At 40.3% G+C, this 124,002-nt stretch overlaps 2 protein-coding genes across 7 annotated transcripts; one reads left to right on the top strand and one right to left on the bottom strand.

Moving 5' to 3' along the window:
* Positions 1 to 9,075: 9,075 nt before the first annotated feature.
* Positions 9,076 to 27,922, top strand: CNGA3 (cyclic nucleotide gated channel subunit alpha 3; the record flags this gene model as incomplete). Its single annotated transcript, XM_082278013.1, has 6 exons — positions 9,076 to 9,176; positions 12,811 to 12,927; positions 14,361 to 14,540; positions 22,207 to 22,314; positions 23,217 to 23,323; positions 26,514 to 27,922. The coding sequence occupies 6 exons, from the start codon at positions 9,076 to 9,078 to the stop codon at positions 27,920 to 27,922; spliced, it is 2,022 nt and encodes a 673-aa protein (XP_082134139.1).
* An 11,437-nt stretch (positions 27,923 to 39,359) lies between these two features.
* UBE3A (ubiquitin protein ligase E3A) lies at positions 39,360 to 93,156 on the bottom strand. Of its 6 annotated transcripts, XM_082278238.1 has the most exons (15): positions 92,702 to 93,156; positions 88,895 to 89,102; positions 83,084 to 83,152; positions 75,343 to 75,489; positions 74,619 to 74,737; positions 71,151 to 71,195; positions 61,767 to 62,077; positions 56,597 to 57,852; positions 48,391 to 48,535; positions 44,567 to 44,772; positions 42,225 to 42,389; positions 41,674 to 41,829; positions 41,506 to 41,579; positions 40,899 to 41,042; positions 39,360 to 40,678 (listed from the first exon to the last, which is right to left on the bottom strand). In XM_082278238.1, exons 5-15 carry the CDS (start codon positions 74,636 to 74,638, stop codon positions 40,558 to 40,560), a joined length of 2,643 nt encoding a protein of 880 aa, XP_082134364.1. In that variant the 5' UTR covers positions 74,639 to 74,737; positions 75,343 to 75,489; positions 83,084 to 83,152; positions 88,895 to 89,102; positions 92,702 to 93,156; the 3' UTR covers positions 39,360 to 40,557. The 6 variants fall into 6 exon arrangements, with proteins under 6 accessions (XP_082134364.1, XP_082134362.1, XP_082134367.1 ...); XM_082278236.1 differs by lacking the exon at positions 75,343 to 75,489; XM_082278241.1 differs by lacking the exon at positions 75,343 to 75,489 and having other exon boundaries at positions 61,767 to 61,946.
* Positions 93,157 to 124,002: the final 30,846 nt, after the last annotated feature.

Genomic DNA, 124,002 nt, shown 5'->3' with positions numbered 1-124,002 from the left:
GCCCGCGCCGCGCGGAGGGGCGGCTCGGCGGGCCCTGCCCTGCCCCGGCGGGCCCTGCCCTGCCCCGCCGCCCCCGCCGGGCCGGGCGCGCTGCGCTGCCGGGGCTCCCGGAGCGCGTCCGGGCCGGCCGAGGGCAGCGCTGCCCGCACCGCGCTCGGGGAGAACGCCCCGGGGCCCCGCGTCCAGGCGGACGGACGGACGGAGCGCCAGAGTTCGGATGCTGCGGGGAAAAGCGTGGGCAGGTGAGTCTGAAGCGGGAGGCAGTAAGCCTCCCTTTCTGTCATGCCCGTGAGAGTGCATCGTGTCCTGCATCGGACTTCAGTTCTAAGCCTTAGTTCAGAAGCTTGAAATGGAAACGTAAGCTGTATTTATTTAATTTTACAGAAAAGTGTTAATTTGATTAATTGATGCAGAGATCTGTACTTAACAATTAAACTGGATTCAGGGCACAAATCTGAACAGAAGTGGGGCTGAGGGAACTTATCCACTCCTGTTGACTGAGGCTTAATTTTACCAGCTTGTTCCATATGTCTCTTAACTTCTCCACTGTCTGGTGCCTATGGTGTAAGCAATGAGGCTGTCAAACCCTATATAAAGAAAATGCTAGCAAATACTGCAAGCAGTGAAAGGGAATAATTTTCCAGTGATTCCTGGTAGTTCCAATAAACTGACCTTGTTTCTAGCAATATGACATCTTTTATAAAACTCCTGTAGTGTAATCCAGACCATAGTCTTCCTAAGAATGTGCAAGATATAATAATAACTATAATCAGTGTCTTTCTCTAATGCAAGGTCCCCTCATTTGCCAAGAGGAAAAAGTCAGAAGAAGACAAGGAAAAATGGCCTGAATATTTAGATCTCTGAAGAAATAATGTTAAATGTAAATATTGGTACCTCTTGAACTACCTGTTTTAGCTGTATTTTGTTTTCCAGATTCGTAGTTGTTGCATTCAAAGCACATTTAAAATCTGTAATTTTCATTGTTACAACTGAGCAAAGTGCAGTTTCAGATGTTATAGCTTTCGAAATAGCATAACTGTGTGTCTTCAGTCAGCACAGTGTTTTTTTTCCTCTAGTATTTCTCATGTTGTTTTCATTGAGCATGCATGCTAAAGCCATCTGATTAGAAAAATACATGTTGCAGATGATAATGGGACTGTCAGGATGTCGAATCAGCAAGGGTAATCATGGTAAACAAGTAGTGCATGACTTGAGGGAAGAACACATCAGCTTTAAAAAATTATATATCATCCTTCCATATCAGCATCTCTCAGCTTTGCCTTCTATATATCCCAGTCTTTGTCATCCAATTTGCACCCAGCTCAGTCATTTCGGTTCAGCACGTTGTCCTGCAGCCTTCTCCAATGTTGCCATCTCCTTTCATTAGCATCTCTTAAATCCTCTTCGGTACGATGCCTCGTTACTGCTTGTGAAACCTGACACGATTACCTCTCGTGCTTCCCTTCCCCAGCCAAATGGGATGACTCCGATCGTTCACATAAAGTGGGCAGGGAGTGAATTTAAATGGGTAACATTCACACGTATGCACGTGCACACATGCAAACATACATATTTATTTTATAGGCACGAATTCAGGAGTGTAAACCTGCTGTGTTCATGCTGGATTCATGCCCCTGCTACGTTCACTTTTAAGAGTTACCTTGGTACATGAATGCACTGACAGCAGACGTTGGCAGAACCGGTGAATTTTAAACAGTGGGCTACAGAAGCCTTGCACAGAGCTTACTTGCTGTACAGAAACGTGGATACCTGCACCATACTGGCAACAGAAACAACACGATGTGACTTGATTGTCCAGGCAGCTGTAGTTTTTAACTTACTATGTTTTAATTTACAATGTTAAATTCAACATCCACAGCTAGTTTCTCCTGAAAAGTGTCCAATCTAAAAAATAATTCATCTGCAGAAGATGGTCTGCAGAAAACTTTAGTAAATCTTAGAAAATTGAACTGCATTGCTAAGAGTTCATAGTTACAGAAGGAAAACTCAGTCCAAATAATTAAATTTATTTACATGATTATTTTAGTACTACAAGGTGCCAGAGACTCAGCCATCAAATAGATCAAAGGTAATCATGTGCATTTCATTCTAAAACTATAAATTATACATACATGAATAGTGAAGTGCTTTGTGAGGTGCATGCACATCTAAAGTACTTGTGAAAGGTAGAGAATTTGACACCTTTGGTACTGAGGCTACTAGGCTGTGCATATAAATTATGTGCATTCTCAGGAGATGTCAGTGCTTGTAGTCTGTAGAAAATGCAATATGATGTAGCAGAGAGTAATAAATTTTGAAAAGTGTGCTTTTAAAAGAGGTCCTAGAATTTAAGAATTATTGATTTAAACTGTAATGAATTCGTGAGGGTAAGGCGTACTGCTGGTTGCTTTTTCAAATCCCTGGGCTTGATACAATAGCCTTCATACAAAGCTGATTTCTGTGAGAGTGTGCCAGAGTCCAGTCTGCAGGTGAATTTACAAACCTCCAAATCATTGAAGCAAAGGTTGTGCCTTCTCTTCAAATCAAATCTAAGAAGGTACTTAAAAGTTCCAGTGTCCAGTCTTTGAGGTCCATTTGTTGCCAGTACTGAATCATTGGAGCTGCAGCCTGTCACACATAGCATACACAAGATACATAATGCCCAGCTGAGCTACAACTATTAGCAAGTGATATAACAAGGATCATGTAGGTGGAGGTCAAATCCCAGAATAAATCCCAAAGACTTATCAGGGTTGAACCTGAAAGGCTGTGTGAGGATTTGGAATGTGTCTTAACTAAAATGATGTAAGTGATCCTATGCAGCTTATCACTGCTTCCATAGCAATAAATAAAATGCTGAAAGCTTCAAGAACAACAGTATTTAACAACTACACAAACACATAGGATCCATTACAAAATTGCATGTAAAGTCATCTTTTACTTTGTGATGGTGATACGTATTTCACCTTGAAAAGCTGTTTTTTGAATTCTGCTATATTTTCTTTCTGTAGTCCTTTTACTCTAAATAAATAAGCTTTAAGAATACTAAGTGGTGGTATAAATAGCTTGATCTGTCATTATCACCTGATTAACAACTATATTTGCTTCATATCAGATGTATTAATTCTTGGTTGGTTAACAATTTTGAATTGTTGGGGTGGGTTGACATATTCTGCCCCAAAAGGGAACTGCTAGAGTAGCCCAAACATGAACTCTCAATGCTCTTGAGAGAGAGACTACAGTAATTCAAAGTTCCTTCACAGATGTTTGACAGGCTGTAGAGCTCACTTTGATGGCTTAGCTGATAGCTATCAACTTCCTAAATTTGTTATAATTTGTGTTATGAAAGTGTGTGCCTGTGTGTTGGGGTTTTTTTTCCTGCAAAAAAAAAGGTGCAAAATTGTCTGAAACCCAAGCCACAAAGCTGCTCAGAGGTCTTGACTCTGTCCAGATTGCAGTGGGTGCCGAAAACAGATACTCCTGCTGCCATACGTGTTCTCAGAGCACTGAAAACCCATGAGAAAGTTATGTGTATCCCATAATCTTCTGGTAGCAGGCTCTGGAAAAAGGAGGAAAACTGGTTTTGGCTTGCTTAATTTGAAGCACACTTGAAAGGTTTCTCATTTTTGAGGTGCAGCTGCTCAGCACAACGCAATTTGCTGCAAGCAGGTGAATTGACTTGTGAAAGAGGGGAGTTATGGCTGTGAGTTGGGTACCGCTCCTTCTGGGCTGGAGTTGGAAGCCCAGTTATTCTTGGTATCCCAATTTAGCTTCAGTCATTTTGCATATGTAGTGTCCTTCTTAGTGCCTTATTCCTGCTTATCTGCATTTCTGCATGCCTACTTTAGGAAATCCACTCGATGGCAGAGCTCCTAAAATTTAGATACTACAGCCTTTGTAGCTCTAGTTCTAGGTCTTTAATGATGTAGTTCTAAAGAGATAATAGAACCTGATTTTCAAAACTAGGAAATACTTATATGAATCCAAAATTTTCATATGTTACTTGAACTCATATTTGTTGTCAAACAACTGGCTGTCTTGTTAAAAATACTTATTTTTTACCAGACAGTGCATTTAAAATAGTTGGACACAAAACCTCAGTTGCTATTGAATTCAAAAGGAAGAGGATAAAAGAGCATGAACATTTGCATTTCAAGTAGAGAGTGCTATCACTAATGTATATAATTTGTTACATTTTTAGTACAATAATACATCTATCTTGTTTATCTGTAGTTTCAGTCTCAGTGATGTAGGCATTGAAATGCAGTGTTCTTGAGTGTGGATTTATTATTCGTCTCTTTCAGGTAAGTACATTTGGTAGCAAGGAAAAAAGTCTAGGTGAGAAAGCATGTTAAAATTCTGCTTAATGCATTGGTAAAGATGTCAATCTTTCAAGAGCTAGGAGGGATTCAAGTTTTACTTTGCTGGTGACTAGACTGAGGCTCAGAGGACTATGTGTCTGTCTGTCCATCTGTTTCTCTTGTTAACTCACTTGTAAGATAAATACCTGCTCTAAGTGCCTAACTTAGTACCAGACTTGCCAGCCTTTAGGTAATCAAGTTTTACCCTCAGTGTAATTACTGGCTTTAAATATCCAGAGCAGAGAGTGTAGTTCCCAGGTAGGAGATACTTTTTTATAAAAGGCGGGTACCAGTGTGGGGTGGGTGCAGCGCCCAGGGGCTGGCAGGGGCTGTGGGGCCCCTTGTACAGCAGCCAGGGCTGCCTGTGCTGGACACAGACGGCTCCAGCCAGCTCCAACTCATCCCCTGCGGCCAAGATGGTGTCACTTTAGGGAAAAAGCATTGAAGAAAAAGTAGGATACCACAAATGCAGTGTATGGGGACTGAGGGGAAAAAAAGGGTGAAAACCGTTTCTGCAGAAACCAAGGTCAGAGAAGAAGGAGCAGATGTGGTGTTCTGGGTGCTGGAGCAGGATTCCCCTGCAGCCCTTGGAGGGAACCATGATGGAGCAGACATCCACTGTGGAGGACCCTTTGGTGGAGCCAGGTATTTCCTGAAGCAGACTGCAGTCAGCGAAGAGGAGCCTATGCAGGAACAAGTTCTCCTGACAAGAACTGTGGTCCGTGGAGGACTCACACTGGAGCAGGTTTATCCTGCAGGACTGCAGCCTATGGAGATGACCCACACTGGAGCACTTTGTGAAGGACTGCAGCCTGCAGTAAGGACCCACACTGGATCAGGGGCACAGTGTGAGGAGGAAGGAGTGGCAGGGAGGAAGCATTATGGACTGACTGCAGCCTCCCATTTCCCACCCCTTGTGCTGCTGGGTAGGGTAGAGGAGGTGGAGGAGTTGGGAATGTAGGGGTGAAGTTGAATCTGGGGAAAAATGAGTGGTAGGGTGTTTTGTCTTTGTTTCTCACTATCCAAATCTATTTTAATTTGCAATAAATTGAGTTTTCCCCAAATTTGAGCCCTTTTTGCTTGTGATGACAGTTGGTCTTCTAATGTCGTTTTTCTCCCTGTTTTTTTTCTTGACCCATGAGCATCCTCATCTTACTTTCTCCCACTGGGCTGCTGAGGAGGGGAAGTGCGATAGCAGCTGGGTGGGCATCTGACAGCCAGCCAAGGCCAACCCACCATTCTACCCTAACAATTGTGGTTTTAAATATGAAACCGAGCTCTACTCACTTCTTAAAACTACCATGTAAGACCCAGTGTTTCATGGCAGTTTTGGGATTGCAGGTCCCAGATGGTCAGAGCCATCTGTCCATGGCCCTGCAGAAGGTGTTTGCTGAGCCTCACGACTCTTCAGGACTTTCCTGCTGGCTGACTCCTGTTAAGCTGCTCTCTAGTCGGTTGCTTGCCATATTTTGAATGCAAGGTTGAAAGGCCAATCTCCTCCCTAGACTATTAAACACATTTATCATTAGGATCCTTAGAGGCCTAGAAGGAACAAATATTTCTCCTTTATCAGGTAGCCAATAATTTGTCAGAATTTTAGGCAGTGCCAGACTGCTTTATGCAGTGCCAAACCATGTTGCTTCAGGAGGTCTCAGCACCTGCACTGTATCCAAATTACTACACTGTTTATTTCTGTCAGTCCTGCATTTAGTCTCTCTCTACCACAGCTGGGCACAAATAACACACATTCATCCACTCTTCCTACCTCCTTCCAAAAATATATTAATGTATTTTATTGATTAATAGTAGAGTTGTATTTCTGGGAAATTTTCCCCCCCTCCTTTTCTCCAGTATAGTGCAGAATAAGAGTTCAGATCACACTGTATATTGAATGCAAATTTTGCAGCTGAAATTATTGTAAGGGTTCTGAAATGAGCTGAAATTTTACTTATTTTTAATTTATAGCTTTCTAGTGTTCACTTTCTAGGGTGAGCAAGCCCCATTTTCATTCTCTCCCTTTTCTGTGTCCTCAATCATTCTTGCCTTGCTGTTATCCTTGCTTTATCCTTTCTGTTTAAGAGAAGGACTTAAGAGTGTTCCAGGTAAGTCTGCACTGTTGTTTCATGGAGCAGTTTTAGTGGTTTTTGTGTCATCAACACGTTCCATGTGTACACTGTGAGTTGTTGTGTCAGCAAGCCTGCCCTGCAGTGAGCACGCTGTTTCACTGAGCTGTACATACGTCATAAGTTCATAAAATGGTTTGGGTTGGAAGGGACCGTAAGGGCCATGTAGTTCCAACTCCCACTAGGCCAGGTTGCCCAGAGCCTCATCCAGCCTGGCCTTGGACACTTGAAGGGATGTGGCAGCCACAACTTCTCTGGGCAACATGGTCCCATGTTTCAACACCATCACAGTGAAGAATTTCTTCCTAGTATTTAATCCAAGTCTACCCTTTCAGGTTCTTTTTCTGAGAGCATATGGTTCATTTGGAAGCATGTAGGGCAGTAGTTTACATGCTTTTCGCCTTTATTCATGGACTTCCATTTGCCTGTGTTGCACATCACTTGTCATCAGATTGAAAAATTGCTGTAGTTGATGTGGGCCACCCTGAGGTTCCCTGCACTCCTTTTGTTTGTCTTGCCTATAGAATTTTTTACCATTCTGAGATCTTACTGTATCACCACTCCTTCTTTTCATCAGCATCATTAACAACAGGCTTTCCTACAGAGCCCTGAGGAATACTTTTGTAGTGGTGAAGGTGGCTATTTAATACTGTTCTTGCTTTCTGTTTTATCATTCATTTAACTCAAAGTAGTGTTTGGCTTCATATGCTATTACTTGCTTTTTCTTCTTCAGTGGCCAAGCCTTTGGAATACATGGTGTTGGTAGCAAATTATCTACATCATCCCAAGACTTTGGAAGGGTTTTATTAGCTCATGCTTTAAATGTTTTAACAGTTTTATTGTTTTAACAGTTACTTACTTCGTTGGAGGTTATAAACCAGGTGACCCTTGTTTTTAAGAGCTGCTATAGGTAGACATCAATCTGACTGTGACTCACCAGAACTGACTGTAACTGTTGTGTCAAGTGTCAGAACTAGTCAAGAACTTAACTCAGTTAAGTTTACTGAATTAACTAAGTTTGTGCTGAAATTACATCTTTAGAAAAAAGGTTTAATGCTTTGTTATTTATCTTATGAATAATTCTTCCCACCATCAAGCTTTTAAAACTCTGAGTTATGTTTTTAGCATAAATTGCCTGCACTTCAGAGTTGATTCTTCTGAGCGAACATTCCAGTCTGAATGTCGGTTGAAAGAATTCAATTTTTTTATATCCATGTGTAATAAAAATGCATTTTTTCCCCAATAAAACTTAAGCTAATTCTCATGAACAAGGCTCAGTTTAAGGTGAGACACAGTTAGACATTAACTGCTTTACACTGAGGCAAAATTATTAATGGGAAATACTAATAAAAATTTTGGATATTAAGTGATGCCCAAGGCTGTTTCTAGAGTAATTTCATGATTTCTGAATGAAAAAAATATTTAAAATATATTAAATGATTTTAAAAGTTGTACATGGTTTTCTTTAATTGTCTGGGAATTGAGTGGAGGGTAAGTCAGGTATCTGTTTTTTTAAGAAAGTGAATGCATAACATTCTAATCATGGATAGTGAGCTTTGCTCCAGGAATAATTCAGGTCACAGAGTTAGTTTCTGGAAGATCTGTATTTCATTTGCTGTTAAAGGTGAATCTTGTGTGGTCAGCAAAACACAGGATTACAGGTGAAAAATAGACACTACCTTGTCTGAGGGAGTTAATTGATCCTGAGAGATTTTCATTCTAGTAATATTTCAAACAAAAAAGGCTCCTGAATGGAGTTTCAAAACTTATATTTTTCCTTTTTTAAAAATTCAAAGCTTTCACTGAAAGTCTTTCAGTCCGCATTTGTAAGACACTTGTCTTGAGTCTTAAAACTTGTTTTGCAAGTGGTAGATGTGATATGAATTTGGAAAGGCATTGAAGATCAAATCTGGAAAGGAATTCAGATAAATTTCCTAAAACTTGTAGGAGATGAGCTGCTAAATATCTTAACAGAGACTGTTTTGAACCAGGATAATAAAATCCCCTAGTGTGTGTTTAGGGCAGAGTTTTAATAATATAGAACTATAGCATGGCCTATAATAAGCTGAGGGATGAATGTCATTAATTATCTGCTTGGTTGGTATGGATTTTTGGAATAAAAAGCTTAATCGTAGATAAAATTAGGACAAGGGAATTAAGGTAAAGTGGAATGGGTTGTCCTAGCACATGCATTACCTGGCTTTTTTTGGTTGACTTCCTAACTAACCTCCTTTTAATGAGATTTTAAATGCAATTTCACTATGGATAATAGGTATGACAGTGTAGGTATCCATAAAGCCCAGAGACTAAAAGAATATAGTGTCATGTAACCCTTTTCTTTGGTCATGATGAATCTTTGTTAGACTTTTACCAACACTTTTTTTTCTGTCTACTGCAAATAAATCAAGAAACACATGTCATATGTGTGTGTAAATATCACTGACTGTTCTTCAAATGGTTGAAATTGCTTTTTGCTGTTCCACTGTTCTAATAAAGAACTCTTTTTAAGTACTGAGGACATTCCTTTTGCAGCCTTCATAAGTTTTTTTTCCCATTTCAGCTGTCATGTAGATGTTGATATGTAAAGCAAAATGGCAAAAATCAACACCCAGCACTCCTACCCTGGTATGCACAGCCTGTCTGTCAGAACTATTGATGAAGATATCGAAAGGATTGAAAATGGCTATATCAGGTAACATTTTCCTTTCATCACAGTCAAGAGGATAGATTACTCCATAATTTGTGGAACTCCTGTATCTCCAGGCATGGGAGCTAGAATTATGGGAACACTGTGTCATGAGATTGTTGACCCAGTGCACTTAACTGACTTAAACACATATATCCCAAGTACAGGAGAGATGGACACAGGGAGGTTGTCATGGCTTGCCGTTTTGGAACCAGGAGCTGTATCATCTAAGGAATAAAGCCCATTTTCACATCTGTGGGAATTACATTAACTCAATAAAAAGAAACCTCTTTCTCGAGTCACCACACAGACAGCAGGGTCTGTGCTTCCAACAGAGTATGTAGGATCTGGTGAAAAAAAAGATCCTTCCAGCACCATGCAGTGAAAAGCCTTGGGAAGTTTTTTTAAAAGCAGCCTCTGCAAATTGCCTAGTTCCTGTGATAGGGAAAGTCTGTAGTGTATAAAGAATATCAGCATTTTTGTACTGGATTTTCAGTCTCTCCCTGTACAGAGGAAATGTAATAGTTTCTTTACATTTACCTTTCTCTAGTTTTGGTAGTTTTAAAGTGGCTGTTTGAAACGTGCCAGTGAGCTTGCACTTACCTTTTGCACAGTACCAGTCATTCCTGTAGACTGGGCAAAGCCTGCTGGGCCTGCAGAAGGATGTCGGATTATCCATAGCATCTGTGAAGACTGGAAGAAGTTTTCTGCTTTTGGCTTGTTAGGGCCAACCACCTCCTCTATGTGGACCTTGTCAGATTGTCTCTTGCTGTTCAAATGCATACCCAGACTAGAGCACCCAGAATCCTGATGGGCTGATAGGACTCCCTGTATTATGAGGGTTTTTGGATTGCATGTCCCTAGCAGCTACTATGGATGCTCTGTTTGAATTGTTCCTTTTTTTCTTCTTGCTTTGCTTCCATGATACCTTCTGTCACACAGGTGTACCTGCAGTGCTGAAAGTGGACCTGATTTGTTCTGCACAGTAAGGCTTGCTTGATATAGTTACACTACCCCATGGTCTCCTTAGGGAGATTTACAAGAGCCCTGTCCCTTTCTCTCCATTAAGTCATGTCTTAGAAAAAGTGAAAACACAGATCAAAATGACCCTCTTCCTCTCCTTTTTTTAAGTGTCCTATTTGTAGCGGATGTAAGTGATTGGCAGCTCACAGCATGGAATTACTGGCAGGGGTGTGAGAGTGGGGTTATCAAGGTTTAAATGTAGAATTAAATCCCTGTGGTCATCTGCAATTTCAGAGGCAGTGACTTTGACGGATAGAGGAACTGAAATATGAATTTCACTGTACCATCTTGGTGATGGTCTTGAAGAGGCATTTATTTAAAAGAAAGTTTGATATTATCAGCATTAATTGCAGGAGTTCATAGATGAATAAAAAGATACAGTCTTGCTCTGTAAAAGAGATCTCACATTTAAGATTTTTGGATTGTTGAAATGATTGCTAGTAAGATGTATGCAATATCTTTGTAATACCATTCAAAATTTTTGTTATTTTTTTTTTAAACTCAGATTTGGTTCAGAATATGTCTGTACCAAAAGACAGAAACCATCCAGAATTTTAGCTCTTCTGGTATTAAAATATGCAACTATAGACTTTGGGATAAAAGCACCACATTTTCTAGAGTAACAGCATTTCTTCTTTGCCTTTACCTTCCTCCAGCTCCTGTTAGCTATAGTTCAACAAAGCACTTAAACACATTACTTAGTTCTTATTAAAGTCAGTGGGTGTTAAATTTATGCTTAGTGCTAGGGATGTGCTTAAGCACCTTTCTGCTGTGAAATGAGGCATTACCAAGAAAAAGCATTCACTGCAACAGTTAACAGAAAGCTGCTACTGATCTGTAAAATGCTGTGCTCATTTATGCTGCAGTGATTCATGTGCCCATATCCTTACTCTGTAGCATTATAAAGTTGGTTCATTTTGTTAAAAAAAATCAAAAAACCCAAAAAATAACAAACAAAACTCCATTCTTAAAACCCAGCCTCTGTGTAGAAACAGCTCAAATAGGAGAGGCAGCCCATTGGCTTATAGACACAGGTTGGCTATCTCAAGGTTGGAAGTAGGATTCAGCAGTGCCCTGCAGACATCTGGATTTCGGTGTCTTCATGTGAGTGGGTGCCTATGTTCCTGCTGTCCTGAGTGGGGATGTAGTCAGTATTGATGGTCAGCAGCATGCAGGGAACTGCTCAGCTTACCCTGAAATTCAGTAACTCTGCAGGCTCCTTCGCCTCTCATGATTATGAGAGGTATTTAGTTGCCTAAAATAGGTGGCTAATGCTATTTGAGATACCATAGAGTATTTGAAGTGTTTAGCTGGTGCTGGTGGATGTGAGGAGAGACCTATGTGCCCTGGAGAGGTCCAATAAAGTATTGTGAGATGTTCCAAATGGTACCAGACTCCTATTCTGTAGCAGCTGAATTAAGCTCTGAGATGGCCATTGGCTGTAATGGGAACTTAGATACTGATTAGCCATGGCCATTAACAATATTAGAATTTATTGCTAACATCTCACAAAATGTATATTATTCTGTAAACAGGAATAAAAGTTCTTAAAACCAGCCATAGTAGTGCAGTCTGAAAGACTGACTAGTCCAGTATCCTTTCTCCAGCAGGTCTGTAGGCAATTTCTCCAGGAAACAGTAAAAAAGGTGGACAAACTGTACTATTCTCGCAGCATTCATCTCGAGAGAGTTCTTGGGCTGAGTGTGGGCTTTATGTATCTGTCAGTCTGTAATGAGTGTCTGTTCCATGAGTTTGTTCACTGTCCCATAGAAGGACGTTAACTTTGGCAACTACAATATTCTCAGCACTGGCAACATAAACTAGGTTATAAAAGTTTTTCAATACTAAATGATATCTGTTGGTGTTTTGTTATTGGAGGAGAAGTAGAAAACAGCTAATAGTTGAGAATCCTGGGACTGTCAGGATCTATTTTAGCGTTGTTCTTTGGGTAGAAATAATGAAGTTTCAAGTCTGTTAGTTTCTGAGCTGTGAGTGCACATAAAATTGAGCTGCTAATTATCCTCTTGTGGGTATTCAAAATGCTGTTTCCAGTTCTTATGAAGATACTGCAAGTATCGTTTTAGTCAGTGTTTTCCGGGCAACACAGATTAACAGACTCATCTGAGAGTTCTTGTTTGCATTACAAAGGGGGAGAAAAGTGATCCTTAATGGATGTAACAAAGTCTTGTAAAAGTGAATACTAAAGACTGAAAAACACAGAGAAAACCGAGGAGTACTATAAAAATACACCTGGAGTGAACCCTAATAAAGTCCAGGTTCCAGTGAAGTCAATTTCAGAACTCCATTACCGGAAGATGAGACTAAAATTTCATCTATTTTTCTCAAATGCTGATCTTTGTAAGTGCTAATAAGTAGTCTTTAGCTTCTGAGCTTGCTAGAATGTCTTGCAGAGCCTCTACTGACTTCAATTCATACTGGATGGCTCCAGAAGAGTAGGAATATGGGCTTAGCAATATGGTTATCAAATATATGCTGTATTACTAGGGAGAGGACAATTTGCTGGACTGTTTCCTGATGCAGTGGTGGAGAGAAGCAGATGGGGGGAAGTCTGGTGAAGGCTGCGTGGAATTCTTAAAAAACCAACTTGTTTTTGCAGAACCCATTCACTGTATGAGGATGCACCCTCAGAACTGCAGGGAGTCGTTTCTGTGGAGGGCAGGCATGTACCTGAATCCCAGGCGAGCTCCTTCACGGGCAGGGGAGCAATGGCAAGGTAACATACTAACTAATATAATTTCCAGTATTAAGTTCAATTAGCTGAAAGAGACTGGTCACAATTTGGAGGCAAAGAAACAAGAGCCGTTGCTTTCCAAGAAAATGGATGGAGTCCGGCTGAAGAAAGTCTATAGGAAGTAACAGAAGTTGCATTTGACCTTGATTCATCACTTACTTATTTCTAATAAAAATCTCTGAATCTGAGAGAGGCTGAATAAGCCCAAACAAATTTGTGAAATATAAAAAAATAAATTATTTTTACATAATTGTATCTGAAAATACATTAAATGCTGGGGAAATGCATGAAGTGAGGCCGGACTGTAAAATAAATGGGTAAGTGTTTGGTTCTGGCTGATAGCTGATGTAATGTCTGTTTCCTATCAAATAAAACATAATGATTGTTCCATTTTGGTAGATGGCTCTGGCAAGGGAGGAGAAGAGGGATCTTGTGTTTGAGTGCAAGAATTTATCTCAGTTTTTAGAATCCAGTTATGTTTATAATGGATTTGGAGCCTTAGCCAGCAAAATTAAAGCCAACTATTGTCTTAAATTGTTTAATTTACTGGGACTTAAACCTGTCCCAGTGGAGCTTCAAAACCTTATTGTGTCTACTTTGCATCTGAGACTGCAGGGCTCTGCCTTTACCATTGTTGCACACAGCACAGACCACAGTCAGTTTAAGCATAGTGTTTTTCAAAGAGCAAAGAACAAAATTATTTTAAAACTAGGGTTAAAGAGTATTGTTTACACGTCAGCCTTTTGAGTAGTGGAGAATAAACTAGTATTTCCCTGTTTGCTTGTCGGATAATGACACTGCCAGATGTAGATTACAAAGTCTGCAAGAAGTTGAGTTTAGATGAAAAAAAGATTATAGATGTGTCTTTTGTGTAAAAATAAAGCACATGAATATATAAATTAATACTGAGAACTTGCATTTTAATCTTTGTTTATAGTTTCCTTTACCCTTTTTCAGGACAGTTTGAATTACATGTGTGTGTAGCTACAGTTATGTATACTCTGAATATACAAGGAAGTTTCTGATGTAAACATGAATGCCTAGCAATTTAAATATGAGTGTAGCATAACATAGCTCTTGAATGGAAATTCTCAAGGATCTAAGACACCTGAATCTGATAGACTTCACTTCGAGATCTAAAGGCCCCACACTTAGCAGGAATATTCTGTTGCTCTTGCAGAGCTGATACAGTAGAATAGGAACTGTTGCATGAGGTATTTTTCTGATCCACTGCAGAAAGTGATCTGTGAAATTGTGGAAAGTGACTGGGTTCACACAGTTACTCTATCAAATTTAATTTCGTAACAGGTGGAGATGTGGAGAAAAATACTCCTGGACTGGTGTTTGTGTGGATGTTTTAAGGCATCTCACGTTCCTGTCTGGTTCAGTCAATTTTGTATGTGTGTTCCATGCAGGCTGTCACGATTTGTCTTATCTGTAAGGTCATGGGCCATGAGACACTTGCACCATGAAGACCAAAGGCCTGATTCTTTCCTAGAACGTATCAGAGGGCCGGAGCTCGTAGAGGTGTCCACCAGGCAAAGCAATATCCGCTCCTTTCTGGGTGCCCGTGAGCGGCCCGGGGGAGCAAACAGGTAAGAAGACGTGTTTGTACTTTAAGTGAAGATGACTCAAGTTAAGGTGTTTTCTTGGTAATTAGGATGTAAGTTGTATTTTAAGAAGAGGGTAAGGAGCTTAGCATGGGAGATGAACAGAGTATCTAATGCTGCCCAGGAATCTTCACTAACTGAAGTGCTGCACTTTCAGCAGACTTTCTCTTTCGCCCTCAAACACACTGTGACCAAGATCATGAAGTAAAGGATTTTGATCATGCTGCTTCAGGCAGAATGATTTCTCAGAACTGGAATTTTATCATATGCAACTTGATGTTGCTAAACTGCTCTCGACTGAGGGAAAATGCAATTTCTATTTCAAGAATCTAGGATGTTTCTACTTTTGTTTTTTCAGGATCTTAATGTGCATTATATGCAAGTATTAGGAAACTCGAAGAAGCAGTTGTGCAAAATGTGTCATTACTTTGTTATACTTACTCATAAGTCCATCAGATAACAATACAGAAAGTTTCTGATGAAGAAATGACAAAATCGTTTGGATGCTGATTTCACTTACTAGCACATACACAGTCTTTGGTATGGAAGGCAGGCTTAGTCTTAATTTTTTTCCAATAAAACAAAAGAGACGACTTTATGTGTTTACAGTTTTTGATTTGATGGATTATTATTACTTTATAAATGGTTGATATAGTGTTTTAAATTTAACTCCAGCTAAAATGGGAAAATGAAGTCCTAAGACAAAAGCTGACTTTCTGTTTGGCATTAGGCTTTGAAGCAGAGAGTCCCATGTTTTTTTGCATAATTAAAGATTGGTAGGTAAGCAAGTAATTAATTTCAAAAATCTCAGCAAGTAATTCAGATTAAAGCAAAAACCTTTGAAGGTCTGTGCATTGTACAGGTTACTTTGATTTGTTGTGGTCCAGCACAGCCTTATTATTATCACTTGATCTACTCCTTAGAAATTCAGCTCAAGAGCACATTTTATTGAATTAGCCAGATTGTTGCCTGATTTCTCAGGTGTCTGGATCAGTAGCAACTGCAGATGGGAAGTAATTAGAGAGAACTACATTGATCCTGGGCCAACAAACCTCTGTATAAGGCTATTTGAAATGAATTTAAGAGCATCCATTCTCAGAGCCTTCTCAATTCTATGCTGTTGCTGGTTGACAGTAACTCTCCGTTGTTGTATCATGAAGGCTTAGTTCTGTAGCAGTGGTAGGTATGCTCGTTACTTATCCACAAGCCTTGACACTGCATCTGTGAAGAAGACTTGAAAGGATTGAAGAAAGCTTAAAATAGTAGCCCAATGAGTACAGGGCTAAAAATAGTGAGGTGCATCTTGCCATGCACTAATACGCCTAAGGACAGGCTTCAGACATCAGATGTGGTCACAAATGTGTATGCCAGGCACATGGCAAAAAGGAACTGGTACCTTGAAGTAGTTATGCAAAGGGGCTTATCAAAGCAGTAAAAAGGGACCTTGATAATCTTATCAGAGCGTATGTGAGAAGCTCGTGAGTCGGTCTGTTGTGTCGGTAAACACGTGTGTGAAATACCAGCAGTCTTTACGCTCTTTAATGTGTTCTATTTAACTTGCTTGCAGTCACTGGCCCTTAGCCAGGTTCAATGTCAACTTTAGCAACAACACCAATGAAGAGTAAGTACTGTTAACTTCCAGAGACCTTTCTACTACCAGCAGCTTCTCTTTTTCCCTATCCAGCCTAGTAACATTTGTAGTGTAAACTCCTTAGTTCTTCCTGATCCTTTCCTAAGAATATATTTTTATTATAGAGATCCTAAGAATATAGTTTTATTATAGAGAAAGATCTAGTTTTCTTAGCATGAAAAGCATCCTTTGTGCTCCCTGTGAACTTCTTTTTGTCTGAAGTTACCCTTTCCTCTCAAGGAGTGAATTTAACTAAGCATTTAGTCCCTACCTTCTGTAGTTCAGCTGGCTGATTTTACTGCATTGCCAATTGATGCATTATTTTTTCAGTTTTTAAATGAGATTCATATATTAATTTTCTAATAATGGTCTTCCTATTTTAACACAGTGGTCCCTTTATGCAAATCAAGTGCCCCAAAAATTTCAGGTTGTCAAATGAGAAGTGGATACTGATGAGGGCACCAAAACCCACTTATGTGTGCATCTTTTTAAAGTGTGTGTTTCAGTTCAGCAGGTACTGTTGTTTTAGAGTGAGTGACAGGCACCATAATAAGGCTGGTATTACCACAGAAGCTCTGACAGAAGTTGTCCTTTTGAGTCTATTTAATATCATTGACAAGCTATTTCACAGTGACACCAAAGAGAAATTTATGGAACAATGTGAAGAGCTCCTGCAATTTAAATTCACCCAGCACCAATGTTTGTTGTTTGTCTTAGACCACAGCTATCTGAAGACACATCTGCTCTTTAGTATCCAGCAGCAGATCTGTTCTCATGCATAACGATAGGAATTTTTTTCATTGCTTTCCAGATGAAAACAAAAAATTTAAAAATAATCAGTACATCTTCTGATTGTGTCAGAGATACTTCTAGAAAACTCTTGGGGTTTTTTTTCTCCAAGTAATTCTATCATAGGCAAGTTTAAATTGTACCTTTTAAATGATGCTGCAAAACCTTTGTGCACATAGCTGAACAAGAGATATTCCTGCTCCTAAAGCAACTTTTTGGTTTGGTTTGCATAACTTTTATTCAAAAGGAAAATCTGTGTGCAGTGAACAGTGACAGAAATGTGCAGATTTTTATTTAGACTGGTGTAAAAGAAATGCTATAAGCTTGGAGCCAAGCCTGCTAGACAGAGCCCAAAGGACTGATTAGGACAGAAATACTTCTGCCTTACTCTGTTTCTGACAATGACTCATGTACCTTGGGCAAAACTTTCATCCTTTCAATGTTTCATTATTTTTAAATGAAGACAGGACCTGTCTGTCTACCTGCCAAACAGTCTGAAACATACTTGATTTGCAAAGTACTTGACAGATGAGAAATGCAAATATTTGACTCATTCAAAGACTATGACAGTGTTTTTATAAGGGCTGATGAAGTAGTTTTTTAAGTCTAAAGCTGCACACGGCTTAGAAACACAGCATGGATGCTGCTGTGTTGGGGTCAAAGAGAACAGACACAAACTGTTTTGTTAGTTACTGGATTCCAGTTTATTCAGTGTCACTGGTAAAGAAAAAGAAATGTGGAGTTTTCATTATGTTAAAGACCTAAGTGTGCCAGGACTTGGGGAACTGTACATGGTGCTTTCAAGTCTTTGATTATGGCCAGCCATTTCCTCTGAGTGACTTCCATTGCCAGACTGCAAGTAGATGGGAGTGGGACAAGTTGGGAGTTACCACAACAGAAAGATGAACAGAGGCAACATAAATGGAAGAACCTCACTTACGAAAGATACCTGTAGTTGACAGATGAGTTTATAGGAGATCTCAGGCCAGAAAAAAAAAGTATTGGTGTTAGATGTTGTGTGAAATAAAGTTTTTTCACTTTTTAAAAAATAAAACTTAATCATAGGAGGCAGCTGGAATTGTCAAAATATTCCAAAGTTCACCACCACTGAGACTTTTTGATTGATTCTCAATCTCAGCCTACTTTTCCCTGCATACCAAGAGCCACAAATATACAGTGGCCCTACCCTTTGAAAATTCTGTTTACTCGTAACTCTGCCTTTCTGGTAAGAATGCCAGGCATTTGAAGTGTTGAGGAGCTGTGTTAATGCTAACAGCAGCAACTGTGCATTTGCCTTTAGATCAGACACCATGCATAGTAATCTGCAGTGAAGTCCTGACATGTTTTTTAAACAGGGAGGAGTTTTGGGGGCAGATTGGAAAATGAAGTGTTAAAGTTCTGGGCAGTCAGTGACAGAAATAAATTCTTGAGCGGCAGTTCCCACTGCTGTGTAGGAAATCAGCCTTGGCAAATGAAAAACTCTTTCTTTGGTTTGAGATGCATGTAGAAATAGAAGATCAGTCAAGCCAAAGGTTCTTTTCCCCTCCAGTTTTACTCCCTTGCACTGTGTAATTTTGAAGGTTTCAGTGGTGTTGGTCAGCTTGGTAGGTATTTCCCCAGATGTGGCAGAGTGGAGGATCTCAGCATTTTTTAGCAAATAAGTCTTGGCTTTTCCAAAGAACACTGTGGTGGTGCATCACTGTGGAAATGTCTAAGGGTGAGAACTGGAACAGGTGCTCACTGCTGGTTGGTGAAAGCTGCTACTATCTTAAAATTGGTGGCTGTCATCTCCTTTGGAGCCCTCCTTTCTCCCTGTAACAAGCACATTCCTAGATGTGATTGCCATTCACAGCACAGACCTTTCTGGCCTGAGCAATGTGAGCAAGTGTGCATGGAAAGTACAAGTCCTGCAAGCAGCATTGTTGCATATTCTGTCCTTGCTGTGGGATGTTGCTGTCATTAAACTCATTTGTCCATGCTTGACACCAGTGCAAAGGGAGACTCAGACCCAGTCTTGGCCGTTCAGAGGAGAACACAAAGCTCCCAAGGGAGCAGGAATCCATGGCATTCATTCAAACCAGACATTATGTGTGGGGAGTTTCGTTACCCACATACACTGTAGTGTGAGGAGCACACACAGGAGGACAGGCTTTTCTGTCTAAGGGGGACACTTTCTGCTTCAAGGACTAGACAAATTTCAAACAAAAAAGAAGGAGATTTCAGATGATGGATTTTCTGCTCATGTAAATGAGGACGGTTCTTCACATCACATTACATGATTATTGACCAAGGAATGTAGCAAATCTAGCTTTAAGATAAAGTATTGAGAGAATCTTGAGAAAGACATTAACTTTCTGCAAGTTTGAAAAGTATTTGTGGGCTTGTCTGCATAAGCTAACATATTACAAGACTCTTCTGTTCAGACAAACCTGAGAATGGGGCAAGTCAGATACAGAGGCAATTAATTAATTAAAATTTTGCTGGTTTTAAATAAGCATGAGAGGAGATTTAGCCTCATTTTGTATAATTACCATGAAAGCTTCAGACAGTCACAGTGGGGTTTTGGCTGTGCAAAGAAAGTTGACAGTTTGTTAAGCCATTTCACATTCTGTCATCCTTTGATAGGTTTCTATTTAGATGCCTGGGTTCTTAAGAGTCAGTCAAACTGAAAGCATTTACTTAAAATCAGCCTGGTACACTGATGTGTGAAAAGGTCAAGAAGGTGTGGGTGACTAAGGCAGAGAATCAGCCAGCTGGTTACCTGATGTGATAGTGTGGTGGTGTCAGGGTGAGAGGTCTCAGCCTGTAAACCCTCTTTTCCAGTTGGATCCCTGTCCTACTCTGTCTGGGGTCTAGCCTAGTTTCCCAAACCTCCACCCTCCCCCTTAACCACTCAGTATTGGTAATATTGCTAAGCCTTGCATTATGTTGCACAGCAAAAAGGAAGAAAAGAAAGAGGTTAAAGAGGAGAAAAAAGAGGAAAAGAAAGAGGAAAAGAAAGAGGAAAAGAAAGATGACAAAAAAGATGACAAAAAAGATGACAAAAAAGATGATAAGAAAAAGGAAGAGTAAGTATAAAGAATGTATGTGTGATTGTAACACGTCTCCTACACTGCAGAACATGGTATAGCATTTCACTGTAACACTTTTACAACTGTTGTTCTGTAGACTGCAGATTCTTAGCTTGTCAAGTCTTTAATACATTTTCGCCTTTGGGAAGGTTTCAACTGCTCAGCAAAGTTGTTTTCATCTTGAAGAGCTGTGTTTAGATCTTTCAGAAACAGCTTCCTATGTCAGTAAAAGGGAATTGAGCTACCTCTGGTTACTTTGAGTTGAAGATCACTCTTTAATTATGAGAACACTTTAGGACAGCAGCCTGCTTTGCAGGTCTGCACAGACTTTTCATTGTTCCAGAATTTCCATAACAATTCAGAGCAGATGAACCAAAAGTCTGGCTCATGTTACCATGTAGAAATATCTTACATGTCGAAAATTAAAGGTTTGCTAGTAAGTTTAGTTATTTCACTGACTAGTATATTTAATTACTTAATATGGTGCAGTTCATTGCTAGTGATCACTAAAATTTGCTTCTCTTGGTTAGGGGATGGTGTATTTCTGCAACAAAATGAGGTAATTTGAATGCTTTTGACAGAAATGGATCCTGTTCTTGCTTTGTTCCCCTAAAGCTGACCGAAATATGGTACCATTTGTATTTCCGGTGATTGAAAGTAACAATGAAGGCAGATAAAAAGAGAACGTATTTGAGTGAACTTCACAGTTAAGGAGTATGTTAGAGTAATATACTGTAGGTTTATATGTATGTATATGGTGGCACGTGCTATAGACTTGGGGACATTCCAAATGGAAACTGATTGATCTTAAGATCTTTATTAATCAAAGCTTTTAATTTTTTTTTTCCCAATTAGAAAGCCTTTGTTCTAAGCACTCTCTTTTGGCTTTAATTACTCTGTAGTGAAAGCCTGAGCTTTGCAGTAGCCAAAAGTGTTTTGAAACACTTTGTCAAAGAAAATTAATGTTTTAATGTCTACAAGGTAGTGTACTCTGACATATAAAGACCATATTTCATGATCACTAGTTTTGAGGTAGTGACCAGTTTTCTAGAAGAAATGGTTTAAAACCAGTAGTGAAGATGGTAAAGTAAATACTTCACAGAATCACAGAATCACCAGTTTGGAAGAGACCTCTAAGATCATCAAGTCCAACCCAAACTTTTTAGATTAAAGCTGCTTCCTTTACTCACATCACCTGGACATTCAGCTGACAGCAATGGTAATGCCAGAAATACACACAAATATGAAATAAATTATAATTTCGTTTTAATATATTTACATTCTTGGAGATTAGGAAAAGTCACACAAATATGTATTCAACCACTGCCTGGTCACACATTCTGCACACTATTATACAGTCCATAGATCACACTTTTACTGTTGAAATAATTTTGCAGCTGTGGACCTCAAACCCACTAATATATGTTTCCTCTGATTACATGCCTAATTGCTCTCTATTCCATATCAACCTTTCTCATGCTGGAGGTGGGCACTTCTGAGCATACTCTTTGCCATTAGCCATGCTGTTCTTTAAGTCTTTACATTCCAGGCCTGTATGCTTCCTTTAGCATCACTTCCTTGTTGTGAGGCCTAAGGAGCCAGGACTGTGAATGTGTGAAATGTGCCTTTACATACTAAGACATGTTTCAGCTTTAGTCACACACACTGTATGTGCATATGCACACAAATATTCTTACTTTACAGACATGTATTTGAATACATGTGTTTTACTTGTTCAAATATGTGCTTATGCAGTCATTTCCATAATAGAATTTGCTACAAATCAAAAATCAGCCTGCAAAGGAAGGCTCTTTCTCTAGCGATGAAAGGTAACCTTCTAACCAGAGTGATAATAAGAAACATTTAACAATTAACTTTTTTTTCATTGTGGTGCTTAAAACACAAGGCTGTGGGTTTCAGCCTGGGAGACATGAATGTCTTGTGTTTCTCTTTCCACTCTTACTTTTTCCAAAGTTGGGTCAAACAAAGAAATAGAGCTTGTCAGATGGGCTCCCTAATCTCATCTGCACTGCCTGCATGGATACTTTCTCTTCTCAGGCAGCTGTGAGTTTATGATGAGATGAGCAGTCTCAAGAATAGGGAGATCCAGCAGGTTGCTTGCTTACATTTTCAGTGTAAATCTGCATGTTTTGCTTTTCAGGCAGAAAAAAGAGGTCTTTGTGATAGATCCTTCAAGCAATCTGTACTACAACTGGCTGACCATAATCGCAGCACCCGTGTTCTATAACTGGTGTATGCTAGTGTGCAGGTACGGATTTTAGTTAGTAACAATTTTGCATTTCAATCACTATGTTTCCTATGTAAGTCGCCCTCTTATCTTCCTGCAGTATCTTTTGGGTGACTTACCTAGAAGATTTGCAGTTCATATACCCCTTGGGATATATGTTATGTGTACCACTGGGAGTAGGTGCCAGTGTTTATTTTTTTTTTCCCTTTTTGTCTAAAAGCAGGTGGATGTAACTTGCAACAAGCATCCTCATGAGCGCTGGTGTGGCCTTTGTGTGCCACCTGCTGGCTGGCGGCTGAGCTGTGTCCTGGCCACTGCAGCCGGCTCACTAAGCACTGCCAGGGATGATGGCTTCCCATCACCCAGGAGACAGCAGAAGGGAGGGATGTGGGCAGTGGTGGGGCCTCTTAAATTCATATAATGCCTCTTTTGGATGCTCGAAGGGCAGGAAGATTTAACTCGAGTATTTTTTTTTCATGGTAGAATGTGGAAATCAGCTTTAGTGAAAGTGACGGAGGGCTGTGGAAATGGTTTCCTTACACTGTGTAAGATGGTAGTGAGAGATGAGGATGGCTTGCCACTGAGAAAAAAATCTTTTATTTGGGAATTATTTTCATGGAGCTGTTTATTCTGTGAAATCTGGTGCAGTTTTAATTGTAGGGATATGTGTAATCGTCCATAAGTGCACTTGTGTGGCATATATGTGTTTGAGTTTTATTCCTGTCCAGAACACCTTTGAATTCTGAAAGATCCTGGTGTTTGTTTGGACATAGCTCCAGTGTGCAGATGTCTGGGCACGGAGATATGCTGCCTGTAATATTTCTGTTCCAGAAATGTGCACTAACATGCTGCTAGGACACATAATGGAAGTACTCTGCTTATGCAGTTGGCCTAATTTTTTTTCTTTAACTTTGTTTCTTTAGAGCCTGCTTTGATGAGCTACAAATGGACCATATTAAAATGTGGCTGTTCTTGGATTATGTATCTGATATTATCTATCTTCTTGACATGCTCGTCAGATTCAGAACAGGTGAGTCTTAATGGGATTTTAGTGTTTTCAAATGCTGCCTGTATATAAAGGGTGGAAACAAAGATTCCCCTGTGGGGTCTGACCACTGTAATATCCTGTCAGAACGCAACACTGGAGGCTTTGGGAAGATTAAATGTCTGATCAGTTTGGATTTTTTTAAGACTGGACATTCCAACACTTGCTCTTCACTTGTCTGTAAATTCAGTTCTGTCAGTAACAGGCATGCCAGATACTGAGTGAATAGCCACTGTAACAGGCTGTGTGGGGAAGGGACAATAGGGCACGTGGGGCAGGAAACCAACTGCACCTCACAAGTGCTGTTTTCTTGACCAAGCTGTGCAGCATCCTGGTCAGAAGTGGTTATTGAGTTGGTCAAGTGCAAGACCTGGCACCTGTCTCAGACTCCATTTTGTTCAGGTCTTACACTGGGAACAGGCAGTGCAGCCCCTCTGCCACCAGCTGTGCTTCTTGCAGCCTCTACAAGGTCCTGGCTGGGTTTCCCACTGCCTGGTGATGGGATAGGTTTAACCTGGGAACCTCTGCTTAGGTCCTGCCTTCCTGGAGGAAGTGTGAACCCAGAGGATCTGTGAGGGCTATGCCATGCTATGCGTGAAGTGGTTCTTTTCAACTTCTTGCCCCTGTTTCTGTAATCCAGGCAGGCTGAGATTCTAACCCTAAAGTGCTATCTGTTTTAAACTGAACAAGGTTGTAATATAGGCCTAAGTAATGACATACAATGAACCATATCGCGAAGTTGCTGAATAGTCCTTGATGCACTTTGGTGCTTGCACTTTGGTCCATGCCAGTGAACACCTGGTGTCTGGGCACAGCCAGGAAGACAGCGGAGGTTGGGTGTTGTTCATGGTGGTGTTTTTGGAGGGGCCTGGAAGAACTTACATGTGAATAGAAGGTGTCGTGGTAGCTAGTCTTGGGCCAGAAAACATTTCCTGTCTCATTCTCGTCACTGGTACAGACACAGCCTCAAAACGTCCCTTGAAAGGGTCCAAAACAACACTGATCATTAAAAAAATGAGAGTAATTATAAATCTTTCATTTTAACATCTTATCAATTTTATCTATTTATTTAAAGTCATAATAACAGCTTGATATTAATTATGGCCTGTGACAAGTTGTAAACATAATTACAAGACGGGCTAAAAATGCTGTCTTGTGGGAAGCACACAAGTCATGGCAAGCCAAATTCTTAAACTTAGCAAGTACCTTTTTCAACAGGAAAGTCAGTTCCAGGTACCAGCCTAAATCACAAGACTGGTGTATTTGGGGCAGGATGGGAGGGCTTAATCTTCTTTGTGTAGTTAAAATGTCAAATGTGCCGACTAAATTTAGCTTCTGCAGTTATATCTGTTACTGTAATGGGAAAGAACAGAGCAGAAATTAGGCACGTCCAGGCAAGGCAAGTTACAAATTTCCATGAGTTGTCCTGATAATGATTATATGGCTGTTAAAGCCTGGCTGGAATTTGAATTTGCTGCCTGGCTTGCAACTGCAGAATTGCTGGATGCATCTCCCGAATGCATCAGTGCAGGTGTCTGCTGCAGTTCCAGGCACTCCAAGAAAGAAGTTGCTTCTTTTAGGTGGCAAAATCTTTGTCAACTCTCTTAACAGTCCCTCCTGGCTCTGCCTTTGCCTGCTGCCTTTTCCTGTGAACCTGCAAGGTCCATCTGCCCTGGAAGCCTTTGGGGAAGAGTGTGGCTTCCTGCTGTCTGAGGGCAGGATCTGCCTTTGAACTGAGATCTGGGTAGCCCCACAACTACTCTGATCATCAGCTTCTCCATGGTGCTTTTCTGTCTAGCTGCAGGACCAGCTGGACTGCATTTCACCTATTTGGTGACTGTACACTGTGAAACAGAAAAGACTCGTGTGTCAGCAGCTGGTAGCGTTTAGCATAGCCTGTATTCTAATGGTTTCAAAAGATTTTACTAAAAGACTTTAGTTCCATAAGGGAACAAAAAGCAGAGAGATTTTATCTCCCTTCAGGAGGAAGGTGTTTTCACCGTTAATTTGCATAATTGTGTATCAGAAATTCATCAGGCTAGCCAGCTTTTCTGTTTAGTTGTATAACTAAAGGGCATATTTGACCAGCTTTTTAAGCAGTTTTCTGGGAGGCAGTACATGCATAGCACGGGAGCTACTTCCATTTGTAGTTGCCATCAGTTTGCAGATCCAAAGCCAGATACACACAAATAGATGAAGCATCTACAGATACACCACACATTCCAGAAATACAGACGTGCTGTGTCGGGCACAAAGAAATGCAGATACTTCCCTGAGAAAACTTTAGATTGCTAAGGGATTAATCAAATGTGATAATCCTGGATATACTGGGAATGCTTTGGTTTTTTCTCAGTGGACTTTTTCTCCTGAGTGACCGGGTTGGCCAACAGTTGGCTATCTCCACTTGCAACTGCAGCAAGTATATTGCAGTGCATAGACTGTTCCTTGTGGAACATTTTTAATGCTCTCAGAGGCACAAAAGAGCACTGTGGCTGTACTGTCTGCAGTAAAGGTTTCTTACTGCAGTTTATATCTACTCGTAAATTTTTTTAATCTAATACTTTTCAAAGTCTTTGTAATGAAGAAATATTGATGTGTGAAATTCCGCTTAGTAGCTCTCTCACTAGAAACACAAAAAAGTGCAAACCAAGGAAAATCCTGTCAGTTTTAACATTGGACACAAGAGGAAAAACATGATTTAGGGAGGGCGGTAACTGTATTTCTTTATTTCAAGGATATCTATATTGTTTGGAAAAAGTTTCCAACAATCCATTATACCTACTTGGTATTGATTTAAAAATACTCCACTCCTATTTTATATGCAATTGCTTAATACTTGCTTAACTTTAGTTATGACTCAGGTCATTGATTCATGAAAAATTAGACTCTTTTTTTTGCAAAGATACTTACAAGAAAAAGATACAGCTGTCCCAGAATAGAGTGGAAAGCCTCAGAGAGCACTGTGGTGATAATAGAGTCATTGTTCTTAATCATTATATATCAGCTTTGAAACTTGATTGAAATATTTAAATATGCAATTAAATGACCTCATAGTGTATCAATGTCTGTAGGCATAACTACAAATTTTAACATGCTCAGGTCTGAAATGTAAGTCACTCACTACTGCTGATGGTATTTTTATTCTAACAAGTAAAATCCTTTTAATTCTCCGAAGGCTTCCTTGAACAAGGCTTGCTAGTTAAGGACGAGAAGAAATTACGAGAACATTATACCAGCACTATGCAGTTCAAACTGGACGTGCTGTCTCTTGTGCCAACGGACCTGGCATATGTCAAGCTTGGTTTGAACTACCCTGAGCTCCGATTTAACCGCTTGCTGAGGATCGCTCGGCTCTTCGAGTTTTTTGATCGTACTGAGACCAGGACAAATTATCCGAACATGTTCCGTATCGGCAATCTCGTGTTATACATTCTTATCATCATCCATTGGAATGCGTGTATATACTTTGCGATATCAAAGGTGATCGGGTTTGGAACCGACTCCTGGGTGTATCCCAACGTGTCTGTTCCGGAGTACGCGCGCCTGTCCAGGAAGTACATTTACAGCCTGTACTGGTCGACCCTCACGCTGACAACCATCGGAGAAACACCGCCCCCCGTGAAAGATGAGGAGTATCTCTTTGTGGTCATCGACTTCCTGGTGGGCGTGCTCATCTTTGCTACCATTGTCGGTAATGTCGGCTCTATGATTTCTAACATGAATGCTTCCAGGGCAGAGTTCCAGGCCAAAGTGGATTCCATTAAACAGTACATGCAATTCCGAAAAGTGACTAAGGATTTGGAAGCCAGGGTTATTAAGTGGTTTGATTACCTCTGGACCAACAAGAAAACAGTGGATGAGAAGGAAGTTCTCAAAAATCTGCCTGACAAGTTGAAAGCTGAAATTGCCATCAATGTCCATTTGGACACACTGAGGAAAGTGCGTATATTCCAGGATTGTGAAGCTGGACTTCTCATTGAGCTGGTGCTGAAACTGAAACCTACAGTCTTCAGTCCTGGGGACTACATTTGCAAAAAAGGAGATATTGGAAGAGAAATGTACATTATCAAAGAGGGAAAATTGGCTGTGGTGGCGGATGATGGCATAACCCAATTTGTAGTCCTAAGTGATGGCAGCTACTTTGGTGAAATCAGCATCCTAAACATCAAAGGTAGCAAATCTGGCAACAGGAGGACAGCCAACATTAGGAGTATTGGTTATTCTGATTTGTTCTGCTTGTCTAAGGATGATTTAATGGAAGCTCTCACAGAATATCCAGAAGCCAAAAAGGCTCTGGAAGAGAAAGGACGTCAAATTCTAATGAAAGACAATTTAATAGATGAGGAGGCAGCAAAAGCGGGAGCTGACCCAAAAGACTTGGAAGAAAAAATAGGAAGACTTGAAGTAGCTCTGGATACGCTGCAGACTAGGTTTGCGAGGCTCTTGGCAGAATACTCCTCAGCTCAACAAAAGGTGAAACAGAGACTTGCCAGAGTAGAAACCCGAGTGAAAAAATACGGTAGTGGCAGCTTATCAATTGCAGAAGCAGAGGCTGAAAAACCTGAGGAGGAGAAAAAGCAGTAATGGAGTATTTATATTCCCTCATTTATTGGAGAAAGTTGAAGCACTGAAAGCCATAAATGTATGTAAATATGTGTGTGCATACATAGACATAATTATTTTTATATGAACTCAAGAGAATGGTTTTTAGCATTTTTAACTGAAGCAGTATTTTCTTGTAAATAGAACACTGTCACTTTCTTCTTGGGGGAGATTTGGTCTGGCACTTGGGTACTTTTTCGTACTGAGAGTGGGTTTCTTACAAGTCATGCTCAGAATGTCTGTTTTGTTTGGTACCTGTGGGTCTTGACACATTGTCTCTTCCTGCGCATCATGCGTTAAGAAGGCATTGTACTTGAAGTAGAAGGGATTAATTTCTTTTCTTTTTGAGAGCTTAAAAAATATTTATAGGGTACCCTGCTCTAACTTGCTACTTTAGTAGCTGATTAAATACATGGATGTATGTCTGGGTTTCTCAAAATCTTTGTTCTTTCACAGTCTGTGCAAACAGTTGGACGACAGCTAAGCAGTGTCAGGTACCTGGCCATTGCAGTGCACCCTGCACATGTATGGAATAGCCGTGCATCCAGATGCTTTAGTCTGATTCTCTCTAATGAGCTGGGCTCTGCACAAAGGACCATGCTGACAGAGTAGCAGTGCTTATTCATGTCCATTCTGGCAGGGTCTGTGACAGCCTTTGCTGGTCTGCAACTGCTTCACCAGAGGAGAGAGGGCGGATCCTCCCTTCTGCTTTTTTTAGCCCAGTTCCATCCCCACTGGTAAAACCCACACTTGGAAAGGAGTCCCCTAAAGCCCGCTGGTGGAAGGTGTCTGGGGCAATATGGCTTCACTAAACTTGGGAAAAGAGGGCCCTGGTGCATGCAGCTCCCATATGTAGGGTGCTGAGTGAACTCCCTGGCAAGTCGGCAGTCCCTGAGGGAGGCTACTGCGAAATCCCGTGGCCCAGCAGGGCAGGCTTTCCTTGCCTGCCAGGCAGCTTGCTCCCACGACAGGGTTGCTGAAAGGCAGGGAGAACAAGCCCTGTGTTGCAAAGTCATTCCACTCAGGCCTTTGTTTTCCTTTTCATTTCTTCTGAGGATGTCTACTCCATCTCCCTTTGCTGTTTACTGCCATCTTTTCTCCAAAATAGTTGTCACATTACCATGTTTCCATTAGTTAGGGAGAATGCAGAAGATACTAGCTTTCATTTTTTGCTGTACAGTATTTTGCTGTCATGCAACTTTCCCTATGTTACTTTCATCGTCCTGTATCTCACTGGCTTTTGAAAAGTATGGAGTAGCAGAGGCTGTTCAGCATGTATGGCATGGGATCCTCCAGTGGCATTAGGTATTACTAAGGGCAGTGCTCTGACTTTTAATTGTTTTCAGCCCTGACTTACAACAGTATCTGGGATTGATGGCCTGTTGGAAAATTGGTGAGAAACTCACTGAGAAGAGGGTGGTGTAACTGGGTGGTAGTGGAATGAAAAGATACAGTTTTGCTAAACTGAGTACTACTGCTCAGAGTAAGCCCTTGTCGCTAGGCAAGCAGCTCTCCCCTTCTATTGACATTTCTGAGCCTGATGAGGGAAACAAATCTGCCAGTGATTAAGGAATGGGGCTTTGCCAACAACATTGGCAAAGCGACCACTGGGTAGTAAAGTCCACACATGGCCCATGTCTAAACTCCTGTTACTGTTAACCTAGAAGCCAACTACACTTACAGATCTTCCCTAAATTGGGCTTAACTGCTGTTACCAAAATATCCACTGATGGTAACAAGTGGTTTGGAAAGTAGCCAAGATCTGTATGTGGCCAGTGGCACTCTGCTACTCCATACTCCATCAGCTGAATCTTGTCCTTATTTTCTTTAAGGGCTTGAGAGAAATGGGGGAGCTGCGAGAGGCTGGTTTTGGCAGGGGTGTAGTGCCCTTGGTCCCGCCCAGAGGCAGGCAGGGCTGAGGTGGAGCTGGGCTTATTGCAGGGTGCCCCTGTGAGCACCGACGGTGCCGTCACAGGCTGCTCAACTTGCAGCTTTCACCTCGTGACAGAGGTGGGTACTGCACTCGCCTTGGCTGACATTTACTGTTGTGTGACTCAAACCCACCTGGTATCTGGTAGGGGTTTTGTGCATATCAACATGTTCTCCATCAGTCATCATTCTCTGTAAATACTTGTCTACCCAACACAGCACAGCTGTTCCAGTCCACTAGGGTGAGTAAAACTGTTCAAAGTACTCTATACCGAATTTATACCTGTTTAAAAACCCTACAAACACAGGACTGCTTCTTTACCTGATGGATCAGAACAGCCTAATCTATCAGTTAAATACATGTTTGCTCTTCTCTTTCCGTGCCTCTTGATCTGGTTTTCATATGCCAGAAAAAGAGCATTTTGATGCTATTGGCTTCAGTCACTTTGAAACATACAGCTTCTGGCATGATGAAATCACATTCTTTGACGTCTTTCATCTCTGTAAGATGTTTTTTCCTCTTCTTTAATGTGGCTACAACATGTACATTAAAATACTTTGAGTACTGTTCAAGCAACTCTGTGTTTTCTCTTATCCATATCCCTCTAGATTTTAGTGTTTCATGACAGACTTTGATCATGTCAACATTACACGGCCCGGAAAATCATTAGCTGGAACAGAGATCTGAAGTGACAGAAAACCAAGTGGGAATGGTGGTCTCCCCTCACTGCAGGGCAGCTGGCACACAGCTTTGGTCGTGGGCCCACTTTTGACACCATCCCTGCTTGCAGATACCACACAGGCACAAGAGCCTGACCATTATCCCACTGCCCAAGGGGTGCCAGGTCCCATGGGGTGCAGAGCCTGCCAGGCTCTTCATGCTGCTGCCACCTGTCTCCTGTCTTTCCCTTCCCAGCTCCAGGCAGGGTGGCACAGCAGGGACAGTGTCTTGTCTAGCAGAAGTGTGTGCAGCTTTCTGCTACTTGCACACAGGTCACCTACCAAAAATTGCCTGGCACAGACTGGGCTGGACTTGTCCTTCAACCCTGCCTCAAGAGAAAGCACGGAACAGGGCAGTGCTTACAGAGCATTTGAACATAGGCCTTGTATTTAGAAATAGGTTTAATGGCCACGGCACTCACTTCACATGGGCCTAAGTGGGTAGCCATGGGCTGGTACTGCTGCTCCAAACTGCCTGTGCAGAGTGAGACACCAGATGGGCAAAGCCTGAGATGTCTGAACATCTGCTCCACATACAAAAGGAGAGGAAAGGTGGTGGAGTGGCACAACAGGCTCCAGCTCCTGCTCAGAGTGGGCTTTTCCAGGGAAAGGCTGTCAAGCTATGAACCCGGTACTCTGACAGCAAATGATTTCAGCCTTGCTCCTCTCTGAAGTGCTCTCAGTAGTAGCACCCCATCCTTTTACCCTCATTCCCTACTATTATTCTACTTTACAGTTTTTACAGCAGAAAACTACCCCAGAAAATTCAATTAACTGGACTTCAGAAGTAGCAGTGACAGCAAAACAGCTGATGTATTTGTACAGCCAAGGGTTGGGGTTTGCTTGACAGTGCACTTTCTTCAGAAACAGCGCAGGGAAGGTACAATTATGCTTTTTAACTCTTTTCTCCAAGGCATCAGCTTTAGAGTTTCATTCCTGCCAAATATTTATTAATGTACAATAAGAGGGCTTTACTTTACATTAAAATCCAAACTGCTCATTGTCCTTTTCCCCCACAAAAGCATTAGTGCTTTCTCTGAGCTGGTCCGTGTGTTGCCGGCTTTGGAAGACACACTTGTGTTTGCATCACTGCTGATACCAAGGATGAGACATTCACAGGCCAAACCGAGGCCAGGTTGTCCAGCGAGGTGACACAGGCAGACTAAAGGAGAGCTGCTCTTCACCCTCAAGATTTGCAAGATGACAGCATCTGCACTTGACTTCGAGGTCCCTCAGCTGTTCTAGTAATGTTTCCAACCTGGAACAAACAGAAAGAATCAAACCCTTGTCTACATAATTCAGCGTTTGCAGAAACCCCTTATGTACCCCTGAGAGCAAAACAAATTATGCACTAAATAGATCTGGCAACTGTACAGGCGGTTAAAGCGCAAGGTTGCAGTTGTGGCAGCTTTCCTGAGGAAAGCCATCAGTCTGGGACTCCCCTCTCCTCCTAAGCCCCATCCACAGTCCAGAGCATGAGAAGGGTGTTTGAGGAGGGAAAAACACAAGCCCTGAGGAACAAGCTCTAGGGCTGAAAATGGTCAGGCCTTTTGTTTCTGAAATTCAGATTTTACAATCATTTCCAGCTCACCCTCAAGGTCTGAGGCTTGCTGCTGCCAACTGCCCTTGCAGCTTCACTGTGGCAAATACAGTTCTGCTGTTCTGTTTTCGCAGTCCTCCCCATTCCACATCCTAGGAGCGGAGGGAGGAGGAAAGGCTTGCACTCTTTAAGCAGTTATTTAAGGATGAACACAAACATTAGCTTTACTCCAGAAGCAGCAGCAGGTCTCACAGATTTCCTTCATCAGAAGCTGGGACATCACCTGGGCTCCTGCAGGGAGAGTGCAAGTTGCAGTGCCAATGGCTCAGCTTCCATGGGCTGTCTTCCCAAGAGGCTGAGGAGGACACTATCCAGTTCTAACAGAGACCTGTCTTATTTGTACAGGTAAGTTGGGGTAGAGTACTAAAACCAGAAGTGCAGAAACATGGAAGGAATTTACTAACGGATGCTATTTCATTTTTCTTTCCTTAGCATTTGTGGTGGCTGGTACCAACCTTTCTGTAAGAGGGCAACTGAAGAATGCTAACATGGAAAATCAGGAAAGCACAGCTGTATTCCAGAGCAATGGGCAGCTTGATGAATAGCTATTACTTTCTTAGCTTTTTGTCTGTTTTAATACATTGTTTCTTTATTCTCCTGACAAGGAAAAACCCCCAAACCATTCTGTTCTTATTGTCAACAGTTATATTCTCTCATTGCCCTGGAAGGGGAGCCACCCCACAGCAGTCAAACCTGAGCAGCCCCTTTAGGTGAGTAGCATGGCAAGAGCCCACAGGCACTACCTGCCTTTTCAGAGAAGGAGACAGAGAAGCACAAAAAGATTTTATTGTGTAGCCTGTCTCCAGGGCTGATGAGTCAAACCAACTGTGCTGTAAAGATCTACTCTTTTTAGGAGAACCAACTGCCAGTTCCTCATCAAAGTACAAATACTTTACTTGCATAATAGTGCACATAATTAATCCAACTTCCTGCAGTGGGATTCCCACTGTTTTCAGATTACTCATAGGTTTAGGCTGTTTAAATTAAGTCCTCAGGCTGCTTGTTCACAGATCCAATGCTTGGCCCAGGAAAGCCTCTCTTACAGCAACAGCTTTAGGTACTCTCAGTGAAGGAAGTAATCCAGAGGTGGGATTTTTAAGTTCTGACTATTGAAAACCCAATGCCTCATCTCTTTGCAGTAACAGCTGCCTCTGACCACACTTGCATCAATGTCAGGAAAAAAGCTTATTTCTAGCAGCACAAAGCTGCAGAGCTGTTCTAGAAAAGCACCTCATGCCTTTCCAAACACATCAATTACCACCACAGCTCATTTATCCTGTCAGCCACAGCCAGGCTTCTCTGTGCATAGTTCAACCTGAGCACTGACAGCACAGGGAAGGCTCTTGGCTCAAGGTAGATTGACAGATGAGCTGCCCCAAGGAGAAACACTTTCAATTCAGGGCTTCAAGGCTGACACTTTCATTGCCATAACCTGACTGCACCAGCTGTGAGCACTGGCAGCCAAAGAAGGATGAGTGCAGTGAGGAAGGAGCAAGAAAAGAGCCATGCAGCACCTTGGGGCAGCTGCTGGCAGTTCAAACCCACAGCCAAGAGCAGGGGTAACAGACATGCTGGGCAAGGGAGACACCCCAAGCTGCTCAGCTTCCTGCCACAGGGGGAGGGAGGCTGGTACAGAAGGGGTGCTGCAATCTGGAGCCAGAGAGAGAAAGGAGAGAGGGGAGCCCCTGCAGAGTTTTCTAAACTGATTTACACTTAGTTTGGTGGACAGAAGGGGCCCAAGCCAGACTGATGGGTGACAGGAATGACTTCAGCAGGGCATGTTCCCCCTCCCCAGCCACTGCCTGCCAGTGCTGAGAGCAGACCTGTTGTGCAGCACAGCAGAGCTGCCTACTCCATATGGGGGTTTAGTCCTACACAGCTTCACTCTTACTTGGGAAGGGTGAAAGGAAAATTTCAAGAGCAAACCCAGGAGGTGATGAGACCGACTGATGCTGCCATCAGTCACTAGGAGACTCCCGAGGCTGCAGTCATCCTCAGGATCCAAGATTCCCAGAAGAAAGGTAAAAAACAGCAGAGTATGGCTGCTGGAGGCTTCCACCTTGCAGATGCCAGGAAGAAACTGCTGAAAGAGCCCATTTTTACCACCCACAGCCCTGCAGCAATGAGGCTTGGAGGCAGCAAGCAAATCACTGCTGCCAGCTGCCCCCAGTGTCACTGCTGGGCTGCAGCAGGACATGGTGTCCAAAAGTGCTGGCTCCAGGCCAGCCCTTGTCTGCAGAAGAAGCCAAGAGCACCAAAGAGAAAGAAGGGACTAAACCCATCCTCTGAAGGTGGCAAGAGAGGATGGGGGTGGTCCCAGAAATAAAGTCTCAAACCCAGGAAACCTTTCCTAGGGCCTAAACCACACAAGAAATCCTCTCTCCTCCAAAATCAAAGCTAGCAAGAAAACTGCCTTGGATGATAACACTGCTTGTCCAAACTGCTGCAGGTCTGAAGCAGGATTGCTTCTGAAAGGCCTGAGAATGTTGTCTGGAACAAATCCTAGCACAAGTGCAATGCTCTCACCCAGGCTGCTGGCCACTACAGCTAGGGCAAAAAGGAGAGCCTGGTGGCTCCAGCCCTACACCAAATCAGCCAGACAGGAATTTTGTTACAAAGGGTATCATCATCTTGGGGATTTTAGTTTGGGAATTAGACCCTCCCCAGAGAGATTCAAGGTGTAAAAAAACAGTGCAAGAGCAACCCTTATCAGATGCTCACAAAGAAGTCTGTTTTGGAGTACCCAAACTGGCAAAGCCAAAATGTCTTTTGTTTTATTTCAGGTGGCTTGCTACAAAATTCATAGTATTCTTCATGCAAAGATGACAAAAATTAAAAAGCAGTGTGCATGGCCCAAAGGAGTTTTTTCTTTAGAAAAAAATCTTTCATCTAGAAAACATTCTTGTGCCAAGTTTCCCATTTTTATTAAAATCAGTTAGGAAACAAAACCCCTTCAATTTTAACATATTGGCTCACCACCTGATCTTTACCCCTTACTGCTCAAACAGAGTGCTTGCAAACGGAAATGTTAAATCAAAGGTAGCAACACATGATGTATGGCAGATCAAAACATGGAACAGGAAAGTTCAACTAGTTGGCATTTCATGGCCAGTTACTCCTGAGCACTGTTACTCATACTGCTGTCCTGTACAGGTTTGGAAGCAGAAGGATGCAGTGGGAAGACAGATTTAAAGGATTTTCTCTGTGCATGACATCAGTGGCACAGCAGATACCCCAGAGCCTTCAGTGACATTAACAAGAAAGGCTTCATGTCAGGTTTGCATGTAATGGTTGAGCTACAAATCTCTGCATATTTTATCTTGACATTGGTCAGTCCAAGCTGTGAGCCAATGCTGCAGGAGCAGCAGGTGCAGTTGTTTGTAGTTGAGCGGTGCTGTCTGTCCTTCCAAGGCAGAGGTTTAGCTCCAGCAATTGCTGTCTGACTTTCAGTCAGCTCTGGTCTCAATTTTTAAGTCTCAAAACTATGCACAAACCTACCCAGCAAAATAACGTAGGAGTTCCTAATGCAATCTTATTGTCCTAAAACAGAATGATTCCCACCCTCCACTTGCATCTCCAATGTCCTTGTCTCTTAGACATGTCCCCACACAGAACTCCCAACACAGGATATATATTGAGCAAGACATCCATAAACACAATCACACTAGGCAAACTTCAGTTGTTTATCAGAATCGCTCTCTTGATGTATCCTACAAGTGCTGCAGAACAGAACAAAACTACACTTGTATATCTACAATTAAAACCATCTTCCCACATACTTTTAAATTTGGTTAATGAAGAACAACAATAAAAATCAAGAGCTGAAGACATCTTCAGATGGAGCACTAGAGAAAAATACAATGACATTTCATGGTTTTCCTAATGAATGCATCTGTGTAAGAAGTGATCTAAAGACTAATGCCAGTTGTCAACTCTTATTTCTAAAGCAGTGTCCCTTCCATGATACAGTATAAAACTGAATTTCTTAAAATTAACTTAAGTCCCTGATGCTCTTACGAGTTTTATGACAATTTAATTAAAACTTTCAACTATGAACAAGAACTGTAAGGAACTTAACACAAACCCTTGTGACTCAGGCTAAGCATAATAAACTCAGCTTTTGTTAGGCAAGGCTTGATTTTGAATAGCTACACTTGGAAGAAATTCCTGCTCCATCTTGCATGCTGAAATGATGGAGTTTTTCTGCATAATAAATAAGGCACAGCTCAAACATTCCACCCAATTAATATTCATCATAAAAACTCTTGAGACAATCAGGAAATTTTTAATCCTGTTGTGAGATTAAAAATTTACCTGGAGATTAACTGGCTACAACAGTGCAAGGGAAACACCTTAAAGCTGAGGATGTGGGGGTTGTCCTCTTCCAGAACATCAGCAGCATGGAAACCTGTGTCCAACTCCCTGCTCCACAGAGCAGAAGCCCTTGCAGGCACCTGGGCAGCTCACACTGCAGCTCCCTGGAGGCTAAGCCCCCCACGTCCATCACACCTGTGTGGTGTCAGATGTGACAGGAAGCTCCTGCTTCAGCAGTGAAGCCAGTTGGATGAGAGGCACAGACTGACTACTGTAACATGGAGTTGCTTGGAGCCCTGGGCCCATTTTCAGCCCATTCCAGCATCAGCCTTCCTCAGAATGCAAGGTTGGAGGGGGCCCCTTGGCTGCCACCATCCTGTCTCAGGCCGCTGCCTGCCAAATGGAAGACAAGCCCAGTGAGAAGTTCACAAAACACAATTACTTAGTTAACTGAACTATGCTCAGTCCTGACGGTGATGCCTTAGGTTTTAACTTCTAGATTTTTCAAATCACTGTACTGCCTAGTGTGTAACTCTGAAGTTTCTTGTAGCCTGTTAATTTCTGCTCTCTCTTGCTAGGTAGACATAACAAAGCCTCCCTGAGCCTACTCTCCAAGGACACCAAGACTGTCCTAGGCCAAAAAGTATAAACCAAAGAGCCTCTAAAGGGGAGGGGTAAGCTGAGGGGAATTACATCATTAAACTGAAGCTTTAAGTGGAGAATTAACCCTGCTATGCAAATGAACCAAACCTGTAAAAGTGTGACGAACTCGTGACCTGTCATCCACCCTGGGGTCCATCTTGACAACAGCCTCTGGCTCCCCAGGGGTACCTCTGAAGGCCTTTCAAATACATACCTGCTACTTTTATTCCCTTACTCCTGTCTAGTCTCTGTGTCTTGGAGGCCTCTTAAGGCATCAACAGCTGTTCCTGAAATCTTTTTAGCAAGAAGCAAAACCTTTCATCTTTTAAAAGGTGATGCTCTGTTTACGCAGCATTATGTACTAACATACCTCCAGAGCTAAACAAAACCGCTTCTTTACTCCTGATTAAATCTGAAAAAGTGCCACATTAAGATGATTCTTTTCAGTGCACTACTTCTTCTCTTGCACTATCATCATTTTTGAAGCATGTGATTGTATGAAACACAGATGGAAGCCTGATGGCCCCTTTGCACCAAGGCTGGAAACATCCTGGCAGTCTATTAGGGTGCAGAAGGAGATACTTGAAGAGGTATTTTTCACTTGTCAAATGAGGCAGTGCTGAGATGTCCAAAATATTTTCTCGTCAACATATTGAAGACACCCTGTGGAGAGAGCACCACCACACTGGCATCAGACTACTGCCTTGGAAGAGGAATCTTATGTCTCATTCAAGAGAAGTATTTCCATGACATATTAGTACACTTAAATCTCCAAGTTTCCTAGACCTAAACTTTGCTAGACATTGTGTAAGACATTCTAGGTATGCCTGGAGCCCAAAAAAAACCCCAAATCAAACCCAACTTAAAATGGCATTTTCCCTTTCAAACAACAGAATTCTGGCTGAAACTTCTGTAGGGCAGAAATGCAGCCTGCAGCTACAAGACTTCAATGTTAAATTCAAACCTTATCAACTGGTGCTGCTGAACAACTAGTGCACTTATACCAGCACTAAGGAGATCAGGTTTCAATACAGTGGTGTTTGGGGGGAGGCAGTATATATTTACATGAGAAATCAGTCAAACATGAAGTACTTATATCTTACCTGAAAATGATTCCTTGAAAAACAACTTATGCTTTTGAAGGCCAATGCAATTATGTATTATTTTAATCTTAATGCTAAAGGAAAACAGAAAGAGCATATTTACAATGTCAACAGTTGAGTTAGAGAACTTTGTATTGCTATCCAGTTATGCTGTCTGCACAGCTTTCAGACCTATATAAAAAACCCCAACATGAATCACATACACCTGTCAGCTGGGCGTAACCACAAACCACAGCTAAATCAGCATAAGAAGAGTTACAGGGATATAGCCTGACAGCATCAGACTGTGGAGACAGTACATACCACACAGCAGTATCATGATGTGTTCACGCTTGTAGCAAAGCGCCTCAAGGCACTTGGCAAATCTTGGTCTTACCAGCTACAGTGAAAGTTGCTCCAAACTTGAAGAGCTCAGCAGGCACTGTTGTCAACCACCCTACACTGAGAGGTAGAGCATCTTGTGTTTTCTTCTTCAGGAACATACAAGGTGGACATACAAGAGGGCAGGTCCTAAGGGCCACCTCTGAGATCAAAGGCCAGAAGACAGACAGCACCTCTCCCTCCCCAGTAAGTTTCAGTCCCGTGTGTCCAGGCCATCTGGCATTGGCTTGAATTTCAGAGGGGAACATCGCTGGACCCCACATCACTACAGTTCACTTCCGGAGAGTTTTCCGTACCTGCAACCCTCAAATTATGCAGTACTACAACAATTTCTAATCAAACAATTTAATAACTAATTTATCAAAGTAAGAAAGTAACTTGTTTTCTTTTTCACTGAACCATGGTGAAAAAAGGTCATTGTTTTATTCAGCATCATAGTTACATAACAGTTGTCTGTTTCTATTACTAGAAAGAATTTATTAAAATAGTCCTGAAAGACATCTTTTCTTTTTCCAATGATTTCAAAACTAAGCCTTTTAATGCCAATTCCACACAGTCACGGGTTTGATCGGTAGTAGCCAGTTATAGCAATTGTCAAGGCACAAGCTCAGCTCTGCACACCCGCTGCAGCTTGTATTGGAAAAGAGATATGCCAGTTACATCTGCAATTACAAATGCATAATCCCTTCATCATATATTGCAACAGGAGAAATTAACATTAAACACAGACTACGAAAGGTAAAGGATTTATTTCTGATATGATTTGTAGAGTTAAATTAAAAACCTACTGAATACTTTATGTAATAGATGAACATAACCTTAGTACTTACTTTCTAATAGTTTATTTAATGGCTGGAAGTGTACAACATGAAGTAGGCCTCACGTTTAATATTGTTCAATTTGCTTATTGTTAGATGAGATTAAAATACAGTAGCCATCCCTTTAGATTATGGTGCAACACTGATCATGTGCCTTGATAGGTAGGAAAAAATATTCATTAAATAAATGATGATGACATAACATGTAGGGAAGACTTTGGATTGTCTATTTAAAATGTCAACATAATAGGCAATTAAGAATAAAACTTCATTTTAAGTGCACTTCCACATGCTTTGTTTATAATATAGCAAAAACTTCCTATCTTTTTTTCCAGACACTTCACTCCCTACTCTAAAGCTGTTCAGTTGAAAATGCACTTTCCCCAGTAAACTTCTTTTTTTAAAAAATTAACTAAAATTTCTACCCTTTCATATGCTAAGAAACGTTTCCTAATTAAAAACACAGTTTATTACAAGACATGTGAAGACAACATATAGTGAAATGAATTTTAATTGTTGTGCTGTGACTAAAGTAAAGTTCTCAAGGCTGCAATTTAACATTCCAAGTTCTCCCTTCCATCTTTATTGATTCTTAAGATTTTGCACAGAAACTCTTTGGGGGCTAGAACAGCAGTAATTGCATCACACTGTTTTTCAAGACTTCAAGTTTCAAAAGCAAACTCTTCAAAAAGTACAGTTCTTGGTTTGATTAGATACAGGGACAAAAATATAGCACATACTTGAAGGTTACATGGTCTACAAATGATGGCAATATTTTCCTTGGGAGAGTACAGTTTGTTTTCTTGTAAATACTCAAAAAGGCTCAACTTCAAGCAGTAATAAACACAAGCAAAAGTGATTTAACCCTTAAAATAAATATTCAGGAAAACCTCTCTGTACATACAAGTGAAAGAATATGTAACACTTTCACGCTAAAAGAAAAAATAAAGATTTTGTTCATATAAGCAGCTGAAATCTGCTGTTCCAGCCCAATGTCCCCAGTAAAGAAGGGAGGCACAAACACAGGTGACTACTGTAGCTCACTATCTTATGGCCTTTTTGGACAGGGACATCATCACCATCATTGTTTAATCCCTTTTGTTATACTTATTACAGCATGCCAAATCCTTTGGCATATGTGATGGCCTTCAATAATCTTTCTTTAAGCTTTTCTTTGCTTGAATACTCCGGAAGCAAAAGTACATTAAAGCATGTGTGAGATGTAGGTAACCTGTGGGACAAAAAAACAAACAAGAAAAGAATTCAGAGTTTGGAACATGCAAAAGAAATACATCTCTATTATACAAGTCCAAAAAGAATGAATTTGAAAAGAATATACTTTTCTTATAGATTCAACTTTCAGATTTAACTAGGTCAATAACTTAAAAGCAGGGAATTCACTTTCATTTATTAAAAAAACAAGCAAAATGAAGGAATTTTTTTTTTTTTACCTCTCTGTATCTGGGCCATTTTTGGCTATGATCATCTTTAACTTTCCAAGTCCTCCCACAGGGGCTCTGTCTGTGCCTGTTGTAAACTGTAAGAATAGTCTTTTCTGTTCATCTGTAAATGAATGGACTATTTCCCAGAATTCCCTACCAAGGAAGAAATCAAAAAGTAAATAAACCATAAACTTTCTTTGGTATAAATTTCAAAAGTAATTGAGCTTTGAAGGTGTAGTAATTCTAATCTGTCTTAACATCAAGTTTACAAGTTGCATTCATAAATCAAAACTCTCAGAATGTACTTACCAATAAATGAGATTCAGAAATAGAAATCAGAAATATTACCAAACACTGCAGTTTAACTGGCTTTAAAAATTAATTTGGCTGCGTTCTGCAGATATTTTATTATTCCTGTTTCCTAAGGAATTATACTGATTCAACAATGCTTATACCATCTCCTCTTCTCTAATGACAATACTTGAGAAAAGTGAAATTACACAAGATGTTTGCATCTCCAGTACTACAAAAATACTAAATCTAACAATATTAAATTCATTATGAAGAAAAAAGCAGATAAAGTGCTTTTTATCCTTACAAAATTAGAAAAAATTACCTAATAATAAGAGAGTCTCTTGTATAGCCACCATCATATTCTGTAGTTTCTTCTAGTGCTTGAAAATCTAAATTCTGTAAGAAGATGATATTTTTAAAGATGACCACTAATTGTATACTTAGGATCAAAAAAAAGCTCCACTCTCTAGTGTACATTCAGAATTCTTACCCTACTTCCACAAATAAGTAATTCAATTTCCTCTGGTCTAAATAAATATTTCAAAGGAGATTCATTGGTCACCATGTGGAATCCTCTCCGAAAGGCCTTGAACTGCTTTTCTACTGATTTATTGAGTATGTAGTCAGCATACAGATTGACAAATTCCTGCAAGGAAATAAACCCCAAAAAAACTTAGTGCTTCAACACATGCCACTTGAAGTACCTCCCAAAAATACAAGACCCCAAAATATATATGATTCTGTAATTCTGTGCAGATCATCTGCGCTCAGCTTCCATTCAGCAACACAAAAGAGTAAGTCTCAAATACTGCTCAAACAGGCCCAACATCCCACCCAGAAGCTATGTGTACATGTATCGATGCTTTCTCTAAGAGAAACCTTTTCTGTTCGCAACCACACTGTGCTATGGCAATTTTAAAAGCCTTTTAAACTTTGAAATTGTAAGTGAGACCAAACCTTTATAGGGTTCTACATAATTCTACATACAGTATATCTAAGAACTACAGATTCTGTTTAAAAAGCTCAGTGTGCAACATGTACCTTTCTGTTTTCATTTGTAATAGGAATTTTATCACCGTTTTCCTTTAAATCATGCATCATTGGATTGCCAAAGAGATCCGTGTGAGATATTTGAAACGTTATCATCATATCATCTTCCACACTTCCTTCATACTCTAGTAAGTCTCTCAAACTCTGATACAGAACCTAACAGAGTAAGAAATACATGTCTGTCACAAATAAGCTTTGATAAGATTTCACTAAGTAATACAAGAAGACATGAAACCACCCACCTCGAAAAACGGTTGCTATATTCTATGACACAAGTCACATAAAAATCTCCCATAGCAGTCCAAACAATTGTTTACTAAGCTCAGTATTTGTAAAGAGAAACAATAGAAGATATTAAGATAAAAAAGAAACATGGCAATCAGTGATAACTCCCTTAAAAGAGCCTTTTAGTACCCACCAATCTTCCAAAATGCAATGGTCAAACCTGCAGTTTAAAAGCCTTTGATAACCTCTTTTTGAATCTGTCTTTACTTTAGGCAACCAGAATATGTTACACTAGTAAGGGGAACATTCTTAAGTCAAAAATCAGAGAAACCCCTGTATTTTATATCAGATAAAATTCAGACAGCAGGCTTTTATCTTCTACTTCTTATTTAAAACACAAACCAACTAGGAAGTAATCCTGAAGCAACATAGATGGGGCAGTCTTTATCATAAGACGACATTTATGAACCAAAAAAAAAACCAAAACCAACAACAAAAATACCCCACCGAACCTCAAGTTAGGTCAGAATTCACCAAGTAGAATCTGAAATTACCTGTAAGAGTTTGCTCTATTCCAAGGAGCAACCAGCCTTCCTCCCTGCTATGCCTTAAGAAAAGCCCAAGAATCTCTTAGAAACCACAGACTGTGCAGAAAAGGAACTATTATTTGGCTGTGATAGAGGTGTAGGGGCTAAAGAATACAAAGCGAAGGTGAAAGCAACAACTGTGTGCAACTGTATTTTTATAGTGAAGTAGAAGAAAGACATTTCCCCTCAATGTTTTAACTGAAACATGAAAGTTTACATGTAAGCCTCAACCTCTCACTATCTGTGTGGTTTTGATTTTTCCACAGGATCTTTAAAAAGGACCTTGTACTGAAAATCACTGGACTTGAAACCATGGGTGGTGAGGGCTGGTGAACATCCTATTCTCCATGCTCTACAGCATTTGAAAAAGCATTGGGAGGCTTGACTACTGTGAATTTCATTTTGGGTTTGAGAAGCTCTGAAGTGTTAAAGTCATATGAAAACACAAAGAGTTAAAAAAAGGATTATTTTAAAAGGAATCAGTGTAGGTGTTAGAGGAGAAACATAAAAGCAGGGGAGAAAAATTAGGAAATGCCCTGACTGCCCTGTTCCATAGAAATGCATCCACTTTTTTTTGGTCATAAAGAGTTCTGAATATGTAATAAAAGTTAGAGGAAACTTGGGGCACTATTTCTCAAAATCATTATACAGAGAAACTGGTTGAATCTGGCATGCTGTTGTATGTAGCCATGCAACGCAGACCAGATAACATTTTTTGATTACACATGACTCATTTTCAAAAGTGAAAGGCCAGTTCTTTTTAGACAGTATTATTTTACTAATCTTTTTTGAAAAGATGAAGATTTTGTATAACTGCTTATAAAAGGGAAGTGTTACAGTGTTTGAAACAAAATGAAGCTTGCTAACAACTCCTCTAGCAACATGAGGGGAAGCCACTGGTGATCTTTGATTGCAGGTGGAGCAGGGCCAAGACATCCTGCACACACACTTGTGTGCTCTATCTAATAAAGCACATGGACAGCTCACTGCTTGTGTACAGCCACTGGCTGGGAATGAGTGTGGGAAGATGGACATTGATCACTGCTCTGATACGGGATATTCATTAACTGTAGGGATATTAATACATTGCCTCATCTGTCTTTTGCTTTAGACAAAAACCAGTAAGAGCATCACACCTTTGCATGTTTACTCTTTCACTTTTTTTTGATAGAAACTCCACAAATAGCTATAAACAGCCTAATTTTAGAAGTCTCTTTGGGAAGATACATACTTGTTTATGTTTAATAATGCTTAGTAATATTTAGCAATTTATGCAGTAAAAAAATAAAACAAAGCTTTATTGATACTGAGCCCTATTAATTGACACTACAATTCTGCCTCCTCCAAACCAAATGTAGAAAGAGATTTTACTGCCTATGAATTTATTTTAACAAATACAGACTCTTCACTCAGGTCACTGGTTATTTCACTTTCAGTTCTGACAGTGATCTTGTGTTTAACTGAAATATAGATTACATTATTGCATGGAAAATGCACTATTAAAGAACATAAGGAACTTACAGGATGAGAGTCTGCCAGATCACGGAAAGTTCCTTTTTTGCCCATTAGCTTCCTGTAGACAACCATGGGGAAATGTACATCCAGTATACAGTTGTTGTAAATAGCCAGTCCCAGTACTATGCCAATCAGGGTAAACTGACCCTCAGTTTCAAAAGAGGACGGATTAAACCAAAACAGTTTTGTAGACTCATCGTATGTGAACATCCCTGTTGAAAAAAAAACCCAAAAAGTTGAACGATTACGGTAACAATTCAATAAAAAGGGCACATAAAACATACCATTATAAACCCATTTGCACTAGCCTTTAAGACATGTTTAACTTAACATTATACTGAATTGAATGGCAAAGAGAAACTACTTACCTTAGGGTGACTGGAGCTGCTCAGAACACTGTTACTCACATCACCACTAAAAGTGTGCAAGAGAACTGTTATACAATATCCTGCAACACTCACTGAAGCTGCATGTACGCAAGCTTTCATCCCCTCCACTACTGAGGAACCAGCAGCACATCTCCAACAGCGACTGTGACTTTGATAAATACAACAGTGCAAGAAAAGAACACAGTCAAAAACATGTGGATGAAACAATCCTGAAGGACTCTAATTACTAAAAAGTGACAGCCTTTCTTCAAAGGCCAGTCTCAGCAAAGGAACAGGACTAGATGCAGCCCTACTACTGAATTAGAAGCTACGATGATGGAGCAGGGATTAACCATCACACATGATTTTAGAGTTAGATGCCCAATGGATTTAGTTGCTTGTTTCAAGGACCATTGTTACGGCAGCTATTACACACATTTTAACTTGAGAGGAAAACGGATCACGGCTTCACAGAAAGGGTTGCAATTTTAACACCTTGTCACTGTCTAAAGGGAGTGATTTTGCTTCTCTCACTCAGTTCACTATTTCAGGTGACCAATTTCCTGCTCAGTTCATGAGCTGAGCACTGAAGACTTCAACAAACAGCTGAACTGACACATGCCAGAAGCCGCACAGGGAGAAAAACGTGCAGACAAGAGACAGGCACAGTTCCTTACCCTTTTGGCTGTAGCAAGACATAAGATAGCTCTTGTTTATGGAACTGGAGTTTGTGTACAGGCTATAAATTATTTAAATGAAACCTACAATAAAATCCATTGCTTACTTGACTAGATACTAAAGCAATATAAATGCAAGCCCCATAGACTTAAGGTGAGAGAGACTACCCTGGACAGGTATGCTTGTACAGCTAAGTCTCATGATTTTCAGGCAGAGCCTAAGTAAAAATGTCCCAGGCTGTTTATTCTCAAAACACCGGAAGTCAGATCCATGTGGTCAAGAATATCAACTACATTTGCCATAAGGATTTATCTTGTCAGCTCTTACAAGATAGGCTTGTTTACAACCTGTGCAGATGTACAAACTGATTACAAAGCCACATGAACAACAAATTACTCTAAAGACTGAAAATATAATCTACAATCAAGAGATAAAGACTCTTTTCTCATTTCATGTAAGGAAATGAACTACAAGCTCATTCAAAGACTCCAGCTACTCCTCAGAACGGATTATGTTCCTAAGTGACTAGAGCTGGGTCAGCCATTAGGGGAGCACAGAAATAATAGACTGACCCATCAGATAAGGCAACTGGAAATCAGAAATGGATGAGCAACTCAGACATATGTAAGACAAACATTATATAAAATCCTGTATTCCATTTTCTGAACTTTTCTGAAGTTAACTTCTGGATTACTGGTACATAAAAGCAATGACTTGTACTAACTGGAATATCATGGAAAAGTTAAACTGTCAAAACAAACAACTCCAGAAAATGTCTAATAATGAAGGATCAAGAGTTTACCCAGATCCACATCTGGAAACACTTTAAGGCGAAATACAGTATTTTACTCCCTTAACAAAATTAAGACTACAGTACATTAAAATAATAATGAAACACCAGAAGAAACTGGAACCTGCAAGAAGGGGAAAACAATTGCCCTTGAAGCTACATGACGTTGTAACTTCTTCCCCTTTACCATGGTAATTGCTGGTCATAAATCCATGATTATTTCTGAGTTATTGCCTCATTTGAGTAAAACTTTAAGGTAGTTTAATATGGAAATACTCAAAAAGTTGAAGAAACTATAATAACAATATACATCTCTCCAAATAAACCTATTAAAGGACAGACATTTTAAATTCCATTTAAATGATCGCCTTCATTTTCTCAGGTAAAGAAAGCATTTATAAATCAACAAATGTCACACTTAGTATATCTGATGCATACATGAACTGGTATACTGCAATGCATATATATATATATATATATATACACACACACACACATACACACACACACACTGAATGCAAGCTACATGTTCTTCTTTTACACACTTAAGCCAAAAGCCAATAAAAAGCTTTTTCCCCCCAGAGTTACTATGAATACAAAATGTGTACTGCTTTTTTTCACATTTTTAATACAGAAGTAAAATTTACAATATGCATGCACATCTAATCTGTCTCCTATCTTTAAATGCAGGGGTATATACACAGTGCTTGGATCTTCGCTTAAGCCGACTTTAGCATTACTAAATAAACAGTATTTCAATACACCCATATAACTTCTGTTTAGATAATCTCAAGTTGCAAATGTATTTATTTTGCATTGAAAATAAAGTTTCATCAGTCAAAGTACTAAGATTTCCTTATTTTGCCATACTTCAAAGTAAGCTAATTCAGATTCCAGATCTCTCCAAGTTCATAGCATTTTTCAGACTGAGTAAGACTTGTCTATGGTTCTGCACCAGTTGTTATAAGAACTGGTTTGCATATGGTAAAGGGCAAGTGCCAAGGTTCAGATTTTTGTTACTGATTCTGGGTACTTGATATTGATACTTCCTCTCTAACCTGGTCAAAGTAGATTTCTGTGTATTTTCATCAATTTTCTAAGATACAAAACTAAGAAGAGCAGCTTTCTCTTTTAAAATAGTCCAGTGAAACCAAATTAACAGCCATGAGCTGTTAGGCTTCTTTCATGGAAGCCATTACAGGAAGTATAATGTAACATCATATTTCACATAAAATGTGAAATTAGTATAGGAACCTGGCAGCTCTAATTTCTATTCTAACACAAAGTATTCTTATAATTTTATAACATTTTCATCTTTTCAGTGTAGCAGACAAGCTGCACACTAAAAGAAGCATGTCCTTGCATAAATGATTGGTGCAGGGAGCAAGGAAAAAAAGAATATGATGGAAATATGACTGCTGAAACACAAACATAAAATTATGGCTCTAATATATCAAATTACTCTAAATTCTTTAACTATAATCAAATTTGACATTGCTGTCACACTTTGGATCTGTAGAATGGAGACTGTCAGACTTATTAAGCTGGAGGAAGTGGAGGAAATAACTCAAAAACTCACCATAGTCCTACTCTTGCATTATTGCAGAAGCTCTTCCTCTTTGGTTTGATTACTAATTCTAGAAGCTAATCACAAAGCAAAGTGAGGAGAAAGGTGAGAGAACAAACAAAGGAACCCTGCAAAGAAACCCTGTACTACTGATTTGTATCCAAACAAACAATGATAGCTCTCACTAACTACACACAGTTACTCCTTCCATCATTCCTCCTTTAGGAGGATGACTGCTGATGACATGGGGAGCCTCAATGTGCTCAAATACTCTCCTCACCATCAATGAATCTGGAGAGCTTCAGAGAGAAGCAGCAGTGGACATAGAAAGCATAAACATGGAACAATCCAGTTTGGAAGATCATCCAGGCCAACCAACCTTTTGTGAGAAAAATCTGTTACATCAGTAAATTATTAGAACACATACCGATATCCGGATTGAAGATTTCTTCCACAACCAACTGAAAAAATTCTTTGGAAACACCTCCTTCATCTACCCCTTGCTCTCCTTCAAATTCAACATACAATTGCTTCTTCAAGTCTGCAGGATTTTCCATGGCAATCATCTCTAGCTATTGAGTGAAGAGATAGAAATATTTAATTAGTAAATCTGTTTACTAGAATAGTTTAGTATCAAATAATGAAACCAAAAGTACCCACAAAAATAAAGAAGAAAGTGAGCACAAATCGCAACAGTAAAATCAGAGAAATCAATAGTAATGCTAAATCACTCTAAGCATGTTTTAGAATCTGGGGATTAACACAGCAAGAAATTTACCACAGAACCGATCTGTTAGCCCATTAAAGCTCACAGGCTGTTAGCCTTCTCTATTTTCTATTCTTCTAAGCACTTATTTAAAATAAGTTATCATTGTTTTGCACACAATTCACAGAAAAAGAAAGAAAAGATGTGTTACTGGGCTAATTAAATTCATCTGACAATGAAGAGTCTGTGATATGATCCACATGTTTGACAATAAACGGCTTTGTGAAGGCATTACACAGACATGTTTCCAGACTGGAAGACAGAAAATAAGCCTTTGATGAGTAGTTGCATCTCTCAAACAAAGAGCTGGAAAAAAAACCCTAAAACCAAAAAAGACAGTAATATTACAGTCAAATCAACCCCCTCTCCTTGACCCTAAATGAGGAAGTCTCAAAAATTTCTTGCTCTTATTTCTTCAGTGCCTTTAAACAGATCTACTGCGCTGCTACTATGAAAGTGAAAATTCATTTAAGGCCAATAGAAAATCTGACATTTTACAAGAAAGGGTTTCAAGTCTATCTAAAGGCCATTAGAGGTCACAGAATCACAAAACAGTTTGCGTTGGAAAGCACCTGGAAAGATCATCTTGTTCCAACCCTTTTGCCATGGGCTGGGACACATTCCAGTAAACCAGCTTGCTCAAAGCCCCATGGCCTCAAACAATTCCAGGGATAGGACATTCACAACTTTCCTGGGCAACCTGCTGCTGCGCCTCACCACCTTCACTGTAAAGAATTTCTTTTGAATATCTAATGTAAACTTCTCTATTGAGGTCATTTCCCCTTGTCCCATCACTACATGCCCTTGTAAAAACTTCCTATCCAGTTCTCATCAGCCCCCTTTAGGTGCTGGAAGGTTCCATAAGGTCTCCCTGGAGACTCCTCTTCTCTGGCTGAGCAACTCCAACTCTCCCAGCCTGTCTTTACAGGAGAGGTGCTCCAGCCCTCTGATCATTTTTGTGTCCCTCCTCTGGATTCAATCCAACAGGTCCACATCCTTCTTATGCTGGGGACCCAGAGCTGGATGCAGCACTCCAGGGGGGAGTCTCACAAGAATGGAGTAGAAGAAGGGGACAGTCACCTCCCTTGACCTGCTGGCCATGCTGCTTTTGATGCAGTCCAGGGTATGGTTGGATTTCTGGCTGTGAGCGCACATTGCCAGGTCCTTCACTTGATTACAACAAAAATGTATCCTTTCAGTAAATCAAAAGTTAAGCAAGAATATTTTGCAGCTGCTAAGAAATAAGCTACTTAAAAGCATAAACACATTGGTTAAACTTACACAGCACAATTAGACTAAACATACCTATGTGGTGAAGAAAACTCAGCAGCAGTAAATTAAGGCACAGATGGACCTGCATACTCCTCTACCAAGACCATTCACTTGAGAGATTTGCCTCTGATTCGGGCTACTGCAAATTGTGCTTACCAGCAGGTGTCCTTAGCATGCTAAACCCTACTTTTTATTTCACTACCTTACCTTATGCACACATGCCAACACTCTTTACAGCCCATAATTTTACTACAGAAGTGTAAAGTAAAACTGGAACAGAACAGAGAAGGTAAAGGCAGCAGTAATGACACCATTGACTCATAAAATCACACCACCAGCAAGACACATTTTCTTCTGCTAACTGCCATGTCAGCCAGACATGATCCTAGCAGCACAGCAGGGCAGGATGGGTGACAGAGTTAGGGTGGTTATCATAACAGGTTTGAAGACTTTGAAGCACTCCATGCAAAAGGAGCATGTGGAGAAAAAATTGCACTGCCTGGTATTGAAAACTACATTTGGAAAGAGAGGGAGTGTAACTTCACAGCATATAAACCTCAGTTCAAAAAACATGAAGGCAAGCCTGCAACTTTTGAAAAGTAGAGAGCTAGCAGTTATTTAAAACTGTAAATACAGGTTAAATGTTCAAGCTGGAGAGACAGAAATTCTTCTATTTGGATCCCTTCCACTTAAAACTGACAGCAATAAAGTTGTGGGGTTTTTTTCTCCCCAGTCACGACTTTGTTGGCTTCATAGTCTTTACCACCAGTAATTTACTATATTGCATGTTTTATGAATTTTGATGAGTTCTGAGAAAGCAAATGTTGTCTCTGCTTTTCTTTTGGGACAGCAACCCTTTGTACTAGTGTAATGATTCTCTTGTATCATGGAAATGCACTAAGGAAAGTGATCATATTTATACATCTAGAGCAGTTAAAGAAATTTCAAAATTGTTTTTTGGCTGAGAAAAAAACAGCATTAAAAAAAGAGGAAGGAAACAGTCTTAGTTGAGCAATGCTGGCTAGGCAGATTAGAACAAGTGCACTGGATGTATGCAAGGGAGACAGATAAAGGATTACCCAAAAGCCAGTATTTTGAGCAAAGCCTGATGCTCCTTGAAGTAGATTCTATAAGCAGGAAAATGCTGCTAAGCTGCTCAACTGAAAGTTGTGGGTTTAGCTGCTCTTTTGAATATCCGTGTCAACACTGATGCTTCACAATAAAAACTGAATGCAGTGGGAAGCAGCAGCAGACAGCAGTAAGGAGACATTGGATTTTAGCAGAACTGCAGCAGTGTTTCTATAGCAGGGAAGTATGAACTTCAGTTATAGTTGTCTGGTTCTTGGGTTTTTTGGGGCCTTTCTTTTTTGTTTTTAGTAATCACAGCTACCTCAATCTTGACAACACAGATACTGCTGGATAAACACAATAAAGCTGTGTGAATTACCAAAGTTTTAGAAGTTGTTTTCTGTCATGATAGTTTGACTGGCCAAGTCATTGGAATAATCATGTTTTCCAGGGACTTCCTAAGAAGCAGGTGTGTAGCATGTCTAAAGCAGCAGAAGAATGTCTGAATTGAAAAGCTGAAAGCTGAGAGACAACGTTATAAAGAATATCTGTATTTTGTTTGCTGAAACACAACACTGTACCACAGCTTAAGAGATTGGGTGATTTTACTTTGTTTACAGAATAACACTGCTTTCCTGAAAGACAGGAATGTTCACTGAACCTCAGAAATATGACAACATTTAAAAGCTTAATGCAACACCGGAGTTTGGCAACCTGCTTAAAACTGATAGCAACTGAACTAATTTCTATACAGTTAAAAATGATCGCAAACCACCTTAAGTTCTAGCATAACATAAAGTTCTCTTTAAGGCAAAGGCAGGAATATTTTCCACACTAGATAGCAAAAATGACAGAATACAACTAATTAAAGCTTGAGAGTACCAGTGACACATCATGACATAAGTTGGTCAACACATTTTTCTAAAAACTGGCATGGAAAGTAAGTCACTATTACTGACATATAATGACACAGCAGCCTTTTCCCCAGCTGTACTTTACGGTTCGTGCATTTGGAGCTTGCAAACATCAACAGTCACATGCTCTGCATCCAACCAAGGCATACCAGTGATAACATTTTCACCTGGACACACAAACTTTGACTTTGTCTAAGTACTTTGCTGCTAAAATGGAAGAGAATGTGCCTACTGGGTTCAGGTGTCACATAAGAGTTTTGGTCATCAAGACATTCAGCCGAGTATTTACTAGCAGGAGAGGGTTGCTGCCCACTAGCTGTCCACATTCCATGAGAAATTTGTCGAAGTGAGTTTCTAATTTGCAAGCAAGTACAAGCCAGATTCTGCTGAAGGAATCCACCACATTTTCACTTGCAGAAGTTGTGTGTCATAACTCACACCCTTTAAATTACTGCTACCTGAGAAGAACGCCACATATAACCTGGGCCATGGGGGTGGGGCAAGAGTAAACTCAGAAGAAGGGGATGAAAGAAATAGCTCTTGGGGAATGAAAAGGCAGAAGAGGGGATTTAAGGATATATTTCCTTTCATTACCACCACACTCACACAACATGACTCAGCAGTACAGCTAACCTATTAAACCTGTTAGATAGAAAAAAACCCACCATGTTAACTGCTTTCAGGAACTGCAAACTGAGCTACCAACTCCCAAATATAAGGGTTCCTTAAAAAAAAGTGGGGACTAAAGTGTTACAAATTCCAACATTCTACCCTTGTCCCCGGGTGACTTTTCAGACTAACATGCAAATGAGTATACAAGAAGTATATTATACAAAGAAAGATGTTTCATTAAATGATTTCCAATAAAAAACGAAAAATAAATTTCTGAGGCAAGTTTCATACATGCAAAGAAACTGAACCATGAATTTGTAACCAAAATTTTTCCTTAGATGTATGTGTTTCAGGGAACTAAGATCCTCTTAATAAGCAACTTAAAACAAGATATTGCTTTTAAGGTATTTAAGAAGCATAGCTTCAAATTTTTAGTAAAAGAAAAAAAGTCCTACGGTAATAATAGTAACAAAAAAAAAATCACTTACCAGTGTTCATATTAGCTTTAATGAAGTCCAAAAAGTGAGAAGATATACATACTGAATTATAAAAGCTAAAATATTAAGTATTGATAGAAGAAAAACAGCTTGGTAATGACTTCATTAGCTCAACTAATTAAGCGGCCAGTATTTAGAGTGTTTGCAAGTAATTGCAAATGCTGATCAAAGTATTTGTTTGAAAAATATTCAACATCAATAAGGAAAATATGATCAAGACAATCTCAACCTCATTTTAGTCAATATTCTTGAAAATAATTTTATCAGGAAGTTATCACTTATTCCATATATACTCAAAAAAGTCTTCACTGACTCTTCTGTAAAGACGCAAGTCTAGTGACCTAAACAGTAGTTCCTTACAATTCAAAAAGGTCTGTAAATATTCAAACCCCTTAAGTTAAAAAAAAAAAAAAAGAAATTTGAGGGTAAATATGTTGGTAGTTGTCATGGGTAATCAATCACCTGTAATTTAAGCATGATTAGAAACATTTTGTCACTGAACAGACCTAAGAACATGCTTCCACTACTGAAGATCATCATCTTGGAAAGATCTTTCTCATATTTTTCAGTGAGATCCTTCCTAAGTTAAATACTGTACACCCAAAACTGCAGCCATCCATGATGCAAACTCATCCAGTGCTGCTTTCACTCAGGTTTGATGCTGTCACTGCTGCTACAGAAGCTCATGGTACCCATCTTAGATTCCCATCAGAGATAGAGCAAACTGCTTTAAGGCTTAGGACATGAGACTGAAGAGCTTCCTCCAGACCTGGTTCAGACCAACTAGGAAGTAACTGTGAAAATTACTAAAATCACTTCTCAACCAGGTACAGAGAGTACCAGTAACAACAGCACACAATTCTTGAACAGATCAGGCACTCCCTGATGAAAGGTGACAGCATGGAACAGTATCTCCCCTGCAACAGCTTCCCAGCTACCAGCACAATTGCAGCTTAGAGATTTCCTGAGGTTTGTGTGGCTCACATCAAAATGCCTGTAATGTCCATTAGCTCTTGATGGATCTTTCTTGCACAAAGAGTTACAGGTCCTGGGCAAAGACATTCACCATTTTAAGGTACACAGTGTGAAAAAAAGGTCATTTTGCTTACATTAAGCCTGATTCTTGAAAATAACACAAGGGGCTACCAGTTGAGAAAACCATTATTTCTCACTCAACTTCTCCATCCATCTTTTATGTCCTCTCCATCATCCTTTTTACCCTTAAGGGGACTTTACAATTTCTCTGAAGAGACTCTCAGTTCTCTAAATGTATTTCTACTGCATCCTTTCTGATATTAAAATGAGAAGAAACAAATGAAAGAGACCTAGGCACACTATGGTCAACAGTGAAATTACATGTTTCCATTCACTAACACTTCCTGGGGAATATTTAAAATATATTCCTTGAGAACTGATACTTTGTATCATCAGTTAAGACATATCAGTAGTTAAAAGGTGGATTCTGTACCCACTTCATACATTTATCAATACAATTTTCCTTAAGTCCACATGATCCCATAACAGCTACCCTGCAACATCTGTTTGAAACAGCACATATTCCCTTCCTCCACTGTGGATGGCACATCTGCGTTCATCTCCATTTTATGGAATATAATCTATTTTCCACTTCTGAGAAATGCCTGGGCTGCACTTGGTCTTGTTGGCTACCACTACAGTTTAGTTCAGACTACATGAATTTAGAACAATTTTATCTTTTCCCTTTATTTTCTGTCCCAGAACAAACAGTTTAAAATCCTTACTTTTCTTGGAGCTCTGACAGTCAGGTCACCATAATTTAGCATGCTCTGGCAGCTTAAATTAACAGCCATAGGAAGATCCATGGCAACTGCCCAGGCATGTAACTCAGGCTGCTAGGCTGTGCAAGGGCTGCTGCAAGTGCATCACAATTTAGATTAGTATGTTTGAGTTTAATCTGATTTAAATTTCCTAAACTTCCTACAGGCCAAGAGTGTGCACAGCAGTGACTGCTGTGGCCCCATTGCAACTCGATGTTGCCCATAAGCTTTTTAACCTACACTAAACATATCTTTTTTTGTCCTCAAAGATTTCAACTTTCACAACAAGCAGTATGTGAAAGAATGCCTTTTCTCTTATTTATGGATTTTCCTTCTTATATCAGCATAAAGACGAAGGTTTGCTTTTCTTCTGCTGGAACTGACATTAAAAAGAACGTCCTAAAACTAGCTCTTATGCTCTTTTAGCTCATCCTCTCCTAAAGAGAAAGTACTGTCCCTCCCTTTTTTTCAGTATTTATGTGCCCAAAATGGAACATTTAGGGAATAAACTGCATTACAATAAGACAAAACCTAACTAGACACAACTCTCAAGTCTGACAGATAGTGAAATTACAAAGACTATTCTTAAATCAAAAACCACAGTATTTTTGTATCTATTTGTCTAATATAAAGTTGAGTTTACAGACAGGAGCCAATTTCTGCACCACAATCTTATTTTTTCTTTTGGTACTGAAGACAAATATTTTCCCCGACAAGTCACAATATCAGCAATTCCCATGAAGCAGCTAACCCAGCTAGAAATTGCTAGGCATACAGAAAAATCAAGGTCGGAGCTCATTTAGGGCTCTCACATGTGACCTTCAGTGGCAGTTAAAGTCATCGAATTTAACTACAAGTAACAGCTGGGCTGAGAGGCAAAAATCAGGTAATTTCGCCAAAACCTCTCTAAATATCTCTCTGGGTCTTCAGTGACAAATTTTAAAGCCAAGGGTAAGTTTAAAAATTTGCAAACCTTGTGCTTTAATAACAGAACATGGGAAAATGAGTTTTTGAAAATTACCAGCTTAAACAAAACAAAAAAAAAAAAAAAAAGGAAAGGTCCTAGAATTAAAGAATGTATTTCGGTCATATATGGACCTATTTACTGTAAAATAGTTTGTATCCTGTATGATTCCCCTCTTTCAAAAATGCATGAAGACATGGCTTTAAGTTTTAATTCAGTAAGTCAGCATACTCAGAAACAGGCTGCTCTCATACTTCTCTGTATTAACAGGTCTGTCTTTTCCTTTCTCAGTCATATCAGTATTTGCACCAAATTGCAACAATGCTTTATTTCTAGAAATTTAGAAGTCCACAAGAAGAGTACACAACTAAAAGGTTTTAATTTCAACTTCCATCTGAAAATCCCTCACATCAGAAGACAATCCAGGACAGTGCAGAGGACAAGAAACAGAGTTGGTTATGCTCACCATTCAGATCTGTGCAGGATCTGATAACGGGGAATAAGAGCTATTTGGCACTTGTAAACATCTAAATCTGCAACCACTCTGAGCAGAAGTGGTTCTGCTGAACATACAAATCTTCAGCTTCATGCTTAGAATTCAAACAATAAAGCTATCTGAGATTCTTCTAGAGGAAATCTAGTATCTATGCACTCACAGAGAGTCCTTTTCAGTTACTCCAAGCCCATGTAGTTTTCAGTGGTCAGACACAACAAACCCAAGTTCCACGTTGCTGCATGACTTACCCGGACAAGAGCATCATCGATGATGTGATCACGTCTCACTTTAAGTCGCAAATATGGGTTGAGCTGCTGCCCTTGAACTAAGCTGTAGAGCACAGTTATGCGTCTTTCACTGTACATCCGGATCCTATTGTCATAATACAATCCCAGGTTCTTGGTAACAGCATTCAATATAAAGGGACAGGTCATAAATGAGAATTTATTCTCTGTTTCTACTTTGAAGAAAGTGTAGTCTTTGTCCATTTCTAGAACATCATTCAGTGGTTCATTAATAAATTCTTCAAAAGGGATAAGTGGTTTTCTGCAATCTATAGTTTTAACACCAAGTTCAGTTTCCAGTGGGTCCACTCGAGGACCTTTTTTATTTCTTCTTTCCTCACCCAACAGCTCTTGAAGAGTTAGTTCACTTGATTCTGGGATGGGTTCTTCATCTTCCTCTTCATTATGATCTGTATCCACATCCCCTCCTACTACATTTGCATAGTAAACCATTTTCAAGCACTTTGAAGCAGCAACAACAGCATCATCATCATTCACTAGGTTACGACTATTGAACTCGTTGCTTATGACTTTGTAAGTAATAAGCTGCTGAAATGTTTCCATCATTCTCCGAATTTGATCTGCTCTGTACTTAGACCACAATCTGACCAATTTTGCTTGAGCTGCAAGGGGTAGTTTGCTCATTGCTTTGCAAAACAATGGTAGAGCCATTTCCAGATATTCTGGGCTATGAAGATTGCCATTCTCCATAACGATAATAAACAAATTCAGATAGTTAGGATCCCGAGAGTACACATTATGGTAAGTCAAGTCACATTCCACATTAGGTGACAAGTACACAAGTGCATTTAAAAAGGCAGTTTCTATTTTTTCATTAGAAAGTAACCTATCATAGACCCGTCTGACTGCTTCAATATCTACAGACACTTCATCTGGGCCTAGTTTTTGGAGGTTATTATCTCCCTGTGTGTTATCACCTATTCTTGATGATGAAGATGACGATGCACCAGAATCCTCTTCCATAGCAGCAGCCGAACAGGCAGCTTTTTCCTTTTCATCTTCATCTTTGTCTTCATCCTTTCCTTGAAGAGACTTGAGCTCCTCCTTGGTGTGCTGCTTGGTTTTTCGGAAACTCTGTACCAGTGCTTCAGCACTAGAAAACACTCTCCCAATTACCCGGATTAAAGGGGAATAATCCTCTTTTTCTCGACATAGTTCAAGAATTTCATATATCTTGTCTTCTGTTAGAAAAGTCACATCTATAAAAAGATAAAGTTATTCATTTTATTAAGATAAAAATTAAAATGATAAAATACTTCTGGCTTGCCCTACCCAAGAGATCTGTGTGTCATATCACCCTTAAAATTGCAAAAACAGTGTCAGTGCTGAATAAATTCAAGACAGATACTTTATAATTTCATTAGCAAGAAACATCATGATTTCATTCACTGACTTTGTAAAATATTTTATTCATGAATGTCAATCAGAGAATGTGCACAATGGTGAAACTGTTTTGCAGCCAATTAACTACATTTGGTAGTTAACAGCACTCTATTGTCTAAACAAGAGCAATCAGTAAGAGGTTTAAACTTTACGAGACTTAATGAATAAGGCTGCAACAATACAGTCTTCTGGTAAATCTGCACAATTAATGTGTAAGTCATTAAACTAAACAAACTAGACTGCATCAACCTCTTTTTTCGAACACAGCTCATGTTTATGGACTTCACACATTTTTTCACCCTTAAAACCAAACCTTGAAGAAAAGGCCCAATCACTTGTTTTGTGGTATTTAAATGGGAATGAAAGATTTCTTATTTCTCTTTTTCATGCTTTCTGCAACTGTTTTTATACTAAATCGATGCCTGAAAATCCTCCCAAAACCCTCAATATATGCTCTGAAATTTATGCTGCCTTCTAAATTACATATACAGTGGGGCATGTAGATTATTTCTTTGTACATTAGGCCTCACTAAGATAAGCAATTTGGGTATACTCATCAACATGCTATTCAGATGAACAAGATAGTTTACACAGATCATCTGCTCCAAATACCTGTCTGTTTTCCCTCTCCCCCAACTCCTGATACAAAATAAGATATTTGAAGGGTGCATTTCTATTTGAAATCTTCCTTTCTCTTTAGAAAAAAGAAAGAAAACATTATTTATAGCTTTCTATGTTACTTCTCAAACAGAACCCACAGATGCTTTCATATCAGGTGATGATTTACAGTAGGATTACCACATGATCAGACCTTGAAAAGGTATTCTGGTTTAAGCAGATTCTTCTGAACTGACACATAATTAGAATTAAAACAGAATCTGTGTAATTGCATCTCTAGAGATCTAGAAAACATCTCAGAACTGTATTCACTAACCATGCTAGAACCACCTACCTCTGCAGAAAGAATTCTATCATTTTAATAAAGACATGTTTAATAAAGATGTTGTACATTAACATATTTTGAAATGTAATTACCTAGACTGATACTCATTCCAAGAAGTCATTAAATTAAAAATACAAACTAGATGATGACAAGACAGACAACCTACTGACTTTCACAGAATCCCAAGCCACTCTTAGAGCACATCTAACACAGGAAAGGTTAACCTTATGTCATGCTACTTAGATTGACTCCAATCTGAAAATGCTGACAAAGCTCAAAACTAAAATCTGTCCTGTTAAAAAAACAGCTCTACTGAAACCATTATGAAAGGATTCAAGCTTAATACAACATCTATTTTTGTCTTTTGCAGTGCATGCTCAGGAAGAAAAACTTGTTTTAAAAGAAGTTTTCATTTTCTTGTGTTAAGAGAAATTTAACTGCTGATACAGATGATGTCCCATGAGACAGCTCCTCAAAATGAGGACCACAGTCTCAAGTTCATTGAGTCTGGACCATAGACATTATTCATAGCATAAAAATTATCAACACAAGTTGACAATTTAACAATATAACACATTTCAGATTTCCATACTTAGAATAGGAATTCCTCATTCACTCTTTTAAACGTTTTAGTATTACGGGAACTAACCATGTACTATTTCCAATTAAAATATTTAATAATACCATCAGCAGTTTCCTAGCAGCTTTAAGTCCTATCCCATGACCATCCCGTAATTGAGCTGCCATAAGGGTCTGCCCCATTTTTACTGTACAGCACTGAGAACAGCTGGAGGAAAACAAACCAAAGTGAAGCTTCACCATAACACAAGCCAATTTTAGCTGACTTGTGTCTGGATCTGTGAGCTTTTACATGCTTTTTCCTCTCACGTCCTCTATTTCAAATAAGCAATCCAGTAAAGCAACTCCTCTCAGACCTTGTTCTCAGTAATATTGCACCATGAAGTCAAAAACCTGCACATGAAGTCAAGTTTTAACAGTGATCCTTGACTGTGAAAAAGACTGCGTGTGAGCTATATATTGCCAACAACACACTCCCTAATTAGCAAATTCATTAATTATATTTTCTTTATCTCTTATGGAAGCTTTGTTACCATTGTCTCCTTGCTGCCTATCAACTGACCTTCCCTGTTTCCAATTTAATATTTTGGTGATCAAAACTGAAAATAGATTCCCAGGTAATGACAACATCGATTTTTAAATGATGCTTCCTCTCTGATTACAATTGTAACCTATGCTTTTTATATATTTGTGATTTCTCTATTTCCTTGTTTGTGGACTGCTATCTAAGGTATTACTAGATGCTGACAATGGCTTCCACGGAATTTTTTCCTCAAAGGTAACAGTCTTAGGGCTTAGAACTCCAGAAAAGTAATTTAGGTAATTACTTCTGAAGGATATTTCTTTCAATTTATTAGAACTTTCAATCCTATGTCAAGCATAAAAACAAGTCACACATCCTTTTCCTTGGCTTTGCTAAACTTAGCTGCAATTTTCCCAGTAACTGTTGGAGCACATAGACCTTAAACAATTCTGAGTGCTAGATTCCTTACACATCATCCAATTCCAAAGGTAACTAAGCCTCAGATGGGCTTTAAGAATGCATTAAAGTTCTCTGTCTATACAGGTACAAAGAAAGGTCAGTACTTATGATACTCCAAAAGAGGAAGTCTGAGTCACTGCTGTAGCCAACAGACTGTCTCTGGAGGTAGGTTGAGAAGACTCTTAGGTACCCACCTTGGGGAGAGGGGATGGTTAGACAGAATAAGGAAAATTCTGTATCTGAAAAGCTCCATAAAAAATACAAAAAAATCAAGAGAAAAATCACAAAACAGACTTAATGTGCCTCTTTCTCATCTAATGCTACATTGCCTTCCCTTTCCCAGTGTTTGCCTCTCTGCTTATTCAGATCGTAAATAATTTGGGGAGAAATTTATCCTTGTGTCAGATAAAGAACAAACTGATGCTGCTATTGACTGGAACATCTTAGGTTGCTTATAACACAGTACCATGTTTTATTGCTGATTCTGTAGTGTTTTTTAAATCTTTGCTGTAAACAATTTCACCTTCTTTAGCTAAAATAAATGGATCTGGACTTGTGTTTGTACCACTTTTTGCCACAATAGTTAAAAAAGGTCTGCTCAAAGGTTAACAGCTTTAATTACATTTGGCCTGGTTTCTGGATGTGTTTGCATCACGGGTTTTGGCAAAAACTAACACTATTCTATTAGTATGTATTTACAATTAGAGAGAGTTTGAAAAGCTAGACAGAAGTTAGAAAACATATACAGAACAGTATCTCATTTTACACTGGTTTAAAAATAACGGTGCTCAAACATTTTTAGCTTAGTGAATGCATTGCCTATCACCCACTGTATCATTTTCTTCATCGGTTAAGTTTCTTAGCAAAGAATCTGGAATTAGCTAAAAGTATAACTTTTATAATTTATTAACTGCAGAAGAGTTACGAAACTAGCAAAACCAAAACAGTCTTACAAAAGCACTTAAAGCTTTTCTATATTTGCAAAAATCATTATTATTGTAAGACAACAAATGCATGTTGATTTTAACAGAGATGCGGTCAAGATCTAGGTCTGGAATAAGTGTTCAGCATTAATCCCCCCATTTTTCCAAAACCATAGTAAAATACTTGACTGTCTAACACTGCATTTTACTAAAGTCAGCAGACCACCACCAGAGTGAATTCTGCTGGCTTGTACTCGTGCAAATGAAATGTGTTTTATTTTATGGAAATTGTAAACATCTTACCTTTAAAGTCATCTCTTGGGCCTTGCATTTCCTTCTTGTTCATTTTTCTGTCAGTGCAGGAATTGTTATGGGCACCTTTGGAATTGTTTTCTAGGTAAGCTGAGCTCGTTCCTTTCTTGGAGGGATGAGGATCACAGAGTTTTGCATTAATCTTATAAAGCTCGAGGGCCTTAATGGCTGCTGCATTGTTATCCATACGGAGAAAAGTTGGACAGGAAGCACAAAATTCATTTGTACAGGCTTCATTTCCACAGCCCTCGGTTAACTGGTGGTAGTAGCGCTCTATTAGATGCTTTGCAGCTGCTCGCTTCCTGTAGCAAACATTCAAACAGTAAGTACAAGGATTAGTGGAGCATTCACATACAAAGCTCATTCAATAGCATCAGCAAGGCAGAGATTAGTCAGGCACTGAAACACAAGATTTCTGTCAGAAAGAACACATTGGAAGATTTTTTAAAATCCAGGATTCTCATCTTGACAAATGCAAATATATTTAACACACAATTTAATTTGTGGGTTCTATGTAAGTGAAAAATAAATCCTGTTCATGCGTAGTTTTTTATGGTAATGCTACAGTGGAGACAATCTTGTACAGTTCTGAACAATCTCAGCTGTCGCTACAAAAGAGAGCAATTTGAATGCAAAACAAGGCTGCAACCGAAACAGAACTGGATGTTGTACAGGTGTTGAATCTAATATATAGTACTGAGGCATGGTTGCCACTGACAGACGGAAGAGGCACAAAACACAAACAATTCAGACATTTATTTAGCAATACTATCAATACTACACTATTTTACCCATTTTAACAAGATTCCAGATGACTAAATTATCATATTTAGTCTATTTAAATCTGCACAAAAAATATTCCTTTATTAATTAAACTGATGCCAAAACCACAATTACAGATGTGCTCAAGGCTGAATATATTTCTCCTCAGCTTAAATAAATTATACGGTTCTCTAAAAAAAAAAAGAAAAAAAAAATCCAAAAAAGCAGTATCTGCCAAATCCTTCTGTTTCTCTTACCATCATAGGTGGCAAGTAGGTATTCTGAAAAATCACAGCTGTATTGCTGTACAAGTTTATGTGCTCAGTACTATATATATGCACAAAAGAAGATGTAACTGTCTTATTAATAAAGTCACAGACTTCTGCAGAAACGTGCAAATACTAAAGAAATCACTGGAAAGCCGCAGGTAATCAGGACAGAAGCAGCTACATGCAGCACCAAGCACAACATTTGACCACATTTTGGAAAGAAAGCCCCAAACCTCAACTTCATTTAAGATAGTAAGTTATTAATGAAAACTACCAACTATGGAAGATTTCAAACATTTTGACTAGGTGTAACATATGGGCCTTTTTACGTAACTTTAGTGATACAGTACCATAAAGATTAGAGCATCAGAAATTGTAATAGTAACTTAAAATTGCCTTTCCTGATGTTGATGCATGCACAGATCCTGCATAGAGCAAGTACTTCAGAACTGAAGTGCTAGACTGGTACTACTCAGCACCTGCTGCACCTTGCTGTTAATAATGGCTGGTTAAATAGCCGTCTCAATGCAGCTACTTTAGAAGGGAAAACGTTCAGAGTGACTGCTGAGGTATATATTACTCAGCAGTAATATCTTTGCTTCTTTCTTTTCATCCTTCAAGACCTCATGATACCAGAGAAGAAAATACATCTTACAAGCAAAACAATTACTTTGATGTCTATCTGAACTTTCAAATGCCCCAGTACGTTTCAAGGGAAAAAAACCAAACAAAAAACCAGCTGAGGAGAAAGGTTTCCCTGGGACTTTGAGATGGATTGGGGGGGGAAAAAAAAACAAAAAGCAGCAGCATGAGCAATATGACTAAAATCATCACTGTGTAACAGGGAATAGCTGTATTCTAATCTAAGGAAAGAGTTCTAGTCTCTCACATTTTTATATGTAGGCTTAGGAGAATCTGCCTCTCTCCATGTACATCTAAAAATAAGTGGTTTTTTTTAATCTTGTCTTTCATACTTCAGCCATTAGTATAGAGACTTTTAAAAAAACCACCCAAACCCTGCCAAAGCAACAGGGTTTTAATACAACTTGGACCAGTACGTGATTTAAGAAACAACTATTTCTGATTGCAAAATTTCGTGCTTTGATCATTCCTGACTTTCAATCATTCCAGACCTCCAGATTTAGAGTGTGAAATACTGTAATTTGTAATCAGGTTAAGTATTTTGTATGAAAAAGTTGAATTGTTACAACTGAGCTGTGGCTATCTGTCTCAGCAACATGCACATCTTTCTAGCTCACACACCTAGTTTGATTGAAGTTATATCCGTGTATAAACACTGATATATTAACAACATATTTTTCATCTTAAACAACACTCCATTTTAATCAGGTCATATCTGAGATGCCAGTAGATAAAGCTAAGCTTAGACTGGTCTCTAACAGTTAACTTCTGACAGACTCAATATTTTTTTTTATTTTAGTTTTTAGCTACCAATTACTTCTCAAACTTTGCTATGCCTACAATAAGGCTATTTACAAACACTTTTGACTTGTAGCTGGAGACTCACTGACTCAAGTTCCATGAAACTCTATTAGAGACAGAAGGTCTGATTGAAGGCTGTATTTTTAAATTTTGTTTTAAAACAAGTATGGAAGCAAACAATATGGTGTACTAGAATACAGCAGTATTAGAATTTCATAGGACAACATCCTTAGTTGGAAGGGACCCACAAGGATCATCAAAGTTCAGCTTCTGGCCTCGCACAGAACCATCCTCAAGAATCACACCATCTGCCTAACAAACACTTCTTGAGCTCAGACAGGCCTGGTGCTGTGATCACTTCTCTGGGGAGTCTGTTCCAGTGCCCAACCACCCTACAGGTGAAGAACCTTTTCCTAATATCCAACCTAAACCTTCCCTGATACAGTTTCATGCTATTCCCTTGGGTCCTGTCACCACAGAGAAGAGATCAGTGTCTGCCCCTCTGCTTCCCCTCATCAGGAAGCGGTAGACCATGGCAAGGTCTCCCCTCCAATGTCTTTCTCCAGGCTAAACAGACTAAGTGACTGCAGCTTGTCACCAAGTGACAGCAGAAATCCAGAAAGATAACATCAACTGGCTTCCCTTGATCAACTAGATGGGTTACTTTGGCATAAAATGAAATTAAGTTTGACATGAACCCATGCTGGCTGTGACCGATGACTGAGTTGTCCTTCAGGTGTTTTTCAATAACTCCCAGAATAATCTTGTCCATAATTTCACCAGGCACTGATGTGAGACTGACAGTCCTGTAGTTTTCAGGGTCATTCTTCCCGGCCTTCTTGAATATTGGGCCAACACTGGCCAGTGTCCAGTTGACTGAGATCTCTCCAGATTCCCAGGATCATTGAAAAATCCTTGAGAGAGGCCTTGCGATGACATCAGCCAGTATTCTTGTATGAGTTCCATAAGCCCCCATAAACTTACAGGGATCCAGCTGGATCCTCCACCCTCTCCCTGGAAGCTATTCCACAGTCTTTTCACATTACCTTAGACAAATGATTTAAGTAAATAAATAAATAAATTTAAGTGAGGACACAGACCTCAGAAGGTAGAAGAGAATTTACCAAGCCTTCCACAAGAGCTACATTTTTGAGGTTCATTGATAAAACGACTTACAGAAAAGGCAGTTCTGAGTAAGTCAATGTGTAAGTCAATTTTACAACACAGTAAGACATTCCATACCACATTCCCACTGGTGTATACTTCAGGTGTTATTATCACCTTTCATTGCCAAAAGCCCACATTTCCCATTTCTACATTTTTCAGCAGAAGAACTTGTAGCATACTCTATATTGTCCAAAAGTGAGAACTTGATCTCTTTTGGCATTCCCCATGCCATTTAATATGCCGAAAACTAAAGTTCTTGGCCTGAGGCATTAAAACTGGTTCATCAAGCAAGGTAACATAAAACCACTCTCTATTCTTAGCTCAGGCTACCCCCGTCAAGACCGCGGCTCTCTTTAAGTTCCTATAAAGGGATCTACTGAAGAGCAACTGGTCCCTTAGAAAACTCAAGGCCTAGTTTGCTGTACATTAGCACACAGTTACTGCTGTATTAAGGCTACAATAGTGACTGACTTGCATATACATTTCCAAATACTCATTGTTGTTGCACATCCAACTATGAAACTGCACTGGTGTGGCTGCAGTTGTAAACATTTCACAGACATATCCTTATGACTGAAGGATAACTTCCCACTCAGTGGGCCTTGTATAACCTCCTCAAGCAATACGCATTGCTTCAGTGAGGAGGAGAGGCACCTAAAATAGATACCCAACTTCCTTCCCCAAAGTCCAACAATTTCACAAGCACACTTTTCTGTTTCAAATTAAATAAGCATTCACTGAGTTAGTTTGTAGTAGTTACAGAAAAAAGAATGCCTTTAGGCTTTTCATACGTTCTTTAGCTAATAAAAAGCCAGATAAATAAGTACTTTGCATTTGTAATTTAAATTCTGCCAAAACTGTGGAGTATCACAAGAAACATGTACCACCAAGACAAAGGTGAACTGGGCTACATTTTTGGTAGTAATTTTTTAATGTCTAAAACCTATAAAAAACAAGGATTGAGGGTACTTGTTCCAAAGTTCATATGAAACAGAATGTAATTTGCATTTCTCAAATACCTTAAACTAAGTACAGAGAAATACCATGTAAAGGAAACTTTTGCCACAGAAAAAATCAGAAGTTCAAACATTAAAGGAATTTTTGAAAAAATTGAAGCATGTAGTAATTTGAAGTTCACACACAAAGCATTTAAATTCATGTTTACATTCAAAACGTGCCTGAAGTTTAAAATACCTGCATAACTGCATCATTTTTGCTTGTAAGTTTACCTAAATTTTAGAAATACACATGGATGTTTCACACTTGTCTGGAAATACCAGCATGAATTAACATACTTCTGAATGGTTTCTGCTTAGGACACAATAATTTTTATATTATTTTTACACATAAATCTCACATTGGACAGGAGTGTTGATCTGCTGGAGGGCAGGAAGGGATCTGGACAGGCTGGACTGATTGGGCCAAGGCCAACAGCATGACGTTCAACGAGGTGAAGTGCCAGGTCTGGCGCTTCGGTCACAACAACCCCGGGCAGCGCTACAGGCTGGGGACAGAGTGGCTGGGAAGCTGCCCAGTGGAAAAGGACCTGGGGGTGCTGGTCCACAGCAGCTGAACATGAGCCAGGGTGTGACCAGGTGGCCTAGAAGGCCAGTGGCATCCTGGCCTGTATTAGCAATAGTGTGGCCAGCAGGATGAGGCTGTGATCATCTCCCTGTTCTTGGACCTTGAATCCCATGTCCAGTTTTGGGCCACTCACTGCAAGGAAGACACTGAGGTGCTGGAGTGTGTCCAGAGAAAGGCAGTGGAGTTGGTGAAGTCCGGAGCACAAGTTTTATGAAGAGCAGCTGAGGGAGCTGGGGGTGTTTACCCTGGAGGAGGGTCAGAAGAGACTTTATCACTCTATAACCACCTGAAAGGAGGCTGTAAGCCAGGTGAGGTTGGTCTCTTTTCCCAACCAACCAGTGATAGGACAAGAGGAAAATAGCCTCAAGCTGTGCCAGGGGAAGTTTAGGCTGGACATCAGAAATAATTTCTTCACTGAAAGGGCAGTCAAGCTTTGGAATGGGCAGTCCATGGAGGGTGCGGAGTCACCATCCCTGCCTGAAGTGTTCAAGAAACAACTGGACATGGCACTTGGTGCAATGGTCTAGTTGATAAGGTGGTGATTGGTCAAGGGTTGGACTCAATGGTCTTGGAGTTCTTTTCCAGCCTTGATGATTCTATGATTGCTAAATTTAGTAAGTGTAAATCTACAACAGCCTGTTTTACAATGGCTATTAGGAATTCAGAAGTGCCAAAATGTTCATAAGCAATTTTCTTAATGCAAAAAAAAAAAAAAAAAAAAAAAAAAAGCAAAAAAAAAAAATCAAAAAAAAAAAAAATTTCCAAAAAAGCATTAATGTGCATGGAAACTGTCTTCTGGGTAAGAAAAAACCTAGGAAGCAGGTTTTTTTAGTACTAATAGCAAAACAACTTCCAATATATGTGTTAACAGAGGCATAAAGAGACACATCTGCAACAGTTATACTACACTCTGGAAACAACATGACCAGCATATAAAAAACAGTTTAAAAAGGTGTTGCAGATGGTCATCTTTGTGAAGTTACATATTGCTTTGCACAAGTTTCAGCTTCAAACCTTGCACATTGGTTTTCCTGCTTCTGTTTAGCTAGAGTAAGAATAGAAGTGCTAGAAAAGACAAGCTTCCAGTAATAGCACTGCCCACACAGAGCGTTTTGAAGAGCCCTGCACACCACACTGCCAAACACTCCACCCAGACCTGGAGCCCAGCCCTTTGTTCCAGCAGTGCTGTAACACCTTTTGCCTGCCTCAGCCTCTGGCACCACAGCAAATATGCATGGAGCTCACATTTTCCAAACTTCATTCTTTCCAGTGTGGTGGACCCCAACAGCAGGGCTGGATTGTGAACCCCCCTTGGACCATACCAGCTTAACCCAAGGGACCTCCCTCCCGACCACGTATTCTAGATCTACCATGCTTCTGGGAACATCATGTGCTGACAAAGGCAGGGCACTTCCTCAGGAAGGGCAACCCTGAGAACAGAAGGTCTGTCCTGGCTATATGGAGCAATGCAGTAAGACAGAGAGGGAGTGAAGAACACAGCATCTATCCCACAATCTCGTCATAGAAAAACTGCCTTGCTACAGTCCTATTTGAAAAGGAGAGAAGGGTTTCAAAATTGCAAAGCATGCTATCCTCAAAAGCAGAGAGAAGGAAAGATGAATGCACAGAAAGCCGTATGAAGACGGCCATACCTTTACCTTGGTATGTGACATCATAAAATAGAGAGTGAAAACACATGAACAGGTAAGAAGTTATTTTTTAAGAAAGTTATATTAATTGAAGCTGAAAGTCAATGGAGATGTGTGACAGTAGCAGACAGAAGATGCTGACCTTAACAATTCTAAGACCTGAATGAATGCTAAGGTAAAAACACTCCTGACTTTGAGCTAGCACCAAGATGTTCATCACACGGAAACCCAGAACTTGAAAAGCTTGGGATAAGCAAGACTTACACACGGAAGATTTTGCTGTGTAAGAAACTGAGTATTTTCTTTAAATTTCTTTCATTCACACATGTGAAACATATATGAGTATGGTCCTGGTATAAAGCTTTGCAATGCAAAATATGGAAATAAATAAAGCAACTGTATCAGCCAACCAGAGCAAAACCAATCATTCATTGTGCAAATAAACCACTTGCACAGGTCCCTGCATTTACTAATGAATTTTAGGCATGTAAATAACATAGTAACTATTTTAGCAACACAGTAGGCTTGCAGGTCACAACTCTACCACCCAACCTGCCATTCCACCTTACGTGGCAAGAGCCACTCTGCTGCAGAATTGCAAAAATTCTCTGTAACAGGTGTAGTACCCATCGCATTGTGATACAGTTTAAAAAAAATTTAGTTACGCAAGTATACTGAATAACTACTAGTCAAATATGTGAATTCCTACTGCTTGACTGGCTCACATTTATTTTAAAGAAGTCAAGGTCACTCTGATCACTGGTCTACATCAAAAAGAAAAAGTACTCAGCTATCACACAGAAAAGCTTACTACTGTAAATTATTTTTTCATGTTTGGTTTTAAGGAAGATAAATCATGCACACACAAGAACTGTCAAACTCCTAGAAGGAAAAAAGTTTTACTGCCTTTTCCTTCTGATTTATCCTAGGTGTTTAGAGTTTTTGTTTCACACCAGTCTAGATGAGTGCTACTGATACATCTTTCCTTAAAATGTGTAAAAACAGTAATCCAACTGACAAGATCCAGAGTGGACTACAGCCAGGCTGCAGCCTTATTTCTCCTGTTTGGCTAGGCCAGGGAAACAAAAGGACACAATTCAACTTGCTGCAGGAACAATAAACGACAATGCAGCACAGACCACTACTGGAGCAGGAATAAGAGACCATGGCAGGGCTTTTGTTCTGCGACTTCTAATGCATGTCCACATAGCAACATGCAGAGGCACCTCTCAGGTCTGGATCCCTGAAACCCTCACTCCTAAGAAAGCAGCTGGACAGCACTTCTGTAACAGATGGTATGAGTGAGGGAAAAGAAGTTAGTCATACAGGAGAATTGCTTCTCCTAGCGCAAGAAAAGGTTTCACTGCAGTGAGTTGCTAATAACACATCAGAAAAGCCCTCACCGTTTCCTCCTCCCCATTTTTTAGGTATGCAGTCCAGTGTGGGGGGGCTCACAGCAGCTTTGCTCCTCCTTAAGTTGGGCAGCTACAGCAGAGAAGTCCTTGAGCAATTCACACTATGTCCCTAGCCTGCAAAACATCCTGAAAATGGCATCCAGCCCGTGGTGTGTAAAATGCTGAACTGCTTGGGGGGAAGGCGTGAAGGAGACAGTTTAAGGTCAGAGAAGAAGTTTGTGGCAAAAGAGAAATGAACCCAGATCCTTTGAAGCCTCAGCACAACAACTACTGGGCTACATTCCCTCTATTATTTTGGAACTTGTGCTGTAAGCCAGAAGAGCAGTTTGTGGCTTCCCTATTAGAATTCTGTAACAGAACAGTTTGAATAACTGGAAAAGAATCTCTGTTTGCTAACTCACAGAAGAATAAAGTCTCAAATAACTATTTTTTTTTAATGCAAACCTTTTGAATTTTTAAACTGAAATGAAGGTTTCAGCCCATCACAATCTTGCTTCTAGTTAATCTTGACTTCCAGACTAATGAACATAAGACAAAAAAGGTTCAGACCTGTCAGCAATATGCTCTGCGAATACTGTTCAGTGAAAGAGAGCTAGTTTTCTGTTTCCAGAATTTATGTCAGAAGTAACTGGCATATAAATTCACCAATTTAAGTCACAATCTTTTTTCTTAGTTCAACAATCCATCTGCCACAACAGATACCAGCAGGTATTGTGCCTTAGTACTGAAGTGTCTTCAAACCCGTGCCAGATGTTAGTGAATGGCAGGTAGAAATTACATCCCTGCTGTCAAGTCTGAATATAGGCTGTAAGATTTCTGACACTGTATTATGCTACCATCTACTGGTTCACGTTAAATTAAACCTCTGAACTTTCCCTTCAATTCATTCACGCTCAAAAAAAAAAAAAAATCAGTTTCTACAGAGGCTTAAAATTGCAAAATATTAATTTGAAATTTTCTAAGGCAATTTCACAGTTCTACTCAACTTTTGTCTTCTTTTTATTAAGCAGATGGAAGAGTGACTATTATATATGTTCAGAACATTTTTAATCAAGATACACCAAACTCATCCACTCATTTACTTACATTCGGCTAGTTTCAATGTTCTCAGAGTGAGGTTCTCCTGGTGATCTGCAAAACCAGACAGAAAACCTTAAGCATTGCTTCTACTTCTAAGTCAGTACAATATGAAGAGTTATGAAAGATGGAATGTGATAAGTGTATTATTGCCACTAAAAGCATCAACTTTTTGATACTTGCAGATTTATTTTCTCAAACTCTAGAATACAGTTTATAACATAAAACATGATAGTATAATTAAGCCAAATTTCCTTAAGAAGGAGAGCACTTTTTCCCCACTGCTTACACAACAGGAGTCATTAGGGAAGAGATCTGCCAGTACTTCTGCATTCAGGCTGCATAGTGCACCAGTTCTGGGCTAATTCTTCATAACCACTTCTGTAACCAAAATGTGTACGCAAAGACTATGAGTGATCAACTGCAACCAAAAATTCTTTACAAAGCTGGAGTCTAAGAAGTAGCAGCTTAGAAGCAGGGTCCAAAAGAATCTCAAAGCAAATCTCACATCTCTCTCCACCTGAATTCATGGATCTAATCTCACAGACAGCTTTGTTTTCTTCAATCCAGCCAAGAGAACAGCCAGTAATATTCAGAATTAAGCGTTATTGCCTGGCATTTTTGAACACACAAGCAGCACCTGTGTTTATCTTGACAACCTCCACTGACTTAATTTACAGAGTAATTCAAGGGGTATAGCTCCATACTAACTTAAGTAGACTAAATTATAGTTATGTAGCTCCTCTTTATTCCCATCTTCCTTAAGACAGCACTGATGCAACAGTTGACTTTTTTTTTTTTTAGACAGTATTTTTTTTCTCCCTTTCGGACTTTCCCCTAACCAGTGAGTTTGTAGCCAGACAAGCCAGAAGACAAGGCACTACAAATGCAGCAGTTCTGATTCCCATCATCTTAGGATGCCTTGAAATCATACCCTAAAAGACCTTACGGAACCTTCACTTGGGTACAAACTTTGGTACAGTTGACCAGAACTGCCATGCTGGAAATACTGTGCAAGGAGTGGAAAGAGAGCACAGTCATTACAGTAAAACTCTGCAGCTTGGATGAACAAAAATGTCTTTCATGACAGCTTTCTAAAAACAGAAGTGAGCTAAAATCTGCAAATAGAACTAACTTTGCAGGTTTCACCAGACTCTGCTGCGGGACTTCAGTTAGGACAGATAAGCAGACTTTCCCATAGCTTTACAGGGAAAAAAAATCTTTACTTACAGGAATGCAATTTCTAAATTTCTCTATTTACTACATAACTATCTATAATATTCTAAATGATATTGGAAATCTCCAGTTGTAGCCTGATAGATTCCTTTTTTCCTGTTTCATTGTGCTATTTTACTGGATGGTCTCGCCAATTAAAGCTTGGACTGCTCTCTAAATTCTTTACTAAAATTTTAGTTCCTTTTCTGAAATACCAGATCTTAACAATATTCTGGATTCTACCAAACAGACCCAGTGCCTAGAAAGCATTTCTGGCAGACAACTTAGAATTCCTAGGCTAGCTGGATACTGTGCAGTGACAGACGATGCAGAACACAGGAAATTATTTGTTTATATTTCATTAACTTATAAAATTTAACTGACACTAGGGACAGAATTCTGAACTTCCTATCCAACTAATTTTATACTCATGCTTAAAATGTAAATACCCTTTTAACTGGAAAATAGCATAAAAACTGCCCAATTAAAATTTTGGCCTCTATTTATTACCTCCAAATTACATTTCTCTTACTCATTAAATTCAGAACTGACAAGATAGTTGCTGACAAAAATATTGTTCAGCAGCAAAACAAATAAAATTTCTCTTCAACTCCAGCAACCAAAGCAAGCCTCTAAATGCTTAGTGAAAAGAACCTCAATTGTTTTTTCCCACTTATTCACCTGGGCATGTAAGTGTTAGAAGCTGGAGTAGAGGAAAGATGCACGTTTATATTCATACTGGTTAGCTCCTCTTTTTACTTCCAGGACTTCAGTAAACAGTAGCAAAAGGTCTGGACATTTGAGGCTTTGCTCTCTTAATTCTAGTATTGCGACATACAACACATTGAAGCTTTGGGAGAGTAGTGCTTTTAGTTGCTATGAAAATGCAAGGGAAATAGTGGTGTTAAAAGAAAAACATCAAGAATACTGATCACTTTCAGCCTTTAAAATAAATAGCAGTATGAAGAATTACAGAAAAAGAGCAGATTGGCATCTAAACTTTGCATGTAAAAAAGTTAGCCTGGCGATCTGTAGTACAGACATGTAAACACAGGTATCAGTATACCCAAAATCTTTTCCTATCCTCATCATTAGTGAGAATTTTATCTGGGCTGTAAAGAGACAATACAGTTCATGTTACTGTATTGTCTGTTAACACAGACAATACAGTCTATGTTACTCTAAAAAAACCCCCCAAAAAGATGCTTCTGTAAGATAAACAATATAAGAAAAAAATACCATCTAGCTGGGTCAAAAAAGGTTTGGTCCTCTAAGGAAAGTGGTTCTGCAGAAAACAGGGTGAAAATTCCTTCAGCTTATTGTTTTCTAAAACATGAGCAGACCTACTATAACTATGGTTTGCAGAACTATTAATGCACATATTAACTCGATTTTAAAAGGTTTCAAATGACAATGTAAGCACCTAACAAAATGAGCTTTCAGTACTCATTAAAATGAAGTGGAAGATCAATCTAATTACAGGTTGCACTTGTTTGCTGAGAAGCTATTTATTTTGCAATACCCAATTGTTTACAGACAAGATACCTTGTTATTTCCTGTGAGCAGGCAACAGTACTGAAAAACAACTATATAGTACGGCAAGACGTCCTTTCATCATGCTTAAAATCTGAAACAAGAGTTCTGTTCAGAGAAAATCTCAGAGCAAATGCTCTTAAAATTTCAGCTTTGAATTAGATTGTAGATACTGATCACAAGACACCAACTAATCTGAATACTGCAGCATGAGCTAGCAAATTCAAATGGTGGCTCATTTCCAATAACACAGGGAGCAACTTCTCCATTCTACAAGCCACTCCTTTCACCTCCAGTGTACCCCTCTAGATGAGAGAAGTAATGGTATGCCAGCTTACACATTTTAACACCATCAAGCCTCCTGGATAAATACTTTAAAAAAAAATTGAACAAATGCTTGGCTAAGTATGCTAAACAACTTATACGGAAATTCAGTATGACAGTAAAAATCACCAGAGACTTTTAACTGACAATATTTTTCTTAAGAGGGATATCATGGAGCACCACAGTGGTTATATTTTAAAAAGTAGGCAGAGACAAACTAAGTGAGCTTTGAAATCACTGTTAGCAAGAGTGTAAGTCAACTTTGCCAGCTGACTTATCTTAAACAAATAATGTAACCCAATATTATTTATAAAACTAACTTCAAGCCATTCAAGTTAAATACCTTAAAATAAACATTATAGTAGAAAAATTCCTGAGAAACAACCCAGTATGCTTCATGCTTACCTTTTACAAGCTGTGGCCATTCGGTGACATCAGGGTGATCACAATTTTGAGTCACTGATCAAAACCGAGTTGTCACACCACTCCTGTATCACGCTGGGCTAAGCATAAGCTTAACAATTCTAAATAAGTAAAAATAATTTAGTTAAAAGCCCTTAAAAATTATTTTCAGCCAATTCTCTAAATAATAAAAAAAACCAACATAAAAAGAAGAAAAATATTGATGCTAAGTATTGTTTTATCAGTGAGATTAAGACTTACATTCATTTTTTGCATGGCATTCTAACTTCTAGAGTTACTCACTGCAGTACAATCAACTGGTGAACTTGAAAATTCAGCAACTTATTTTTAGTCTTTCTAAAAAACCAAAATTCATACCCATCTCTTGGACCAGCAGAAACACCCCATGACAAGACAACAAGCATACAAAGATCTGGAACTGTGTGCATAAATATGAACTGTAATTTCTACCTACAATAAAATTCTGGTAGGTGTTTTGCTGCTACAGCTGGGTTAACATTGTTTCTTAGCAAGGCTCTGTTCCCAGGGAGCAACAAGTAACCTGAACTTTGTTGTGTGCCTCTCCCCAAAAAGAAGTAAGCTACAGCTACATAAAAGTTTCAGAGGAGCAACTTTTGCTATCTATAGCAAATCTTTCAGGTTCTTTGCTCCATTTCTGTCACATGTCCTCTCTCCTCTCCCTTAAACTTTCAAAAGTATATTTTACCTGTCAATTGTTTCCCGTGATCTGGCTCCACTGGTATAAATTGAAGGGTTGGTCCTTTACTTTGTCACGCAGGTGGCAGCCAATGATCACTCAGCAATACTCGTGCCCAGAGCGCCCTGGGACCACCCCAGCTGATTACTTCCATGGCTGAAAAGGAACCAGTTAGTCTCTTACCTAATGCTATTATCTACTCTAAACTAAAGTTAATGGATAACATATTTCCAAACATAATCCTCAACACTCAATTCATCCCATTCTCTCTCCCCCCCAAAGCTCCTAAGTGCACTGGAGAAAGCCAGAAAAGAAACAAGGCCCCTGAAGGAGAGTCAGATGACAAACAGCATTTGCTTTCTGCTAATATAAATTTTTGATAAAAACTGCAATGTTAATATTGTATTTAGTAAATAAAAAGTTATCTTACTTTCTCTTAACAGCAGCAGCTATGAAGACAGACCTCTGTATAGTATCCTGATAAGTTTTATTCCTGTGGTAACCCAGATGAAACCCCACATTTGCAGGCTGCCATGCAGCAAAAGCCTCACACAGAATGAAGGTGCACAAAGCTATTGAGGGCACACCCGCAGCTCTCTGCAACACCTGCAGACATAACAATCTGGTGCAAATACTAAGAGAGCACATCAGACAGCTTTAAATATGTAGTAAAAACCATTTATTTCTTTACTGCACCTTCTTAGGTGCTTCAGTCCAACCTATACAAGAGTCTTGCAGTAAGATCTTAGCAAGGCTCATGATTTTCTAAGGTTTGTCAGAAAAACTGCCCAGTTTTGCCAATCTACTATAATTTGCCGTTCTATCAAAAACTCTGCACAGAACAAAATCTGTGTTAGTTTCAGAATGATGCTTATTAGTTTTATCACATACATTCATTGAGATAGGTAAAGTGCCATTTGATGATTTTAACATCAGTAATATTTGAGTGTTCTCATCGTAACACAAGTGCAGCTGACACAAGGAAAGTAAAAAAGAAGTAGGCTACCAAAAATCTCCAAAATAAAACAGAGGTTCTCTAGTACTTATGTTTTATGGGTGTAAATTGTCAAAGTTTAACTGAGTCAATGCTAGGAACATAGAAAAACAATTAAAAGTCAGTTGGACAGGTTCCTGATCTGTCAACATTACAGAACAGGGTAAGTATTTTCCATTTAATGTCTGCTGACTGTCAGCTGTACAGAAAGGCAAAACCTAAGATGCTGATGCAAAACTGAGAAGCTGTAAAACACTGCTTAATACATTCTGATTAAGACCTGGAAATGTCCAGTTTCAGGCAAGCCTTAGTTTTGAGGAAACAGATGCCTATTCTAAAACTGCTTCTAGCACCTAGCCCAAGTAACTTCTAGTACACTGGTCAGAGGACAGTGGTATCATCTCTAAAGCTTCACTGGCTGGGAAGCCTGCATTCTGACTGCTGGAAGTACCAGCTCATGTTCTGGAGTGTGCCTGACCAATCACTCCCTACCTAGACTTGGTCCTATATCACCCAGACTATTGGCAAAAACTTTCTACAGCAGTCTTCCATTCAAATAGAAGTATTTAGAACACCAGGCTGCCATGAACCTTAGTAAAACAAAGTTTTTCTGAGGCTGTTTCATACGGGAGAAGTCATGAACACGACTGACAACAGTGAAAGAGTACATGAAGTGTTGGTGCTGGATTCAAACACCACCAGATTTTGGAATGTTAAAAAATATACATTAAATTGGCTGCTCCAAAGTCATAGGCAAGACAAGTTTGTGCCAAGGCCTGACACAGACCCAACTCTGTTAGTCAGATTTATCACACCACCGAACATAGTATCTACAGCAGTTCTGTGATGGGAGGGGTATCTGAACTGTCACAAATCTCACTGAGCTGAAGTAAACTCATTGAAGCTTTGTTGTGAAATTTGTATCTACAAATTGAATTTATCATGGGTCAGAGCTTTGAATCAGGTAGTTTCGGGATTTCTGATTTGTTGCATGATACCTTGAAGCTAGACTTTCACTGTACTGCAGCTGAAAATTCTCATGCTACTTTTCACCAATATAGATGCAAAAAACCTTAAAGAATCATTTTTCTCTTTTGTCTCCTTCTCATCCTACCTTCCCCATCTATCCTTGCTGCCACTCCTGTGGGACTGAATATGATTGGCAAGGATTCCCTAGCACAGATGAAAGAATTAATTTTTCTAAAACCTTACTCATTCATGCATCAGCAGAGTAGAGTCTGCTGGCAAAGAGACCAGCATGTTGAAACACAGGGTGGGTGGTGAAGGAGACTGCCATCAAAGATCCCTTATTCTGAATATAGCTCAAACAAAGGACATTTTGACTGCTTAATCCAAACAAGCCACAAAAACCCTCCAACCTGGTTAAGAGAGTCAAAAGACACTACTTGATTAGGAAGGGAAAACCACACTGATGAATACACCGAGATCTTGGAAAATGGCATTATGGAGAATTGTGAATTGGTCTAAACCAACTGCTTTTCTGTCACAGGAATTTCTCTACAAAAAAACTTCTCTGTTTGAAACTTACCTTACAGAAGATGAAAACAGCAGCCCCAGAGCAGATACTTATTGGTATTACTCAAACAAATTCCCCTGGTCTTCACTGTTATGATCAGCATGGCTTACAGTTTAGGCTTTCACAAACACACTGAGCAGCTGAAGGTATGAAAGGAAATTTGTGGCTGTGGAGTATGTCTGAGAAACCCAAGATGGCTGCCAGGCTCTTTGGGACTGGGCAGGCTCTAGTACAGACACATCTATGTCTGCCTAGCGACTATTTACTAGGGGTAGAATCAACCAGGACTGCAACAACCCCTGTTACAGTTAGGAAGACAATATACAAGGATCCATGTCTTCAAACCACGTATCTGAGAACTCTGTGACTTGATCTAGCCTTCATCAAAAAGGAATGGGATAAATAATGTTTATGCAGTGATTTGGAACAGCATCTAGTTCTCCAAGATGGCACACAGGCGAATATTTTCTTAAAAGAATGCTCCCATCAACTCAAGGAGGAGTTAAAAAAATGAGTGAAAGAACAAGATGTCAGGAAGCAACTTCATGCATCAAAAGGGGCTAAAAGCAACTTTGTTGCATAGTTTGATAAAATATACCTACATAGTTCATTAAACCTTGAAAGTCTACAAGCAGTAACACCAGGCAAGAAGAGGTCCCCAACTTCAACATACAGAACCTAAAGCCACACCCTGGAGATTGTAAATACTTATTCTTCAGCAACCAAAAAAAGGCAAATAATTTCCAGGTACCAATCATTTAATTGAACATTACATGGTAAATCTACTATGCTGCCTGGGTATTTGATGTTCACTTTCTGTGACAGCAGTGAAATCTGGCAACTGATACACAGTATCTGATGCCTAGGAAGATCCCTTACAATGTGAACACTATCCTTACTTAAACTGTAACTTCTGATTGACTTATTAAAAGAGTGGGACTTGTGGGAAGTGGCACTTGCAAGAATTTAGATTTCCTTTATAAAGAATTTTAAGTTATCTACCCAAGTAATCTTTGATCCAAATTTTTAAGATTCTCTTTTTGATCTATGATGAAAACAGGGGTGATCTACTGTACAATGAAGTACCATGATATACATTACCTTCCAGTACCAGAATTTGAGTTGCTTAATTAAATGTAACCATCTCTCTCAAGAATATACCACTGAAGACAGCTTTTGTATGTTTTCTCAAGAGTCCCTCTGAATGTCCCAAGAATGAATTTTATGTATTTCCAGAAAGACTTTGAGTACCACAATGAAACAGTCAGCTATACAGTAAGGAACTGACACCTAATATGAGAGCTGGCCTTTTAAAACTTGAGAATGAGTCAAATGTCCTGGAGAATATTCACCAAACCCCTAAATTCAATCTTAATTGTCATAAGTAGAAAAAATAATAACGTAATAGGCACGTTTGATTTCTTCATAAAGTTGGAAATATAAATTATTTTGTTGCCTGCATGTTGCTTCCAATGCACAAAACATAAAAAGAGAAGTTTTCTTCATGCATCTAATTTGTAGGCAAAATTACTACTGATCCTACAATAAAATAAAACAGCCACTAATACAACCTGATCATAAAAATCCTAATGGAGCCAAAAAAAGCCCAACCAAACGATAATATGGACTCTATATGAATTTTTCCTACTGCATGGTAAACCAAGCAATTCTACTAGTAACAACAAATGCAAAATCACATTAGTTAGAAAACCAAAAGAATTGGGTTCTATCCTGGAAAATGCCAACCTAAAGTGACTAAAGCAGTCACAACTGATGCACAAATGTACACATGCTCCCATATATTACAAAAAGAGTGACAGATATGACTCATGAAGGGTCCCTGGAAGAGTGTCTGTTCATCTGCACAAAGTATTTCACACATCTTCCAAACTCTAACCCAGTTCTCCAATTATTCAATATTCTTCAGAAGTGTTCCAGAAGTAGTAAAAAAGAGCCACAAAGGCAGCATGAAGACAGGAGAAAATGCCTTGTGATTAGACAATGAAAAGAGTTCAAAGTTAATCAAGCCTATCAATATAGATACTGGAAGAAACTAAGTCTTCTCATAGCACAAAAAGAATACATAAAGATCTTCCAATTGAAAAAAATGCATATGAAATCCTCTTGAATGGAAAATGAAAGCCAACAAATTCTGATTAGAGCAGGAACACAAGCACGCAGGATAATGAGAAAAATTAACACTTGAATAAATTATTTGGGATGGGAATCTGAATTTGCTACTATCTTCAAATTAAAGTTAGTGCTACTCTGGAATTTACATTTCAGTAAAAACACAAGTTACTGAGTTTCATAAAGGCAGAATTTTGTGCATCTCAATACAAAGAGATCAAACATAGGTTCATATAAAAGCTCCATCCTATAATGTCTGTATACTTACTTTGCCTTGATGTCAATACTCTCCACTGTACTGGTTTTGACTAGGATAAAGTTCATTTTCTTCATAGTAGCTAGAGCGGGGCTGTGTTTTGGATTTGTGTTAACACAGGGATGTTTTTGTTATTGCTGAGCAGTGCTTTCATAGATTCAAGGCCTTTTCCACTCTTCACCTCCCCAGGCAGGAGGCTGGGGGTGGACAAGGAGTGGGGAGGGGTCACAGCTGGGACAGCTGACCCCAGCTGACCACAGAAACATTCCATATTATATGGCATCATACTCAGCATATAAAGCTGGGGGAAGAAGGAAAAAGGGGGAATGTTCGAAGTTACAGCATTTGTCTTTCCAAGTCACCGTTACCTGTGACGGAGCCCTGCTTTTCTGGAGATAACAGAACATGTGCCTGCATGGGAAGTGGGGAATGAATTCCTTATTTTGCTTTGCTTGCATGTGCGGCTTTTGCTTTACCTATTAAATTATCTTTATCTCAACCCACGAGTTTTCTCACTTCTACTCTTTTGATTCTCTTTCACATCCCACTGTGTGGGGAGGTAGAGAGTGGCTGTTTGGTGTTTAGTTGCCAGCGAGGTTAAACTATGACATTCATAAATCACAGAGTAACAGAAGACTATCTGATGTTTGCTCCCATTCCCGCCCCTCAGGCCAAAGCTAGAGGCCTGTGTGTTATTCCCATTTTCTACAACTGCCCCTGCAACTTTGGATTCTAGATTCCGCCTTCAACATCTGTTCTTGGTTTGATATTTCAGTGAGATCATATATGTATTTTGTTCACCTTTGCAAAAGCAGGAAAGATCCAAAATTATCCTTAGCTTCGGCATTTTTCACTTAGACCACAGTCTGATTTTTGTCTTCCACTACACACACTCCTGATTTTTTTTTTGCAGCAGAACCATTTGTTTTTGTTTCTATTTCAGTTATATTGTATCTGTTACTTCAGGCTCCCTCCAAAATGATATAAAGCCATGAACAAAAAGCCCCTTCTACACCAGTAGATGAAATCCAATCACCTATTTAAATGTCTTTTAGTAACTCTCCTTTTACTGGCTACTTATCATGTTAAATTATTTTGCAATCAGGTAAGTTTTACAGCTTTGCTTCAGCATTACTATTTAAATTTTTATTCTGTCTGCCCTTTTGCTTATGCTCTGTTTTGATTTCTTTTGCCACCCATTTGTCATGCTGCCTTCCATGTAAAGCATCTTTCTGTTCACCAAGTTCTTCAGCATGTTTGCTTAAATATAATTTATATTAAAACCAAGCAACCATGCAATTCTGTAGCACAACATTCAGCTTTTCTGATGTTCCATTAGTATTTATTACTCACAATTTGTGGGGGATTAGAGGGGAATTCTTCATCAGTTTATGAAGCACATACCATTACAAAGACTCAATGCATACATACAGTGGCAAGCAGTTAAACATCCAGAAGAAGAGCAGCCAGCAGGAATAATGGTAATAAAGAAATAATGGCTTAGGTTTGAAGAAGAGCCATTGTACACAGAACTGGTATTGACACTGGAGAGCAAGAAGCAGGTGGGTGGTCCCAGTGGTGCTGTGGGTGCAAAAATGAATATACACTACCTGCCAGATGCCTACTAGAGTAAAGGACCAATCTATGCAATTCTCTCAGGAACATCTGGATTGTGATAATGTAACATTGTGGCTTTTTGAGAGACAATTTTTAATTAGTACACACTACAGCTAAAGTTTCAGCATAGAATTAACGGTTTTATTAGAGCCTGTCTATAGCTACCTACAAAACAGAACTTAAAAAGATACCAAACAACTCTCTTGCAAACTTGAGATTTCAAAACTAAGTATATTTCTAAGTCAATTATCTTGAAAAGAAAAATCCAGACATAAACCCATGGCACAGAAAACTTGGATCAGCTGTTACTGAGCTCTTCCCCACATTTTAAGTGGTTAAAAGAGAAAAGTACACACATTGCTTAGAAGCTGTTCTTGAAATAACTACATACAATCTTGTATATGCATGAACAGACCTATTTAATATGGCAGAAAAATTAACCTAATAGTTGTTTTTCTGAATGCAGTGATGCTCAAAGTTTCAAAAATTCTCTATGTTCCAAGTTGGTTCATAGTTGGTAGAACTTAAAGAGACACTACAGAGTGGTGCAGTAATAGCAGGTATTACCAGAGAACCACACCAGAATTAAGTTAGGAAATGGCAATTAAAATAACTACAAGTTCAAGTTCCAACCCTGCCACAACACATGTACATATTTTTAAGCTGACTGGACACTTAAGTGCCTAGACAAAAAAGAGATACCATGCGCCAGGGGTTTATGTTAACACTGATAATAAAGATTATATTTCTGTATTTCCCAGCATTCCTATTTGTAAATTTGACTTACACTGATGACTGCATAAATTTTCTGCAAGTCCTGAACTTATTTTTCAAGTCATACCCCCACTATAAATATGCTCAGCAGCAAATAAAAAAAACTGGTACAGCTTTCAGAAACACATCAATTCTTATCCAATCCATGGAGCAATAAATGGATGGTAGCAGCACAATGATGAGCTTGTTAAATCAAAAGGGAATTCATCAATGTTATATCTTCAGTATTTATTTTCCCCAAGAAAAATTAAGTAAGTCAGTTTTCTAGAAAATTATGACTAAGTAACAGATACCATAGTAAAAAAAAAAAAGGGGAAAAAGTGATTGTGTGCTTCTTCTTGAATTAATTTTCAACCCTTTTTTTAATCTCAGGAAAGAAAAGTATCATTATTTGCTATTATAATTATTAGCATACAAACAATGTAAGTGAAAACAAACATACCATTATCTTTTCAGAGCTGCAGAATCTTGTTCTTTCAAATTCTATAATGGACTTCTACAGTTCTTGTACCTATAATGCAAAACATTACAATTCAGATCTTGCAGTATGCTTCATACCAATCTGAAGCTCAACACAACTTCAAGACAATACCTTCAAAAGTGCCTATTTGATTAGTCATGAGCCTGCAACTAAAGGAAACATAGAATCATAGAATATGTCAAGTCAGAAGGGACCTACAAGGATCATCGCACCCAGCTACCCACTCCTCACAGGACTGCCTAAAACTAAGCCATATAAAACTAAATCACACTTTTCATAAAAATGCACAACAGAAAATAATTATTGTTAGATAAACTACAAAAACAAAGTTCATGCACATAGTATTCCCTATTATTTCCCCTGCAGTGATGCAATAGTTTTACAATTCCATTCATCCAGTTCATTACAAATACCAATTTCCTTTCTCCTTCCCGCCCCATATTTAGTTCTGTTTTTTTTTCTTTTCTTTAAGAACTGGCATTTACAATAAGAAGAAAAATGAACACTCAAAAGAAGTCACAGATAGAACCAAATCTTTGTTCTGGGTGCATAAAATTGCTGGAGTTCAGTAAGCTTTTCTATAAATTCTTCATTTTCAGAGAAGTCATAATTAACAAGGGACTAAAACATACTTGAAATATTTTCAACAAACACCTAAAAGCACAGCCAGCTTTGAGAGAAAAAGTGACACAAACAGACACATAGGCATATAACTGAAGAAAGACAGGGGCTGTGGATTCCCCATCAATGGGGGTGTTCAAAACCAAGGTGGATGGAGCTCTCAGTAACCTGGTCTACTGGAAGGCGTCCCTGCCCATGGACGGGGGTTGTAATTAGATTTTTCTTTAAGGTTCCCTACCAACCCAAACCATTCCCTGATACTATGAAATCTACTTACTACTTTTCAAAAAAGTTAGTAATTTGGCACAGAATATCACATTTTCAGTACTGTGAAGACTTAATACATAATTTCTTGGTTTAAAACTTTATTAAGAACAAACAAATCCAACACAGCTGATTTAGGCTGATCTCCAACATGGATCAGAGCTCCCACAAAGGAAAACCTGATCTGGTTACCTGAACAGTACATTCAGTTTTATCTTAAAAGATGTCAAACCAGCAAGAACTCATTTAGTGTCAAGGGCCCAATTCTTTCTCAGGGAACTGAAACCCTGGACCAGTTTTGCCACTAAAACTCTAAGCACTAACAATGTGAACACACTTCCTTGTATTGAAAAAAAATTCGTTATATAGGGCACCCTACATGTTTCATGAAAAAAGACTGCTATTTCAACAAACAGTTCTACTAATTATGTAGCTTTCTGTACAGTTAGGATTACTGTGCTAATGATACACAACTGCATCAATAAAACTTTACTACCATTCAGAAGAAAAAGAAGAAAAATTTATCTGAACAGCATGAGACAATAACAGATGATTTTCTTGTTTGCAAGTAGCACTTCCACTCTGTATCAACAGCAGAAATCCAAAATACCTTATATTCTACTAAAGAATAATTCTTCATTCACAGTGGTGCCATTAGACAAACTCAGTTAAAAGTATTCTGACAAATGCAACCAATATTTTCACACCTTATGTCATCGGACTTCCAGATTAAACTTCAATGTAAGCATTTGTTCTGTACAGACATACAGCAGTGTTATCTGTATAAAATTCTCTCATTCTCCTCTAAGATATAGAAGCACAAATTTTCAGTGTTCACAGAGTAGGAGGAGAGCACCAAGTACAGCATGAAAAAGCAGTGCAAATACATCTACCAGAGATCTTATGATTATTGTCCAGCAACAGAGACAAGAAAACAATGATTCCCAACAGAACTGAAGCTATGGAGTAGTCTAGGACAGTACAACTGACAGAAGAAACAAGACCACAATGGAGGAGATGCAGACAGCTTATTTGCATAATAACACACAACAACAGAAGAGCAAATCCAACAACACAAAACTGAAGTTCCTGGACTTCCAGTTCTTCTTCAATCTCTCCTCACCAGTTGCCACTGAGGCAGAACAGAGTTCAGCAGTCTACTAAGTCTAAAGTCTACATTCGCTCAAAGGCTACATGACCAACACAAAAGGAAGTAAGGCTCTGTAGTGCTTGTCTAAAAGGAATGAAAATGATTTCATGAAGTCAGATGTACTTCAACATTCACCTTTAGTATACTTAATTAGCACTAAGCCACATCTGCCTAAAAAAAATGCAAATGGCAAATGTGACTAAAGGCTTGGTCAACATTACTGCTTCCATTCCACATTAAAAAATCTTCATCTATCATGTGACCAGAGCCAAAAAAGCTGCTTGTTTACAACTGTCAGATATTTTCAATTAAGAAAAGGAGGCTTCAAGGCAAACCGAATTATATTAACACAGACAGTAAAGCACTGAACTAACCACACTATAGCATATGTAATTACAAAATATTTAAGAAATTAATTATAAATTACAAAAAAAGCTTCACAACTCTTTTGTCTGGCTTGATAAAAGATATCATGAAATCATCTCTAACAGGTGCTTAAATTATGTTTTCCACTTGGAGTTTGGGGTTGTTATGTTTATCTGGTTTTATCCAACAACTGTAACACAACAGGAATAGAAGAAAAAATTCTGAGAGCACTACCCTAAAGAAATAATACCTAGTATTATAAATTTTCTGACACAATTTCAAATATTTAAGTTCAATTAAGAATAATTTTCTTCCACAACTAACATTCTTAACAGTAAACAAAAATCACATTATCCAAGTAAAAAACCAAATATTCACAAACATCCTTCTTTCAGTCAGATATTCAGGTTATAGGAATTGTGCAAATGGAGTATTTTTCACAGCCTTACTATGTAAAGGGCTCCATCTTTGCAAGCAAGAAATACCAGTGTCTCACAGAAGTGATACTCTCGGGAGCTCCCTTGTCCTTGAAATCTGATGGGATTTGCAGGTTGTGTGGACTCTTAAGTATGTATTTCTCTTGGCTACAATAAGCAAGTTTTGCTACACCAGCTGAAACACAAGGTGTTGCTACTCAGACAGTGTACACTAGTATACCTTGGACTTTCTAAAAACAAACTTGGGTTGTTTATACACATAGCAGAACACAATATTCATCACCAAGACTTTGGACAAGATATTTCACTATGAAAAAACAAGCAATCGTTATCTGAATATAGCTATACAAATACGAAAACCGAAAAATTGTATTGGAAACAAATTCTGAGGTAGTGACAGACCTCTTCAGTATTATCTAGCTTTGCAGAAGTTTTTGATTCCTTTTAAGAAAATGGCAAATACCACATTGTAAAATAAAGACACTTAAAGCATTAGTCAGCTCAAACACACAACTAACCATAATGCAAAAGAAAAACTCATCTACAACTGTGATAGCCTTTCTTTAAGTATTTTGACCTATGTCCTATTTGAGAAGTTCAGCTCCTTTAAGAGCCACTCCACCACCTGCTAACAGCCCAAGCCTGCTGAATTGCAGCTGCTCCAACCTGGGTCCCAGGGAGCATACCAGAGCAGGAGCACACGAGTAATGCCAGACCCTGGCTGCCTGGACAAGCCTGGCATCTCTCAGTGCCTTGCAAGCTTGGCAACACAATACAGATCACTCTTGTGCCTCCCCTGCACACAGCTCCTAAAGGTAAGGGGGAAGGTGTTTGTCATCCTGACATCCTCATTTCATCAGTTTCTTTGGTGTAATCATTATCAAGGAAATATTAAAAAGTCCTAAAAGCAGTCTGCCAAAGGAAGCGAAGAGCATGGTCTTCTCCATGAAGGAGATATGAACTAGCTTCACACCTAGAACTCTAGCTCGGTCAGAAGTCCTGTCAGTCCTCACACAACACCAGAATGAAAAGAAAACTATGCGGACTAATCATTGCCAGACCATTATGCAACAACCACCAAACCCAAAGAGGTTCTGTAATTTTCTGCTTGAGATCCTGTTGGATCCTATCGATACACAGGCCACCAAGATCAAATTTCCTTTGGGTTTCAAACCACTCTAAAGTTTTTGATACTTAAATTTTGTCTTTAGTTACTTAGGTCACAGCTTTGACATTTTGTCACACAAGGAATGAACATGAAAGCACATGGAGGACAGGGAGATTTGAGATACGCCCTTTCACCAAGGGCAAGTCCTGCTGGACCAACCTGGTGACCTCCTATGATAGAGTGACTGCATCAGTGAACAAGGGAACAGCTATTGATGTCATCTATTTGGACTTCTGTAAGGCCTTTGACATGGCCCCCCACAACACCCTTCACCCTAAATCAGAGATATAATGGATGGACTCTTTGGTGGATGAGGAATTGGTTGGATGGTTGCATACAGAGGGTAGTGGTTGAATGTTCAGATGGGCATCAATGACAAGAGGTATCCCTGAGGGGTCCATATTGAGACTGGTATTGTTTAGGGGTCCATATTGAGACTGGTATTGTTTAGTATCTTCATCAATGATAGACAGTGGGACTAAATGCACCCTCAGGAAGCCGGCAAACAATACCAAGCTGTGTGGTGTGGCTGATATGCCTGAGGAATGGAATGCCATCCAGAAGGACCTGGACAAGATTGAGAAGTGGGCCCATGGGAGCCTCAGTCAATGAGGCTAACTGCAAGGTCCTGACCCTGGGAGGGGAAAACCCCTGGTATCAATACAGGCTAGACATCGAGGGAATTGGCAGCAGAAAGTAACTACAGAAGGACTTGGAGATCCTGGTTGTTGGAAGGCCAGCCTTGTCCCAGCAATGTGCGCTTGCAGACCAGAACGTATCCTCGGCTGCATCAAGAGCAGCATGGCTAGCAGGTTGAGGGAGACCAGTCTGCCCTTCTACTCCTCTGAGACCCCACCTGGAGTGCTGCATCCAGCTCTGGAGTCCTCAGCACACAACAGGCACGGACCTGTTGGAGCAAGTCCAGAGGAGGGCCACAAAAATGATCAGAGGGCTGGAGCAGCTCCCCTATGAAGAAAGGCTGAGAGAGTTGGCATTGTTCAGCCTAGAGAAGAGAAGGATCTGGAGAGACCTGTTTGCTGCTGTTTAATACTGAAGAGGAGCTTACAAGACAGACGAGGACAAACTTTTTACAAGGGCCTGCTATGACAGGACAAGAGGTAATGGCTTTTAACTAAAAGACAGTAGATTAAGGCTTGATATAAGAAAGTAATTTTTTACAATGAGGGTGGTAAAACACTGGAACAGATTGCCCAGGAGTAGGAGATGCCCCATCCCTGGAAACATGCACGGTCAAGCTGGACGGGGCTCTGAGCAATCTGATCTATTTGAAAATGTCCCTGCTTATTGCAGAAGAATTTGGACTGGATAACATTTAAAGGTCCCTTCCAATCCAAACTATTCCAAGTTTTTGGAAAAAAAAATAATGCACTCCATACCAAGCAGTCAAGTGGTACATCAGTTCAAATTGTCTTTTATCCACCACCACTGTAATCCACCTCTGGGTGACAGTCCCACTTCTGTCATACTACGTAAGATAAGCACGATTCTCAAAAGTAAATTATGTTAGTACACAGAGCATGTTTTCAAAGTTATTTGAATGGATGCAAACAGCAATGTTTTTCGATGAAAAGTACTGGGAGAGCTACAAACTGTGAATGCACTTTTCAAGCCACCAGATTAAAAAAAAAAAAAAAGGAATTCAAAGCTCTGCTTTGCTAACTAGAAATTTTTCTTAAAAACCCCATACATACTTCTGTTCTAAGGAAATTCAAGTAGCTTCAAAAGAAGCAGATCACCCCTCTTACCTAAGACAGTGAAGTGAGGGTCCAGAAGGAAGCCACCCATTTAGTTCCACTCAGCTGAATAACTGCAGCTTCTCCTAATTCTTCACCACTCTGTAAAACATGGGTAAAGAACCATGCAGGACGGTAACGGAAAGAGTATCGGTAAAGACTGACTTCCACCCCCTTCCTCCATTCAGCAGTTTGCATAATACAGGGAAGCAGGCTCAACCTATTAAAGTAAGTAAGAAGTAGTTAATGCTTCCTTTAAGAGATTCATTCATAAGAGTATTTGTTAGACAGAACTACAATAATATTTAATTTATAATGTAATTTTGCACCCAGTAAGTTATTTTGTCAATAAGCTCTGTCCCTCCTAACCACAGGAAGGTGCAGCTATTCAAAAATAGCAATATAAAGTGCTATTTAGTCAGATGTTACATTGCCAAACCTGAATCCTGGATCTCAACACTATTTGATTTTCTTTTTCATATTCCTCCTATGAGGTTATTTTCCTGAAGAAATGTGTCACCAGCTGGTGTAGTTACTGAAGTATTGCTTCATTGCAAAATGTTACCTTTAGACTGTATTTGCTGACTTTGTGCTAACCAACCAGATGCATTACACATATTACTATTCCTATGAACCAGCTTTTCTCCAAACTTTTATTCATGGGCAACACAGGCTTACGAGGCCATCAGGCACTGCCTGTAAATACAAGAAGTTAATGCAGTAAATGTTAAGGTCAAAGTATTTAAGGTGACAAAATTAACTTCAAACATGAGATTTGCTCACTGCTGTTGTCTCTGGAACCAGTTGTTTAGCACAGCTTTATAGAACTTCTGTGAGGGGGGCAGATTTTTGTTTTTAGAAAGTAAGCAACATACTCTACATTTTTTCATTACAGACCCTGATAGCAAATGTATTACTCCCCTCCTTCCATGTACAAATCAGAATTTGATTAGTGACAGAAAACCTTTTAACACCGCTTCTCTATAAAATTCACAGCTACCTTAAATGCACTGGATACTTCAGAAAAATTGTAAAACACACCTCCTTTGTTTAAAAATCAATATCAATTCATTAATTAGAGTGAAGACTTGGCCCACACTACCAGAAAGGAAGATTGATGCTGGAAATGCCTACATACTTTATGAATTCTGTTCCCTTTCCCCTCAATTGCATGTTCTATTTTTAAGAATTAGTTGCTTTCATCTTCAGGTATATGAGTACACTGGTGTGCGGAGGGAGAAAGACATTCCCTGCATTTAAAAGAAGATGAACTCTCTCTGGATACTCACTAAGTAAACTAAAACTAAAACTAAAACTGAGGGGGAAAAAAAAAAAATCTTTCTTGCACAGCAAAAATTAGGATGATGCATATTTACAAAAGCATAAAAACTAAACTAATTCCATGATAAGTGTCATATCATGTACTACATTAATTAGTGTTTATAGAAAATGTTGTATGTTTAAACGTGTTCACAATTAAACATGTTTAGGACTTAAAACAACTCAACCTGTGAATTCAGAGAACTAGTGAAGAATATATCAACAAAGAACATAATCATAATGAAACAAGCATTATTTTATACTGTGGTACACATGACATTTCATACTCTCAAAAGAGAAGTTAAAGGATATGAAAACGAACCTGTTTTATTTTCTCAAGTTGATTAAAACAATCGGGGACTCTAACAGGGACTCCAACAGGCTAAGAATATCCCTAGATATATTCAACATATACACACAGTTTTCAATTCCATCCACAAAAGAATCATCGTTTCCACATTTTTAAACAGCAGCAGCAATTAAAAAAAAGGAAAATACCAGAAGTCTTGTTTGCTAAAAAAAAGGATCAAACCTACACAGCTTTGGAGTTCTGAAGAGGACTTGGACTGAGAAATGTAGGCTTTAAAATACACTGCTGTGAAAAAGTTTCTGCTTTTTCAAGGCTGACTTTTTTTGCAAAGTCACAGAACCATGCCCTGAAATAGACCCAAACAAATGAAACATTTATTTTGGTATCTAGCTTGGTGCTTTTATTTCTATATTCTTGGGAGACACTCAGGACACTCTAATGAGGAGAAATAGCAAACACCTCTGATAAACAAAATGAACTCCTTAATTCCAGCAGGAAAGATGCTACATTAAATAGCAAACATTTAGGATGGAATGGAAGGTCTTTGTAAAAGAGAGATGAAGCATCTGTAATATTGTACAAAAATAATTTCAATTAAAAGTATCAGCTCTGTAAATGTAAGTAGTGGACTAGGTTTTCTTTCACTATTTCTCTGTACTGAGTTGACAGAATGATACTGTTAGGAAGACAAGTCATAAGCACTACAAACTGCATCTATTTTAAAAGACAAACACATGTGATAGTTTTCTTTGCATATCCATATCAATTTAGCAATACACATTTCATACTTTCAACACACTCAATTAAACTGAGTTTTGCCTTATTTTCAAATTTCTAAAAAGTACCTTCAACTGTTTCCACGATGAGAGGGCGCAGCATTATTCAGACCCAACATCTAAACCAAACAGTTTGTGAGAACTATAAAAAGCCCATTTTCCAGCACTTTTCATTCTTGTCAAGTAGTACACCTCTCACTATCTCCATCATTTCCCTCTCTCCCCCATCGTAAGTGTCTAACAACACAGTACAACTCAGAGCACTGCTTTTCCCTTAGCAGGGAATCTCTCTAACTGGATGCTATTTGCATGAATTAGGAACTTAATCTTATCTTTTAGACCTCTCCCTTTCAAACCAGTCAAAAAAAAAAAGAAAGGAAAAAGAAATAGGATAAACCAGCAATACAATCACGCAGGCCTTACTTTGTTAAGAAATCAAACTAAAATTGGGTACCATTTTCCACTGAAAAACTTTCTACTAGACATGCAAGAAGCATGGTAAGACCAGTCTGAGAAGCCGATTTCTCAAAGGGCCTCAGGTTTGCAGACTCCTACTAAGGCAGGTAAGTTTCCATACAGACAGAGGGACCATCCCTGAAGTGATGTGTAAGACACATGCTTAGTCCTAGAATTAGACCAACACATTACACAGAAGGAAACATAAACGAGTATTTCCTTTAACTGGAGAAAAAAGAAAAAGGATAACTACAAGCCTGTAAATTACAAGTTCTTGTCACTAAATTGTGAAATATGTTTTGTTTCTTAAGCAGTAGTAACTTCTGAATGACCACAACACATCATCTGAGACATCTGATTTACAAATCAACAGTGAACTGTAACGTTCCTTAAGAGATCTTAATACTGCAGGTATGCTTAAAAACTAAAGCCCAGAAAGTCCTGCAGTCAGGAGCGACAGATCACATGCATCAGCAAAGCAGCCTGCTCAGGTTCAGATCCAACTCTTCACACTGGACAGAAGGTAACAGGAGCAAGTGAACAGACCTACTTTGTCTAACAGGCCTTGGCCACTAGTTAAGAGACCCTCGCAGCGCTTCCCATTCCGGCAGCCGGCCGCGCCGATGGCACCGAGCCGTCCCATGCCCACAGCAGCCCCGCAGAGCCGCCACCGAACCAGGAAACTGAGGAAGGGGCAGGCTGGGTTCACCCAAGGTCGCCCAGCGAGCCCGGTCTCCCCGGGGGGGCCGGGAGAAGCTCGGAGCCACCCGCCCGCCCGGCCTTCCCGGGGCGGCCGCGCACCCATGTGTCTCACGGCGAGGAAGGAGAGGACCCCCGGGGCCGCCGCCTTCCCCTCCCCGGCGCGGGGGAGCTGCCAGGGCCGCCTCCCTCCCCTTCAGGGCCAGCGTGAGCCGGGCGCCATCCCCGCTCCCGGCCCTGCGCAGCGCCCACACCGACCTGGGCACCTCGGTTGCTGCTCCCGGGCGCTCCCGCTCCCGCCGCCGCCGCCCGGGCTCATGCGGGGGCCGCGCCGCACTCGGGGCCGGGCCGCGGGCGAGGAGGAGGCGCCGCCGCCGCTGCTACTGCTACTGCTGCTGCCGGTGCCGCCGGAGCCGCGGCCTGGCGGGGCGGGGAAGGAGAGGCGGGCGGGCGGACGGGCCGGGCCGGGCGGGCGCGTCTCCTCCTCCTGCTCCTGTGTCGGCCGGGCCGCGCTCAGCGCGAGCCCCGCACCTCCATCTTGGGACAACGCGGATGTCGGCGCGGCGCAGGCTCGGGGCGCGCGGGAGGGAAGGAGAGAGGGAGGGAGGACCGGCCGTGTCCCGGCGTGCAGCGCGGGCGGGGGCGAGGCGAGGCGGCGGCGGCGGCGCGCTACCCACCGCGGGCAACCATAGAGAGCTGCCGGGCCGCGCCTTCCGGCCGTGTGCACTCGGAAGACGGGAGGCGAGGCGGCGCCTGCGCGCCCGCGCGCGCGAGGCGGGGGCCGCCATGATGGAAGAGGGCAGCGCGGGGCGGCGGGGTGGGGCGCGGGGCGCGGGGCCGCGCGTGCGCTCGCGCAGGAGCCGGGGGGCGACCCGCGGGCGGGGCGGTGCGAGGGAAGAGGCGAGTGGGTGTGGGATACGGCAGTACATACTCGTGTACACACATGTACGGGTAACACAAACACACATATGCACACGGATACATGTATTCACACCTACAGATACATGCGTATTCACACACCTATACACACATACGCGCACCCGTACGCACGCATCTGCCCAGACGCATGTACACGTGTAGATTGGCAGGTACACACGTACGTACACACAGGTGCCCAGTTGCACACGCAGCCGTGGGGGCCGGCGGGCAGCCCAGGGACTGGTGGCACAGCAAGGAGCCATCGCTGCTGTGGGCAAGGAGAGTGGCCGCCACCACCTCTGAGTCCCTCGGCAGGTCCCCTCTGAGCCCCACCAGAGTCCAGCCTGCCCCGCAGGCCCCGTGGCAGCCCGCCCAGGGTTTATCGGGTTTAATCTGGGCAGGGAGCCATGGCTGGCTGGCAGGAGGGAGCAGTGTTAGGGGAGCGGCCGGTGACCTCTGGAGGGGAGCCCATGCTGGAGCCATGTGTCGGCCAAGGCATGAGAGGACGGGCAGTGCCAGGCCTGGCCAGCCCTGCCGTGTGTGGCCCCTCCCTGGCAAGGGAGGAGAGGACGGGGAGACCGAGACCTGGGTGACCCATAGGTGGCAAAGCATGGCGACAGCCTTGCTGTCCCAGCCTGCAGCGGTGGGCAGAGAGCCGCTACGGTGTAAATTTAGGTCATCAAATGCCTGGTGTTATTCAAAACTAGCACCCTGGGGGGCACAGAGGGCAGAGCTGGCTGGTTGGGCTGGAAGAGTCGGGGACTGGGACCCGGGGATGCAGCCCGAAGAGTGGGCGAGAAACCCTCTGGTCCTGTGCAGCCCCTCCTGACACCTGGCTCTCTCCTCTGCCTCACGCATAATTTTTCCATTGCCTCTTGGGTCATTCCTTTCCTTCCCCTACCTACACCCAGCCTATGCATTGCAAGTATGCGTTTTGTGTGATGTTAAAAGCACGAGTAAAAGTTGTGTTTTGGCAGGTGAGTGTTAAAAGCAGTTTGATAAAATAAATTTAAAACTGGGCAATGCATGCAAAATTTTTCTTTCTTTGGATACTGGCTTCTTAAAGCTTTAAATATGTGGAGCTATAAGCACAGAGCAGGGGAAGGAATAAGTAGAGAAAAAAAAAAGGAAAATAGATCTAACTCTTTTCTACATTATCCCTTAATAAAGGCAATTAAATAGAGGTGCTTCTATCCTGGCAGAGAGTATGTTTTTTTTTTGTTTTGTTTTGTTTTTAAAAATATAAACTAGAAATATGAGTAGTTCTCAAATGTTAGAACAAGCTGTTAAAACCATAAACACAAGTTCTCAAAAATATGATACTAAAGCCGGGCTCTGGGCTAGGAAATAGGTGTTTAAGAGGACATGTCTTTGGCATAGTTTTGGAAGACTTATTGTGTTTGTTACAGGGTAATAGCTGGTAAGACCAGGGGACTCAAATGGCATTATTACAAACCAGTGCAGAGTCCTGGTACTTACAGAGGACATGGTGGGCAGATGTATAATTGAAATATTAAGACTGAATGGAGTATTCTGGTACTTCAGTGTAGTCTGAAAGCAGGGTACATTGCTGTGCTCAGATGGACATTTGTAATCATCTAAAAATAATCACTGGCATGAACACAGCCTTCTGCATCTGGAATCTCTCTCCCACACAGTAGCAAAACCTGCCAACTTTTGTGTATTAAAATTTCAAATTCAGGCCAAAGTGTAGTGTGCCATGAGCTTTCCTGTTACCTCAGAAGTAGTAATATTGAAAAAACTGCATCTGGAAGATGAACTGTCTTGCTGCTTTTCCCTTGCTCTGTTGCAGAGCTCACATGTTGAGTCCTTATCTCCTGCTTGACTGTAAGGATGCTATGGGGAAGCGTGTCACAAGCTGAGTCCAAGTAAACAACATCTTATTCTCTCTTCTTTCCTGCAGAGCCTTCTTGTCTCAGGCTGGTCAGGCATTATTTGCTTTTGGTATATCCATGCTGGCTGTTCCCAGTCTGGAAGTTCTTGCTCTTACTGTGTCTGGAAATAATCTCCCAGACTTTCAGGTGAAGCTGCTCAGCCATATCCTCCTTGATCCCCATACCTCAGATCCTCCTTGCCTGCAGCACTTGGGGACCTCTCACAAACACTGTGGTCATTGAGAGATGGCAGAAGGTGGCCTCACAGTGACATTGGCTAGCTCTCAGTTTGTGTCATCACTTGCCATCTGATCCCATGAGCTTATGTATGTCCTGTTTACCTAAGTAGTCTCTAACTTCATGCTCCTCATCCGAGAGCAGCATCTTTCTCCCTCAAGCTTGGCTAATCTCCTTAAGGAGCTGGGAGCTCCAAGACCACACCATACCAGCAGTCACGGCACTGATGTGCTCTTTTCTGTACCCTGTGCCACTGGTGCTCTGTCCCATTTAGGAGCAGTGCCACAATTTCCCTAGTCTTCTTTTTGCTGCTGATGTATCTACTGATGCTCTTAGTGTCCTTCACATCCCTCACCTGTTTCCAGTTTAACTCTGGCCTTTACAGTTTTATCCGTGCATGCTCAGATGATGGTCCTAAAGACTTTCCTGGAATTTATGGCAGTCAATCATTGCATGGAATCTGTCTCCATAACTTTTATCAGGACATTGTGTCATCATCTTGTTTCCTTATAGCAGAAAAGACCTGTATCCAAGATGGGAACACAACTGATTTATATGATGATGGGGTTTTTAAACCCTCTGTGTTTCCAAATAGTAGATGACACTTGTTTGGGTTTTTTTAGCCTTTAGAGAGCATCAACTACATCTTTTCCCATGGATTGCAATCTTGAGATCTTGTCCCATGTTAGTAATGAGCAGTTCACAACCCAGCACTGCTCTGAGGTAATATAGCTTAGATGTGTCACTGGTTTTCCTCTGAAGAAACCAGTGCAATTATGAGGAAGGGGCAGATGACAACAGATGGTGGAAATGTGCAGGGCAGATCGAGCTGATGTGAATGCTGGGCGTTTTTTATTGCACTGGCTAGATGCAGAGGTAGGGGAAGGAGTCTTCTCTGAATAGGACACAGGTGTGAAAAGACTCACTTTTCCTTCTGTTTTGAGGAGATGTGGGACAAATCACACTGGCAGTGGACAGGTGAAGAATGACACATTAAGGAATATACCCAGAACAAATTGCAGAATAGCAGTGTTGCACGGATGACCAAGCTGCATGATGGATTTCATTTTGATTCTGCCAGGGACAAGTTGCCATTTTGGGGGAAATACTGAATCACTTTTAGGTTTTGTAGCATGTGCTTGCAGCTTTTTTTTGACTTTGAGATAGCTTGACTAGCAGTAGACTAACTGTGGCCCTTGATGTGCCTAAGTGGCTTGTGTTACAGTGGGGATGATTGTACTTTGCTGCCTCGTTTAGGTATGTTACATATTCTGAAGTAATGAGATACTAGAGTACAGAAATGCTTTTGCTGCCACGAGTGCTTTCAGCTACTTTACACTGGTATAGCCAGCTGCTGGAAAGCAACTGGATCTGCCCAGCTGAGCAGGCTTCGAATTTGGAGAAATCTGACTGGAATTCCCAGTGGAAAAGCCACCACTCCCTCCCTGCTTCCTTGCTAATCCCTGCAGCTCTAGGGCCTGGGTACAGACTGTAGCTGAGGAGAACAAATGGTTTGACTGTCTTTTGCAGTGATCCCTTCCCAGAGCAGGCTTTGGTGAGATGCTTCAATTACATTATTGAAGCAATGGTTGGTAAAAAATTAAAAATCAACTATTATGGCTAATAACTTGGTCATGAAGTGGAAGTCCTGCAGAAAATCTAGTTTTAACATCTGAATATTTGGAAACAAAGAGGTTTTTTTAACTGCTGAAGGGAACAAATACAACTTGTCTCATTGACAAGTTGTATGGAACAGGCAGTAGTTCCCAGCAGGAGGAAAAGGACTTTAAAAATAGAATCCCAAGCCTCGTTCACAATTTACTTATGATGCTGGAGAAATGCCATCATGAACCAAGTCTGCTGCATATTAATTTCAGTAATGTTGATATCTCACTTCAGAACTTTGTGGCAAATAGTTTCTTCTGTCTTTGTAAACACACAGAGAGTGCTATGTGTGTCCTGTTCTCATTTAATTTGAGAACCCCAGTACAAATGGTTTGATAATACCTTTTTTGGTGTTTGTTTCAAATAGTTATGTGAGTGAAAATTAGTGAAGCTCTGTAAGTGTAACCCCTTAGGTGATAGGGGTACACTGAAGTGTACCGAGACTTTGTGAGTCAAGCCAAATGCTTCAGCATCCCTTTGCAGATAAAAAAATAAGGGATGGGAAAAGATCATCAGTGATGGAATGAAATACTGAAGTTTTGAGTTAGAGCTTAGTCTGGGCAGCTGGGAGATTCAAGAAATCCCCTTTATGTGGGCATTTGTGAAGGGTTATGCATACTTCTGAGCACTGGTTCTCCAAGCATACTTGTTCACCCTTTTCTCCACACAAATAGATGAACTGGCCTCTTGGTTAAGCTGTGATGGGGAGGTTCATGTAATCTTGAAGTGGCTCTCATTTCTGAAGACTTATCTGAATTGAGTGAGGTTTCAGTTCCTCCCTGCGAGCTGAGGGAGGTTTCACGATTCATTTTGCTGAAATAAGCTTGTCAGGGAGAGTCTTGTTTCCTGAATGCTTTTCCCAGCCCAGTGGCCTCTGGGAGGAAAGAGGGTGAAAGGTGAAGCAGTTCACATGCACCTCTTTGTCTCCAAGTCTAATGTATCATCTTTCTTCAAGCCTTGCACTTAGGTCCTCCAGTCTTCTTGAAGATGGAGCAGAATATACGCATTTCAGTTCTTTCTCAGGGGGTGAGAGTTTGTGGTTTGCTGCAGGTCTTCATCATATTTCCTTTGGTCATCTGCTCACGTGAACTGGAAATGCTCTTTTTTTGGCCAGTCTGCATTCTTTCCAGTTCTGGGCTGTGAGGGTGCCAGCACTTGCAGTGATATTCAACCCCCCCCCCCCCCCCCCTTTTTTTTTTTCTCCCCTGCCTTTTTACTTGCTGCTGTGCTGTATTACACACTTTTCTACATTCACAGTCTGGCCCTGGTTCCTGACGTCTCTGTTTTCAGAAAGAATTCTTGAGCTGCTGTAGCTGTGAAAGATGCTTAGGAGCAATGCTTTTGTTTACTCAGAGATTTCATGGGGACATCTTGGTATGTTTTGCAGCACTCAGCACAGCTGAAGCTGCCTTACATTACATAGCTATGCAGGTTTGGGCTAGCCATTGTTTTGGTTGTAGAAGAGGAGCCTGACTGACAGCTGTTTTTCTGACCACATGCCTACATTTTTTTTCCAGGATATATATAGAAGTCTGATTTGCTGAGCAGAGCAAAATGGCTTTGTGCAATTAATGTGACATACTTAATAATGCTTGGAAGAATGCAGGCAACTGCATTTATAAACCTGCCATGTCTAAAAAAAAAAAAAAAAAGAAAAAAATCTGACAAGCAATCCTGGTGCAAACACGTGTTTTTCTGAAGAAGGGACTGCATAGTGCTTAGTTGAAATGTTGCTTTTGAGACAAAACACTCTATTTTTCCAAGAGAACTTGTGTCTTGCCAGAATCCCACTTTGTCCTTGGGTTATCCTACACAGTGACAAATTCAACTTATGACTTTTTTTTCTTCTTTGGCATTTTAATGTCATAATTACTTTCCTATTTAAACAGCTCATTCCTTGAATACAGAGTATGGTTTGATTATTAGCACTGCAGTGGCACCTTGGTGAAATCAGGTTCAACCAGCTCTCCATATTTTTTCCAGTCAATAAATGATTTTTAAAAGGTCATCATGACATAATTGAAACGTTGAAGGCTCAGGTAATTAGCATCAATATGCAGCTTTCTCCACCCAGTATTTTATAAGCTGCTTTAATACTACTGTTGACTGGGGAGGTTTTAATTTGAAAAGGGCACACCCAAGGGGTGTCTGCATGAAGATGAAACCTTATTTAGCTTGAGAAGAAAAGGCATCAGCCACAGCTCCCATGTCTCTTGTGTTAGATGCAAGAGGATGTTAGAAGTCCATCTCCCCTCCTTTCCTCAGCAGCAGTACTCATTTTACTGTAGGTGTTGCTGCTGCAGGTACAGCTACACCAAGTTCAACCTTCTGTAGCTATAAAGACCTACCCTGCAGTATGATCTTAGTCTAAAGGTAGAGTATACAACTCACAACATTTCTTCATCAGTGTATAAACACCAGATGCTTGGCTGGCTTTCCCTTTCAGGAAAGCAAGAGGGATGGGGAAGAAGATGGAGAGCTGAAACTGCTTCACATGCCTTGTCACAGTGAATTGCCTGGGTTTAGTACCAGGTGGAAGTTTAATTATTGTATTTTGTGTCTTGCTTTCTGTCTTACTTCCAAGGAACATCAGAGGAGGAGGAAGAAGGACAAGGATCTAGGAGGCATTGATCATTGAAGAGTGTAGCTAAGGAGAAAAGGATGAAAATATGTATTTATTACCAAAGTGGGGATGAATTGTGTTTGAACCCAGAGGTTAAAAGTACTACAGTTTGTTTGTGTCCTGAGACAAGCACTATCCCCGGTGCTGAGCTCTCCACAGTAGCATAGGATTGAGAGACACCATACAGATAAAATTTTATCCTTGGAGTCCTGCTAGAGTGCGTTGGAGACTGAATCTGATGCATGTGACCTTGGCAGGTGACCCTGTCACACCTCTTGACCCCAGAACTGAAACTTACTCTAGACTGGTAATACCCATATTGCAGAAGAGATCACCCAGGCTATTTTGTACCCAGCAAAAGCATTCAATAAATGTTTGATCTGGCAGAGCATTTAATATCTGCCCAAACATAGATTTACGGTAAGGGACCTTGTTTGCATTTGTTCTTCTGCTTTCGGTTTTGCTTTCTTGATTTTACATTTTGTAAGATCAGAAAATAAAACTTTCTGTCTGGCATGCTAAAGCTGTTTTCACTGAGAAAGTGAAATCCTACATGACAGAGGAAAATCCGCTTGAAATATGTGCGAGTTTTTCTCTGAATAAGCATTGAAATGTTTGGCCCTCGGGATGGAAATAGACCTTGGAGTTTTACCAAGGTGCTTCAGAGATCCCTGCTCCCGCTGCTTTTCTCTTTCAAATATGATGATTGTAGCTGTCTGGATGCAGGACTCATTTGAACTAAAAATAAGTATCTTTTAAAACAGGATCCTCATTCTCTGGTCTTTCAGAAAGTCTGCTAAGGTATGATACAGTTTTTGGTGCTGATTTTCTAGGCTGGTTTTTAATCTGTGTAAACTGTGAAATGATGATTTTACTTACAAGGAAAAGGCCAAGCTTGTGAGTAAATTATTGTGTTGCTAAAGATCTGATAAGCTTTTTAGTACTAGTTATTTCCTAACCTTCAGTACTCATTTATTGCAGGTACTTAAAAATAAAACCAGCTACATCACTTTGTTTGGGGACATTGAAGAAGAAATATACAGCTTTTCATGCACATGGAATCAGATTCAAACAGATACTATGAATGTTAATTGTGACTTCTTGTAAAGTTTTCCTTTGTAAGCCTAAAAGTTCCTTGACAGCCTTGCAATTGTGGAAAGAAATATATTTAAAAAGCCTCCGAGCAGATGTGATTCTGTGCCCAGGGTTTATTCTGTAACCCTGAAAGGCTGAACTGACACCCCTTTTGCAGAAGGAAGCAGAGGGTGAGTGCTTCTCTGCTTTTTCACAAGTGACATCTGATTTAAGAAGTATCCTCACCATTCTAGAGAGGATATTGAAAATGAATATAATCTCATGCTTCTAAATTGATCAAAATTGATGTCATTGCAGACTTAAAGGCACTGTAAAGCTGGATGAGCACTCACAAGGAGAGGTAGGGTAAGACCCTTAAACAATGTAGGTTCTGTAACAATGGTCATCGCAGCATGGTCTGCTAGGTTGCAGTTTCTTGCATTTGCTATATGAACAAGACTGGATGCTTATCTATTATTTCAGGCTTCTTATCTGTACTGACCATAAAGGAGGTGAAAAGGAAAAGTTAATTTTTAGCTGGTGTGCTGTTGGACACAAAGCTGTAAGAACTGCATCTTTGAAACTTGATCACAATCTCCAGTGTTGGAATGGAAAATTTTCCTTCAAGGCACAAATTACCCTCTCCAACTTGGAGTGAACAGCTGAAAATTACTGAAGAATTGGTCCCTCAGAATGAATGCAAATGTGGCAAGATGCATTGTGTAGAATGGGAAGGTTATCTTTTACTAAAATACCCACAGTGAACTGATGTTACTAAGACTTGCATGTTACACTCCAGAACGAGTATCTTTTGGTTTCCAATTTTGGTTAATTCCCTGCTTACAAATACTGTTACTCTTTTCACTCTTAAACTAAATTAATGAGCTCCTAAATGTAGTAAGTCGCACCCCAGTACTTTTTTTTTTCCTTATCCATAAAAACACTCCTACAGAATTCAAAAGCAAGATTTGCACAAGAGAATATTTTCATTGAGAGTGAATACTGTGGTTTGATTTCCCTGTCAAGGCTGCAGGTTTTTCAAAAGCTGGTTTATAAGTGATTAGGGTCCTCAGCTAAGAGTTATATAGCTCAATAAGTGCTTGCAATGATTTATGAACTGGAATTAAAGTTGTAGAGTTATTTCTAATACTATATGCTTGTAATGCTGGAAATAGTATTTTCATACGGTTTGTCATATGCTTCATTACTAATTAAGATATAACTCTAGCTATCATGTCTAAGTGATTTTTTTTTCCTTTTTTATTGTCTTTCAGAAAAATGATGCCAAATCTGTGAACTAAAAATAGATGAAAATAATATTAAAATTAGTGTCAAGACACTCAGGGCTAGATATGAGCTCTGAAGTTTAACACTAAGTGAAGTTCTGATCCTCAATCTTACTGTGACTATATGCAAACATGGGATACATAAGGAACAATGGCTTTCTACTTCATGTTGAACTTTCCTTATGTACTGATTTTGTCTGGGTTAGAGTTAATTTTCTTCACAGTGGCTGGTATGGGGCTGTGGTTTTGATTTGTGCAAAACACGGAGTTGATAATGTAGAAATGTTTTTGTTATTGGTGAGCCGGGCTTACACAGAGCCAAGGCCTTCTCTGCTTTTCCTACTGCCAGGCTGGTGTGAAGACCGGGAGTCTATGGGAAATTTAGGGAAGACACAGTTGTGACAGGTGACCCAAACTGACCAAAGGCATATTCCACATCATACAACATCCTTCCCTGTATATAAAGTGGAGGGAAGAAGGAGGAACGGAAGGACATTTGGATTGATAGCATGTGTCTTCCCGAGTCACTATTAAGCATAACCGACCCCTGCTGTCCTGGAGATGGCTGAACACCTGCCTGCCTGTGGGAAGAAGGAACTAATTTCTCCATTTGTTTTGCTTGCATGCATGGCTTTTGCTTTCCCTGTTAAACTGTCTTTATCTTAACCTGTGAGTTTTCTGGCTTTTACTCTTCCGATTCTCTCTGCAGTCCTGCTGGTGGGGGAGTGAGCGAAGTGGCTGCATAGGGCTTGGCTGCTGGCTGGGGTTAAACTGTGACACCTTAGAAGAAGAAAAGACTTCTCGTGCTGTCCCACAGAGGACATCGTGAGGTGTCATCAGAGACACAGAGGGCATGTGTCCCTTATCTTCCCTGCATAGACACACATTTATGGTGAGTGAGAACTGGAGAGGCAACCTCACAGACTGACACCCATTAACAATTCCTTTGTGCTCATATTTCAGTTTCCACTCCCTTAAATTATAAATAAATAAATATATATCTAGCACAAGAGAAGATTGCTTTTCATGGTGTTTACGCTACAGACTACATGTAAGTCATGTGAATGATGAAATATTTGAACTGCAAGGTCTTTTATATTACATTTACATTAAACAACATCCTAGATAAAGTCTTTCCTGACCTACTTGAGCAACTAATTCTCTTGTGTACAGAGATCATGACTTGTCTCATTTTCAAGTGTCTTTTGCTATCAGTGGTTGGTCTACAAAGTATTTTGATTTCCTTAGCTTTTCTGTTTGTATTTATGTGTGTGGGGGGGGACAATGATGCAGGGAAAAAGAAGGCAAATGTATGATAAAGGCTGACATTTGGAAAGGTTGCTTTGGAGTATTATAACATACCTGTGTTGGGATATCATACCTCTAGGAAAAATACAGTTTTTATTATCCTGATGAGGAATTGGTGAGGAAAACAACAGTGGCTTACTTTTAATTAAAAAAAAAAAAGGGGGTTGAATGAATCCATATACTGTTAAAGTAAAATGAGGATAACTGGAATAAATTGCTAATTGTTTATATAGAGGCATTGTAAATCTAAATGAGTATTCATAAGGAATGACCATACTGATAAGACCCTTATATCATGTAGATTATACATCAGTGGTTATCACTGTCTAGTCTGCTGTTTTACAATTTCTTTTTTTTTTTTTACCATTTGAGGATGACTTGATGTTTGAAAAGATGTGTGATATAGTTAGCTTTGTGGATGTGAAAATGTTTTCAGTCAAGGCAGCATAGATAAAAGGGCTGCAGGGAAAGCATCAGGGGGGATGTCGAGTCTCCGCAGGTGCTGACAGAAGCTGATTATTGAAAGAGAGTTGTTCCCTGGACGTTTGTGCCAGGTTCTGGTAGCTGAAAATAGTGGTGATTGCTGTAGAGCTGTCTGTGAAGAACTAAATTTTTTCTGTAGATAAAGCAATTATAAAGGTACTGTATGTACTGCTACCACAATACTAATTTCTTACCCGCTTGGGAAAATAATGTGAGAGGCTTTCGACAGCCTCTGTTGACCTGTAAGCATCAGGATCCTCAAGATGATGAATTACTAGGCTGAAAATGCCTTGTACTGGATTTGGACCAGAGAACTGGATTTGGAAGCCAATGGAGTTTATGCAGCATCAGAGTCGTGTGGCCCCAGGGGACAAACTTGGGTGTGCAGCTGCTTGAGATCTGAGTTAAGCACAGAGTAGCAGCACTTGGAGAATTGTAGCAAAGTCTACACCTCCAAGAGGGGCTTCTAATTCCTTAGCCAACTGGACAGGCAGAAACATCCCTGGCTACTGCTGCTAGCAATCGCAACAATGTGGGATCCAAGCAGGAGATTTTACATTTGGGGGTCAGATTCTTAAGGGAATGTAAAAGGGTCCCCTCACATTTTCTGCACTGGGAAACAGGTGAGTCATCCTCCCTGCAGAGTTATGCACTGACTAGGGATGGAATTTTTCAGTACTGACCTAATAACTTTCTTATTGATGTTATGCAGAAGAGAAGTGGGCCAAAGCTAACCTTTCAGTGCAGCTATTTAAGTAAATGGCGCAAGTAACACCTCAGGTGTGAAACTTGCAGGAAGTCCCAGGGTGTCTAGGTGGATGTCTGAGACATACTGAGGGCGTGTCACAGAAAAGGAGTTTCCTTCTCAGCTCTCCTGGCTTTTGTTCTCAAAGATTTATAATAGGTTTTACCGGGATAAATCAAGTGGCTTTTCCAACTGCATCCTGTAGGTCTGTGGTGCCCAAACTGAATGGCCTTTAACATTAGTCTTTAAATCTTTTAATGTAGTGATTAAACATGACAGGGATTAAGTCCCTGCCCAATAGCAGCTCACCTGAGTGCGTTGTTGGTTAGATGCGAAGCACAAAGCCAAATGCTCTTAAGCACCCAAGCATACGGCTGTTTGAAAACATAGCAAACCCCATCACGTCTTGTGATTAGGAAGCATTTCTTCTTTATTGAAGATGGAGTGGAATAGAAAGGTGGCAAAAAGAAAGCCTTTCAGAGTAAAAGGAATAGATTGTGAACAGAAATTCAAAGGTTTTATCCTGTTTTTAAATATATGTATATGGTATGGTTTAGATATATTTATGAGGTTCCTGGTCTAATGGAATAACAACTTAAAATTTCATAATTTCCTCAAGTATCCAGGCAAGTGTCTAAATTACTCATATAAAGCAAATCAAACAGTTTGTCACACAAACCATTAACTAATAAAAATATTCTTCTGGTTGCCAAGTCACCTAAAAATCTCTCAGGAAATGTCAGAAAGGAGGTATATGTGTGAGCCATAGAGCCTTTAATTATGCCAACGCATGTTATATTTACTCTTGCAGGCTTTTTGCCTCAGTATGTTTTCTTCCTGTTGTTTTATGTGAGTTTTATGATTAACACACAGTTCATGCATGATTTAAACCTCTTTCTGGAGACAAAGTCCTTTGTTTCCTCATTGGCCTTTTCCTATGATGCTAATTACTATAGCAACTGAGTGCTTCCCATAGCTTTATTTCCTAACATCTCAAAATGATGGGAGGGGGTAGCATTACTGTGCTTTACAGATTAAAACCAGAAAGTTTGAGGTAAAAAAATGAAGTGTGTTTTTGCATTTATGGAGGTAAAATGCCATTTCAAGAAAATGAAATTGTCCATTGATAGGTTTTGTTTTTAGCTGGAAACCACTCTGGGAAGTGTGATTGTGTCACTCTGGAAGTGTGATGATTTTTTTTTCCTTCAGAAGAATAAAATCAAAATATTTTCCTTCCACGTGCTTGAATTTAAGAGGAACACATTTGGGTTGCACTGGCTCCAAGTATTTCATTTGAAATCTCTTCTCCTAAAACGAAGTGAACTTGTAAAGTGGAGCAGAGTCCTTGTCAGATCATGTCTCCTAATGCCTAGTCTTTGTGCAGGGGTTACGTGATGCTATGTGCTGCAGCAGATGGAATCACGATTGTGAGCCTGGGTTTCTGAAAAGCAAAGAAAACACATGGATTTACCATACTACTGATTTGTGTGGACATGCTAACAGCCAGGACAAAAATGTCAATTTTCCTGCAGAACTGGTGCCAGGTATGCAATGAAGAAGGTGGCAGAGAGCAGCTGCCAGCTGCCCTTTGTGGGTTGCCTGGGGCTTTTGTCAGAAACTTTCATAGGCATTTCTGGACAGAAAATTTAAAAAAAGAGACCCTCAATGCCTCTCAGCTCCCAAAGCTATTGCTTTAATCCTTCTACTTTTTCTTTGCATGCTGCTTTGCACCTCTTACTCTCTCCTGATGCCACATACTTACTTGCCTTTCTCTTCATCCCTGGTTCTCCCCAGCCTTCTGTGCTTCTTGTGCCATGTTTTATTTATGCATCACTCTTCCTACTGCCTTGCTGAACACCAGCCCCTACTTTGCCCTTTCCTGCTTTCACTACCTAGTTTTCCAGTTCTACTCCCCCAAATGTTGTTTTCCTCATTGTCTTGACAGTGTCCAAAGCCATGTCCCCCATTTTGCCCTCCTGATCTTCTTTGCCTTTTCCTGGTCCAGTTGCTGGTCCTCATCTGCCCCCTGCCTCCCCTAAACCCTGCAGACTGATGATCCCCATCAATTCCATGTCTAAATTCAGGTGCCTTTTACATGGTGCTTGGATGGCATATTGCTATTCAGTTTCAGCCTCTGCTCAGTCTGAAGTGTCCGAGAGTCATGGAAGTGCACCTCCAGGCGCAAGGGAGCAGATCGAGCATGTGACAACATCATCAGTCACTTTGAGGAGACCTTTCTGAGGCCAGAGGGGCTGTGGACATTATAAAGGCTGCTCATGGACAAGCAAGATGTGTAAAACAGGATCCTTTGGCAGGTCTGGGGAGGATGTGGGGAGCAGAGGGTAGTGGGGAGAGGGCATGGGTGGCAGGAAGGGGCCCGATGTGGAGGCTGCCTCATTCCTCCGAGGTGGCCTTTTGGACAGCCTTGTTATTGCCAGCTCAACTCTGGGGTTTGCTTTTCCCATCCCCTCTGAGGCAGCAAGAGTTAACGTAAAGGGAGGCAGCTGGACATGGCCAAAGGCCTTGGCATGCTTGCCTGATCTGTCCAGTGGCACCTGCCTCCTTCACTCTCTCTGGCCAGCACCCTCCATGCACAGGGCTGCCTCCTCTCTCAGGCAGAAGGGCACCGTGAAGCAGGTGCTGTTTCGACCCTGTTCTCTTTTTTTGATGCACAGTGGCATGATTCAGCTAGGATTTTGTGAGGAAAGCAAAGGGTACTCTGACCCTTCACAAAATCCCTTTGCATGAACTGCTGCTAGAGGGAAGCTGCCCCCCCCCAATGGGGAGAGATTTTTCAGCAGAGGAGATTATTTGCAACAAGGTGTGCAGGGGTGGTCAGAGCAGACTTCCACTTCAGCCGCTGCCTGACCCTAATTTTGAGATTGTTCAAGGAAGGCTGGAGAAATGGGGAAATGGTGCATAAACTGAGGACAAAGAATACTGAAACTGAAAAACTACATGAGGCAAGACATCATCCACATGGCAAAGAATCCACAGATTCCACAGAATCCACAGTGGTCTGTACTTGCTGCTGGACTTATCTGTACCTTGTTTCTGAAAACTGTTCATCTGTATGGGTAGCACAGCTGAGTTAAGTTTAAGGAAACAAAGGCTTTGTTCAAAGTTGTTCTCTGCTCCAGCAAATGAACTGAAAATATAAAACATATGGGGCAATCTGATTTTTAACAATGCTTAAAAAAAAAAAAAAAAAAAAGGGAAAACACTTTTATTGTGCATTTTAGAGTTTCAAGGATAGCAAAAAACCACTGTCATGATTTAGCTGTATCTGGAGAGCTGATGCAATCCTTATCAGTAGGGAGTTATTTAACACATCTGGGCAGAGTTCCTGCTGGTGGCCTCTGTTGGACATCTTTGCAGTGTAATAGGCAATATGTGAATGTTTTAGGGCCCCTGCTCTAGATTCCTCTGTTAGAGCCTGTCAGTTCTGTTTGCTGACAGTCACCAGCTGGGTCCTGACTTTGGAGCTGGGCTGTCCCATCAAACGCACACATTTGATCCAGTGTGCCTTGAACCCCCAGAAAGTACAAGTAGAAATGGTAGAGGCCTTTCTGATAGCTTAAATTGGGGTATTTTGGTATTATTTGTATTTCTTTTGATCTGAGAGGCTCACAAAAGAGGATTTAAGTACCCTTGCATTGAGTTTCACAGGCAAAATAATCGTGAGTGTTGACAATAAAAGTGCCTGTATTATGCCCTTTGTGGAGAGAAGCAGGAGGTGAAGACAGCAGGTGCCTTGAACATTGCTGTGATGATGGTCACTGCAGTAAGCAGAGGTCCCAGAAAGCCTATTTCAGCCAAAACGAACCACTGCAGCTTCTCTCTCACAACAGACCAGAGATTTACGCATTTTACGCTCAGTTTAGGATCCTCCCAAAGCTCTTGCAGCCTCTTCTGGACTCCTGAACACATACAATCCCCCACTCCTGCTAAGTGTCCAGGCACCCCAAAAATAATTTATATCTTTATGCTTTCAAATTTCATTGTTGCTAAGGGGAAATCCCCACTGTTTCCTCCTCAGCTTTCTCTTTGCTTCTCTCCCCCTTTCCAGCGAGGGTTAGGCTTGACTGCAGCTGACTTTGCTGTCTCACTTCCTGCAATGGGGTGCCAAGCGTTCCACAGTGATGCAGCTGTTTTTTTCCTGTTCCCTCCATTTTCCCTGGCTGCCCCCACTCACTCAAAGCCACAGGGCTGATGATTTTGCCTGGTTCAGGGATGTGATAAGACTTCGAACTTTTGCTGGGGGCTGGTTTGCTGCAGTGGGTCTGAAAGGTGCAGCGAGGGAAAGGAGCAAGTGAGGGGCCACATGGACTTTACTAGGAATGAACCAATTCAGAGTTTACTAATATTCTGCATTGGTAAAACAACACAATGTCTTTTTAAATTTTTTTTTTTTTTTGTGGGAGCAAGGAAACCATTATGAAAAAAGTTGTAAGTTGTATATCCATGCGGGTGTGTGTGCACACATGCTTGTTTGGATTCGGAAGTGGAATTGATGGCAACTAACACTGTAAAAACACAAGCACATTTCTTATATTTCTGTCAGACTTTTTGTGAGCTTAAAGCGTTGTCACAGGACTCGGCTTGTTGCTGATTTTCAAAAATTCAATGAATTTGTGATGTCACTGATATTTCTAAGAGTTTCAATAAATACAAGTAATTACGATATTGAATAAAACCTAAAAGGCCTAGGTTTTCTCTTGATTTTGAAAGATGGTGATTTTTTATTATTGTTGTCATAATATTGTCTGAGGTGTAGAGGCTAAATTTCAACATTCTTGAAGACACTCCTGGAAGACAAATGAGAAAGAATTCTGCATTAGCATGGATGGTTCACATTCTACTCTACCTGGTACATTATAATTTTCTCTCTTCTTATTTTCCTTCTGATTGGCAAAAGTAATTTTAATTTCTTCAAATCACTCTGTAAATTTACATTCTAGCTTAGCTGGTCTATTTGTCTACTTTAGAAAAGTCAAATTGAGTTGGCTTGGCAAAGTAAATTACCTTCCTTCAGATGAGAGGGCTTTCACTGAAGTGTTCATTCACAAGATGCACAGCTCCCTGACTGCTGAGCTGCATTAATTGACACATGCAAAGTTGTCCAGCTGGAGTTGTTGCTACTTGTAAAGGCATGAGTAGGAATGAAAGTCGTTCCCTTTCCTTCCCGCTCCCTTCCCTGTGTTACCTGTATATCCAAGGCCAAGTCCAAGTCTTTGGGTGTGGTGCCTGCAGGGCAAGCCTAGGATGAGCAGAAGTGGAAGGGATCTTTCCTCTGCTTTTTGTGTCAGGTTTCATACTCTGCCACAATCACTTTGGTCTTCACTGGATTAAGTTTTTAACTCAAGCTGCCTGTCTCAACTGGATTTCAGTAAACCTAGGAAAGCACATTATCAGTTTACAGGGAGAAGGATGCAGAACCAGGCGATATGAGAGCACCTGGTGCCAGTGAAGAGGCTGAAGATATCAGACTTATTTAATTTTTTGGTTTTCTATTTATACTTAATCCCACTGTTGTCTTCAGAGGAGTTTGAGCTGTAGATGAGCATGTAGACAAGGTTTTATTTTGTGTTTAATTGATGTTCATCATCTGTTCAAAAAGTTTTATACACTTTAAGCTGAGTAAAATCTTTTGACTTTAGTTTTTGGTTTTTTTTAACTGAAATCCTTGTACCTATCTCTGACTTGAAAAGTCTTATGCAAACTGAGAATCAGACTGTGAAAGGTCTGTGAATAAATAACTCTGGCCTGGTGCTGGAGAGCAAAATATCTCTGTCTGTGTTAAAATGCTAACCATTCTAAGCACTGTTTCAAAGCTTATATTGATTATTGCAAAACCTCATCAACTTTCTGATCATTATCTGTGTACTGGAACAGCCTCTCTACACAAAAATTAAAAATCAAAGCAGATCAGATTGATGGTGTTCTCAGTCATATTTCTTTCTGTCAGTATGTGTTGAGGGACTGAAGGAAAGAGGTGTGTGAATTTCTTCCCAGGCTGTACTTGGCTGTTTTTCCTTGCTGCTCTGCCTGGCTCTCCCCTCCGGCTGTGAGCAGAGGATGAACTCTCGTGCGGAAATGGGGAAAATCTCAGAGCGAGTGCATGGCCCTCAAAAAAAGCAGCTTTTCCTTTATAGAAGAAACAACTTCTAGCAAGTAATGTTTTATGTATCTTTAAGGGAAAGGAAAACTACTTGCAAATGACTGATTTTATATGTCACGGAATTTCAAGTCACTAAGCAAAAAGAAATACATATAATGCATGGATAGAGGTGTCAAGGGAATCTTTTCATCTGGACTTTTGGAAAATGGTACCCATTAGTTGTGTAAGAGCCTATGCTCACCTCTTCAAGCAGGGTGGCTGCATAATTAACCATGCTGCCTGGAGAGGATGCTGCATTAGATCAGGTGAGAGAAGTGAAGTTAAGATAGCACAACCAGAAAAACCATGGAGCAGAACTGATGCTTGCAACAGCCATCCACACACACAGAGGAGTAGCAGTTGCATTTCAGATTCAAGTCATAGCAGACTTCAGAACCTCTGCTGACTGGGAAGGGACAGAACATCTCTGAAAACACGCAGAAAAAAGGAAGAGGGTGGCACATTTCTGAAATACTGAGTACTTGTGTGTGTATGTGTTACACCATCTCTTTCTGTTCACAAGTCTTTGTTTGTAGGCTAGGTGTTTGGGCCACTCTGAGTCTCTGAACAGGCAGCAGAAAGAGAGGTGTTCCTGGCTTGAATCTCCAGAAGTGGTAAAACGTCCCTGCTTGTTCATGAAATCCCTGAGAGCAACACAGTGGGCCTTACTGAAAATTTTAACACAGACCTGAAAGAAGTGGAGTATGGTAGCTATGCCAAAATTGGTCCTATTTTTCTATTTCATATCTTCAAAAAAAAAGCCAAAAAGATTTAGTTTTAGCCAAGTCACTAAGAAAAAAAATGAAATTAATGTATCTGTTCTTACAGTGTGTTTCAATGATAGCAGAAACACAGGAAAGCTGTCAGTGAAAGTAATGCATTGAGTATGAGATGGTGTGTGTGGGTGTTGGGTGAAAGTGAGACCAGATAGCAAAATACAGGGTATCTTTGTTCCTCTCTAGAGCAAAGACACCATCTCCAGTCTTCTCATGACACAGTGACTTGTGTCAGTTTATTAATCTCTCCTGAAGACCAATGTGCCCAGAGCTTCTCTCTGTTTTCCCCTGCTGGTTTCCAAGTGGGAGCATTATTCTCTCCAAGTTTGGATGTTTGGGAGCTGAGCAGAATTGTGGGTTTGGTTTTCATTTTTACAATCCTTCAAACTCTGTCTCTTTTGGTCTCTCTGTGACCACATTTAGTGTGTTCCAGATTTTTCCTCTTTGCTGGTGCAGTAGAACAGGACCTGTTGCTCCATAAGCAGCCACTCCTGTATCTGCTCCAGCATCCTCTCTGTGACAGTGGAAAGTGCCAGGTTTGGCAGTAAAGGTCTGAGAAATGTTAGAGCATGACAGTTAAATAGAATTTCCTTGGAGGGGAAAAAGTTTACTCTTGCCCCCCCTCAAAGATCACTTTATGTCCTGCAGCCTACACTGGAAGATAGCCTCCATTAAAATCAAGTCACCTCATTATTTTTAGCACTTGACATATTCTCTTTTTTTTCCACAAAAATTCCCATTCCCTTTTAATTCGCAAAAGTCCTGGTCTCAGTTGTCTCTGGTGGAGAGGAATAGCACCAGACAGTTGCTGTGGGAAAGGATTGTTCTTCATCCTTTGTCTTTCATTTTCAGCAGATGCCCTTCTTCTCTCATATGATGGGAAATGATGGGCAGAACACACTTTCTTTGGTGCCATTCATTAATTTGAACACCTTTATCTTTTTCCTTCTCTGAAGTCAACAGGTTTAATTTTATTATTCATCTAGAAGCTTTTTGTGCCTCTAATTATTTTAATTGTCATTTCTAAACTCATTTCATGTCTGTTTTGTCCTTCTCAAGCTGTCCAGAACTGATCATGATGTGCTCAGTTTGGGTAATCAAAAGTATTTGCAGTATTGCTTCTCTGTTCCATTCTTTTCCCTTCCTAACTGTTCCTCTTTTTAGCACTAGGAGACATCTCTGACAAAATGCCAGTGACACCCAAGCGTTTTTCTTACTCTTCACAGTTAAATTTAGAAGCCAGGAGATGTAGTTTATATTCTTCCTCTCAGAAAGCACCATCGTCTGTTTGAAAATGCTGCATTCATCTGCAATGGCATCTTGCTTTACTGGTATCTCACCCAAGTTCCTCTCTTGATTTACTTAAATTTTTTGCCTTCCACCATTTTCACTCTCCCATTTCTTTGTTCATTTTCAAACTTTCTCAGCAAAAAATCTTTTGTGCTTGACTGTCCAAGACTCTTTTGTATCTGCGTTTTATTCCTCTCCATTCCCAGAGCCTGAGTTTATAACAAGATAACTTGAATAATCTTCTACATTTAGTGTTGCACATATTTAAAATACTTTTAATCCAGGTCAGATGAAGGCATTACCATGGTTTAATATCAGGTCTAAAAAAGTTTGGCTTGACTATTCTGTACTTACGGCAAAATCACTTAATCAACTAGGATAAATCACTGAAGTTCACTCGGAGACAGAGGTGCTGATCATCTCATCAGTCAAACAGGCTGGCCATGGGGCAGCAAACAGTAATAACTAATGGAAAATTTGTGGGCTTTTTGGTTTTTTGTTTTTTTTTTTTTTTTTAACATGAGCCATACTGACTTACAAACAAGAAGAACAGCGTAGCTGGGTATTTCATTATTACATCAGCCATCAGAGAGGCATATTTGTGGGTCAGGAAAGAAGATTACAAACTTTATTTTTAAGTGAAAAAGCTTACTCAGGAATTGATAAATCTTTTTGCATGACTAAAAAATAGTATTGGTTCAGAAAATGTAATTATGTATTAAAAAAAAAAAAAATCTAAAAACCTCCCCACAACCCCCAGTTTCTTCTTTCTCAATTGCCATTTTCTGACTTGGGGACTGTTTCCAGGGCGACATAACAAACACTGAAGGAGGTACATGAGAGAATTCCCTCTTCTATTTTAGGTGCGAGTTATGTCCCTCCGTTATTGCTAAGGAAATGAGGAGTATTTTGCGTTGAAAAGTACTTATCATGCATCTCTGCCTGAAGTATGCAGAGCCCATGCAGTCTGTTTTGTACCTGATGTTTGCCAAGAGATGGAGCTGCAGAGTAAGGCACCTATCAAGACTGACCCTGTAAATCAGGAGAGATATAATAAAACCCTTGGCAGCAAAAACCTGTAGCCTCTCATACTGATGCCTGTTACTCTTCCCCAAGTGACGACGAGGCTTGTGTTGGGCTCTTAGCCAGCTCTGTTCAATCTATTTCAATTTATTTCATTAAGCTGTGGCTCAGAAAAGCCAAGAAACAAGCTGTATTAATCTTGCTGGGTATCCTGGCCCCTGCTCAGATAATGTTGTAGAAAATGCTCAGCAGCCCCACAGTTGAGCAGTTACAGGATGAAAACAGCCGCTCTTTTGGACTTGCCTTAAAGCCTCTGTTCCCTGCAAACACTCCGGTGAAATGTTGGTTGTGCTGTATTGTTGTTACTCAGCCGGTAATTTCCTGGGGCTGCCTTCACCATTTAGGCATTATGCAAAACATCGTTTCAGTTTCTAGGCACCTGTAGTGTGAGACAGAAGATAGCAAAAGGATTCCCAAAGTGCCAGAGACCTGAGTTTGTCAATCTATTAAGTGTCCCTCCCCATATGGATTTACAGGCTTAGCTCTGGAAGCTGTAAACCTGTGTTAGTACCGAGCAAAGCCAAGTATTTTTGGAGCAGAGCTCGGGTTCAGCTCTGGGTTAATGCAGTGATCTGGCATGACTGAGCCAGCTGCCATCCACAGCATGCTCCTGTCCTCCTGTCCCAGCACTCTGGCAGGTAGAACAAGTCCATGTTTGTCTGTACCTGCCCACAATATCCCAGGATTGCCCGGAGCTATTTCGGGATTAGGTGCAGCATGGGGAGCCTGCTGAACTAATTGGGCTCCCACTCCTCTCTAAGCCCCAGGGGATTCTCAAGGTAGACATTCCTGCAAACCAAGTCACTCCAGTTTCTGGATCTCCCCAACATCTGCCACATCAGTTCTCATGCAAAAAAAAAAGAGCTGTGAAAGGGCAAGGACTGACTTACCCGAGTACCCTCTTGCGCCTGTGAGCAGTCAGTGCATTTCTTTGTTTTCAAATCTGTGTTCTGCTTCATTTGCTTAATTCAAAATCCTTGTGCCTACTGATTCTTTTGGTGAGAACCAGCAGATTAATATGGGATAAATTCTGCTTCACTTGTGCTCCCAGGTGAGAGAGGAAGGGAGAGAGGGATGTGAGAGAAGAGAGGTGAGTCTGCCTCTGCCTTTGGATTGCAGTGCAAACCTTGGGGCTGTGCTAACCAGTTTTGAGCCTTTCTTCTAAAGAAGATTTCGAAGATTTCATCCTTTGTGTTATGTCAGTAAGACAGAGACTCAAAACTAAATAGATTAGAAGAAAAGACACTTGTGTATTTGCTAAACAGGATTGAGAACAGTCTTTTTTCCTCCCTGTTTCTTTCATGGGAAAAGGCTGAGCTGGGTTATAAGCATAACTCCAGCAGGAGAATCGTGGCTGGGAATACTGATCAGACTGAGAGGTTCAAATACTTTTGGGGATAAGGATTCGGAAGCCTGTGTCTAGTTGGTATTTCCCTTTGGGTGTTCAATACAGCTCTTTGTTTGCTAATTTCTGTTCTTTTCCCAAATTTTGGGCTAAGATTGGCCCCAGCTGTCAGATATACAGAAAATTTAGCATGGCAGCCCCAAGGTTGCTTTGGACTTTGAAACTGCACAGACTTGGTAAAATATTTTGTAATCTGATTTCCCAGGGAAAAGTTTGTTAGTCAATCAGTCTGTTGTTTTATAGTAGGGCAGGGAAGAAAATCCAAAAATAGTACAGGAGAGAAGTGGACTTTATCCATACTTGTAGGTGATGGGTGTCTGGTCAAAATACATATATGTTTTGGCCATATGTAAATTCAAAATATAACACATGTTGTGCCTTGCTCTAGTGTCAAAATAGAGAAGATTTTGAGTTGTGGGAAAAAAAATATACCTGACTTCAGATGATAGCTTTTTGAAATACCTGTGGGGTTTTAATGTGGTAAATAAATTATGGGGGTTTTTTTAAACCAAAAGAACTCTCTTAGACTTAAAGTCTTCTGATACAATGACTTCCAGTTCCATACACTCCTCTGGAACAGTGACTCCCAGTTTTCATAGCCATATCTCTGAGCCCAGCAAGTCCCTGTGGAGCCCACAGTGGACTGGTGGAATTGCTACCTTGGGCGCTGGGCATGGTTCAGGTAAAATACGTTTCTTCCTCACCTCTGAACACTCACCACATCACTAGTTAGGAATTGTAGCTGTAGGTAAGCTCTGGTAACTCACTGAACCTCTATGCCTCAGTCTCTGTATTGATAAGTAGAAACATCAGTAATGGATAAATGTAGTATGTTCCATCATAGCTTAGAGATATTCTGCTTTACACAGGTAAGCAACGCTTTCCTACTGTCTCCCACTGTCTCTGGTTTAGAGATATGGTTACTGACAGAGCAGTGGGAAAGCAACTCCACATGGAGCTCAACAAATTCACCAGGAAGCTCTTAAGAGGTTTCACTTGTTGTTGGAGAGATGCCAGTATATTTATGTATGTATACCAGCTGGTTACAATACAGCTTGTTGGGAGATTTTGCTCTGTGAAAGACCTGAGGCAATTTGGTCCTGTCTCCTCTGCATATTTATTGCAGTTTTCAGGGATTAGTTTCATGCACTGGAGAGCAGACAAACCACATGCATGGAGCCGAGCTGTATTTTAAAAAAGCAATTGAGAGCAACATTTTTGCACTGCACAGGTAGTTGATATTTTAAATGATGTAATTTCATGCACATGTTTTGTTTATTATAGTTAAAGCATCTCTTTTAAAGTGCTATAATTAAATAACCACCTCTTGTTGGGGCCGCTCTATTTTCTACATTGTAGAACCACTTCCCCTCAGCACAAAATTTATACCAGCACTCAGTTGACCCCTGAGGCCATGAGGACATTGCTCTGGTCCACCTTAGCCAGGAACTGGTTGTGTCTGGTGCTCAAAACATGCCAACTCTCAACAGAGGAAGTAGGCTTTGGTGGTTACTTCTGGAGTTAATTCTTGAAACCAGACAAAGCCTTTAAACACTATTTAAACAACAGCTTTTTTCAGTCTCTAGCTGAAGTTCTATGCTAAGAGGATATTAGATACTTGAAGAGTGTGTCAGGTAAAGCAGACATCTCTTGGACATTCCAATTTTGCTCCTCTGGTAAGCTGTGGTGTAGTGTGACTCAGACTTTAGGACTTCTAAAAAACTCAGACTTTAGGACTTCTAAAAACTGGGACTATTTGAGCTCTGCTCCCTTTCTGTGCTTGCCTGTTTGTAGAACAATGATTCAGTGCCAGTTATAATGGGATCATAGTGGGATGACTATACACCACATTATTTAAAAACTAATTTATATTTCTATTGTTGGCTGATGCCATACATAAGATTGAAGAGTGGGAAAAGAAAAACATCACATTTGGGCTTTTTAGATGAAAATACTAATGGAGGAGCCTGGAGTGACTGGACAACAGACGGCATTGGTCCATGTGCTTCCCTTTTGCTAGATAGGGGTTTGGTTTGGCTTTTTGGGCATTCCTTTGGGACTACATGAATAACATTTTCTAGGGTGTTGTGTGTAAGAATAGTTTGGCTTTTGAGAGGCTTGGGATGAACGTAACAGATGAGCAACTTCAAAGACCAGCGGGGATTGCTTTTCTCTCAGACCTTTTTCTCTGACTTTTCTTAACCCACTGCTATCAGGTTCAAGATTTATCATACTATATGGGTCCCACAGAATTCTCTTTATTCATGAGGGTGGGTGGGCTGTGCAACATATCTCCCAGTGTTACCAATGCCAGGTAGTGGAAAAGAGAGGTAAAGCCCTTTCACTTTTGGAGCTGTCAGTCCTGGTGCTTTTCACAAGCAGCACATTCAACCTTTCTTCTTTGCTGGCGGCTCAAGCTGTTCCCTCTGAGCCTCCTGTCCTGTATCAATATGGCAACAGGCTGACAGATTTTACATCAAGAGCAGTGCTGCAGCACTTCGTCCTAACAATTTATGGTGGTCGATTCAGGATATCTGGAGAACTTTCTGTGCTCCTTCTCTTACCTCTCTGCACCTTCAAATTCAAACCTATTTTTCTTCCCACAGAGATATCAGATTATTTCCTTTCCTGTTGCATTCCCTTCTGGAGCGCTCTCTCCATTGGAACATACAGTTCTGTGGAGAGGTATAGGCGATGCCTGGCTATTTTTGATGTATACTTTAGCAATGCCAAATGCTTGCAATTCCTGGACTGTTAGACTGCTTGAAAGCCTAGTTCCAGAGGAAATCTGCTTTGTTTCCCACCAGCTCACAGGCTCAGACTTCTGGCCAGTGGTCCAGAGGCAGCCCTACCTTTCTGACAGCTTTTGATTTGTATACTCTTATAAGGTCAAAAAATGAGTCTGAGGCTCCCTGGCAGGAACTGGACTAGAGGACACTGCAGGATGTGCCTGTTAACTGGGCATCTGAACTACCTCTGTGGTTCATAAGGGTCAAGGCCTGTGTTTGAGCACTGCTCTGTGGTTCCCCACACTGCTTGGCTGGGTTACCCTGGCTGCTGGCATGGGTTTTTTTAGTGCTGATTACCAGCTGCAGATACTAGGCACCATGAGGAGAGCTGCATATGCCAAGGACCCTTCCTGCCAAGCACTCTGAACATGGTGACCCTAATTTTGGGAGGAGAGGAGTTTGCTACACACAAGGGAGAGCTGAGTTCTGCCTTTTGTCCTCAGTGTCAGGGCACAGCCCATTTTACTAGTCTGGACGAAACAGTAGGTGAGTGCCGAGAGATTAATTGTGCCCTGGCTACTCCAGGGCAGGATGCTCCCACAGCAGTATGAAGGGCTGTGTAAAGCAATCCTGTTCAGATGGCTTGAGGCTGGCTGCCTGTAGGACAGGCTGGAGCCAGCCCGTGGCACAGCCGGGCATCATGTGCTGCCCTCTGCCTCTGTGACTGTTGCTGCTGCTATTACTGTCATTGCTATTGTGATGAGGTGTGACTTTCTGGGCTTCCTACCTTCAAAACGATTTGAAGGCACTTCTATAGCCTGCCACAGCAACACTTTAATGTCAGGAAATTGCAGGTGCAAGATTCATGCCTTGAGATGGGGCATAAAAGCGTGCAGGAGCCCATGGAGGTAAAGAATGGGCTGGGATCATGCTGGATGGTGGTGATGGGTAGACAAATGCAAAGCTGGTATCATCACTTCCACACTGCTCCTGGAGCCTGCTGTCACCCAAAGCTGAGAGCAGAAAACCACTTATCCAGTGTAGAAGATAATCAAAGGCCAGAGCTTAACAAGGAGCATTTTGTTATTTGAGAGCAGACATACCCTAATAGTTTGAACTAGTAATTATGAAGCCCCAGCTGTGCAACTTCTTGTGGGCTGCCACCCTGGGGTGCATCACTGTGCTGTCTGTCCCCATGACTTGTCCCAAGCATGCTGGAGACTTCCTCAAAGACTGACATGCCTTTCAGTGGCTCCTCGGGAGTGATGGGGCTGTGACTATCAATAAACAGGGACACAAGCAAGCAGGTATTTCCCAGTTTCCCCACCTAGACTAATGGGTGTCATGTATCTGAGTGTTTTCTCTTCCTGCGGGATGTCAAAAATGGGAGGCTGCATCCCAGCAGCATTTGTGGAAGCTCACAGTGAGTCCTTCTAATTCACTGTGCAAGAAACATGAAAATTCCTTTTCCCCAAAAGAAAATAATTGTTTTAAAATAATTTGACAATATAAAGAAATAATCTCTTTTACTTTAAGGGATGAGGAAACAAAGTTTGGGACTATAACAGAGTCATCTGGGTTCAGTGAACCAAAACTTCAGAGATGTTATTTTAGGATGACTAGTTTCACAGTCCTGGTGGAATTTCTCCTTTTAATTAAAACCAAAGAATTTTCAGAACATGTTATGTGCATCTTGCATAAGAACTATTCTGGGAGCCTGCAAAACTAAATCTGAAGTAGCTCTTAAGCTTAAATAACTGACCCATTCAAAAGAGGGATAAACCTTTCCACTGTGAATCTTAAGTGCAATATCCTTGCTAATCTTCTTTTAATTGATGGCAAAGACAGTTCTTGTGTTTTACACATCAGCACTTTCCAGTTGGTGCCATGCTGAATGACTAGGCCTTAAGGTGGAAAAGGAATTCAGGCCTGAAAATGCTGCACTGCTTCCTAGGATATTGTAATCACTTTCATATTATTATAATTTAGAATAACAAAACTTCTTCCTTGCCGTTGTGATCCCACATATATCCCGTGTTTTGTACCTGTGCTAACACATCATCTGAACATAGAAGGAGATGGCAACATATACTTTTATGAGTCACACTCTTGATGTTTTCGCTTGAGCCAGACCCATGAACTCTTTCATGGTTAGCTTCATTTCCACATTTGAAAAACTGGAGCTCATGGGAGCCAATTATGAATAACACTGCTGAATGTCCTACTATTCTTTTTTTGCTTTAGTGATATGCTTGTAGTTCTGGATTGTCTAAGAAGGGATAAAAATATGTTCTTAAAACATGTTGAATAGGTTAGCTAAGATGTTTTAATATTTAGAGCAGGCAGGAATACCTGAACCTAGCATCAGTAATTGGTTGGCTTGGAGTCTGGTGTTAAAAATACTTCTCCAAGGAAAGACCAGGCTCTAAGTATTGTAATACTGATATATTTTTCAAAGATATTAAAAGATTTTTTTTTTGGTTTTTAAAGAGAAAATAACTTATTTCGTGATTCATAAAAGTAATGTTTCTTGAAAGACACAGTAAAACCATCCACACTGTCCTTAAGAGAGACATATTAATTGCACTAGTTGCAAAACTGATAAGAAGTCATGGAGCTTGCAGTGAGTTATATATCCAAACAGGAATAGACATATCAAGGTAACTCCTGCTATGGAACTCCAGGGTAAAAAATGGAATGACAGGTGACATATTTTTGTTGTATGTTACTCAAAGATGAACTTTATTTTTCTACTGTCAGTGCATGGTTAACAGTTTTTAAAAAGGGTTTATTGCAGAATCAGCTGTAGTCAAAGAAACAGGAATTGCTTTACTGAAGGTGAAGTACTTGACTCAACTACCAAGAAGCATGATATAATGAATAGACTGAATTTTCCATCTCTGTCGCATTAAAAGTACACGTGAAATGTAATCTTCCTGCACTTTTATTTTTTTGGGGTTTTTTTTAGAAGTAATCACTGACAACTAACAAGAGACAAGCTTTTATCATGTATATTTCTAGTTATTGTGAGTTTGTATTTTATTAATTGAGTGTGAAAACAATAACAATATTCTTAAAGAATATCCACCTGTTGTTTCTCACTCCTGTCCCAGCTGTGGTAAGGATATGTATTGATTACATCCGGGTATGACACCTCCAGAGCTGGAAAGCTATGAGAATACCCAGACACAGCTGTGCTTGGACACCTGAGAGGGAGAGGGGGAAGAGAGAGGATAACACCCCATGTTGTTTCATTACATACAGATAGCCACAACTCACACTTATGCATATGCTCTTGCCTTTAGCTTGGTAGTCTTTTCCCCCGTGCAGCTCCGTGCCACTCTGCATCACATATTATGAAACTGTTGAAAAGCGTATAGGCTGTTACAACAGGAATGTTTCGCCACCTAAGTACCATCTGCTCACGAGCGCTGGAAGTTGAACCCACCAGTTGAACTGCTTGGAGGCAGCTGAAGCACAATGCAGAAACATGATCAGAGAGGACTGCTTGATGCTTTTGCTTCTTTCTGGTCCTTTGGTGAAACCATGCCATCCCCCTGGCCTAAGGAAAGCAGGAGTGTGTCTGTTCTTGGTTGTTTAAAACATTTAAAAAATGTTTGGTCTTCTTAGAAGTTGCTTTAGTTTAAGGGGAAAAAAGGCAGAAGAACTTCACTTTGAAGAAGAGAAGAAAGCTGGCCCAGTCAGACCATTCCCTTATGAAAGGAGGCTGCACAAGAGAGGAGAGAGAGAAAATGAACTTGTTAGTGCAAAAGCCAGGCTTGGCTCCATGCCTTACCTTTACTTACCTTGTTTCACTTTTCCCAGTCTCTCAGGCAGGGTTAACATTCCTAGAAGCAGTCGTTGCAGTAGGAGTAAGTCACTGTAAATCATCTCATTTTCTAACCTCTCCTTGTGGGAAGCCTGTATTTCAAAAGACTGCATTGCTAAGTGCAGTACACCGAGAGGCAATGCTGAGGTAGATCGCAGAAACACCATGCCTATGCTCTGTCTGTGATAGGTGGGTTTGCTGGGAAGCTTTTCTTTTGCTACTTTCAAGGCTGTTTTGCATTATTTATTGTGGTGATCTGGGAGAATGCAATCCCTTGGGAACAATGAAGGTGTCACAGCAGGACTCACGTTTAAGTTACTATTAAGGACAATACTCTAGGGACAAGGTATTCTTAGTGCCTTGAGCTATGGATAAGGAGACTTTGGGTCAATACAGATATTGCTCATGAATTTAAAACAAGCTTTGAGCCTCACTTCAACCAGGCAACTCAGTCTCCTGAGTGCATGTTAACAGTAGGGTAGCTCTGAGATTTTGAGTAGAGAGCAAGCCTGTTACAACCCCAGCACATTTACTTCTAGTCCTAGTTTCTGGACTTCAAACATACTGAAGCAATACTGAAAGTTAGATGTAATTGGGATTCTGCAGATAGCACAGCTGCCTCATATAAATCCTTAGGGGTTTCTTCTTTCACAACATAGCCTGGAAAGGCTGGCCAGGGTGTCCTCTGCAGGAGCTGCTAATTAAGACAAAAGAGTGCAGAGACATTTAGTCCCTGTTTCACACTGTGTTTCAGAGATACAGCATTTTACCCTTAAACTTCTGGGTTTTCTGCTTGTCCCTGAAGAGAGAAGGCTATTTATTGCTTTTGTGTCTCTCTGGTCCTTTGCTGAATTTATTTGTGCATTAAGAAGGAGTAAAGGCCTTCCATTTCTTACTGTCTGGTCACCAGCTTACAGTTCTCAGTCTTTTTAAAGCTGCTAGAGTCAAAGGAAACAGCAGAACATCTCTTGTTTCAGTGTAAGAAAGAGAGTTGACCCTGTCTAATTTGGTGGGAAAAGCCTGAAAACACGAAGCAGGTATAAACTCTATTGGCACAAAGAGAAGAAAGACTCCTCAGCCTATTTTTTGAACCTCACTCTTTTGGTGTTAACTTCAAGATTTTGACTGCTTTGCAGAAGTGCTGTTGCCGATATGCTAAATTTGAATGCACACCCAAACACGTGCATACATGTGCAGATCTTTGGGGCTCAGTTACTCAGCCTCCTTCTTGGTGCAAGTTTGTTTAGCAATCATTCTGCTTGCTTTAAACTCCAGCTTTTGCCTTGCAGATGCATGTTGATTGCTTCACAGCGAGACAAGTTAGTCCTGCCTGTGCAAAAACATGTATTTTCTGGTGCTTTCTTAAGAGCTTTGTTCAGTTGTCTTTTGTTTGTGGGTTCCCATCAGATCTCCCCCTGTATCAGTGCATGAGTCTGAAAGGGCTTCCTGACACCCGCTGTTTCACCTCCAGCTCTGTGGTCTAAAACAAGCGAGGCTGTGGTTCTGTCTGTCCCAGCTTTCCTTCTCAGTGCTGTGAGCTGAGTGTTGACTCTTCTGAGTAAACTGGTGATTCATATGAAAATGCTCAGCTATGTGGGAAGAGTCACAGAGCAGTAAAATGAAAATGAAGGTTTCTTTTTCCAAAGAATCTTTTGCAAGATTTTACTTCTGAATATCTTTTATTTCCTTCTTCAGACCACAAAAAGAAAGTCAGATGTGTTTATTATTTTTTTTCTAGTTTAAAAATTATAGTTTCATGTGTAATTTCAGGTGAAAATGCCCCTGTCTCATTAATTAAATAGAAAAAGAGATTTAAGACTGGCCCCTATTTCAGTATATTTCTTTCCTTCACAGTCTCTCTTCCCCAGTGTCTCTCTCCTCCATCTCTCTGCATCTCCCAAAGTTGGGGGAGAGTCTCCTAAGTTCTCCACTTGCTTCTCATCTGTTTCTTCCTGGCTCTGAATATTTCACCCCACCTTGTGACATCACTGCAGATGTTTTCAGTAGCTTCTCTGAGGATATTTCTCACCTTTCTTGAGACATCTCTGTGTCT

Source organism: Coloeus monedula (assembly GCF_965178545.1).
Source record: "Coloeus monedula genome assembly, chromosome: 3".
Lineage (NCBI taxonomy): Eukaryota > Metazoa > Chordata > Aves > Passeriformes > Corvidae > Coloeus > Coloeus monedula.
Note: the sequence above shows the minus strand (reverse complement) of the source record. Positions and strands in the feature narration are given on the sequence as shown.

Excerpts from the sequence above, each read along its gene's own strand:
- UBE3A (XM_082278238.1), bottom strand. The coding sequence starts at position 74,638 with ATGGCCACAGCTTGTAAAAG. Across the intron at positions 62,078-71,150 it reads AACATTGAAACTAGCCGAAT|GAAGCGAGCAGCTGCAAAGC; the intron begins GTAAGTAAATGA and ends TGTTTGCTACAG. Across the intron at positions 42,390-44,566 it reads ATCTGGCAGACTCTCATCCT|GTTCTGTATCAGAGTTTGAG; the intron begins GTAAGTTCCTTA and ends TTACTCTGTTAG.